Source organism: Falco peregrinus, chromosome 4 (assembly GCF_023634155.1).
Source record: "Falco peregrinus isolate bFalPer1 chromosome 4, bFalPer1.pri, whole genome shotgun sequence".
Classification (NCBI taxonomy): Eukaryota; Metazoa; Chordata; class Aves; order Falconiformes; family Falconidae; genus Falco; species Falco peregrinus.
In genome coordinates this window covers 24,685,637-24,829,815 of record NC_073724.1, presented here as the reverse complement: position 1 = coordinate 24,829,815, position 144,179 = coordinate 24,685,637, and the positions used below count along the sequence as shown (strand labels likewise).

General features: G+C 37.2%; 1 protein-coding gene and 1 long non-coding RNA gene across 8 annotated transcripts; one reads left to right on the top strand and one right to left on the bottom strand.

Moving 5' to 3' along the window:
* Nucleotides 1–36,734: 36,734 nt before the first annotated feature.
* On the bottom strand, nucleotides 36,735–104,679 carry LOC114011864 (uncharacterized). Of its 2 annotated transcripts, none has more exons than XR_008747130.1 (5): nucleotides 104,566–104,679; nucleotides 102,750–102,833; nucleotides 82,673–84,197; nucleotides 42,021–42,771; nucleotides 36,735–38,322 (listed from the first exon to the last, which is right to left on the bottom strand). It is a non-coding gene; the product is annotated as an uncharacterized LOC114011864 (long non-coding RNA). The 2 variants fall into 2 exon arrangements; XR_008747129.1 differs by lacking the exons at nucleotides 36,735–38,322; nucleotides 42,021–42,771 and adding exons at nucleotides 59,964–60,366; nucleotides 66,603–66,706.
* Nucleotides 104,680–112,594: 7,915 nt separating this feature from the next.
* Nucleotides 112,595–137,246, top strand: PNPLA4 (patatin like phospholipase domain containing 4). Of its 6 annotated transcripts, none has more exons than XM_055802542.1 (9): nucleotides 112,595–112,676; nucleotides 113,897–114,205; nucleotides 114,970–115,096; nucleotides 120,701–120,885; nucleotides 124,986–125,080; nucleotides 125,257–125,392; nucleotides 128,580–128,645; nucleotides 134,140–134,292; nucleotides 136,392–137,246. In XM_055802542.1, the coding sequence occupies exons 2-9, from the start codon at nucleotides 113,975–113,977 to the stop codon at nucleotides 136,521–136,523; spliced, it is 1,125 nt and encodes a 374-aa protein (XP_055658517.1). In that variant the 5' UTR covers nucleotides 112,595–112,676; nucleotides 113,897–113,974; the 3' UTR covers nucleotides 136,524–137,246. The 6 variants fall into 6 exon arrangements, with proteins under 6 accessions (XP_055658517.1, XP_055658516.1, XP_055658518.1 ...); XM_055802541.1 differs by lacking the exon at nucleotides 112,595–112,676 and adding an exon at nucleotides 112,695–113,015; XM_055802543.1 differs by lacking the exon at nucleotides 112,595–112,676 and having other exon boundaries at nucleotides 112,695–114,205; nucleotides 134,143–134,292.
* The last annotated feature ends 6,933 nt before the right edge of the window (nucleotides 137,247–144,179 follow it).

The following is a 144,179-nucleotide window of genomic DNA, read 5'->3' as shown; positions in this document are numbered from 1 at the left end:
TTTCCTAAAATCAAAATATTGTGTTATACTCTGTATCACGAAAACTGTGTCTTACATGCCAAACAAAACCAAAGTTTGTCTGTGGAAATGCATAATCTGTTTTCTAATGATGTCTGTTACAGTCCTGCTTACCTATTAATGTTAATAAAATACTTGGTGACATAGCCCAGAAAGCAAATCATATCCTGGGCTGCATCAAAAAAAGTGTGGTCAGCAGGGGCGTAATTCCCCCCCTCTACTCTGCTCTGGGAGACCCCACCTGGAGTTACTGCATCCAGCTATGGAGTCCCCAGCACAAAAAAGACATAGACCTGATAAAGCAGATCCAAAGCAGAGGTCACAGAAATGATCAGAGGGCTGGAGCACCTCTTCTATGAAGACAGGCTGAGAGAGTTGGAGTTGTTCAGCCTGAAGAAGGCTCCAGGAACACCTCACAGCAGCCTTCCAGTACCTAACAGAGACTTCTAAGAAAACCAGAGAGAGACTTTTTACCAGGCCCTGTAGAGATGGAATAAGGGGTAACAGTTTGAAACTGAAAGAGGATAGAATATAGATTACATATTAGGAAGAAATTATTTACTGTGAGGGTGGTGAGATGCTGGAACAGCATGGATGCTCCATTATTGGAAGTGTTCAAGGTCCTGTTGAATGTGGCTTTGAGAAACCTGATCTAGTGAAAAATGTCCCTGCCCATGGCAGGGGGGGTTGAACTAGGTGATCTTTGAAGATCCCTTCAAACCCAAATATTCCTATGATTCTAGAAAGCTTTCCAAAATAGCTTCTTGCATTACAAATATATTTAATCTATTTGGGAAGCTTTGTTCTATGAAAAAGCAAGGATTCCCCCTCTCCCATCTCAAAATTGTCTATTAATATGTTTATATTTGCGGAAAGTCCCTCAAAATTTAGGGCTCATGGTTCATTCATCTTCTGCTACAACTCTGTCCAAAGCTTCTATTTTGGCATTTTCCTAAATGTCTTCTGTTCATTTGTTCATTCTGAGAGGCAGTTACATCATTCTATACCACTAATATACTTTTCCTGCATCTTTTTTAATGAACTTCATCTTGGTATGAGTTGTCTAGTACAACGTACAGCTCCAAATCCTGCTTTGCATATTAATTGAAAAGAAAACTGAAGACCAAAACTGGTTTCTTGAAGAGCCTCTCAGCAAAGCTAAACAGGTTAAACTGCCTGCAATTCTTTTTCAGACACTGCAGAGCTAAGGAATCAGACAATATGTGCATAATTTAGAGAACAAGTTTTCACAAAGGTTTTGTACAACCTCACTACCAGGATAGTACAGCAGCAGGTTTGAGCTCAATCAAATATCAGTTTCCTGTACTGGGGGAGAAGACAGCAAGAAAGGCAACTTACCTGCCTGCTAGAATACACAGAGAGGTATGTAGACACTGTGTTCAGAATTCTACCCAAAAAATGTATATTTCTGTATTGATTAAACAACAGATCTGGAATGACCAGCTTAACCCAATATGTGCACAACACAGCTACTCAAAGTATGTTAAAATATTTCCTCCCTCTTCACATGGGAAAACTAAGTTTGTCTGAAAGATGGTTGCCTTTGGAGTAAATACTGGGAAACAGGCACTTCTAGGGCACAGTCCATCCAGTTTGATTTAGACTTCCATTCTGTGATTTTGTCCTAGAAGTTATTATGTTCTCTTGGAATCTAAAAGCACTCTAGATCAGTAACTCATAAATGGATTTTATACTTCAGATGAATCTTACCTGAAAAAAGTGACTTTGATGTGGCTTACTGGAATAGCTTCCAGTTACTACAGAAAACCCATGGGGAGACAAAGGAGGAAAAAAAGGTGAAAGAAAAAAACAGATACAAAAAGAAAGAGGAATTTAAATAATTTGGCCTTTTTCTCTACATAACAATGTATTTGATGGCCTCCTGTTCAGCAAAGAGCAGGAAAGCTAGTTCATCTGTCCAGCTTAATTTACCAAGTATCTTTCTTGTCTATTTTAAAAGAGTACTCTGAAAGACTCAGTATATAAATAATTCTGCTATGTTGATGGGGTTAAAATAATTTTTTGTACATCATGTGAAAAGCATCTAATCCTCCAAAACTGCTTAAGAGAACTGTTTAAGACTAAAATACTTCAGGAAATTGAAAATTTTCACTTGATTGGTTAGTTAGCCTTTACCTCTGCCAGGCATATATGAATCAATCCTGCTTCTTTGCTTTGCTGTGTGTGTTTGTTCTCACAGAACTGTTCTTATTAGCTTGTAAACTTCAAGGTTAATCGAATTTAAATTTTGTTGAAGGCTATACAATGAGCATATATAACAATAAAGTAATATGAAATTTCAGTGTAATGAAAATTATTTTGGGTTGGAATGTCATGAGAAAAATAGAAAGCCAAGCATTGGACATAGCTGGGAAGCCTTTCATCAATGGCTTTAGCTGCATATAAATATGTGGAGAGACTATTAATGTACATTACCAGTTATATTTTCCAATCTGGATACACTTAAACATGTCATATATTTTTATGGCCTAGTTTACACAAATACACTACAAGATTTGCTGCTGCAATGCTGAGATATATCTTTGAACACTTAGTGGTGCAAAATACTAATGTACAGATAGAAAAGAAGTAATTGAAAATACAGGTGGCAATTTAAAGTGAGTAAACTTTAAATATCTGCATGGCACAGTGCCTTAATTTGGGAGGCTTTTTTAGTATGCCTTCAGTGTGGAGGTGGAGATCCTTTCATCCTGCTAATAGTTCTGAATTGCCTTCAAGAAGGATTTCCTTCCTCTATTGAACAAGTAAGGACTACGAAGCCTGGCTATCAATTTAGGAATGCATATCACGTACTTAAAATTAGATTCTGTGAATAACTTCTTAAACAGTTGTGCATGCCAAAAATACCTCTTGTGTACCTGCACATTAGCTTTTCAGCCTCTTAAAAGGATATGAATAACATAGCACTCAAACACCACTGAATATCTGAATCAATAAGTAAAATTATTTTAAAACCTTAATTTAAGAGAGGTGCACTTGTTCTCCCAGTATAACTTATATTAGTTCCTGGCAACATTAGAGCACTTGGAGTCCTCTAATCTTGTTTCCTTACAGCTTTCAAGAGCTGAAATTTTTCATTTTCAATAGTGGAGAAAATCTATTTCTTGCCATATTGCCTTTTTGTGCTGAGAATCGCCCTTTGATACAAATAGTATTTAAAGAAAAGAAATGTTTATAGATATAGCCGTTTACTTTTAGCAACTAAAAGCCAGCCTGGGCTACATCATGTAATTCTTTTCTTCAGAGACTCTTATTGGTGATGCACTCTCTTGTAGTGTTAGGCACGGAAGAATCGAAGGGAAGGCAATGGAGGTTATTACTGCATTAGGAGGGTGTTCACAGTAGTGTAGGCACACCAACACGAGAGGGGAAGCAGAGTCTGGGCACTGCTGCAGAGGTCTGCAGCAGGTACATGATAGGGAACAAGGTGGGCTGTACCGTAAAAGCAGGAAGGAGGCAGGATCCTGGGAAATTGTGAAAGGTATCTCGGTATCTCCTCTTCCCAACTGGAATCACAGCCACAGAGGCAAAATGTAGTCCAACAGTGGTAGTGCATACAGCTTTCTGTGCTTAAAGGCACCCAGAACAGGGGCTGTAGAGCTAGGTGGGATTTGGCTTGAGCAGCTGCAGGTAACACTTAGGCAGCTGCTTGCTTTTACTTTTGTTAGAGGCTACTGACCTTATAGACACAACTGAATGTACCCATTTCTGAACTGTCATACTTTACTGGGTTACATGATACACCTTAAGAGACATGATTCATCCTACAGCACCTCATACAGACCTTTGGAGAGAGTGACGCAGTCACTATTAAAGATGAGCCAACACCTGCATTATGTGGGTCTTAGTTGCTGCAGTGTCTGTTTTACAAAAGCCAAACAAACATAAGCAGAAATTATAAGATTTCCCAAGTCTTGCAAAGAACCGGTAGTTATTTAAGTGTGCAAAATTGTCTGGTTTCAAGGCTTATTTAAAATCTAAGTGTCTTGAAGAGCCTGGCTCTCAAGACTGAGGCTGTTCCCAAAACTTAAGAAATGTAGCTGTTGTGCTTCTAATAGCACTGAGGGTTGTGTTTCATAATGACTGTTAATATTGTGCTTGATTGGTTTTAGTAATTAAAATTAAGAAATTCCTAAAAAATGACATGTTTTCTCCAAGGTTTAGGGACTTAAAGAGTGACAATAGCAAGATAAATTCTTTGAAAAACATCCATTCACTTTCCTTTCCCTACTTACTCTTGTAAGGCAAAATCACACAGCTGATTCTGTTCCATGACTCCTGTTATTCTTTGAGGGTACTAGCTGCATTTACTTATTTAATAAAATAATACGTGTAATAAATAATCAATTTAGAGAAAAAAACAAGAAACCCCAAACATTTGTATTAAATGTCCTGAATTTTGGGCTTCATTTGCAAATTATATATAGACTGATTGAAAAAGAGAAAAACAAAACAAAACAAAAGAAACAAAAACCAAACAACAACCAAAACCCAGCCCAGGTCTTTATGCATTATTCTCACTTTGGTATATGAAGTACTCTCAGTCATACAGAATCTCATATTTAATGGAAGTTGTCTGTTTAAAACAATGACCTTTTGACAATGACTTAAAAGCTTACAAATGTTTGCAAAAATCAACCGATTTACTCAGTTTCGTGTTAAACAGTGTCTTCCAAAGGCACCTGTATTCTTTGATTTAACTACAGAGGAATCATCTTTTAAACTGGCTCCAAAGAGACTTATTTTATTTTTCTAGGCTAAGAAACATCTATCTTGCATTTCTTAATATAGCCTGCAAGATCTCATATGGAATATCTATTTCATGAAACACACAAAAGCCCTTAGGAACATACCAAGATTAAAGGATCTAGTCTCTGACTTCAAAAAAAATTATTGTTTTTTCCATAAATAAAAATATGCTGAGATGTAAAGAAAATGACTGATATAAAAAACTATGTACACTAAAACTCCAAATGATTTGCCACCCCCGTTTAAATGTTAGACACTGGCACTTGTGGTCAAAAAGAGCTTTTGATCCCAGCTTCCTGCACAAACTAGAGAATGCAGATCTGAACAGCTGTATCATAGAAAAGAAATAAGACAGAATGTACATCAATACTTTAAAAGTCAGAAATTACTTTTAAATGACTTAGGTAATCAGCACAAGAAGGTGGGGGAATGGTTGATTTTTTAAGTCTGCTTTGTTATAGATATCGTTTGGCATGCTTTTAAATTCCCTGGTTTTGTGCTTCCTTATGTAAGATGTGATCATGGAATTCCCCTACAATTTTAGTCCTCAGGAAAAAGCAACAGCACATTGGGTCATATACCAGCCAAGATTTTAATTGCTTTCCTTGGAATCTACCAGGCAATGTCTGATTGATTGAGAAGAAGACATCCTCCAGAGGACAATATTGATAATCACAGAAGAAAATATAACTCTGATAATGCCTTAAATAACACAAGTAAAAAGCCATCAAAGTGTAAAGATAAATACCACCTCAAAAAGCTACCCTCCAGACTGTTATCAGAAGTGGGTGGATGAGCAAGAATCCTGCCAGAATGCTATTTTCAGAGAAGTATAATTATGAAGTGATTTCCTCTGCTCTTAAGATACCATCTGGGCAAACTTTTCAATCTTGAAAAGTAGTTCAAAGGACTTCTCCAAACAAGTACAACACTTCATCCGAAGTTGAAGGAGCAGCAAAACTAAGCTAATTCCAAGTAAGTGAACAAGTTATCTTTGATAGGGATTTAGAAGCAATCAGAGAGAGTTAAATGCTTCTCTAGAAACTGGGTAAAACCTTGGTCACCATTGAAGTCCATGAGAACTTTGCAATTGCCTTCCAATGCACTAAGGACTTTTCCACTCATTAGTTTGATTCCTTGCTAATGGAATACAGGATATGATCAGAGGGAAATGCCAACAAAATTAGTGCATTCAAGGAAAGCTGTGAAGGACATAAGGCTCCAGCCACATGAGGGAGTCTCCTACTTTAGCAAGTTCTACAGATTTATGAGACTGGAGAGTGATGCTTCCTTTGAGCTTGAATCCCTGCAAAAGTGCTTTCTAACTAAAGGAACCTGGTTTCAGTAATCCAATAATCAAAATTGAATCAGTCAGGTTGGTTGAATGAGAAATGATTGAGAGACTTTCCAAAACCTGTATTCTTTGGTTTTATACATCTATACTACTTAAGTGTCTTACTATGTGTGCAGTATGATTGATACTGCTTGTAACATCAGAAGTCTGATAGATTGAATTAAATAAATCAGTGCATCTAATACTGACTTTATAAAAATATTCATATGTATTTCTTTTCCTATGCTAGATAAATTATCAAATACATTACAAGTAATATTAGAGAAAAAAAAATAGAATAATATTTTACTTATTCTGGTAATTCTAAATCACCTAATCCACTGTGATGGCCATTTGGAAATAATATTTTCTGTCTATGACACTTTTAAATTATTTCGTGTATTTCAGTTGGCAGGAATAGTTTCTACTTATACCACTTACAAATTACAGAAACCAAAAAAGAAAACCAAAAAACTTTATTAGGAACATGTAAATATTAGCAGCCTGGTTTATACAAAACCCATGCATTGAACCACAAAATATTTCTTAATTATGGACTGTCTATGTATTGTTTGCATTCTGAGTAACAGAATTGCTTCAATTATCTGTTGGCACTTTGACTCTGATATTGTATTATAGCATGATCTCTTATTGACTGCAGGTTTTTAATAGTCACATGAATCAGTGCCCTGTCATATATCTTTAAAACTGAGCCAGTACTGCAACATATCATTGCATATGGTTTTCTTTCACAAACTATGCTTTTGGTTCAATGGAATTCACAAATATGCAGACAGGTTGCATATACAAAACCATGTCTGAACAAGTGTGGGATTATCACCGATATTAGATCAAGCCATCCACGGGTGTGTCAAGCTGAGCCCTGAAAATCTCCAATATGGAGAGTCCACCTCTGTTCTAGGACCTACTTGCCTAGTGATCTTTTGGTTTTTTCCTAACTTGATCTTCCTGATCAAGTATGTGGCCATTGCACTTCCTCTTACTGTTTACCATTAAAAAAATGAGTTGTCTTTATTGCCTTCATAGCCCACCTCAAGTACAAAATCCCTACACTTTACAAGTCTAAACAAGCCTGATTACCCCAAAGACTCTGATTAGGTTGTTTCCAATGCTCCTCAGCATTGCAGTAAGCCTCCACTGGATCCTTTCCAGTGACTGGGTTTCTATCTTAAGATACTCAGTCTCAATTCTTCTGTGTTTTACCAGAAAGAACACATTTGTAGAAAGAAGCATCATTTTATTGGTTAGCAATGCTTTGGGACTTATTTCTAGGGAATTATGTTTTTCAGGATGCAAATGTGGGGGTTTTTGTTGGTTGGTTGGTATTTGCTTTCCAGGTCCAGACATCCAAGGAAAAGGATAACACGAAGCAACATCCATCACTCATGGCCATTGTTTCAATACTGATTTTGGGTTGCAGCCTTTAGCTTTGTTTCCACCTATTCAAACTGGGTGACAGGTCATGAATTCAGCAGGAAAAAAACACTGAATACATCAGGAAAGAAAATTTGTAAAATTATGTAAGATTAGTACCTCTTGTAAACTTTGGTACAACTAGCAAATCACAGAATCACAGAATAGTTAAGGCTGGAAGGCATCTCTGCGTGTTATGTAGGCCAAGCCCTCTGCTCAAGGCAGGTCCAGCCTCAAGACTGTGTCTGGTTGGGTTTTGAGTATCTCCATGAATGGAGACTCCACAGCCTCCCTGGACAGCCTATCTCAGCATTCAAACATTCTGTCAAATGTTGCTACACATAACTTTGTGAGAACATATGTACGGTGGTTTAAAGTGCTGAAGCGTGAACCAGTTCATTAAGGATTCAGGTTTCTTCCTCCTTTTCCTAGTTACCCATCTCCTGGGGACAGAACTATACTTTGGCTACTAGGCTATATCATGAGGCTCAAATTTGTTTACCTGAGCATCTGACTTTATATCAAATAGAAACTGTTAGGAATTAAAATAGGGAGAGAGGCTGGAGACAGCAGAAATATTTCATTTTTTTTTCTTTTTTTATTCAGAAGGAGATGAGATTATTTGGTCAGTACCAGCAGACTTCCTTGAGTTTTTTACCAAAAATATATATACTTGCATGTAACAAAAGGTGGACCATACTGGTTTACTTTAAGTTAATTTTATAATTAAGTAAGATTTTGATTTAACAAACTAGGTCATGTAACAGTTGCTGTCAGTGATATTTGCTAAATGAAAACTAAAAAAATTTTGGTCATCATGCCAGACTTCGTAAGGCCCTGGTATGTATTATTGATATCCAGTCTTTGATTTCTGAGGCTTTCAGAAGGACTCTTCCTGTAGCCTCTTTGTTTTCCAATTCATGGCCACCTATTGGGCATATGATGCAGATAGCATCACATTTTCCACTTTACCAAACATTATCCTTAATAAAAACCTGCTTATTTCTTATATCTGAAACTCTTGGGGTTTGATCAACTACGCAGTGAAAATATCATGTCAACAACAAATAATTTTGGAATTTTCCATGCTAAACCCTGTTAAAAATAACAATACATTTTGCAGATACATATTTATTATAAAGGACAATGTTAAAATTAAGAATCATTTAGACATCTGTCGATGAGATCGCCTTTTCTCTGATCTTACTCTCCATAATCTCTTTCACGGGATTGAGTGCTTTCCTCCAAGTCTTTTTCTCTTCTCCTTTTGAACTTTGGCAGCATTCTCTGATGCCCCTATAGCATCTGATCCCCCTATACCTTCTTCCTGAACATAACAATTTCATAACACAAAAGCTAATAAAAATTTTCAAACTAAAATTCTCTCACCTCTTCTGTCTAAATGAATCCCATCGTGACATGTCAGTATCTGAAATTTTAGTCTTTATTTTTGGATACTTACATCCAGATACAAACTGTGGCAGGGAAGGCTCAAATTAACTAGCAAAATAAAGCTGTTCGATGCTGAATTAAAAGAAACATGGAATCTATTCCCTCGTGGTATCCAGAGGGAGAAGAAGAAAACAAAATATGAATCATAAACTAATAGAATCTAATATTACATCATTTCAGAGGTATAGAATAATTGACTGTCACTTAGATATGAAAAAGGTGCATGTATAACTTACAGACAAGAAAGAAAACAAAAAAATAGTGTAAATTATACTTATATACATAGCATATCACATATATATCTCCACCTATAATTACCTTAATTTATATGCATATATATAAAATTCATTTTATGTAAATAAAGCCTAATGTCATTCATAAAAGTAATTTCTTAATTCTTTGGAAAAAAATGTGATACTCATTCCATTTAAGTATTCTTCATTCATATCAGCAATCTCTCTGATACCACAGGAATAGTTTTATAGTTATGCATGTAAGACCAGACCATGGGTTTAGAGTATACTTTATCTAAATAATTTATTATTTGGATTTCCTAATACATTAGTTTGTCAATTGTTAGGTTTGGAACTAAAGCAAATATGATTCTCTTAAACTGACTTTAGGAAGAAGACTGCTTTCATCCTTGGCATTGGAGAAAACAAAGAGAAAAAATGCATGCAATTTTAAAATTCTCTAAAGTACTTCAGCACCTTCTAAACTAAAGATCATTTGAAAGATAAGCAGCTACACATTTGAAGTACAAGAACATGAAGACAGAGTGCTGTAGGAATCAGTGATGTTGAAGAGATGCATTGGAACATGTTTCCAGTTCAACTCTGGGCTTGTTGCTTTTCCTCCTTCCCTCTGCTTTAGTGCAACATATTGGTTCATTAAGTTTCCTTTCAGAATTAAACAGTAAAGTACAGGATATTTTTACAGTTGTAAATGACTGACACAATTTCATTTTTCTTTATATTAATAGCAGCAAGCAATCACACTACATCTGTTGTGAAAAGCACACATAAGTTAGGTTTAATTCATACTTCATAAAATTGTTTAAAGCTCTTATTCTATTCCACTAACTCTGTGGCATACTGCTGCTCATTTTACGGTGGCCTTGACAGTGTTAGAACAGAGTAGGAGTTACTTTGAATTACTGTGTTTATGAAAAGATGAAGGCACAGCCAAAGACTGACATGAAACAAGGAGAGCAGTCTCTTTTTTGCCTATTATCCTGGCAACAAGCAAAATACTAGAAGGAACACCGCCTTTTAAACTGTCTGGATGTTTGCCTTACTGTGAGGCAAACTGCTTTCTGTGAGATGAAGTACTAAACCACTGTTATATTATCGAGCTGCAGCTTCCTGAAAACTTCTGTATGTTAAAGTATTTGTCTCAGACAGCTTAAGTTCTGTTTAGACATGCTGCAAGTGCCAGTGACACACTACAAATGAAATCAATAGATACCTTATTTGTGGTTGAGAGTCAGTTGTTTCAGCTCAGACAGATAGAGGTATTTGCTAAGATCTAGCATATCTCCTCTAGTCTCCTGCTGCTACTTCAGAACTGCCTAAGTCACCTCTTCACTTTGCGTACTCTCTATCAGCCCCTTGGCAATGTCTCAGAGACTCTAGATGATGAGAAATATTTTTTAGTGATGATGGTTAGAAGACTGGCTCCTGCCTTCCTGAGTTCTAGGTGTAAAGGTGGGATACAGACAGTCTGTTGCCCCGGTTCCTTTCATTAGTGGGACAGATTTATTTTTTTTCTGAAGCTCTTTTCATGGGCAGACAGGAATCTTTCTGACACTGTACTATGTATAGTATATTATTCATGACATCTGTGCAAATAATTTTTTCTTCAGCATACATATAAGTAACATGAAAGAAAAACTAAGTCGAAGCTTGTTAACACTTACAACTCTCAATTTGTCTGCACTGAGGATGAAGGGCAAGGCCTGAGACAATACTTGGGAGAGCCTGGTTGTCACTGCTTTTCCTAGCAAGAGGATGGAAGAGGTATGAGCAGTGTTTTCCAGGAGCAGCTGCTACCTGCTCTGGATTTTCAAGGCTGGTGCATAAACTAAGGGCACCTAAATATCACATCCACAGGACGCTGCAGCCCTGCGTAACTAACTGCTGCTCTTTGGAGCAGAGCCAGTCCAGGATCAGAAAAATAAATAGGGTGTTGTCACAGTATCAGAAACCTACTAACAGTAATAGTTTTGTTCACATATTTAATTTGAAATAAATTAATTTTAGTCTTTTATATTGAATAATTTCTTATAGTGACTGTATCTAGGCCAAACTGTATATGACTTGTTATTCCAGATCAGGGCTCAATAAAAATGTGTTCTCCATGGAACGGTTAAAAGACAGAGTTTTAAAATAAAAGGCCTCTCTGGCAGTACATTTACTTTTAAACAATGTACCGTATTCTAATTCAAGTGTCATTTTCTGACACTGAAAGAAGCAATGGTGTCAAGATTCAGCGTTGAGCTGCACAGCTCTGCTCCGGGCTTTGTCCCAGTTTCAGCTGGGATAGAGTTAATGCTCTTAGCAGCTGGTGCAGTGCTGTATTTTGGATTTGGCATAAAAGCAATGTTGATAGCACACTGATGTTCTTGGTTGTTGGTGGGTTAAGTTTATCCTAAATCAAGGACTTTTTGGTTTCTTGGGCCCTACCAGCCAGAGGGCTGTAGGGGCACGGGGAATTGGGAGGGGACACAGCCAAGACAGCTGACCCAAACTAGCCAGAGGGATATTCCGTACCATGGGACATCATGCTGTGTATACAAGCTGGGGGAAGAAGAAGGAAGCTGGGGACATTCAGCATTGCGGCACTTGCCTTCCCAAGAAATCACTATGTGTGATGGAGCCCGGCTTTCCTGGAGATGGCTGAACACCTGCCTGCCCATGGGAAGTGGTGAATGGATTCCTTGTTTTGCTTTGCTTGCTTTGCGTGCTTTGCTTTACCTTTTAAACTGTCTTTATCTAAACCCACAAGTTTACTTGCTTTTATTCTTCTGATTCTCTTCCCTGTCCCACTGTGGGGGGAGTGAGTGAGTGGCTGTGTGGTGCTTGGTTGCCGGCCAGGGTTAAACCACAACAAGTTTCTACTTCCACACTTTCTTCAAGTTCTGCCATGTGAGATGTTAGAGTACGGATAGGACTCATTTTAATCTTTTGTCTCAGGTCACCTGTCATTGAGTCTTACCACCAGCTACTGCCCCTTTATCCTGCCACTAATAGACTCCCTTCATTCCCATTCACCCAAGGACTTAAAGTGACCAGTGGGAGTGATGTTAAAGAGTGGAAAATTAACTCTTTATAGTTAAGGACAAAAATGAGCATATTTGAAAAGCTGTAAAATAATGTTAATTTAAAGCAGATTGAAAGAAACAAAAAAATCATAATATGCAGTTCACTGTTCCATCATGACCAAGTTATCTCATAACTTCATGTCTGAGTCATGACTTACTGATGGCAATGCCTCACACCCACTGTTTTAAAAAAATGTAAATGTTTCTAGTGGTACAAAGGACAAGCTTTTAGATAAGTTATTGCAACTATATTACTTTGCATAGGGAAAGATTTCTTCCCTGATCCTGGGAAGTGACCACTGTATATAACAAAGCATGACTCATAGCTTCTGTTATTGCAAATGTTATTCATAGTCATAAAATTACACATTGCTTTTCAAAATTTAGCTATCCAGTGAGTTAAGTGCTTGCTAACAAAAGTGATACATTCCTTTTCCTGTTACATGAAACAGGACACTTTTTTAAAAAAAAATATTTTAGCTTAAATTTTTCTTCCACTACAGGTCCTATATATGTAAAAATATAGATTAAATCCATGTGATTTGATGCCATAAAAGCTTGAAAAGAAATATCATACTTAATATCAGACTTTTATCCTTTATAATCTTCAGCTACTACCACATCAAATAAACTGCATTTTTAAGTCTTTGGTTGAAGCAGCATCACATTGTTTGTCACTACGCACAGCCATACAGTAGATGCATTTAGGTGAAATAGAATACAATTAAGGGCATAAGTTACCATTGTATTCTATATCAGGATCTAGCAGCATGCTGTAATCTAGTTACCCTTTAATGCACATCAAATGCTTGTGTTGTTCTATCTCTAAGCACTTTTACTGTTTAAAAAGCAGTTAGGATAGAATTTGCTATTCAGTTGCATCTGTTTTGAGCAGATGATTTTAAAGATAAATGATGGCTTTTACTGATTTAGTTTATAAGAACATTAAGGAACTTAGAAGGAAATCAATGTATAATCAGGAAATCCATGATATAAACATTTAATGACCACAGATAAGTGCATAACCCAAATATGCCGGGTTTTTAGAGAAGCTTATGCAAGGATTTTGGTGGTCATCAGTGCAAATTTTTTTTCAAGATCTACCATTTCCATTAAGCTTAAGGGTTTACAAAGAAGTGAGACCACCAGTCTGTAACTTTGTGATATTTTTACTTTATTATATTTTTTATTAATGGGAAATTAATTTAATAGCTTACTGATTATTTCATTGAAGGTCTGTCAGATCCTATGTTTGCTCATTGAGAGTATCTATTTGACATTAAAGGAACTCAGAACCAAAATATACACCAAATATCTTTTTCAAGAGTAGAGAAATCATTTACAGTGGTTAGGGTTCTCTGGATCACTTTTGTAAAAGTGGTGCAACCAGCTTTACCCACCATAAATTTTCATTATATTTCCTCAGTTCTGGTATCCATTGCACGCCTTTTGCACTCTATGAAGCAAGTTGTAATGCAGTTATTGCAACCTCAACTTTTTGCAGGACAGAAAGGCAAAGTAGACTAGTATGACCTTGCCCAAAATCATTGTTTTCAGATTCCTGGATTTCTATTTCAGAAGGTAAGACTGGATTTAATCGATTTTACTTGGGGTTCTCAGACCTGTCCTTTTGCAGAGAAAGAAGGGTTATGGCTACAAAGGCTATACTAGTTTAGAAATCATAACTTTAATCGTACAATGGTAGCAAATGTCTAATACCTACTTTCTAAGACCAAAGAGAACAGTGCAGAGATGTTATAAAACAAGAAGATAAGTATATTACAAGTGAGGAAGGGAGGGCAGGCGGGAGGGCGAGAGGGAGGGAGGGAGGGAGGGAGGGAGAAGAAGAAAGACAACATTTCTTATATTATTTTAAGGGATTAAATTTTACGTTTGTGAAGGAAATACAAACTAACAGCATTTTGGTGGGATAATAAAACTCAAAAAGGATGCTAATGGCAAAAAATATATGCATATACATCTTTATACATACACATACATGAACCAAAAGAATAGTTAGCCAGACTTTTACATTATCTTTTCATTAACAAATGCACACATGTTCAGATACACACATACTCTCAGACACGTTGAGATGAAGATTAGTTTTAAAAGTGTGCATTTATAAAAAACAAGATTTTCCAAGGGCCTGGTATTTCAATCATTATCCATGACAAACACTTTAAGCTGGCATGGAAAAAAAAAATCTATTCTTCATTTGCAGAGCTGCCAGACTAAGTGTCTCCTGTGTACTTTTAAATGATCTGATGAGTGAAAAATTAAAGAAAGCAGCATTTAAGTATTTGCATGTGCCATGCTCAGGGAGCAGCAGCAGAGTGTGAAGTTGAAATGGTGCAACACTACAAAAGCTTTTGCTTATATTTAAAGCATTCATAGCATATTGTACTTTTACTCATTAGGTAGGTCATAGATGACACAGAACACTAATGGCAGTTGTTACATGCCCACCATCAGTTGTTTTAATGTCTGGGAGTAAAATGAAAATTCCACTGAGGATTGCACAAAGATGTCTGTATGGATCTTTAGTCCATACTGACAGAAAACAACTCTTCAGAAGCTCAGCTGCAGGTGAACTGCAGCACCATCAGTCCAGTGTTTCCAGGTCAGATGCTGTTGAAAGCACTTGGTGACTTTTCATTTGGTAAAACAATAATTCAGAGATGACTGAACATGTCTAGCTGATGAAGACAGATCAGATATTCTGCTTATTGCTGAGATAATCTTTCTGACTGTAGTATACTCAATCATATTTTTCCTTTTTGTTAATATGTTCTGGAATATAGTGACCATTATCTATTCTTATTACACGAACTTAGTCTTCAGTATTACTGTAGCAACAGCTATTTGTCTCTTTTTTATTTTTCTAAGATATGTGTGCTTGTATATGTCTGGCTTTGACTTTCCAGATTTTTCCTTTAAAAAGGTAAAATTACTCAAGTCATCTTTCAGATGAGATAATTCATAGTACTGACTTGGATAGTTTCATTAAACCCAGGAGTACTCTGTCAAATTCTACATTGGCTCACCAAAGTACATACACAAAGTACATACAAAGTACATGTTCATTCAACATTTAAAATTTGTATCAGTACTGTTCTTCTTCAGACAGCAATTTGCTGTCTTCTAGTTAGTAGCTTTTTAAGAGAAATTGATGGGAGCATCTATAATTAGTCTGGGGCTACAGAAGGTAGGGAGGAGAAAGCTAAGAGTTTCTCTGAACCATCTTCTGTGCAGCGGAAAGGAGGTCCACATGGAGCTGAGCAGGTGAGAGTTGCTTTTTTAAGCTTTTCTCAGAAATATCTAGAACTTTGTTCTAAAATTGACAGAAGATTCACAATCTCACAAATATTTTTCAATCCTTCAATTTCTAATCAGAGACTGATTCAATACAATGAAGGAGTTAAAGCCTTTATTCTTTAATATATAACTGGTTTTAACATGTCCCTTATTCTCAAGTGTATTCCCTAGAGTGTAGAGCTGTGAGAAAAACAGATACGGAGAAACATTAAAGGGCTCCTAATGTCTGGTGACAATAAAATGACAGTAACACTGAATGTTCCTAAGCTTGAAGGAGCTTTCTTCCTCGAAAAGGACTGCCTCCAGAAGTATGGTCAAAGATTCAAGAACAGTATCAAGAACCAGCTAAAGTGAGGGAAACCATAAATAATTTAATGTAGTTTATCTTTAAAAGAACTGAAATGATATATCCATACCTCTTCCCAGCCTTCATATTTAGACATGCAAATAAATTAAAAATTAAAAAGGAAACTAATGATAAACAATATGTTTAGTTAAAAACAAAAACAAAACCTCTTGCTTCCAGTGAGAGAAAAAAAGAAAATTATGGTGGGAGTGTCTTCAAATTAAAAGGAAACCTCTACAAAGGAAGTAATTCAAAATTAATTTAAAACGTGTTTTTCTGTGTATACAGATTGACCCATAATTTCATGAGAAAATAAGTAGACAAAAATATTATCTCAGACACACAGCCTTTGCTAAATGAATACCTTGGGCTAGACCTCTTGGTTTGTACTTTTTGGCTTCATTCTGCCCTTCGTATTCTCTCAGCTTCATTAATCTCTCTCTCCAGCTATCAAGGCTTTCAGTGTTTGCATCATCTGAACCAACTCATCATCGGCCTTCAGAGACACCACAGTCCTGGAGATGGAGCATGAAATTGGCAGTCAGGAGAAGAGGGCTGTGCTTTGTCCTGGCCTTATTTCTTAAGACAGCTCAGTTTATCAGATCCCTTTTTCTTTAGGTATAACAAAGGAATGACATTCATTTATTATGATAAAATATTCTGGCACTGATAAATTTAAAATGTAAAGATAGGAGTAATATTCTCATTACCATTCTATTTAATTTATACTTTTAATTCTTTTTTTCAGTTTTTCATTTGCTCTTTTTAACTATAAGTATTTCAAGCCTTTGGCTTTCTCATGTTTTGTGAGAATTTACCTTTTGACAACCACAAAACCAACTATGAAATATTCTCACAGCCGTTTGAAAATCAACAGTTGCCACTTTAAGTCAGCAAATGACCTGAAGTGCTCTAATTATTTATTTGTGCAAGTATGAGGTGCATTTCAGATGTCATAAAGCGCTGAATGTTGGCAACTGTTGACTAATGCAGAACAGCACACAATACATATTACAAATACACTGTGCAGCAGGCAGAAGAATCCAGGTACTCCAATCTACTCATGCTTCAGCTGCTAAACTGTTGGCACTCAGGTTGGCTTTCTGAGCAGAGACTGAATGACTCTGGAGACTGAATTATCCTTTCCATTTATGAGCTGGTCTACCTAGCAATCTGCTACTAACCCTGTTGAACACAGTGGAAAGGAGCTGATTTAATTGACGTGATGCTTCCCAGGACTTCTAGCTCAACATAGATTTAGTAAATCCATTAAACACTAGAGACCAGTGACAAGTGGCATTCCTCAGGAGTCTGTACTGGCAATATGGACAGTAGAATGGAGGACACCCTCAGCCAATTTGCTGATGATACCAAGCTGACTGGTGCAGTTGACACTCTAGAGAGAAGGGATGATGTCCAGAGAGACCTTGATAGGCTCAAGAGGTGGGCCTGAGTGAACCCCATTCAACAAGGCCAAGTGCAAGGTCCTGCACCTGGGTCAGGGCAACCCCCAGTATCAATACCAGCTGGGTGGAGAATGGATTGAGAACAGCCCTAAAAAGAAGGATTTGGGGTTGCTGGTGCTTGAAAAGTTCAGCGTGGCCTGACAACCTTCACTTGCAGCTCAGAAGGCCAACCTAATCCTGGGCTTCATCAAAAGAAGCATAACCATCAGGTCAAGGGAGATGATTCTCCCATTCTACTATACTCTTGTGAGCACTCGCCACTTGGAGCGCTGCATTCAGCTCTGGGGCCCCCAACATAATGACATGGACCTGTTGGATCAAGTCCAGAGGAGGGCCACAAAGATGATCAGAGGGCTGGAGCACCTCTCCTATGAAGACAGGCTGAGAGAGTTTGGGTTGTTAAGCCTGGAGAAGAGAAGGCTCCAGGGAAACCTTCTAGCCACCTTCCAGTACCTAAAGGAGGCCTGCAAGAAAGATGGAGAAGGAGTTTTTTCAAGGACATCTAGTGATAGGACAAAGGGTAACAGAGATTAGGAAGCCATTTTTACCATGAGGGTGGTGAGACACTGGAATGGGTTGCCCAGAGAAGCTGTGGATGCTCCATTAATGGAAGCGTTGAATGCAAGGTTGGCTGGGGCTTTGAGAAACCTGGTCTAGTGGCAGGTGTCCCTGCCCATGGCAGGGGATTGAAACTAGATGATCTTTCAGGTCCCTTCCAACCCAAGCCATTCTATGAAACTATGATTCCACACAGTAACCGCTAGCTGAAAGGCTAACCATGTTGTATTTTACTCATGATTGGTCAGTGGGAAAATAAACATACTTACTTCATCATGCTGACTTCAAAATCTAGCCAGACTTTTCAATAGTAATTATTTAATTAAATAAATAAATTAATTAATTCAAAATAATGTATAATACTGTGAATAGAGATAAACCTTCGTTAGTCAGCTTCTCTTAAATAAAGGATAATTGCCATAAGGAGAATAAAAGTTTATATCAGCAGCAGCTTAGTGTGTCTGATCTGTGAGCTATACAATTGCAGTATCATTGATCTAGTGTCATTCTTTTCAACAATAAATTTAATGTATTTATAAAAAGAGCTGTTTGCTGTTCTTTTAAAAAATAAGTAGCAGACGTGTATATAAACAAAATTCCAAAATGGGACAAGATAAACTAAGATAAAAGACATTTTAATATGGCCATAATTATCTTTTGTAAAGAAAAAAAAAAAAAAAAAAAAGTCTTTACTCCTAACTGTCATGGTTTAACCCTGGTCAGCAGCCAAGCCCCACGCAGCCGCTCGCTCATTCTCCCTCACCCAGAGGGATGCGGAGGAGAACTGGAAAATAATTTAAAACTCGAGAGTTGATATAAGAACAATTTAATAGGTAAAGCAAAAGCCACTCACTCAAGCAAAGCAAAGCAAGGAATTCATTCACCACTTCCCACGGGCAGGCAGGTGTTCAGCCATGCCCAGGAAAGCCGGGCTCCATCACACATAACGGTTACTCGGGAAGACAAACACCATAATCCCAAATGTTCCCAACTTCCCTCTTCTTCCCTCAGTTTGGAATATCCCTCTGGCTAGTTCGGGTCACCTGTCCTGGCTGTGTCCCCTCCCAGTTTCCAGTGCCCCTCCAGCCCTCTCGCTGGCAGGGCCCAAGGAACTGAAAAGTCCTTGATTTAGCATAAACATCACCCAGCAACAACTAAAACCATCAATGTCCTATCAATATTATTCTTACACCAAATCCAAAACACAGCACTGCACCAGCTGCTAACAAGGAAATTAACTCCATCCCAGCTGAAAACAGGACATTAGCTAATTAATTAATAGATACAAATTTCAAACAATGATCGACTAGAGTTGACTACATCATCCACTGCATTTCATGTTTACAGAGATTTATGTTACATGGTGGAGTAAACAATGACACCCAGTGGCCATATTGATTCAAGGCCTGTTTGTGCTGTTTTGGAATTTCTCAGCTTAAGTATTTCTATTGTTTAGGTAAGTTAACATTATTATTGTTTTGACTTGGCTTTTTTTTTGTGGGGTTTTGGGTTTTTTGGTTGGTTTGTTTTTTGTTTTCCTGTGTTAATAACACCACAATAGATGAGTTTTCTTTGGAACCAAATGACATACATATCTCCATCCCTCTGGCAAAAGAAATGATGACCACTGCATCAATGACGAGAGTCACACATACAAATCTATACAAATCATGCTTATTAAAGAAACTGACTAGTCAAAAATATTGGAGTACAAGATGTGCTAGATTGGTATGACAAGGAGAGATAGTATGTATTTGTGCTGTTTTCCAGAGGATGAAAGCTTTGGATGGTGTGTCCCATTATGTTAACCTCGGAGGGGGGGTGGGGGCATGGGGGATGGTAGTGGGGGTGGGAATAAATGAAAAAAAAACCTCAAACCAAAACAAAAATACCCTAATCACCCCCTCGCAGAAAACAAAACAAAACAAAACAAAAAACGAAACAAAACAAAACAAAACAAAAAAACCCCAAACCAAACAACACCAAAGTGGAGCCTATATTAAAGATAGAATGGATTTTAATAAGTTATGGTTTATCAGGAGAGATGGGATATCTGACTCCAGCTGAGACCAAAGCAAAAGCCAAGAGCCGCTGACTCTAATGAAATTGGTTAGAAGACGCAGATCTGGAATGTGTTGTCTGGTTCTAACTTGCATGTTATGAAACCACTTATTTATTATTTCTGGCTTCTGCAGTGCATCAGTCACTGAATGATCTCTTGAAACAAGGTAATATGTCATTTCTATCATGAGTTGAACCCATGTCTTATTACAGGCCTTCTCATTGATCTAGAAATAATGAAGTAATTTTTTGAATAAAATTTGTCTCATAAAATACTGATTTTCTGAATTATGCGGTTGTAAATTGAGCCTTCCTCTTTTTCAGCCCTTACTTCCCTCTCTGCCTGAAACCACCTTATTGGCATCCAAAGACACTGAAGAAATAAGAAGAACATGAAAATTATTTTATTTTCCACCTCAGTGCTCAGAAAAAGCAATGCTCCTAATGCTCCTAATGATAAATGTAAGCCAATAAATATCATGGTGCATAGGCCATAGTAAAAAGGTTTCAGTAAGAGCTAAATATTGTCATGTGGAATTGTCAGTGAAAGGTTCAGCCAGGGTGATGATGTCCTAAGGCATTTTGCAAGCAACAGCAAAGCTTCATGCCTGAGGAGCACAGGGAAGATTTCAGTGGCTGTTATAGATGGGAAGGTATAGATCTCCTTCGACAGGTGGTAGAATAGGAAAGCCACAACAGAAAGTAGACCTAGTAATACCTGAGGGAATGAAGAAGTGTTGACAGGCAGGGCCTATTACAGACTCTGCTAGGAGCTGGTATAACTGGCAAAGAGCATGGCTGGTCTGTGCAATCAATCCCCGGGGCACAATGTATGCATCATCCTATATACAATAAAAGCAAAGAAAAAAAAAACAACCTATGAATAATGAGTAGGTATGGAGGGACCAATTGTAGCTTGTGAGTGTTCACAGTATAAATAATGAATTAATATTAGCTAGTAAAAATGTTTAATACTTTATTATAATACTTTTCCTCTGAATTACTTTCTATCTATATGTCAAAATCTTTTTTTTTCAGACTGACACTATATTACCAACTTAATCTAGGTAATTTTAATATCATTCTCTTTTTGATAACTACTGTTTCATATAATTTCTGTTGACTGTCAATTTTTTCTCAGAAATAGAGCATCTAGAATGCCCTCCATCATGCACTTGTCCAGACATTAATCTAAAGACCTACAATAAACTACTGTAATTTATTAAGAAAAACATTAGACTCCAAGATAATACAACCAATGTAACCATTAGTTATTGAAAATGGTGAAAGAGAAGACTGAGATTTCCAGTTCATGCTGATAAACTGTTCTAGTGAGATGACTCCTGTGTCTTTATGAATGTCTGTAAACTCATTACTAATTATCTCTGTTGAAAAAGGTGATGTTTCTATTGAGAGATAAGATCACAGAACTGTTCAAACTATGATGGAACCTCAGACGATCTCTATTCCAACCCTCTGCCCAGTGCAGGTCCATATCTGTGGTCAGACCAGGCTGCTTAGGTTTTGGACAGGTCAGAACTCAGACCATCCAGGGACAGAGTTGGCACAGAGTCTTGGTGTGACCTGCTCCACTGCCTCACTGTCCTCATGCGGAAATAGATCGTCTTTCTACCCTATCTGAAACACTCTTCAGTTTATTCCTGTATACTAAAGAGTACCCTTGACTAACAAAGGAAGATCATGCTCCAACTCAGACCAGTGAAAATTTTGTGATTGGTTCCCGTAAGAATGTGTTTTTTCCCTTCCGCTCGTTTTCATTAATGCAATTGCCTGTTCCATACTGAGAGCAGGTCTCCATGGCCACAGCCTTCCTCAGAATGAAAATGAATCAGATGGGTCTCTCAGTTCATACACCATTGTCTTTGTTTATTGTGCTTTATTTACAGCCTACTTCTACAAATTAGACAGGAAATACTCATGACTGTAAAGACCAGGGAATTCCAGATCTTCAGATTCATTAAACTGTATCTCCTGTGGGATACATTGGACAAGCTTTTCATTTAAAAGGCAAGTGAAATCCAACTGTCAGTTCTGTTCAATAAGAACCAAATGAAGAACAGCAACAATGACAACAACAAAAATAATCGTAACAGTGACAGCAGCTGTCTCTTCATGGGGTGCTTGTGAAACACTGTACAGAGCTTTTCTGAGAAAAAAAAAAAAAAAGAAAAAAAAAGAAAAAAAACCCTGAAAAAAACCCCAACCACCGAGACCCAACACTAGCAAAAAGTTGTCTATAAAAGAGCCCTTATTTCCCTCCCAAACTGCTTAAGGGATCTGTGAAACCTACTGCTGCTACAACTGTCACCCACACTTACCTTTTCTCAGTTCGGGAGCACAGCTGAGAGCTTCATCTTTCTCTATGGCCCTTCCAGCCATTCTGTGTATTGATTTAATTATAGTATCACACTGATGTGTCCTGAGAAAATGCTTTGCAACTGGGCAGGACGACTTTCATTCTGGGAGTAGCGGAAAGCCTCATGTTTCATAGGGATTCATTTTTTAACAGATTATTGTTTACTTGTTAAGAAAAGCCTACAATTGCAATAAAAGTAATAGTTGATTGATTTCACAGAAGCCCATATGTATGTAAGACTGCACATTTAATATTCCTTTTAATGCATATCCTCATAGTTCTATTTTATTCATTTGAAGAAGCAGAAAGGTGGAAATGTCAACACTAGTTTTCTCTTCTCTTTTTTCTTATGATTCCCTTTCCTCATTGTTCAAACCCTCCCAGAACCTCTCATAGGCACCATTGTTGCCGGCATAAATGACAAATCTGAGGTAAAAAAAGAAAAAAAAAGCAATTTTTCATGAGATATTGTGAGGGAAAAGCAAAAAGGATGAGGTCTGCAAGTTGCGCAGGATTCTGTGCAAAGGCTAATGTACTGTATTGAGGGGGTTTAATAAAAGTACTAAGAAGGCATGAGAGCAGCATGAACAGAACTCTGTCACCCCTCCCAGCCAGATCCTCCAACAAAACTAAGTGTAGGAAGTACATGCTTTGGCTTCAACAGTGAGTCATATGATAACAATTATTTTCTTATTACTCAAAATTTGGAGGCTGTGAAGACACAGGATAAAAAAGAGGCAGTAATTTTCTTCATTTGCCCCAAAGGAATGTCACATCTTTTGATAAAATGCTTTCTCAGAAACAAAGATCTTGATGTTATCAAACTTCAGAAAACACAGGAATAAATAGGATGTGAATTCTAAAGCTATCTGGAGTATTAGTTTTTACTGGTCTTTTGTTTGTTCTATTTTGTTTTGGTTTTTTACCTATGGTTATCACAGTTTCTATTTTCATTGGCACAATTAGCATATGTAAGATGTGATACATTCACTTCTACAACCTGGCCATAGCAAGCTTTAGATTGCACACCCTGCTTTGTGACATGAGCCTACTCAACCTTATGATGTGTCACCGCCTCTTCTCCTTTTAAATGAGAAAATTCTAAAACTTTTTCCTTCCAGTAATTTAATCTGTCCTTCTGTCATGTTTTGCATTACAAAAGACCTGAAATATAAGGTCTGTTTATAGCAGCTGGGCCTGAAATTCATACCTGAAATTAACATAGTGAATGTTAATACCTTTTTACTGCTAATTCTTTAACTATGATTCTAAAAGATGTATTAAATCAATGTCTCAAATATGTTAATTAGTTTCATTTTCAAAAATTTTGGATACCTAGCAGGAAAGTCTGAAGTTTCTCAAGTCTTTAATCATTGTGGGAAAATCCTCTTTGAAAACAGACCAGGATCTGATATCTCAAAAAATGAAGCATGAAAATAAGGGATCATTCTGGAAAATGTGGCTATAACCATTCTCAGTCAATAAAATGTAGATACCAATTTTTGTCATGCTGCAAGGATGATGTGAAAATTAATCTTTTAACAGGGACAAGATAATGATTTGTCAGTTAAGCATTATGAAGAACTGAAATTATGTTGCCTGTAAATTTTTTCAGTAAGATCCTTATTCATTATCCTGAGATGGAAGACCAAAGTTTTTGAGATAATAAATTTAGGAGAATATCTCTAGTTCTTCACTGGATTTTTTTAGCAGAGTCCCTGCCCTCTTGACTAAGAAGAATTGTATTATCTTTGAAATGTTAAAGCAAACTTTTCAAAAAGCTTTGTCAAGCAAACTTTAGCCCCAATCAGATCAGTACGTATATTGGCCCCTTCAGCTGTAAATGTAGAAATCAAGCATGAGCACTTCTGGAAATCCCATTCTGACTAGTTTCCAAGCTGAATTAAATAAAGAAAAAAATCTGATGGTTTGTTTCTCATTGGTTCCCCTTTCCCCCAATCTATGTAATTCCATGAAGCGCAAAATGAAAGAAAATACTTATTTATAGTAGTTCTACAGGCACCTATGTGCAAACACATATAAAATTTTCCATGGTAATGTTCATGCATGTCTGTTACTGTACTCACACACATACATACACTCAAACTTATATATTAGATACTTTCTCAGTCCCCCTTTGTTCAGTTTTAGATATTCACTGTGGCAGTGATGGAATAGATACGATGCAATAATTCATCTGAGAGAGATAACATCCAGTTTCCAATCCTTGCTCCACAAGAGTTGGGATTCTTGAATGTTAAACAGGCACTAACACTCAAGCCCAGCAAATACTATAACTTCTACATGCCAAAGTCTCTGAAGATCACTGGACATGTGAGAGCAGTGAATTTAAAGTCACCTTAGAGACAGTGACAAACACGACACAGGTCTCCTGTACTTCAACCATATGAAGTAAAGACCAGGACAGGGATATTTTTTCAAAGTCTGATGCAGACACGTTAAGTCCAGGATCAAACCTGGAGCTGTGAATACTGAAATTGAGAAAGACAGTTCCACCTTTCCCACAGCCTACACAAGTCTACACAAAGGAACTCGGGTAACCTGTGGATACCATACCCAAGTGCCACTGGATAATTGTCAAAGGACCTGCCCACCCTCATAGGCACTCGGTTGTCCTTAGCCACCCTAATACTTCACTTCAAGGAGACTGACCTGTAAAAACACCTTCTCTACAGGTGTTCAGACAAAGCCCCTGTAGCTCTGAGGATTCTGCTGTATTAGGCAACGGCTGCCTTCTTACACGTTAGTGATGCTGAAATCCTTGAAGCATAACTCTTACTTGCAGATCCTGATGTCGCTCCCTGAAAGGGACTTTAGTCAATCACTGATCCTCACCATTTGCTTCTAGGTATTTTTAAACAACTCCCTGCTCAACAATCTGGCTCCCATGGATTCTGGTTTTGGTCATTATTCTCTCCATTCATTGTAGCCTGTTTATCCATCTCAAGCTAGGCAGCAAGTCATTTAAAAGTTAATCAGTGCAGTGCTCAGCATTTCAATAGCTATCTTCTTTTATATGTCTAGACATGAGTTGAGGAAACCAACTCAAAGACATGAGCTATAGCTGCTGCCTGAAACCTCGTACCTCATTCCTTCTGAATTTCAGAAATGGTTTATCAGGAAGCTTGTATTCCAGATCTAAAGTTTATTCTGAGGAAAATGCAACACCAAAATAGATTGTTTTCCATGCAGTTCACAGCAATGACAGTCTCAACAGGACAGTTGAATCTGTAAATTTTCCATCACCTACAACATGAACTGATTGTGTATTATTTTTTTTCACATTTAGAATCAAAGTTTTATGAGAACTGCAGTACATAGGACCTTATCGTTAGATGATTTACTAAACTGGAACTCTAAACATTTGCCTGGGCCTAATCAATATGTAGGTGTGAGCATCATCTGACTTATTTTTAAAAAAGAGCAAATGTTTCTATGGCTAACAGGGAGTGTTAAGAGTGAATAAGTTCTGGAATTTTAGACTCATGTACACATGAAATGTATTAAAAAAACCCAGCTGTATAAAACACACACATGGTCTGTTTGCCCTGTCCATTATAAGCAAGTAAATCCAGTTGACATCTTTGGAGGTTACATAAGATATAAAGAAAAATTAGACACCATTTGTTTCCACTTAAGTAAAAAAATTACATTTATGATGTACCTCACCTTTGTATTTCCTAAGCATTTATTAGTTATTACTTGTTCCTTCATGTGTGTTTGGTTTTGTAGTTCTTGCATAATTGGTGTGATTGCTGCATAACATTTTCACTTATAACTGTTGCCAGGAAAATTAGGCCTTGGATTTACTTTTCTAAATAAATGTTTTATTAACAAAAGTAATTATATCAGAAAGTATTAAATTTTCCAAAGAAATAAAAGCCCCATCTCTTTGACGTCTCTTTCTCTCTCTCTTAATCTCTAGCGCACTTGCGCTCTCTCTCTCTGTGAACATGAATGAGAGCTGCAGCAGAGTGGAAAGAATGTAGTCTGGTGTGCAAAAGCTCTCTATTGGGGGAAAAAAAAAACAACAAAAAAAAATTACAACAAACCAGAAAGGCCTCCAACTTCTCAGAACAAGAGACAATAGTATGCAAAAAAATCAATGGACGCATAAAACAAATAACAAATAAAGCATTTAAAATGTTAGTTTCACAGCAGCTCACAAAATTTCTTTGTTCTTTAGTTAGCTACTCTTACTAATGGAAAAATAATCAAAAATATAATATTAAATACTTCATTGTCAGTTCCTTAGTGTAAGGAAATGTTAGCAAGTCAATGTGAGTGCACAGTTACAGTTTTACTGGCTTAATCAGGACACCAAAACAGCAAAATCCAACATTTTTACCATGCTTAATTTAAGTGGGCAATCTGAGCCACATCTGTTTCTTTTGCTACATCTCATTCTCAGAAAGAATGCTGCTTCATAGTATCCCTGATGATATTCCATTCTCAGACAGCCAGTTTCTGTTCCATATATTCCACCACTTACAAAGAATACATGCAGGTAATACAGAAAAGAACTATTTATAATTATTGTGTCATCTGTTTTATTGAATATTTTCTTTTTTCCTATGACCAAAAAATTAAAAAAAAGATAAAAAGAATGTGAGATTTTGCTATGCTTTCAGTTTTCAAACTCTGAAGTGGGAAATGTGTGAAAATTTTCCATGGGAACTTTTTCATTTTGGGAAATACTGCTGTCATGGAATAAAAATAGTTCATTTGGAATATATTAATGAGAATTCTTTCTTCGCTGAAACACTAAATCATAGCATTTTGTTACAGTGTACTCCAAAGCAAAATTGGTGACAATTCTTTCAACAATTTGCATGGGGATTTTTGCCTATCAAAATGCATTTGTAAAATCTGAAATGTTTCACATGTAAATACAAAAGTTGTTGAAAGTAATTAACGTTAAGAAAGGAAGAAAAAAGTTAAGTGCCCAGCCTTTCAGAATAGACACTCTGCCACTATTCTTTGGGGAAGCTTTCAAAAGCTTGCCTTTATTCCTCTGCAACATAACCCCCCCTCTTTTTATAATTAATCTAAGATCTCTGGCCAGCTTTAGTGAAAATACTTTCTTAAAAAGCAAAGAAACAAACAAACCCGTCCTCATTGCAAATTTTTTAGTAATGTTTGAAATACTGTCACAGAATGAGAGTTTCAAACCTTTTAATATTTTTTACTATTCCCACATAGATCTAAATTTGGGTAATGTTTCAGGTTTAGACTTTAGTTTTGTACTTATTTTATTATTATGTCCTTTTTCTCTAAATTATTTCTAATTCATATTTTTCCCAGAGTGAGATTATCTCAATTTGCTGTCCTTGAAATAAAAGAAGATACTCAAACAAAAAATCCATGCCAAAGCAAATTCAAATGCTGAAATGTAAAATTTATTTACTAGCACCTGAATAATCTTGCCTGTGTAGCATTTAGCTTTACGTTTGATGGATAAAGTGCAAGACTGGTAAACAAGGACATTTAATCTTGATTTATCTGAAGGCACATAAAGAGTAACAGTTCTGGATGCCTTTCCAGTGTACCTCAAGGAAGACTGGGAAGGACCACCTGCAAAGATAACATGAGAAGGAAAATTGCTTAGTCAATTTAGTAATTGGCTTTTCTATATGAAATTGCCGATTTCATTTAGTGGAACAACTATTGGCTTTTAAGGTGGTGATTTTAGCACATAAACTATGTCTACTAGGAAATGAGCCGAGTCCAACAAGTCATCTTTCCATGATATGATACAAGACCTACGTACAGCCAAGCCTACATCGCTCCTAAATTAAAATGGGTTACAGAGTGAGTAGACATGCAGAGAAGCTCTTTGCTAAGTCAAGTTGTTTGTCTTGATGTCAATGCAAGCGTTTCTACAGAGTGGGCAACTAAGCAGAAAAATAAAGAAAAGCCACACTGCAGAAAGAATGATATACAACTAACTCACAGAGGCTACACGAAGGCAGCTCTCAACCTGTCACTCAAGCCTGTCATGTAAAATGAATAATGTCCTGCCTTCATGTACTTGTTTGCTTAAAAAATGAATTAAAATTTATATTTAAATTATTAACAATTTCAGGCTGAATTGTCAGCTCAGGATCTTGGGGAAATGACATGGACAATTCAGGAGATTTTCCAGAGTGATTTAGAAAGTTGCAATTTTCATTATTCTGCTTCCAGGCTGAAATTCTGGTGCCCCTGAAGCCAGATGTAATTTTGGCATCTCCTTCTTTAGGATCAGAGCTCATTCATAGCAAAAAGATACCTTTTACTACAGTTTGCCTAGTTTTATTTCTCATGTAATTCCCTGTGCTTGTATTTCTACAGAAAAATGTAAACTTCAGAACATGAAATCTATTCCTTTTAACACCAGATAGAAGGTTAGAGGTAGAGGGATGTTAGGTCTTGCAGATACAATAGGTTGAATTTAAAACAAAACACAGCTGTAGAGAAGTAAGATGATCTCTCTTATGTTGGTAATGCTATCATTTTACATATTATTTATCTATACCCATTTATACAAAATGTTAAAGAAATCTTTGTAAACTTCTAGATGAGCTCAAAAGCCTAAGAGCAACAATTTAATTTACAACATTTTCCTAAATCCATTTTCTGCCAAAAACCTGGTGCCTAACTCAATTTGTAAAATGCCATTTAGCAATGGGAAACTGCAGTTGCTTTTGGAAAATTCTATTTAATTAATTATATATGGCATTTAATTTCTTTCTGGTATGTAATTAAACTATATATTAATCACTTAAAATGTGTTGTAATGAAACATGTTTTTTTTATTTTTTAGTATTTATAAAAAAAGAATTAAAAACACTGCTTGGTACAGAAAAAGACATCCTGCAAAGATAGCTTTTTCTCTGGCTTTATGGGCAGAACAATGCAAACTGCATTGGTATTACCATACTCTTAAAACCGGCAAACCAATGTGTTAAGCATAGAACAAAAGACCAGGGAATTTTCCAGTGGAACCTCTTGAAATCATTCTTTTTTTTCCTTAAGAAACTAGAAGTTGGAACAGGAATGCAAAACCCAGAAGCTGTGAATTGGGGTAAAAATAAACCCCATAAATTCCTCTGTTAGATTATGGTTTTCTCACCGCAAAACACTGTAACAAAGTCCAAATAACAATCACTTCCAGTGCAGGATTTGCAATGTAAATTGAGATAATTTTTTAGATGAGTGATGGCTAGGGTTGATTTTATTATTTTTTTCCCCACACTCACAATACTCCATTTTGGCTTTAGGATTGCTCATGAGTGATTTACAATGTGTTCTGAAAGCCAGTGTTCAAAATGCAGAAGTAGAGAACACAAAAATACACAAAAAACTCTGTCTTCAGATCTGCTCAGCCAAGACTGTTCCAAGAGAAGCCGCTTTCTGGCCATGCACTGCTTCCTGGACCAGCCTCAAAGGCGCCCAGCCTTTCATCACATTCAACTTTAATCCTCCCATATTCATCTTTCTTCTGTTATGTCATCTGGAGATGACTAAAGAAGAGGAAGCTTACTCCACCCTTTTAATCAATTTTTTTACCTATATCCTAAGCAGCTGGTGAGAAAAGCAAAAGCCTTTAAAGAACATTTTTGAGACTTCTGGAAGTTCTCTTACAGGCACTCTGGAGACAGAAGGACACAGCCTAGCAACCTAGGCTAGCAAAGAAGAACCTTCCACAGAATTGTTGTTTTGAAAAATTTAGATGTTCTTCCTGCTATTGCTGACAATGATTGTGTGTATATTTTAGAATCTTTAACTATGGTACTTTCTGTCCAAAGAATCACCTTTGTAGGTGACAACCGGAATTCTAAAGAAATGAGCAATTGGTGTGTTTTTTAGCAAACATGGAATTCTTCTCCACTTGCATATTTTCTCTTATAGTGCATGTGCTGAAGTGAGGAAGAAAAGTAGTGTGAGTCAAAATTTTTCTGACTGAATTTAAAATTGCTCTATAATGTGAGCTTCTCAGGGAACATTAAACCCCATTTTTTACCAGGCAAAATATATTTGCTTAATCATTTCTCTGTGGTTGCAGCAACAGTTTGGAGATGTGTTTTACCTGGTAGCTGAAGTGTGGAGCATTAACAACAGAAGTTACTTTTGCAGGATACTTCAGAGTGGTAATGATTTGATGAACCCAAAGACTTGGCATGAGTCTGACACTCTGGAAGATGATTAGAAAGTTTAATGCATTATTTCATCTGTGTCTAAAACATCTCCAAAGTTCTTTGAAACTGAGAAACAATGGTGTGACCTCAGCCTGTACTTTGTTGATATTCCTATGAGAAAATGTTCTTTCACTTATTTCTGATTGCACTCACTTTTAATCAAATTTAAAATAAAAAATAAAGATGAGAGAGAAAAAGAAGGGAAAAGTCCTCTCCCATTTAAAAAAAAAAATAAAAATAGGAGCTAATAAAAAAAGCATTTTTCCAGGTCTGGAATACAAATTATTTTTAACGTCCTTAGGACTATAAACTGTAGATAATAATTTGGTCATTGTCATTAATATATATGAATGAGATCTTTTAACAACACATTCTTAGTTGGAAAGTGATTTTTCCATAAGCCTGAAAGAATTTGTGGGAAAGGGTTAGATTTACTCCATTTCTTAATGTAAATAAGACAGACAGACAGACAGACAGACAGACAGACAGACAGACAGACAGACAGATAGATAGATAGATAGATAGATAGATAGATAGATAGACAGATATTTAAACCAGTCAGGACATTTTCAAAATAAAGAATACAGGAGGACATCTCCTAGTATGTAAAAACCATTAATTTGAAAATATAGCAGAGCTACAATTAAAAAAACAATTTAAGAATTTAAAATTGTTTATCAATAGAAGCGTTATTTATGATACAATAATTGCTTCTAATAAATTATGTTTCATTTCTGGAACTGAGATAAAAGCATTGAATTAAGAGCAATCAAATAATATAGTGAAAGCACATACTCTATATGTATTTAACAAATGGTTTTGATAAAAATTTATGGTGCCACTCATTATATTGCCTATGTTGTTCTTCAGCTTGCAAGTATGGACTTAGAACAGTTGGGCTAAAATCTTTGAAAATGGCTGAAAAATAGGGCAGAGGGATTTGAGATGTGGTGAAAGGAAGCCTAGTTTTAGAACATGTTGGGGTCTGCAGCAGGTCTGCAGACAAGTTAGTTGACTTCAAAGATCGTGTACCTTTAAGACAGCCACAAATTGTCAGGTATGTAAACAGGACGTGAAGAACCGGAACTTAGAAGCGCAGCATACGGGCACCTACAGCAACAGCAATAGCAAGGAAGAACACAAAAACCTATCAGGGTCTGACGCATGTACTGTCTAAGATATATAAATAATTTGGATAAACAACAAAGTCCATTTTTCTCTGAACCCAGCCACGCAGGCATGGTGTTTTTTCAGTCTGCCTCAACCTGCATCACCACAAGAGTATATCTAACTTAAAGCAAAAATTATTGAAGGAAGACAGAGATTCAGTCCCTTGTGTGTAGATAATATTTCATTGATAAGACTCCAATTAGCCTTAATCCACCTCCATTTAAAATTAAAGAATATTTTTAAACATTCATCATGTTTGTTCTGGAAGGCGATTAAATATGTTAAGTCACTGAGGAATGTGACTTCCATTTCAACGTGAACCTGATTTTTTTATTATTATTATTTTTGGAACAAAGGTGTATAAAACAGGCAACAAAATACACTGTATATGACAGTTTGAGAACAGATATGTATTTTATGTGTAAGGACTTCAATAGCTGTGAGCTCTAACTGCTTTGCTTATGTGAAATAAAAGTATAAAAGCAGTTTTCAGCAGCATGGCTGGTTTATGTCAAAGAAAAAAACAATTACTTTTTCTTCAGGCATAAACTCATAATTAAATATAAGTAAATTTAATACACTGCAATGAATTTTGTTGCAGGTTATTTTCCTTTTAAACTGATGCCAGCAAGATGCATTTCAGTGACTGACACCTTTTTCCAACACAAATTATCTGAAAAATAGCAAGGTTTAAGCATGTGTACTTCTTTTTATCATTGACCTAGACATCTTAAGCAAGAGAGAGATTCTAGCTCTCACATCTCTCTGTTTAATCACCATGACAAGACCTGATTTTTTTGGTAGTGTGCTGTTGTTTTGGAAAAAGAATTTATTACAAGGTCTCTTGTTAAATTATCCAGTCATAAGTGCTTGAATGTTCATCACATGAATGGAAATAAACAGCCAGCTAAGACTATGATCTCTCTGATCTATACTTGGAATGTTACTCCATTGTGTAATTTAGGCGACACAAGTGATGAACGTTATCCTTTCTCATGGTGAAAAATTACATGAGGGACTCAAGGTCTCCGGCTCTGAAGTTTTTTCTCTCTTTTCTTTGTCAGATGAAAATCCATGGATTTCTGCTAACTCTGGTGTAAGTTTTTCCCTTCCTGTGATTAAGTGCTGGCATTAAATTAGATTTTTATGTCTCTGTAAGCTTCGATGGGCTTTTCCTGAAGCTAAGAAATAGGGAAATAGTGTGATGAAGAATGCATTTAGTACACAAATCTTAGGAGCATTATTCACAGCATAATTCACAGTTCAAATCACTACTGGTGATCTCCTTTTAAAGCTTCATCCACTTTCCAGGAGCCCAGACACATTGCTTGGCACTCTCACTTTGGCTTCCAGAACAGCCTATTGCTGTGTCAGCTTTTGAAATTTGTTATCCTTTTGGAAATATTTCTTGAGATGGAATTTAAAAAGACAACTGCACACTGCAGGGGGCTTTTCAGAACCTGGTGGATAAGCAGGGAATTCAGAGTAGACCAAGTGAGACTTCTGATTTGAAACTTTGGTTTAGGCCATTATTGATACCAAAAAAGGAGGCTCAGAAACTTCCTTGCAGGCAAGGAAAAAAGAATCAGCCCATAAACTTTGGATAAGAATAATTATGTTTATCTAACCAATATTAAAAATATTCTATTAATACTAGTTATTTAACAGTATTAGTTCCTACTCATGCTATTCAATGAATATATGAACAACACAGCTATTTATCCTCTGTTACTTGGCAAATAGTCAATAAAATTAGTACTTGGCTGAAACTTTCAGAAACTTACTCAGTGGTATATTTCCCTTCCTGACTGTAAAATTCTCCTGCTGGCTGATGTGATGGTTTGACAAGTTTTCCTCAGCTATCTTAAAAAAGATTGGTTCTCAATGCTTGGTGTCCCCTGGCTGGCTGTCTTTTCTTCTTGTTTCCTTGCTGTCATGGCTGCCTAAAATGAATGTCTTCTCTGCTCTTCTTCTCTTGGATCTCTATTAGACTACAAAGGGTCACAAGTGGAGCAAGACCACAAGCAAAACTTTAAGAATGATCTCAGTGAAAACACTGTTGTATCTTTTAAGGGATAGTCAATTTTCAACATACACATAACAAAGATTTGTACTGGAAGAAATAAAATTATTGTTAGCCCAGGACTACTATCTATCTCAAACTGTCTAATCAGTCTCAGGCAAAAATATTACCCATAAAATATCCATATGATAATACCCATAGATATCCAGGATGTACCGGAGAGGAGGAAATTTATATTTGTTCCATACAGTAACAGAAAAGGAGCAGTTAATTACATATAAAAGTAAAATCCTTTGAAAAAAAATTATTTTTATTTTAAATTTCAAAATTTCAAGTTATATTCCCAAGTGATAAAAAGCAAGCGTAAACTATCAGTGAGCAAAACTGGAAGTGGTTGCTTGTTTTAACTTACAACTTTCACTTGCAAGAATTTCTGAGTTATTATTTATTAACTCAAGAAAGTAGGTACAAATTTAGGTCACAGACAAATATGTCTAGTCTTGGTATAATCTCCCAGACAACATTTTTAATATATAATTAACCTTCGTAGCAGTTAGTGTCTAGAAAATATGTCTTCCTAGCAGAGAGAGGCTGAATGTCAGGTGAAAATACAATACTTGATTCTAATCAACAGCTTTTTAAACCCCTGTGGGGCTTTTTTTGAGGGGGTGTATTTTATTTTTTTCCATCAAACATTAAAATTTATCTAGACTGTTTTTAGACTTACTCCTCCAGAGCAATAGCCATTTCTGGTTGCATATAAAATATTTTTTTTTTTACAAACCTGCCAGTACTCTTAAAATCTTTTGACCTTATGTGAAGTGTAATGTTGTTCTGGCTTATCTCAAGACTAAACTCTAGTAGATGTCTTTTGTTCCAAGGAGAAGTGAATTTTACTAGAATTTAATGAATTCTGGGACTCATCACCAGGCCCTGACCATAAATAAGTTTATGAACAGGCTACCTGATCTAAGATTTTAAACATCTGCCAGTCAATGTCTTACTTGTTAGTACAAATGTCAGAGTGTACTAAATTCTCTCTGACGTTGTTGGCATTTCCTGAAAATCTATGTGTTTGCAATTGTAACCTGAGAGTTTTTAAAGAAAAACATTTATTCTGTAATAGAAATGGGATTCCAGGTCATTAAATTTTACATTCTGAAGTCATTGCTGCTTAATTATCAGCTAATACTGAGACTTCTCTGCCTGTTTTAATAGGAAGGCGTGCATTGAAATGGATTAGGAGTAAAGTACAGTTTTACTTTTAGAAATCCAGTCTTTTATAGATCTGACTTGCAACTGGCACTAAAAGCAATTTAAAAAGAACAATGCTGAGGATATGCAGCAATTTGCAAATAAATTGCAAGATTCTTTTTTTAACTAAGTAAAGAAATTGAATACTCAAAGTTTAAATATTAAATTACTTATATTCTATGATTTCGTTATTGTGTCAGAAAAATATGAGAAATACGGCATACATGGAACATCTGGTTTAGTTTAGTTTGACAAGTTGCAATGTTGCTTCAGACATGCACCAAGTTACGGAAATGTCAAAAACTTGATGGAGTTTTGTGGCATTCTGCACCAGATAATACCTAATCTTATGTAATTTCCTCATCATCATCGTCATCATATCCAAGCTTCTGCATTTAGAAAATGAAGCAAGGTTGTTGACATCTGCCATAGAGTTTTGTACTTGTCCTCCTTTTCTCTCCTGGTCTTCACAGAGCAAAGCATTGTGTTTTCCTGACAGCAGCTTACTACAGAGAAAGTGCAGACTGTACATAGTCAAGATGTTCCTGTTATGTTCCATCCTTTTGCTTTGAGACAAATCACAAGTCATTTTTTTTAATGTGCAGGTAAGTGTTTTTATGATAGAAAGTTTCAGTATGTTAGAGAAGTGAGGTTGTTCCAGCAAAGAAAACATAGCCAGCTTCTGGGTGAATGTTCAGATAAGTGTTGTCAAAAATATAAGTAGCTGAAACAAAAAGTATACTTGAATTTGTAGGTACAGTTTGAGCATCCATTTTACAATCTTTTTGAAGCAAATTAAGCAAAGATATTTGAAGACCTGTGCTGTAGGCCCGGAATTTGAATTAATGGTCTCTGGTAAAATCACTGGGATGAGCAAAAGTGCTGGCAGTATCCCACTCTCCCAAGCAACTGTATTACCGCTAACTTGGATTCTCCTAACCCTGGTGGATTCAGTCCCAAAAGGTTACAAGAGTAACAAGAGTGCATAGAACAGAAGCCACATTGTCAGTGTGAAAGGGAAGCTCCCTAACAAGTTCTCGCAGCTTCCTTGGGGTCAAGGAACACCAATCCGGTCAGCATGAAAAAATCTTGGCAGACAGACTTCTCCCTTTTGAAAAAGTAGTATTACATGCATATGTGTTGAAATGTATAATGCCAAAAAAAGTGGGGGGAAGCAGGGATTAATTCCTGCCTCATATTATGTAAACTCCGCACTTCCTAATTTTATTTTCTTTCTAAAAGTAAAAGGGGGAATGAGCATAGAGTAAAAACACATGAGTACTGGACTGATAATACACAAAATAGTAGGACTATAGGGGTGTCCATTTCCACTGATTTCAATACTTGATGATTTATATAAAATTGCAAACACTGATATAGTGGGATTGAATTGTATAAGAAGAAAATTATAATATTAAATGTTTGTTTATTTTCTAGAATTATTGTCTAAAAACTATGAGACAATTAGAGAAGTTCAGCTTATTCTGAAATAATGACTTAGAAGTAACCATTTATTCATATGAAATATAATTTAGCTAAAATTAAACAAACAATTAATACAACAAACAAAACTGAGTAAATCTTTTACAGTTTTGATGAAATATGCTTATCAACAATACTATTGCTTATTTCCAGTACATATTCTAAATCCATAAAATATTGCCTAAATGGCAATTTAGTTGAGAAAATTGATGCATTAATGTGCAGTAAGTGGTAAGGTATCCACTACTTCATGTCAGATGATTCAGTCCATACATATCTGTAACACACAGCGAGTAAAAATTGTTTCATTCACCTCCAGCAGCTAGAAACAGTGTACATTAATTCGTGTAACAGGAGTTTTAGACCATTATGCAACAGTTTTTCATGCCATACATACACCCAGTTTTATATTGTAAAAACACAGTTCTGGAGGGCTGTAGTAAAATCCTGAAATTACTTGTGGCACTCTGAAATGAAAAAGTCACACAAAAGAGCAATTTACATTTAGGGCCACAGAGCTGCCAAATAGACATCCAGAGGCTGAATACTGTGGATCAAGCCACCCTGCTCCAGTGTGAGCTAGTTCACAGCACTATGGTTGTAAACTAATTATGCCATTTGACTTTTGGACTAGCAGTTTGTCCTTTGCCCTCTTTCTGTTAGCTGTAGAACTTCAGCAGCCTGTGTGTATCTGCCCTTCGTCTGTGACTTGCTGAAGGATGCTGAACTTTGAACAACTACTCAACACTTGCGCTATATACCCCATGTGTCTGATGTTCTCTCCTTGGCAGTTATAGGGCTGTGTGTGAATGACTTGATGAGTTTTGGGCCTCCAGGTGCAAAAGAGACATTGATATACTGAAAGGATCCAGTGAAGATCTGCTAATGTGGCTGGGGACTGGAGCACATAATGTGTGAAGACAGGTTAAGGGAACTGGGCTTGTGGGACAAATAATTGCTCCTCATTAGCTCAAATCCAAGAGAGTAATAAATCAAGATAGTCCAAAATAAATAAAATGAAGCAGTCTTCAACACATGTCATTATGTCATAAAGCTTCCTGTCCTACAGTGTTGTGCATATTAAGTTTATATCACTTCAAAAAATTATTGGAAGAAAGTAAGAAAGAAATACCTAACAAGGCCATTACACGGAATGATGCACTTTCTGTCTCAGAAAGGAATCCTGAGTTTCAAATTGCTGTAGACTGAAAGAATCCTGAAAAAGTATTCCTATATATTTGTTGAATCCTTTCCCTCTTCCCCAGGCATCTGATGTCAGGTATCATTAGGAACTAAACTAGATGGACCTTTAATCTGATGGGGTACAGTTGTTTTTACATGTTGCATCTTTGATAACCAGAATGACAGGTGAAGGAGGAGAGGGGGTTCAGATCATTCCCAGTGGAAAGATGAACAAGTTGTGTGTTTACACGCTGCTTTGTTATGTGGGAGTGAAAACCCTGATCAGATTGAGCAAAGGCAAAGAGAAGAAAGATTCCCTTTGAATCAACCAAGCAGTTGAAGAATCAAATACGCGGGTGAGCTCTGAAAACTGGAGTTGTTTATTGAAGCACATCGTTACAACATACACCGTGCTGACTGCTGAAGTACCCCTGCTGTGTTGGGGTAGGAAATTTGGGGTTCCATTTTTCCACTGCAGAGATGTGTCATTGTTCTGCATCAATATTCTTGTGTTTGAACCTTCTAGATTGGGGGCTAATGGAAAACAAAGGGTTGATAATCGGTGTTCTTAAAATGCAATGAATTAAAGAATGACAGTTTGGACAGAAATAGCCGGAGGTTCTTTGTATCATTCTTGGCTAAGAATTTGATTATCCAGCCAAGTTATGAAAGGAAAATAAAATATTTTCCTGACAATGTTAAACTTTTTAAGAGTATCTAGAGACTAAATGCTAGACATACTTAAGGAAATAACTGAACACTGATGAATTTTGGGTGGACTACCTGGAAGCTTAGAGCTAGAACCTCCATTAAAATTTATAATTCATATATAAATCTTATTTCCACATTTTTATTTACATTTAAGAATAGTTTAGGGAAAGCATTCAGAAATATGGTGAATTGTAACACTGCACAGATTCTTTCATGTCTTCATGCTCAGCAGGAGACAAGGAATTTACAAAAGTATTACTGGCACTAATACAAGATAATTGGGAGATAATAAATCCTAATGCTTTGGGAAAAGGATTAACATACATGGGCATCCGCAAAAGTATCTCCCACCATTTTTCCAAATCCAAATCAACCCATTTTACAAGGACATTTCTTTCTTATGCATAATAAAAGGAGTAATTAAGGAGTTACTTACGTTGAAGGATATTGTTAGATTGCTATTATGTTACTATTATTATTATATACTGATACCAACACAAGTAGTGTGTTTTATAATAAGAAAAAATAAGCACACCATTATTTCCTGAGTTCTATTATTATTATTATTATTATTATTATTGCTGTTGTTGTTATTATTATTATTACTAGTAGTAGTACTACTACTACAAACAGTTTACTGACATTTATCTAAAAAGTTTGCCATTAGAGATCAAAATAGTGTTTTTAGAAAAATAAAACTTTGTAAAAGATATATCAATGTACTTACTCCTGGATGATGAATTTGGTTCTTTTTTCTATAATCAATTAAATATTAATGATGGTTTTGTTTATGCTCATATGGAACATAGATAATTAACAGAGTTCTGCTAACTCTTTACCATGTTCAAAAACTTGCATGCTTTTTCTGCTCCATACCCTGTGTTTTCTTTCCAGCTTAGAAGTTACTTTACCTGTTCTTGTGTATTCAAAACAAGTCCCAGTTCTGATTAAAGCTTTGGGCAACTACATAACATTGTCCACCACCAGCTGAATGTGGTCTTATGAAATATTTCTTTAGCAATGTCTTGATGAACTTACTGAACTTTCTCTAATGAGTCAAATAACACGCAAACCCCTGTCTCTAGCCTTGGCAATTTTTAATGCCATTTCCCCTCTAATTCTGCTCTGCCTGAAATCAAGGGTAAAAAATGTCCCTTCCAGGAGACAGCACAATTCCACTTGCATAATGGTGCATACCACATCTCCAACTCTCCATTCTCCTTCTCCTTTTCAATCTGGCTTACTGTTGAAGTTGCTTTTCCCAGTATTGTCAGTCAACAAGAATGAGAAGAAAAAGAGTGGGCAAAGGCAGTCTGAAAGTACTGAGTGGCTTAAATAACTCTTCCTACATTCACTGTAACTGCCACCTGCCCAGCAGCACTTCCCCACTCGTTTCTTTGACACTGCATTCCAGCCTTTCTTCAACTAACAGTGCTCTCCGCTCGCATGAAATCTTTATATGAGATGCCACCAGGGAGGCAATAAGAGAATGGTGAACTCTGGAAAACCATTTTAAAAAAAAACAACCCCAAATCAACTTTTTAAAATGGATCTTAATTAGTAGAATCTGAAGCCTACCTGGCATTTGATGAGATTGGGACATGAATCAACAACAGAATAACAAAAAAAAAGTTACACTTAAGGTCAAAAATCTTTAGACTAGATAATAGCCATCAGTATTGCTTTAGGCTTTGTACTTCTTTATTTAGGCAACTGCATATGGACTTCAGGCACAAAATTTCAGGCACCTGTTTTTAAAATCTTGGCCTCAAGATGTCCACTAACATTGATCTGATTCCTCAATTTGAAATTTTTGATTGACATGCGTTTGACATCCTGTCCAATTAGAATACAGCCCACTTGAAAAGCTATAGTTCACTAGTCAGAAAATTATATGGAACAGTATATCAAAGCAGTGATTTTGGTACTGTCAGATCAGACCTGATCAGGGTAAGAAGCAAATACATATTAAAACAATATATAATCTTCTTGAAAAATATCTAAGGTTGGTGGTTTTTTTTCAAAAAAATGCTTATTTTATTCTTTATTTTGTTTTTACTTGTGCTTGAAGCACAAATGAACACATTTCTTTCTAGTATGAATGGAAAATGTGGGAGACCTGCTGATTTGGCTGTTAGACCTCTAGACTCAAAATCCTATCACAGCGGGTGGGAATCTGTTGGGTCAGTGGCAGGTAGGAATGCTGATCAGCTAGAAACCCTGGAACAATTGCCGCTAGATATGCATAGAAAAGCTAAATCGTGTATCACTATGAATATGCTTATTTTATAAACTGTGCAAAATTGTCAGTCTGCATGTGTGGGGACTTTGCTTCATCTAAGCAGCCTACATGCTGTACTGGGCATGGCTTTCTAAGAATTATCAGTTTCCTAAATTTAGAGGTAAAGCAAGGCACAGCAAAAAATTCCTATTGCTTTTAGAGCTGTTGGGCTGAGCAAACATGGTATTTAAAAAAGGAAGAGAGAGAGCTCCAAGCAATGACATTCAGATCTGGACATAAGCCCCTCTGAAGGGCAGGTTTTGGTTCAACTCTGGCACAAGAGTTGTACCTGATTTATTTTTGCATCCTGTGACAAGACATGGCTTGCTTTAAACTGCCAGTGCTCACACAGAAGTGATGTTGGTCACAGTGGTCACATGGAGTGTTCACAAAATGACTTATCAACTTAATAGCATCATAAGATTTGATACTCACAAATGACCTGTAATTCCGGGTACTCTTCCTGGAAAAGTTACTGATAGCTTCACTTAGGAAACTGAATGTTCTTAAGACAGGCATGCCTAAAAATACCCAGATCACTAGTTGCTAGAAAAACACAGCTCAGACATTCAAAAAAAAAGGGAGACACATGAAAATCAAGAGCAGCCAAAGAAATTTTCCAATACCAATGAAAAAGTAAGCTTAAAGCTTATTTTAGAAGTTTTATGTGGTGCAATATCTCATTCACAGTGAACGCTGAGGAAAATATAGCACATAGAAGAGGAAAATAAATTACTATTTTCCATAATAATAAAAAATAAGTCCCATTAAATTTCGCCACTAAGAGGTACGTTGAAAGCATTGGTACTTTTAAGAAAAACTAAAAAATAAAGACATAAAAATTATTTTCTGAATGGTTTTCTATTAAGATTATTTGTTTCATACAGTAATATTTAGATAGAGTGGGTTTTGTTTTAATTTTATGGTCTGTATTATTTTTACAGACTTCAGAATTACATGTCCAGGTTTAAAAAAATAAAAATTATAATTAAAAAAAAAATATAATTTCTCGTTCTTTTTGACAGAAAAAGATAAAAAATGGAGAACACACTTCTCAGTAAATGCAAGAAGGAAACTGTATTTCAGGATTTCTGCTGAGTCTTTTGGGTTTTTTAAGTTAAGTTTTTATCTGCTATTTACATTTGCAACAAAATATACAATTTCTCCACCACCTGATGTGAAATGTACATTCCTGATAGCAGTTTCTTTATACCTAAGCAGATATGATTGAATGAATTACTTGTATGGTGTAAGGACACCCACTAGGTCAGATTTGCACAGGGTTGTGACACAGTGTTTCACTGGTTCCCCTTGCCCAGGCTAAGCCTTCCAGGCATGTCAGTTTTGTTCCATTCTTGGTCTTGCTAGAGAAAAAAATTGTCAGTCCTGGCAGATTTTCCCAAGCGTAATCTTCTGTTTTCTCATCTCAAATAAGGGAAACATAAGAAGGCAAGGAAGTTTGTAAGAAATGATAACATACACATACATAGTTTTTCAATGTTATATTCTATAATTCTTGTTTATTACAATAGCAGCACCCAAGTGTCACTATTGCAGCTGTACAAAGCTGAATATTTTACAGCTATAAAGCATAGCACAGTTTCTGCCTAGAATACCCACAGGTGAATGTAGCTCCACTTGATGTAAATGGGATCCATGCATTTGCACTTGAACTCCAGATCTTTCCATTTCAGTCATGCTTCTATAATCAGATCCATGTTTTTGAAACCTGGTGCCACAATCAGTCTGTGTAGGTCCAGTTGCCAGAATCTGAGTACATTTGCATTTCTTTGTTTTTTATCAAGGTACTGATTTTGTATCAGCAACTGCTTTTGCTGCTAGCAATGCTTTTTTTCTTCTTATTTTTTCTAAGAATCTAAAAGTATCAGTATCTTTCAAACTTACAGTAGGCATTGACTGGTGGTACCTGGTACTTAGACGAAAAGAGGATTTAAATCTTTCAGCCCATCAATCACACATTGTTCCTAGCCCTGAAAAAAAAGAAAAAATGAATGGCAGTGTAAGTCCCACAAAATTTTGCCACTAAGAGGTACATTGAAAGCATTGGTACTTTTAAGGAAAACTTGCAAAGAAAAAAGATGTTCATCTCCAGCAGTGTTAAAAGTAAAGTGTAGTTGTGCACTAATTTATCCTGGTCAGAATGATTGACCTTGGGACTGTAATGAGAACTTGAGTGACAGGTTGGACACAGTAGTCTGGGTCTCACCCTAAACCTGAAACCCTTTCAAAATTCCTTTTCCTGCTCCTTTGGTACAGGGCTGTACAATTCCTCCTGCTGATATGTTCAAAACCTTCACTTGCCTTGAAGGTAAATACAGCCCTGGGGGGCCTGCAATAAGATTAGGAGCAAACAAAAAGGTTGAATTGCCATCTTGTTGAGAAGTTTAAACTCATACTTGCAATTTGCAGGTTGAAACCTTCTATCTAAGCCTTATGGCAGTGACTAATGCAATCTATTGATTTCTATGAAGAATTAATAATCCTAAAAACTGTGATGTAACTTCTGGTTCTTGATAGGATACAGACAAAGTTTAAACTTAGAATAAAGAATTACTCAAATTAATAAATTGCACCGCTATGCTTTATTCTCTGACTTCCAAAGAGAGCATTTCTGTGTGTTAGAGTGCAATAGTCAAAACAGAGGTAGTAGAAAAAAAAATAAGGTTGAACAATGGCATAGAACTGCCTTAAAAATCAAATGACCAATAATGGGCCACATTTTCAGTTCCTAATCATGGCTGCTATGTGCTGGGTGTAGATTATTACTCCTTAAAATGTGTATAATGTGGTTTGTGATTTGCTTATGAGTCACTATATAATACCAGGGATGATGTAGTTACCTGAGTCATCTCTTCTGCCACAAGATTGATCACAGCTAGACCAGACTTAATAAGATGGAGCTGACCTCTATGGGAGTATCTTTAGTGTGAGACACAATTTACACAGCATTTAAACTCACTGCCCCTAAAGATAAATACTAAAAGTGGCATACTCCTAATTAATTGAAGAATTCTTGCTTACTCACATCCACTTAGGTTTTTTTTCTCTCTACCACACAGCTAAGAAAACAGGCAGTCAAATATATCAATGTTCTTTTCACCCTTGATTTGTATACTTGTGCAAATACAAACATAACTTTATTTTTTTATATAATTTTAATTGAGGATATGATTCAACAATATATCCCTGCCTTATGTTAGAAGAGTTTAACAGAAGCTGGTAGTGATTTTTTTGACATAAATATTATCAATACAGCAATGAATAAAGCCTTTTAAGCACTGTTTTCAAAAAGCACTCACGTGATTCACACCATTTATTCTTTCTTTTTTAACAATGTTATTCTCAGAATACTTTTCTCCTGAGCTTCTAAATTCAAAGGAGAGAGAAAACTCCCCAAGAGAATAAATCAAGAGTACCTAAGCTTGGGCTTCTGCTCTGTACCATTCCTTTGGTGGAGGTTACTTTTCACCACTGGCCATAGATTTAATTTCTTCTCCTTAAAGTCAGTCTTGTCAGATGCACCACCCTAGTATTGCTGCTATTAAAATCAGTAGAAGTTTTACACCAATGATGAATAATTTTTAATATCATACTTTTTGTATCCAAATTACTTCTATTGCACCCATTCACAGAATCACTTGAAATTACATAATCTCTTGTTTATTTTTTTTTAATGCCTCTGCTTTTACAGGTATACTGCAAGCTTTTCATCCACTTGCACTAGTTGCAGGAGTGGCACCAGACCACAACTAATCCACCATGTCAGAGTGCAAATACCTCCTACAGACCAGTCAGATCCTGTTTACGTAATGCTCTGTTGACTCTGAATGTAAAAGACAGACAATTTGCATGCGTTTTGCTCATGCAAAACTACTTGCAAACACTGCAGCCATCAACTGAGTCAACTATTTCGCTTATAACATTTAAATTTTATAAAAAAAAGTCCATTTCAAGAGTCTTAGTGATGTTCTGTGGATCTGGTTTATTATTATTTTTTATTATTTATTATTCTGATTATCATAATCATCATCATTATTTTCAACTTTGCACAATTCATCAGTAAAATGCAACATGTAAGAGTCTTCTACCATATTCCATAAATGTCCAGAAGCATGTTTACAAGTCCCTCATGAAAAGTACTTTCCCATGGATAGTGTCTATGTCAAGCAAACTCAAGCCTGATTAAGTAGATGCCTCAGAGCGTAAGGCAAGTATGTGCATGCACCAGCTGGAGAGGCTTCTTGGCACTGAACTGTCCCTGAAGCAAAAGCTTAGGATATTAGGAAATCTAAAGACTGAGGTAGATAAATCCTGCATGGATTTCCCAGTAGCCCTTACCTACAGATGAATGTTAGTGCAATAAGAATTCAACAACTGCCTGATTAATATGAAGTTCCATTAAAAAGATATGAATCTTCTAATGCTGGTAATGGTAAACATATGCACAAACCTTTGCAGAGTCAGGGATATATCAAACCATGCAGCCTCTACTGGAAAGAAGAAATCAGTTTTACAGACACGAATGAAACTGTGATTTTAATTGGGCTCATGTCAACCCAGTCACTTCAATTGAAAACCCAGTACTGCCTGAAACTAGCCATGAAGTGTTTAGCTGGGGCACAATGTGCTGCACTGAAAATGCCTGGACTACAACCAGCTCAAGCCCAAAATCTGCCCTGCTGGGAACTGCATCTCATTTTATTACGGAAAAACTAAATTTAATCCCAACATTCTCTAATGAAAGTACAGCACATCAATGTGACATATTTCTGCTGCAATACTGAAGGATCATTCACCCGCATGCTGAAGCTAGTTTCTCTACATACTGTGAGATGAAACAAGAAGACTCCAACACCAGTAGCTCTAGTTCAAATTCCACATCTGGAACTGCTTAGTAATGTATATGTAAAAATTATCTTGATAGACAACACAATATAATCCCACTCAGACAGCATTACACTCTTAAGTAGTGTCGCTGGCTCAATTCAGTAACTCTAACAGTATCACTAGATATAGATTTTCTACTGTTCTTTTTGCCACGTCTCTTAAATTAAGCTTTTAGTCAAAGACTAGAGGCATTGATCACATCGAAGGACACATGTAACATAGGAAGTGCATCTTTCCACGGATTAATTCCTCCTGCTGGTTTATGAATAGATGATGTCCCAGTATAAGAGAAATCCAAGCAGCTGTAGCAATTAGACATGACAAGACATTTTCCACATACTGTTTTGTCTAATGAACTGTCAGAGAGTGCAGTTCCCCTGACTTTTAATTACTGCACCACCCACAGTTAGGACAAGTTCACCTACCTCTTCTGTCTGAGACTTAATTCATCTTCCTTATTAAAAGTGATGGGTCCCAGTTCGGACTTTTGCTAAACAGTGTAATGTAACAAAAAGGCAACATTATGGTAAGCACTATCTTTCACAGCAGCCATTCTTTTTCACTTAGAAAGAATATTCATTTGACTTCCTAATGAAACAAATTATCTGCCTTCTCAAATGAGAGTTTTCTCATCAAAAGTAAGTTCAGGCTTTATCTGGCAAACGATAAACATTTCCCTTAGGGTAGCTTGGATAAATTAGCAGACTGAAAAGGAAAAAAATCCTTGATACTGTCCTGTATCTAGGATCCCAAGGAAATTCTCTAATCATGTTGTTATTATTTATAAAGCTTAATTTTAACTATTAAAAAGAAGGTATTTCATTGTGACTGTGGCTCGACATGCATTTGGGCTGAAACCTAGCAAGTGTGGGAAATATAACTTTTTAGGTAAAATGTTATTCCATGAATCTGACACACAAAGCTGCTTGCATTACACACTTTTGTGTGTAATATTTTCTTTATTATCTTTTCCCGTATTTACTGTTTTATTAACAGGATCCTCATCAATGTGAAAACCACAGGATTTTGTATTCTTTTTGCCATCTATAGAATTGGAACGTGGAACAAAGGATATTTTTATAGTAATGCCGTAACACATAAGAAAATGAATTAATGTTGAAACAAAGCACCTGCACACATAAGCTATAAGCATAAACTGCATACTTTTTAGTAACTGCAGTGGTCCCATAGACATGAGACCAAAAAAATGGATTCCAAAATAAAATCTTTGTTCAGAACAGAAGAGTTCTATCCTGATCTCCCTTAGCTTATACTTTATTTAGTTTTAGGACTAATCGCAAAGCAGGGTCAGCACAAGCCTTCACACTTAAATGATCTGTAGATGCTTGCTTACTGATAGCCACAGTCTGAGGGAAGACTGGGGAAACCCTGCCAAGCTCAGCTTCCCGCGGTTAGATGCAAACCCGATAATTCTCCAGGATGGAAAGGCCAGTGATTCTAAGACAAACTAAAGTGCAATTAAAGTTATAAACAGGAAGATTAAGAGCGCATGAGGTACTCTCTGCAAAAGTATTTCAGGCCTGTGGAAACCCCTCCAGAAATCCTTTGTAAAGAAACACCTGCATTGCCTCAGATGAAAGTGCCAGATGATGACAGATATGAATAGGTGTGTGTTTTTGGATGAGTGGGAGGCTTGCATAGAGGTGGTGTGAACATTTGTGGTTGGTCACGAAGAGGAGGATGATAAACAAAACCATGGTACAGGGAATCAAGAGGAGCCCAAGAATTCCCACAGATAACGCAATGTGCTGAAGGACATCGGGCTTCAGCCTGAGGACTTGTTCTTGCAGCTGCCTGAACCGACCCCTTAAGCTGTATGAATCAGTAAAAACATTAATCAGTTCTTTTAGGACTAGAACAAGTAACGCTTGCTGAGGAGGTCTGGCATAAGGAGACAAAAAAATACTGGGTGGCAGGAAGGTTTTATCATGCTTCAATTTTTATGTTTAAAGATTATTAGTAGTGGAGGAAAATAAGACCACTTGAAAAACAGTGCTTAAAGATGCGTAGTTTGCATCTTCTGTGAGGTGAAAATTTTTATATATAATATAAAATTCAGAGAGGAGAAGAGGAGATCACACTTAATATAAATTACCAGAGGTGCTCAGATGCTACCTTGTGTTCAAGGTGTAACTAATTATTTCTGCAAATATAGACTTTCCAATGTTCCAGAAAAGTAAACACTGACCTATCACATCTTTAAAAAGAATGAGGAGTTTCCTGCATTGCCTTCTTACAATTTGGGATCAGTTTGATTATCTACTGAGGAGGAAAATCTAATATAAATATTGCTGTTAAAGGGACTCTAATCCTATGACATCATATTTTATGAATTCAGAGAGGTTTTTTAAACAATAATATAAAAACTTTATTGTTCCTTATTTCAATTTGGAAAAAAAAAACCATTAAATTATCAGTAAAATAAGAGTCAGAAGACTTGAGTGCAAACACACCTTTCTCGCTCAAGAGAGACACTAATAAAAGATGTAATGAGATTAAAAGATCTAAAATTATGTGCCCTGGTTGAGTGATCTTGGGTCTTCATTACTTATTATATACTGAAACATGGAAATATTTGTTAAAAGTTGTTGGTTATAAACCACACAGACAGTCTTGATCAGCAAAATTCTTTATAGATGACAAAGAAAACTAATTCTGTAAACTATGTGGCAAACAGTACTGTCAACTATAGTAAATCTAGGCTAATCCCTCCATGAAAGATCCAGAGACTACATTACTTTTTTAGTATTGCTCTATAACTCTATAGGTTCTCTACTGAGGTTCTATTGTGAATACAAAGAAACCTATGCCATAAAAATAATGGTAATTTATGAAGTTATTAACTCAATTTTCACAGTGATATCCATATAAACACAAAACCTCATATTTCATTAATTCTAGTGAAAGAGAGGATATAAGTTACAGTATGTAGGGTTTGGGGTTTTCTCTATTAGCATGCAATTCCTTATGATATTACATATCACACTTCTATATTCCAAGAAACTGAGCAAAATTTTGCCTTGCACTGCTAGTAAGACTATCTCGAAAAAATTACTCCTTTAGGCAGAAAGCAGATGCTATGTCTACTCACTTTTTACCCCTCCAACTGTGCAGTTCTTCCAGAAATTAAGGTTACACCTTCATAATAAAATGAACAAAAAAATCTAACAATTTGGTTGGTTAGTTGTTTTAACAGGAGACGAAGACAAAAAAATCAGACCTATAGTTTTTCCAGGATGTATTTAAACAGGACTAGGAACCATTTTATAAAGACAAAAGAAAGCTATCTTTTAGATTGATGCAACGGTTTTACAGTTATTCTTTAATAACATTAAGGGGTTTTCATTCTGAAATGAACGCTTTATTTTCTCATAACAAGAATAACAAGAACTTTAGATTTGTGCCAAAGTGATCTTAAGGGATTTTATTTTATCTTTTTACTGAATTCCATTGTTTTTCACACCTTCATAACTGTATTTAAAAGGCAGAATGCACACTTAATGTGCAGCACTGTTGCTAGCAAAAAAAAAGAAGCCCTGAAAATACACATTGCTTGATAACTTACAAATTTAAAGCTGTGATTTGTTTTACTGTCTTCTTATTTTCCATGGATTTTGTGTTACCTACCAATCTCACCATTTATGTCCCAACTTTAAATGAACTGCAGAGGGGGGGGCGGGGGAAGAGGGGGAAAGAACAACAACAGAAAGACTATCTTTCTGTTTTAGAAAAATACTCATTAACCCTGTATTAGAAACCACACATTAATAGTACTTCCTTTTATATTTTTTGTTATAGCTCATTACTCACCTGTATCTCCTTATGGGTGATTACCACTATAAAAGCAGGGTTTCCATGTCTAATATTTTGCATACTAATCATATTTTGCATTATATACAAATATACAAATATTACACATCCCTAAGTGGTTGTTACAAGAACGTAAAGCTGCTTCTCGTAGGAAATACAACTTATAGCTTGTTTGCATTTCCCCCAAAAAACATCAATGCAAATCTGAGCTATTTTACCATCAAATAAAGCCATTTAATGGATTTCACAGCAGAAAAGCAAAGGCCACGTGATATTAAAATGTATACTGCTAGATCTGTTACTCAGTAAATTCAATTGGTAGCTGGTCTGCCTAATTCTTCCATCTCTGTTTCTCCCTTTAAGACCTTAACTCAGTTCCCGTCACTAAATAATTTGTCATCTAGGTAAGAATCCCATTGAGCGCAGGTTTAGGGAGCAGCAATAATTCCGGGTGAGATTGACTACAAAGGGAAGGAGGGAGCAAATTACTTCCATCAAACTCATCCTCAGAAATGGTAAGCCCTCACCAAAGGTGCATTTTCCTCTTAAAAGAAGGAGCAGTCACACATTTACAAACATCAGGGAAGACTCCAGTTTAAGGCACACTTGATAGATGTCAGGAGCAGTAGCAGAGGAGTCTAGTGTCAGTCCCACTGGAAATGACACACCTGCCCCCTTGAAAGCCCCTCATGGAGCTGCCCAGAGCAACCTGGCCCACAGCTTGGGGCAGGGGCTGCTCTGCAGAAAGCAGCACAGCTGTGACTCACCAAGCAACCCCCGCTATAGATCAGAAAATAAGTCTTGTCAGACCCCCTTCAGTTCCCACAAATCCAAGGTCACTGAATATTGGAGCTGGGTAAAGGCAGACCTCATTAAGATAGTCTGGAGCAAAGAGACATCATCTGCACCCACAATAGATAAATAGTTTTGAACTTCCATACCATCACAGCTCAATCTATGCTCCTCCTTTAGCATAGTGTAATTTACATGAGTATGAGCTAGTCCTGGTCATAGTCTCCAAATGAAGCTGCTAGGAAATGATGCCATAATCTAGAATAGAATTATATACTTATTAAAATAAAATAAATTTTAAAATGTAACTGTAAATAGTTTTAAAAATGCTTCAGTAAAAATGAATCAGCTTTTTAATTAACCAGGGCACTGACCCAGACTTCAGAGAAAGCAATGGGCTGTCCTGCTCCCCTCACCCCACTCCAGGAGCAGTTAAGTTGTCCAAGCACATAAACTTTCAGTGATATTTCAGATCTTCAGGGTGTTGCCCATTCATATAGGACCAACAGATATGATAGGACTACGAGACAGCCTTGCTCTTCTGCAGGTAGAGGCCAGATAAGAGACCTGCAGTATCTAACACTGCTTAGAAACCTATGGTAAGAGTATCAAATTCCCAAAACCTTGGGGAGAAGACTGAGATACAGTTTGCTGTGTGTCATCTCAGATTTGATGGAGAAGCCAAGTGGTTCTGTTATTCAGTCCCTGGGGGAAAAAATCCCAACAAAGCCAGCAATTCTCAACTTCTACACAAGTCATGTAACTGCCTTTGACAGTTTTCATATTACATTCTTTCCTAGACATGCATTTTCAAAGCCATATTGTGCATTAATTGGTAAAAACAGTGCACACAGTATTTGGCAGTTTTAATGATTTATTGTATACAGACTGTACAAACTATATAATCACATAGCATAGAAGTACAGAATTTTGTTTTATGCATAAATCAGTTTAAAATAGTTCATTTTATAGAGATTTTAAAGACTAAGGTTTCTGAAGAAGTTTGGGAGAAAGTTGTCTGTTCAAGAAATGCAGCAATTTTGAATTACTTTTTATCAAAAGAAGCAGTGTTCTAAATCAAATTTAACTAATTCTTAAGTGAGAGTTTTTCAAAGTTTAGAGTGGAAAGGAATCAGAGCTGCAGTCAGGGGAGTGGGCCACAATAAATTCTTCTTATAGCAAGAACTTGTTTGGAGTTCTTCCATCTCCCTCGCTGATTGATGTTTTTCATGTGATTTCAGCCTTGCGTGAAACAAGCAAAATAATAAAAAAAACCCAAAACACCCTGATCTTTTAGAAATACATTAAAATCAGGAATTTTATTTTTTTTTTGACAGAGACTAAAAATTAAGATTGTTGACAACGCAATCTGCAAGTTAGCTGGGAATAACCAAGTTCCCTTTGTTCCAGTTACATGAAGGAACCACTTTCCTGACTATGGGACTCTCGAGAATACTGCCTTCTAATATTCTGCTCCTGGCTTGAGGAACCAAGTATATTGCTAATACCATGTGTGATGCCTAGTGGCTGAAAAAAACTTCATTCAGTTTCAAATGACTGAGAATAGACTGCTGTTTTCCATTTATTCCTTCTAAAGACACTTAAATTATATTATTTGAAATCATGTTTTTATATAAGGCAAAGGGAAGACACAGATAAAATCTGTGATAGTCTTGTTCCTATACAGGTTCTTCTTAAAAGACTACATGAAATAATAAACATATATCTGGAATTGAATATATTTTTATAAACTTTAATGGAAAGCCAAGGTCATATTAAGGTAGAAAACAACATAGAAATTGAGATGGAAATATTTTAAGAGTTTAAATTAACATTATAACCAAGAACAAAAATGGATTTAGGGTCTTTTATAGTATCTATGTTTCAATCTTATGTAGTGTTTTTGACTCAGAAGTGTCCCAGAGAAATTCTGTGGAAAAATCAAGTAGTAGGTAGAATTTCCATGGTCCTTTAGTAATGAAGGAAAGCCTTTGTCTTTCTGGTCTTTCTCTAGGTGATCAGTTCTCAAATGGTTAGGGTGTCATGCTGCCCTTTAGGTTTATATTTAACTCCATGGACAAATAGTTTTAGGTATCCTTAGGAATTTTTAACATTAGTCATTAATTTGTCGTGGTAGCAAATATTGTGCATTTATAATAGGCATATTTCTATTTCCAAGCCAGCTATTAAACAGCAAATGTTCTTAAAAGAATAGATTGTGAAAGATATACTAATTGTTCTGAAAATAACAGGAAAAAAAGGGTACATATCAATGGCAATGAAGTTAAGTAAAAGGCAATTATTTACTAAAGCAGGGCTTAATTCAGCAGTCCATCGGTAGAGAATTACAAAGGCATTCATACATAAGTGAGTATATGGTGGTCAGACTTTTTTTAAGTTACAGTCTAAAAAGAAGAGGTGAGGAAGAGAGACATGTTGCTACAGAAGCAATGAGACTTCATTAGAGTATCAGTCTTTCTTGGTTTAAAAGCAGACACAGTCTATGAAGTTTATTGAATACATCTGGCCATGATCACTCTGACTTTCAGCACTGAGTGAAGCATTCAGAAGTTACCTGGAAGAAGTCAGGCCCCATATCCAGTCACAGGCAGTGTTAGATGGTGAGCCAGAGGGGGGGTGGGGGTGGGGCTGAACATCCTTCAGGACATGACATTCTCTCTCCTTTGGTCACAGAGGACAATTTTAATTAAGGCAGCTGCAACCGCATTAGCTAGTCTTCCATTGAAGACGGGTGTCTCTTGTGAGAGGGAATGGTAGTACTCCCCCTTTAGACCCCATAGCTGGGTGGCCCGTGTGTTTTTCCCCTAAGCAGATCCAACTCTATTATCTGACATGAATTAGGAAAGACCTCTTCCTACCTCTGTTTGGTTGCTTTTAAAAGAATGATGATTTTTAGAAGAAAGATGTTTTTATAAGAAAGTGTTTTAGGGACAATCTAGTTTTTGTTCTTTTACCATGAATGAACTATCAATAACTTGATGCAGTGTTTCATAGCTACACCACTATTATTATCATCCATTTTTTTCTGCATTCAGTAGACTGGTATGCAAAAGATCTTTTGCTGATGTTCAGTGATGAATGTATTGGCTCACTAACAAGAGTCCTGTCAGCTGTGGAGGAGCCACATCCCATGTGCTCTGGATCCCTGAGAGCCTCCAGGAGCAGGGCTGCTCCATGAGGTGGATGACCCAGAAGCCACAGCAACCCAACCAGCAGCAGAGCAGAGCCCTCACCAAAAAAAGCTCAGCTCTATGGCACCTGAACATGACCAGCAGAGTAGGGCTGCTGACAATAACACCTCATGCCAGCAGTTCAGTGACCTTCAGACAAATTCGGAGTGGCAAGTCAGGTCCAGCATCTGCCCAGTGAGTCAGGAACAGCAGAAGACAGACACAGTCTGGAGGCAGCGGCAGCAGTACAACCCAAGCAGGGAACGGGGACCCAGCCTGAGCTGAAGTACAGCGCCTGGGCCATAGGCAAGGGAGTGGAGGACGTCCCTGGTGAAGCCAGTCAGGGTCATTAGAACCTCCTTACTATAGTGAGAAGTTCCTCCTCCCTGTCTCCAGGCCCTGAACCTCATGCCTTTTAACTCAGGCATTGCTCACAGTGAAAGGAAAGATGCAGCAGGTGTAAATCAGTTGATCTGTGGTGTATAGAGACAAGGGCTATTGTTATGACCTACTATTTCTACTACAGGAGCGGTTGTGGAATAAGGCTTCACTGTTCTTGGCACTTGAGAATAGAGCTCTTCCACGCACAGGTCACAGCTCCGCTTCATTCAGAAGGTAAGGAAACAAGGGAGTAAAGGGGGAGAAAGATGGGTGAATCATTTAATTCTGTGCAATGCACAGCACACTCGTACTAGCTCCTGTTTAAATAGTTAATGAGAATTGCTCAGTGTTTCTTTGTTCCCTCCCCTGTCTGAGATTCATGAAGCCAACTGTGGGAGCTCTGAACTGTTGAAGAGAATCCAATTAAGTCTCATTTTTCTCATTTAACTTGACAATTTAAGTGGTTTCACTGTTTATAATGTGTATGTTTATATATATATGTGTGTGTGTGTTTATCTCTATGTACTGAAGATGTCTTTAAATGACTGTACTGGGTTATTTCTTTTGGAGTTAGTTTCTTTGTGGGTTTATTTTTTTTTATTTGGTTTTGTGTGTGTGGTTTGTTTTTTGTTTGTTTTTTTTTTTATCCCCAGTAGATTGTCTTTCTGATTCCTGGTATGAGAAATCTTTTGGATCATACAATGTAATAGCTCTTCCAGACTAGTTTTTCTGTCGTTGAGTGTTAAGATCTGGTAAGACTCTCATTACAAGGTATTTCCAAGTAAGTCAGGAAGTGAGGGAGAGCAATGATCATCAATTACCAGGATAAGTAAATGTTGCCTTCTGATCTCTTATTATAAGAACATAATTCACATCACCTACCTAATTTTTATGACTGACCCTTTCCTGTCTATACACAGTTCAATTAATTAGGTATGACTATTTCAGAAGACTTCTGTATGCCTTACTGTTTTTTTATGACAAGTTCTGAGTCCAATTACATTAAAATGACTGTGTTTGTCTTGTTTCATTTACTTTGCAATCCTTAATTAGGATGATAGAGAAACATTTCATGCAGACTGACATTATATCTGTGTGAAAGACATTGATACTTATCTATATTCTGTCCATGTGAAGATACGATTTTTGAGTGGAAGCCTGCTATTAATTCTCAGCTTTCAATATGGGACATATTGAAATCCATCTACACTCAAAAATTTGTTGTCTGTTCAAGTACTGGCAGCCAGAACCATTCTGGGACAAATTACTGGTGACAGCATTCCTTTTTAGAACACACAGAACCAGTTCTGAAACAAACATGGAACAATGACACTACCAAATTTTTAAGCTTTGTGTATTATTAAACACAGTTATAGGCCATATGCCTAGAAAATAACCAGAAAAAACTTTTTTTTTTTTTTTTAACCCAAAGAAATACCAGTATCATTTATCTATATGCAAAAGGGGGGGGAGGAGGGGAAGGCATAGAGCAGACTAGGGACAAAGGTCAAATTATAGGTGCAGTCTGTCACATACACACAAAGCCGTAAATCTTTATGGTTGCTTCATATGTAGGTATGAGGTTTGAGTGTAAAAATACAACATAATGATCATCCTTCCGCCTTAATTTGGGGACTTCCAGAGACAGCAGAATGAGTCAAGGTAATTCTAGCTAAGGACAAATTAATCTCAGAGGGAGCTGTAGTAGTAATATGTATCATAGATAAAGAACATGAGAACATATGAGATGTATTGCTGAAATGAACTTTTATGTAACTTCTACAGTTTTTAGGTACTGTGGAATGAAAAACATGTGTGTATATGAATGTTCATGGATAATTAATAACAAAGATTGGAGGCATCATGTAGTGAACTAAAAGTTTCAAGCCAAATCAAGATTGGTAATTTTTTTTTTTTTTTTCTTGAGAGTTGGGGCTGAGCAAACCCCATGAGGCTCAACAAGGCCAAGTGCAAGGTCCTGCTCCTAAGTTGAGGAAACCCCCAGGATCAATACTGGCTGGATGGAGAATGGATTGGAAGCATCCCTAAGGAGAAGGACTTTGAGGAACTTAGCATGGCCTTACAACGTTCATTTGCAGTCCACAAAGCCAACCTAATCCTGGGCTGCACCTAAAGAAGTGTGGCCAGCAGGTCAAGGGAAGTGATTCTCCTACTCTGCTCCACTCTCATAAAACACCACCTGGAGTGCTGTGTTCAGCACTGGGAGCCCCAACATAAAAGGGACATGGACCTGTTGAAGTGAGTCCAGAGGTGAGCCACAAAGATGATCAGAGGGCTGGGGCACCTGTCCTGAGGCTAAGAGATTTGGGGCTCCAGGGGGACTTTATAGCAGCCTTCCAGTGCCTAAAGGGGGCCCACAAGAAAGCTGGAAAGGGACTTTTTACAAGTGTATGTAGTGATAGAGCAAGGGTTAACAGTTTAAAACTGAGAGAGGGTAGATTTAGATGAGAGATTAGGAAGACCTTTACTGGGAGGGTGGTGAGACACTGGAACAGGCTGCCCAGAGAAGCTGTGGGTGCCCCATCCTTGGAAGCGTTCAAGGCCAGGCTGGATGGGGCTTTGAGCAACCTGGTCTAGTGGGAGGTGTCCCTGCCCATGGCAGGGGGGTGGAACTAGATGATTTTTCAGGTCCCTTTGAACCCAAACAATTCTTTGGTTAGCTACCTTTGGTAACTAATAATGTTAGTTAAGTACTACTGGTAAAATACTTTGCTAATTAACAGCACAGAGTGTAACTTCAGACCTTTAAAATGATGACATAACTCATTTTTACTTCAGTATGGTTAAGACTAATGAGTACCTCTTCACGTAAATAGCAATGAAATAAATACATAAATTCACTATTGTGTTGCCAAGTCTTTGTTAAAATTCAGCTGCACTAAGAAATAATTTATTATCAACTATTTTTTGTATCAAAGGATGCTTCTGTGTTTAAAAATGGGCCAATTACTGAAGTAATTCACAGCAGCCACTTGTGTTTCTTCATCAGTGAGTGTGGAAGCTTATTTCACTTCTCAGTGGTCTGGTATTCAACCAGAACTTTAAGCTGTAACCTTTTTAAAGTCCTTTAAGTGCATTGTTTTCACCAGACACAAGTTTCCGCTAAGTGCCTCACAAAAAAAGGGGGAAAAATAAAATCAGCCTTTCCCACCTCCATCTTTTCTGTTCTGCTAATGCACTTGTGGTCATACGTTGTGGCCAACATATTTTGTAACTGACATTCACATAGATTTAACAGACAAGAGGGACTGGCTCACTGGTAAAACTTGTCTCATTTATACATAAATTTATTGATCTGAGAGGTCACCCAGCATATAAATTTGAAAGTGCTGCAGCATTAATTTCTCTAAAATATATGGAAACCTCCCCCTTTGTGCTTAAGTAGCCATCTGAGGCCACACAGGAATGGTCATGGTGTGGTTAAGTCTCTCGTTATTCCCGCCTTGCAGAGGCTGTGTTGTGCTAAATGGCTAATGCATTTGTCTCACTGTGATGGATTAAACAGATGACATGGAGATGGGAGCCTGCATGGAGTATCTCATTATGCTAAACCCCTCACATTCTCACCCATGCCATGGGTAGCTCTGAAAGGTTAGAAGCACAAAGATTTAGGTGCTCCTTCAGGATGTGAACTTATTACCCGTCTCAGGAGAGAAATGCGGTAAGAATATAATACTTCCTAGAACAGCACCAGGTCAGCCAGCACGGCATTCAGTGTTATGGTGAAATCTTAACCTCACTGAGTGCAGAAGGAATGCTTTCAATAATAAACTTGGATCCTGGATTCAGTAGAGGAGCTGATGCTTGTTTCATCATCTCCAGAGATCTTTTCCCCTTGCATGTAATCACACACAGCAGATTGTACTGTCAATTTGCAGCTCCTTTCCTCCCTCTAATACTGGTTTCTGGTGCTAGGAAAGCAGAAAGGTAAGTATTGATTTTCAAGAGGGTGGCTTGCCTGTTTCATACAGACCATTGCTGTCCTTTCCAACATCTTTCATCATATGATATGACACCTTTCTGAAAACAGACCTGTCTACTCCTGTGTGACAGACAGGGCATCAACACAGACAGGGATTATTAGGAGCAGAAAAGAAAAAAAAAAAAACCCTGAGGAAAAGGAAAGGTGAATGTTACAGACCTAGAAGAATCCATGCAGCCAGTCCATTAATTTCCTGACAAATCTCGCCAGATTAACCACTTCTGAAATCAGAGCTGAAGAATCTGAGTTACTATCGCTTTCTTTAGAGAATCAAGGCATGATGTGAGTCTTGTGTGTGGGAAAGGACCATATGTATTGCCCTCCCATACCCAATTAATGACTCATCTAGTCCTGTATTGTCTCTCTTGTAACTCCCAGATATTCAGAGGCAACCCGCCTCTATTCAAAAGTTATCAGTATTAGAATTTCCATAATATATATTTTCCCTTAAAAACTAGGTTATTCCCAGAAACAGAATCTTGTAAAAGAGGTGCAGCAGAAATGGCATTACCATCGCTCCTTCCCAGCAGCTGTGCACAAGCCTAGTGCAGAAATAACAAGGTACAGTAGGTGGTAAGGAAGTGTTACTTATTCACGACAAGAGAAGATTTGGACTTATGAAATTTTCTTCTTAAACAACAAGTATAGCCAGCTGTTACTGTTTACTTTCTTATGCTTGCCTAGAGTTTAAGAATTATTGTAGCCAGACCTAGCGAACACGACAAATCATTTAGTTTCACCCAGTAGACTTGAAATATGTCCCAAACAAGTTCACAAATGTAATTTTATTACTTGATGGACTCAGCTTCTCATCAGTGGCACAGAGACCAGTGCTCACCCAAAGTCAAGAGGGAAGCAAGACATGAGGTACAGGTGAAGTGTACCCAGATGACCTCACCAAGATCTATGATGTAAACAAAGATAATCAAAAGCTTCTTAGCCTTCACAACTGTAAATCTGGTGATTAGTAATCATTTCACACTTGTCAACCATTTGAAAATTAAAATTCTCTGTAGCTACTCAATGCATGGGACTATGCTGTTAATTGTCTCATCTTTGACCACAGCCAATATTTCATTTTCCAGAGAGAAACACCCCTGACTTTTCTTAGCAGATTTATGTAGGCTTCTCTGCATCCAAAGATGGAGAAAGGAATCATTGTTAAGATTTAAAGAATGTTTAGTTGTAATTGCTAACTGGAAGCAAAATGTTGTTTGCCATGTTCAGTGCTATACAGGTGCCCTGGTGTTCATGAATGCTCACAAAGGTAGGGGATGAAACTCACGATTTTAAAAGCAATGGGACTATCCCAACAACCCTCCCTCTCTTCCCTTCTCTTTCTGCCCTAGATGGATAAACTCATACAAACACAATCACACAGGACATCAAATTTCTTTTCAAGTAAATTATCTTCAAATTATAACAAATCTGATCCTGAAGTCCCTAATGGTAAGGGCACCTTCTCCCTTGATGTTTGGTATTTAGTTGCATTGCCACTCCCATGCTGCTAGGAGATATCATGTTATTTCAAGTTTAATTTTTTGTAACTTTGAATTCCAGCAACTGTATTTTGTCATGTCTTTATCCTCCACCAGCAGGTAAGTCGCCTTTCAGCCTCCTTTTCATGAATGGAAAAACCAAGCTAATCTGAACTCAAATAATACTGTGAGTATCCTTTCAATTTTCATTACATTTTAATGTTCTTCAAGACTGAGCATTAGACCTGGACATAATGTTGCATAGAAAGGCAAGACAATTTCCCTTCTCATGCTCAAAGTTATACTTACTTTAATCCCAAGTCTGCATTAATCTTTTTGTTGCAACATTACAAAAATATTTTCTAAAAATCCTTCATTTTAATTTTACTTCTAAAATTCAGGTAAGTTACATCTTTGTTTCATAAGTACTCTGAAAATTCATAAATGACTACAAACTCACTTATTGACTCTCGCCTTTTTTTGTTGTTGCTTGAAACAATTATTTTGGTTATTTTGCTACGAGGCACAATGGTGAATATACAATCATTAACAATTTTTTTTTCAACACTTAATATATAAACCTTTTTTGTTATTTTATTCTAAAAATTATAATATATGATCCAACCACAGGGAATGTATGTACACATGTTGAAATACAGACATTGACACAGGAATGACTTACTCTACAATTCTTCATTTATATTTTTAAATGTCATTGCAGGATACAGAGATGAAAGAACAAAAAAATGTGATCTGATAATTTAAAAGACTCTGGAACAAAGATTCCACTTTCAAAGACTCCAAGAAATTATGAGTTCATTATCCACCCAGGTCCAAGAACAGTGAAAGATTACCTTTAACTCCAATACCTCCTTAATTCTTGCTGGAGTGTCTGAGAGATGACATAAACAAAGCCTTTCTTTCTGATATCTTTGGAACTTCTTGAAAGTCCAAGTTCAGAGAAAATATATTCCATAATTACATATCTATGGGTATTTCCATCTACAGATACAAATAACAGAATTAATACATCTGAAGGGTGAGATTTTTCTTCCCTGATTCAGTACTCTATAAGTTAGCTGCTTCATCTAAATTGAATGATTAGCACATAGCACCTGAAAGACAGGCATACACCTAGTTTATTAATTCACACCTCAATTAATTAATTCACACCATCTGTTTCTATTACCATTGCCTCCTACAAGTTTCACCTCTTAAGGTGCCCAAAAGAGATGACTAGTTTGTTGCCTAGTTCTGAGGTACTGAACATTTCAGTGTACACATCTCCATATCACTTTCCTAGGATTTAAGGGTAAGTGAAACAGGGGCGCCAACAGGTGTGTTCTGCAAACAGCTGTTTCCATTGAGAGGGTCACCACTTGCCAGCTGTTCCTCAGCTGTTGGACACACTTTCTTGCCATTTTGCTGATAATACTCCTTTGCACAGTTCAAGTGAAATGAGTTGGAATGCTTGAAGAAGCTATTTAAAATGTCTAACCTTATTTTGAGTAAAGAATGTTAGGGATCCCCAGGGCTGGGGAAAATGAGCTAGTTTAATTTAGGCAGTTTAAAAAGTAAGTCCTGAATAACTCAACACATTTTGACTGAAAAAGGGTGCATAAGCAGCACAGCTAGGTGACCAGTAATTGTTATATTCCCATTTCTGTTGCAAATGAGGGAGAATAAAGACTGTGGTAACTTAACATTGGTACTAAAGCAACACTGGTAATGCACCTCACATCCGTGAACTCATCTCCCTAGTCTTATAGAAGTCAAGCATTTACTGGAGCACTTGGCTGCAGAACTCGTAGTAGTTAAGAGATTGTTTACTATTAATCAGGTCTTCTGATTTTTTTGAATTTGGTTCTTCTTTTATTACCTCCTTGCAGTAAATCCCTGGCCTTGATAAACCTCATCAGAATTATGGCATTCCAGTGTCATGTAGGTTTGTACCTCTCATCTGGATTCTGTGGTGTCTCGTATGTTTCAAGGGCTAATCAAGATATTCCCAACCCCTCTCTCACATATGGACCCTCAGGTGTCAAACCAGACAGTCCGCTCCAGAGGGGGCACCAGTAAGGTCTCCCTTTCCTCCTCCAGAGTCCTTTTCCATGATGAGTACCTTTGAGGCACCTGAGGCTTAAAAGCTTAAGTTTCTTACATGAAAGTGCTAAAAAAGGTCATGATCCTTTGAACCAGCTGCAAAGATGATATAAGCCTCTGCCTTTGTAATGACTGACTTATATTTTATTGAAAAAAAGCATCAATTTTTAATTCAGGTTGGGTTTTTTTTCAGAAGTTTGGGAGTTTTTTTTATCTTTGTGTGTGTAGCACTTCTTGCAAAAGATTACTGTGTACTTTGCATTTAAATATTCTGTATAGATCAGCAATATTATCAGAAATACGTCTGGTGAAATACTTAAAATCACAAAAAAGACTGAAAATATTTTTTAGTTTTACATTAACACTAATTTAAACTATAATATTTTAATGATGTTATACCATAAAAACCTTTTGCTTCATAGAATTCAGGAAAGAGAAGACTGTAAAGGATCCATTATAAACAAATATTTGACTCCATCCTTTGTGGCAAAATGCAGTATGCCTCCAGTAGGCCTCACTTAGAAATGAATGGTGCTCCTGAAGTGACTATTTTTCCTCATTGAATATATGTAAAATCTAGAAGGATAGGTTAAATACGTACATCTAAAATTAGATGAGAGGAGCCTCAGCCACTGAGCCCTGAAAAACAATCACTTTTTGTACATAGGCAAAGCTTTAACAAGAAGGTCATCTCTAAAGAAATTCTGATTTTAGTCTGAAGTCATGTATTTTAGTATCAACCATGAAACTCAAAATCCTTGCCTGATTTTATGTTTCTGTGTGTTTGTCACACACGCTAACGAGTACAATGGACATGGCTATTGTGCGTGGCAGCGAGCCTGGACACAGGAGCTGTGATCATCCACCCTGCCAGTTCTTAGCTCCCTTGCTGCTTTGGGCTTCTCTGTTTTAGCCCTCCCAAAGACAATTCCAGTTTATGGTTTGGCAACAGTTCATTCTGGAGATTGATCCCAAAAGCCAGTATGGAAGAAACAAGAGACAGATGCAGAGTTTAACTCTGTATAAACCAGCAGGGTTTGCCCCAGATGCACTTACATCACACAGGTCCTCATGCAATACCACCCCACAATTTCATGCGATAGGAACATCTCTGTTACGTATTCTTACATCACATCAGAAACTTTGAGCTAAAAAAACCCAAACCAAACAACCAAACAAACAAAAAAAAACAAAACAAAAACACCCACCAAAAAAACCCCCCACAACAAATAGTCTGACCAGAGGGAAATCCCAGAAGGAAACTCAGAATCTATTGCAAGCACAGAAGCAGCTAGCTGTCAGCAACGTGCACGCAAGCTTGTCTGTACCTCTTGGCTTCTGAGCTAGGGATCTTTTCCTGCTGCTGGTTTGTTTCTCAGTATAGATGCAGCCATTGGAAGTCTGCCTGGTAAACACTGGTAAGGATGAAGATCTCCACAAACTCTACCCAAGTGCACAGGAAGTAAATGTCTGTTGTGTGGAGGAGCCATGCCTCGGGGCCAAGGCTGGATGTCTTCTCTGCCTCCCTCTGCTCCAGTGGCTGCCACAGTCTTCCCCAGCAACACCTGCTTTAGGTTTCCTTCCAATGGGATGGTGATCAGAATCCAGGGGGGAGGCACACCTTTCCTCACTGATCTTGTATGGTGATGTAACCAGATTATCCCCCCTGGACCTTTGCATTTGCTTTTATTATGAAAAAATGTATTTGAATATGAAAATATTATTTGCTTTATTATGAAAATTACTTATGTATTGTATGAAATAAAAACATGAAAAATTCATACTATTTAAATTCAAAATTTTCCCTTTTCTGTACAATAAGGGAAGCTCTTGTCTACAGCACCTCTGAACAAAAGCTTCAGGCCCATGGAGGATTTGTAGATCTTTATTGATCCTTCTCGGGCTGCAAATATATTTAGCTATTCAGTGTTCTTTTCTTTAATGGCAGCAGAGGGAAAGTAGCTGGTACTGAACTGGGATAAATGACAGTTGTTATTACATTCATGATTTGGTTCTATTCATTGGGAAAATTCATCTCTGTGTGACAGATCTCAGTCTTTAAATTAAGTTTGCCAAAAATCTAAGTTTGTTTGTTTTGTTTTTTTAATATTTAGGATGGGGTTCTGAATCTCGAAGCTTGCTCTAGCCTATAATAATGTATTATAATCAAGCTGTCAAATGTTTCCCTACAAGCTGTGGTAATTTGGGAAATCTTTCTCTGCACCATTTGTGGTCTCCAGCTGATACCATGCTATTAAATTGACATATTATGAAATTACAGTGTATGGATGTGACTTTTGATGATGCGATGCATGCTTTTCCTTTCCACAGCAGGGTAGCCCACACTGATTTCTGTGCCTAGGTACTGAGCTATAGGGTCCTGACTTCACAGAAGGGTGTCAGATGTGAGTGGTGCACTTGGGTATGACATGCTTCAGAGTCCAGAGCTAGAAGCAGTGCTAGCACTATGCTCAGGCTTCAGAGTTTTACAGCATATGAGATTTCATAAAACATAATGCTAACACAACTGTCTGGAGAGCATCCAGTCAGGGAGGGAGCTCTCCTGGAGCTGTGTGCCTGACACAAGCCAGAATCAAACTGTGCCCACTAATTCTGATAGAACTTGGGTTTGGTTTTTTGTTTTGTTTTGGGTTTGGTTTTTTGTTGTTGCTTTTGTTGTTGTTTTGTGGGTTTTTTTTTACTTTGTCATGCACTATTAACACACTGCCTAAATAATTCCTTTAATTATACTTAAGACATTTAAAAAAAAGAAAGGTCCTTCAGCAAAGAGGACTGAGAACTTGGCAGAGTTATAAACAGCAGGACAATGGGGAAGAAAATGAACCATTTAAGCAAAACTAACATGGATACAACAGGAAGGCAATGCAGAGGGCACTTTTGCACAGAAATAATATGGACAAAATGTACCAGTTTTCAGATAACAATGATGAATTTATCAAAGGGACTACAGGTTGTAATGACCCAGGTTCCTAGTCATATTTCTACATAAATTCACATAAATTAGTTATGTCCCTGCACAGCTAATTATGGTTTTCACTCTTGAAGAAAGAAAGCTGAGTAATGTACTCATAATGTTGGGGTTTCTTTTGGGGGGACTTACAAATGAATCACTTCACTAGCAACAATTTCTTCTCTCTGGTAGAGCACATATCCCTCCCATTGCCTGGAACAATAAGTTGGTTGGGAAAGACACAACTGATTTATTTTTCTGAAACAAGCCATTGCTTTTCATATTATGGAATATTTGAAAGCTTTCAGTTGTTCTATAAACTGGCGGGAAATTATGGCAGAACTCATAAATCTTTCCCTTTTTTCCTATTCTTTTTTTTTTTTCCTTCTCCTCTCAAAATATCTGAGACACGTGTTACCACCAGGTCTAGTGAACTCACTGGAGGCTCGTAAGAAAAGATTCTCATGTGTGTGCCTGGCCCTGCTCCACAGTGTGCAGGCAGCAGGAGAGCGAGGGAGGCTGCACTTTCACCCATTTATGCAAAGCTTCAGTAAAAGTGTGCAGGATAAATTATTTGCTCTTTATAGGTGCTAGAGAGAGGTGGAGACCACAGAAGCATTTCTAAATAATGTGTCCTTGAATAAAAGCACTTCAGTATGCAGCTTAGCAAAGCCTTTAAATACTCCACGTGGGAAACATGGGTGTTGCGAAACTGAGTACATGAACTGGCAGAATCTGGCCTGCTGCTGGGAACTTAAATTCAAGCTATCCTATATCAAAAATACATTTTTGGGACAATTTTTATTCATATAATATTTGTGAACATATAATATGTGTTCATAGGTTACACATCTTACCAGCAGAAAACTGGAAAACTCCACAATATCTTCTGGGTCTTTAAATCCTTTAGCTCCTGTCTATCACCATATTTACAGAGCACAATACTCATTTCTAAGCAGTATTTGCTTATTTAAGACCAGCTGCTTCCTGACCCAAAATGCCATTTAAACAAGTAATCCTAACTCTCTGACAGCCTTACTATTTGCCCTTTCAGTAAACTTTTTTTTTTCTTTATGGTGTGTGAGCACTTGCACTCTCACCTGCAGTTCAGATCAGCTCACAGTACCTCAGAAGGCTACTGCTTTGCTGTGAAGGCTGTGATTGTAAAACAAATCCTAGCTTTTATTAGCAGTAGTGGTCCTATCCACACCCCTAGTCAACCCTGAAATTGATATTATTCATCTGATCTGCATAGGTCATCTGGCAGGTCACTGTCTGTGTTACATTACCCCAGTGTTTTTCCACTATCCCAGTTAACAAGGTTAACTAGAAACGTGACAGACAGAAGAGAAAAGCTGAACACATGGCACATATTATTTGGTTTAAAAACTAGTGGAGGTTTCTCTGTGGCAAGAACATATGAATAAATGATTTGTGACTCAGTCAAAATAATTTTAGTTTCTTGCATTTTTTTCTGAATGTCAAAACTCTTGAGAGACCCAATTGTGTCCCTCTCCACCCTCCCAACTACAGCATCAACTCATCTTGAAATAAACTGTTTGCCTGAAAGCAAAAGAAAAGGGGGGGGGGGAAGGCAAAAAAAGCTGTTTTGCTTGCTGGCAAGACTTGAAAGAAGAGTTTTACAAATTTAACTGCCAATATACCATCTGCCTCTGTTGCTCCTTTGAGCCTAGTTCTTCTAATTGTGTCTTTAACAGATGACAAAACCCCTACATTCCTCTTGGGCACTGTAAAATAATAACAATTAAAACATGAATAATAATAATTAATGAAGCACACATGGTGCAGTAAGTCTGGAGTCTGAATAGGCTGCTCATTCTGCAGGAAATCTGTGCCTATTTCACCTTGAGAGATAACTGTGAGAGGCACTCCACTGGATGCCTGGAGCTGTGGCCACCAGTCTTAGGAGGGCAACTTTGCTCAGTAAGTGACACACTGCAGCAAACTCTGTGCTCTGCATCGCTTTATGCTTTTTAGTTTCTACTGACATTAAGTAATTTTAGTGGGTGGACTGCCAACCAGCAGGCTGAACAAGCTGTGTTTTACACATGAAACTTGTTTGAGGATGGCTAGCTTTTTTTCCACCTGTTACAGTCAGCACCTCAAAGGCCAAAGTAAAAAATCAGTTCATTGTAGTTCTTACCTGTGTTCCAGTTCACTTTTGCAGCTCTGCTAGTTTAAAGCAACATGTCACTTCACACACTTGGCCATGGAAGTATCAGCTTTATGTAACAGATTTGGAATAACCTGCTGGGAAAAAATTGATGTCACTTTTCCCAGCTGTAACATGTACTGAAAGAACCCGGGTTATGAACTCAAATGATCTCCAGGTGATCTTTGAGTCTGTAGGATAATTGTACGCCATATAAATAAGAGAAACCCTTAAGATCTTTAACATAAGCTAGCAGGCTGGTCCAACTCAGACTGTGGGCTGTTGCTCAGAGTTATGGACCTGCTCCTCCAGTCCATCCAGAATGGTCTGTTTGAGCTGCGAGTGCAGGCACAGATCGGGCTGTGTTGTGTTCAGCCCTGCTGCAGCCACCGTGATGGCTAAACTCCACTTTTTTCCTAACGCTAGGACAGAGGACACTCTATATAGAGAGTTTTTCTGAAGACTTTTATAAACCTTCAGAGGCTGCTGTTTCTTAATTTGTAGTTTAAGTTTGACCCCTTCAGATCGTCCAGGAGAAACTTTTTCGGGGGGAAGGTTAAAAACTGCATGCAAACTGCTGGAATTTTGAGTAAGAATACTGGTAACTTGTGACTAACTTCATGCAGTAACCCATATGTTCATAAATTAAGTCCATTATTAATGTTTTCCACTTTAGCCACAGCTGCTTAGTGAAGATGTTGGCTGTTTTTCTTCTCCCTGGTTGAACTGTGGCTGTGCCCCAAAAGGCATTATCACATTTTATCACTGAACGCTGCTTCCAGCAACATTATCCTCCCAAAATATGGAATTTGCTTCTCTTATGTGTGAAATTTGAAGCATGGCTGTGAAATCTTTAGTTTTCTGCAACTGAAGATACTTATTTTTCTAACTTTCCTGATCTCTGGTTGCTGTTCAGTCCTGGAGTAAAAGAATTTAAGATTAAAAGAATTTAAAAGTATTTGTGTATATATCTGCATGTCCACTTAAGCATCTCTTCTGGCTAACTGAGATGTAATCAGCCATGAATTTAGAAACAACTACATGAAAAATCCTATACCGATGGAGGAAATAAGATGAGATGCAACTCCAAAAGTGCCTCCAGATTACTGACCCCCAGAATTTCCTCAGCTGGCGTTAAAACGATGAATATTCAGGTCTTGTGGTCAAATGTCTTTTCCTCATGTTTTTTTTATTTTTCATGCTGACTGTAATGTAATAGTAGAGTGAAGCCCAGATAGATAATGACTATCTGCTTTCCAAGCCTACTCAGCAACTTTTGTCTGTTGCCTGAAGCTAATGACTTCTAAGTGAGTTCAAAACACTGGAAAATGCATTTTGTATGAGAAGAGCATTATTTTATTTTTTTTTGCATTTACTAGAACTTATCAAATATGTTGTAAAAAAATGCAACTAACTGACAGAATTCCTTTTACTTGTTATCTTGTTTGACAGCTTATAGCTTATAACCAGTAAAGTAGATTAATTAAACCTCATGATCTTTATTGTAGATTCCCATTCAATAATGAACTGAAACTTGCAGTATGGATAAAGATAAATGTAGAAACATATAATTTGCTTATAAACTTCTTCACAATGTAAATTTCTGTTGCCACATTCATAAAGCACTAAGAGCTATATATTAAAATGCATTTCATTTAGATCCAGGATTTGCCATGGATTTCTAATCTTCCATAGTTCTAATCTTAATGATTTCCCCTAGCTTCATAAAAATGAATTGGTCTGTATGTGCACTTCTCTTTATTATGCAAGGCAACTTTGCATTTAGCAGAAATATTTAACAACATTTTTGTTACATGATCATAATGTAATAACTACTTATTTAATCAATTTTTCTGAAGCATTACTTGTATGGAGATCTTGGCATGAGCTGTAAGCAAGTTTCTGCTGAATGCTGTAATAGAACATTCAGGATAACTTTCTATTTCCAGCTTTCAGTGTTTCTATTATACTTGGGGAAGAAAGCATACGTCTGCTTGCAGCCAATTTAACAGCTAGGTTTCCCATAAAAGCCTGTGTAAAATAGACTTAGAAAGGCTTTGGAGATCATGAAAACACTAGTATCACGGTAAATGTATTAGTGTGTCTAAGAGCTCACTTTGACGGAGTTACAATAAAATACAGTACGTCCGACATCAACATTCACCTGGTCTACTCAGGTAAGTGGAAGTGAGGCTCACTTCACTTAGATAAATGGTTTAGCTGCTGATATTCCCCTTCTCGTCCAGGGCATGACAGAAGTGGCTTCCATGCGGCAGCAGTAAAGAATAACTCCCTGACGAAAACTAAAAGCAAATGGCTTCTTCCAGGAGCCTTCACTGGTGGCTAGCCCAAGTGAATTTATAATAATTTATAACAGACTAGGCATCCAACAGACCAGTCAGGACAACCAGTTTTATCATGTGCTCCAAGCCTGTGTGTTGGCTGTGGGAAACAAGTCTACTGAAGAGAGTCAGCTTACAGAAACATAAAGAAATATAGATCTCTAGTCATTTACTGAGGGAAGCAAAGAAAGCATTGTAAAAGCATAGGGCCCATTAATTTTAAGGCAAGCCAGGGAGTCACTGTAATGGGAAAAATAAGAGAATTTCTCTGGTCTTGGGAATATAAAGTAGTCTGGAAGGAGGCAGTGAGAACATTATATAAGCAAAATATGCCAGAATCCAGCTCTGGAACAGAACTGTAAAACCTTGGCCACACGAACAGTTTAGCTAAATTAGGGCACTATCTGTCACAGGTTGTTCTCTAAGGGCTTGTAAGAGTGGAGCCCTCACCAGCAGCTATCATGTGTGTCTTCCCCTAAGCAGACAGCACAAGGGTCAGAGAGAACCATTGTAGGGCTAAATCAGTCTTGACCATTTACAGACTAGTTCAGCTAAAATTATGCTATTAAACAACAAATGATATCTAAAGAAAGATTTATTTTTTGTTTGTTTCTGGAAGGCGGGTTTTTTGCTTTGTTTTGTGGTGTTCTTTTCCCTATGTGTACTATGAATTCTTATTTGTTATAGCTACCAGATCTGTGACCTAACCTATGTGCTGTAATAATGAAAATGCCCTTGCAAATAGCTGTATAGTTCTGTATCCTTCTTTGAGTCATTTACTGCATATCATATTTTCCCTGAAATTGATCTAACGTCTCAAGCTGGTAACAAGCTATCTGAACCTTCACCTTCATTCTTTTTCCAACTGTTTTCATTAACCAAAGCACAATGAATATGCATATGGATTGCAGAAGTCCTCTAGGCTATTGGCCTATTGTTTTCATAATCTTATTGTTAAAGGTCAAAACATCCTGCAATGCAACAGAGGTGAATGCATGGGGGAAATGAAAGATTTTTAATATTCCTTAAAGGCTGGAAGTGGTGTACTTTTTTCATCTGGGGAGAACAGATTTTGAAAGCTAGTGTCGTGAGCAGATTTTATAGTGAACCTTTAATCCCAGCCAGGCAAGGTGCTATGGCATTTGCCTTGTTTACTAGTTCCTCCCTGGTAAGAGCTGGCTGCAAAAGGGCCCTTGTCCTTTCTAGTTACACTGAGGAAATCCCCCTCTCCCCAGAGGCTGCAACACTGCCAGCATCCTCTGTCAGGATGCGACCTGCAGAGGGGCAGCGCTGCACAGCACAACTTGGGTAGCTGCCATGACAGGCTATCGCTCAGTGTCCTGATGTCTCCCACGCTGACTTTTATGAGAAGAGGAAAAGACTCAGCGGGAGAAAACAGACAAATGAGAGAATGAGAGGTCAAATATTTACAGCAGAGCTGTAAGACGAGGTCTGAAATCCCCAAGCAAATGGTCACAGGGTGGCAGGGAAAACAAAATAACACACAATAATTCACTGTAGATTGCTGTGCAACACAGTATCAAATAGCATCATTTACAATGCTAATAATTCATGGGCAGTACAAGTTACGGTTTCCATTACTTTAGCTTTTTGCATCCAGTTACAGAAATAGGCTTTAAAACTTTCAGGAATTTAGATTCCAGGTCACCATATGGGCTCTTGCCAAGTACTTTGTATAGGATTTCAAAAGGAAATGGATTGGAGATTTATAAATGCTTTTTTCCAAAAGGAAAAAGTATTAATTAAGATTTGTAATATCTGTAAACATTTCTAGGTAAGGGGTGAAATTAATCTTTAGTTTTAGTTCACAGGTAGATATATATCTGATGCATGAAAGCTGTATACATCCTTTGATTTTGTTGCCTTACAAAATTTCGATCACATTTTTTAAGGATTTTAAAGAGAATAAAGCTACAAATTCTTTCTCTCAGAAAAGAAAAGAAAAAAATTTGTGTCTTCATATTTGAAAGCAAGAAGTCCTCTGCTGGTTTTCAATCCAAAGAAACAAAAGTAAATTCATATCTAACAAACCAAAGACTGGACTCTGGGAAAAAAAGAAAAAAAAGCATTAAAACTTTTATACCCCTAAAGATATCCAAAACCCCCTGTAAAATAAAATAACTCTGATCTTTACAGTGATTATTTCATCTTCTCACATATAATGTATACCTAGACTTAGCGATCAAGATTCATGATCACCATTGTGCAAAGGAATATGTAGGAAAAGGTGCCTCCAGGCTCAGAAAGCTTGTCACTAACTAGGACTCAGCTGGATGAGGATCTCACACAAATCCAACCCAATGGGCACCAACTGCTGAACAACTTTGATTTTAATATTTAGCTCATCTGGAGAAATGACTGGAATTCAAGGCCATAGTTTTATTGAAGGAAACGTTTTGTCTCTAAATGAGCTGGGGAAACCAAAACTAAGCTATCACTGGAAAGCAAAAAATAAGAAAATGCCTCTTTTTGTTTACAAAGGGATTTGAGTCTTCCTCTAAAGTACTTGGACACTGCAGCAAGATGGAAAGATTTTGAATGGAAGTGGTACTCAGGGCTGGTGGTACCTTCTGTCAGGCTAAGTGTGAATCTTCCTCAAAGAAATGCTAACCAAGAAATCTCTCCTCTCCACATCAGAAGTGTCAAGGTAATTCGTCACCTCTATGAAAGTAAAGATAAACTATCCTTGCCACCACAGACTGAATTGTGTCAGACACACTGCGGCATCATTTTGACTTATCTGTATTCTGTCCTGATTCTTGAAGTTGAAAGAAAAAAAGATAGTGCAATCGTTAGCAGTTTTGCTTCATTAGCAACACTTGGAGGAATTTAAACTGACCTCTTCGACACAAAATGCTTTTCATAAAGGATAGGAAGATGCATTCCCTTTAACAGCTCAGTCACGGCTTCAACAGTTTTTTGATGAATGATATTCTGGATATTGAAAAAAAAAAAAAAAAAGCCACAAAAAGTGTAGTCTGATAACTGATTTCTTTGAAGGGTAACATCTTCTCTGAAATTCAAACTTTGGGAACAGATTCATATTTTGGAAACAACTATGCAGTTGACTTAAGTTGAAAGCCACCCAGCTCTGTTTCAGGAAGAATATGTTACACAGTGCTGATTTTATAACATTTGTCAAATAGATATTTTTTAAAAATGAATGGAACTTTATGAAATAATCAAGACACCACAAAATGGGATCCAAATATGGATTCTTTAAAAATAATTACGGGTAGAATTTGCAAGTTTTCATAGTGCTTAGCTAAAAATACCTGCTACATACTAACAGCCTATTATTTCAGGTAAAACATTCAACACTCAGCACTCTCAGAGGAAGAATTTAAAGTTTGTTATTAAAAGATATAAGTGTTGAAACATACATACACAACTTTTCCAGCTAAAACCAACACAACAGTTTACTTCCTCCCAATTCCATCAGCAACCTCTGGTTTTTACTGACTGAAATTATTGTTTTGCAAAACTCATTATTTTGTAAGTTAGCTTTAAAAGTAATATTATGTTCTGTCTTTGCAGTACCGTGGCTGTGTCTGTACTAGCAAATTAACTAAAGCAAGAGCTCAGATCTGAGTCCTCTAGCTTGATCATCTATTGATAGAAGAGCCCTGGCAGGCTTTTAAATGAAACAAATATTACTCTCCCAAACAACTGCTGTGCAAGGTTGAGGAATGAGCACATGCAAGAGACCATTCCCAGTAATTATTTTGCCAGCCACCACTCTCTTTTGGAGGCTAACAGAGTTTAATTGTATGGATACAGACCATTTCACGCCAGCTGGCCTTGCTGCCAGACACTAGGTTTGAGCCTGTTTAGTTTATTGGTCAGACTAGCAAACTTGTTAGACTACATCAGTGAAAACATTAATACTGCCACGTGAGCTAAAACCTTCCTGACTGAAGATAAAAAAGGACACGTAAGAATACTTTTCTTCAAAACCCTCTTTCTTTTCAGTGTGTTGGTGACAGACTGAACCTTGTCAGACCCTTACAAAAAGTATTCCTGAAATAAAGGTGCCTCTACTGTTTGCCTTAGGAAGAAAATCTTTTAAAAAAGCAAGAAAATCTGAAAAGACATCAAAAAATAGGTTTAAAAGCGGTAACATTTTAACAGACTCTGGGTTTTTAAACCCAATGGGTGAATTAACAGAAGTCTTCCAAAAGTAAAAATGTTCCTGTCACATCTGTTGTTTACAGTGACAGATCCTAACCTATATCTGCAAGAAGCTCAGGAGAAAATTCCCAGTACATGTAGGGGAGTATGTCTTGACAGTATGTTTATCCCCACCCCTGTGTCCCACCAAAAGCGTACCACAGTACCCAGGATCTCGTCGAGAGCAGGTCGGCCTGTGCGAGTCTCTGCAGAAACTCTCACCAGCCCCAGACTCTCAGCTATGCTCCGTGCTGTGGTCCAGACTGATGTATAGCACTTAATCATAGAATCATAGAACAGTTTGGGTTGGAAGGGACTTTTAAAGGTCATCTAGTCCAACACCTCCTGCAATGAGCAGGGACATCTTCAAATACATCAGGTTGCTCAGAGCCCCATCCAACCTGGCCTTGAACATTTCCAGGGGTGAGGCATCTTAATTCCCAGTTTTAGAAGAGGGATTGAGGACAGCAGTACATGTTGCAGATTTCTTCTGCTTACACATAGAAAGGGACTTTCTGCACCTGGATAAAGATCCATTTTATGCTGCTCAGCACTTTCCCTTGCTTTGAATGGAAATAAATAGCAAATAACAAACCAGTAAAGTGTTTGCTGCTTCTGTAACTGCTAGGAATCAATAGTATTAGCTCCCATTCTGATACTTATACTTGTTTATCTGCACCGGGAGGGAACAACTCATTTTCAGAAAGAATCATACAAAAGTTAACAACAAAGGTCACAGATGACACTGCTTTTCATCAAGAAAATATTACAATTTAAAAGTCTCATATGCTGTTTTCTGCAAATAATTATAAGGGCAGATAAACACTCAGCTATGTATTTTTCTACATATATAGTGTGTATATATATATACACACACCTCTATATAGCTTCTCATGCACATACTCTATATATACCATATATACAGGTATAAGTATACACATACAATATGTATACACTATGGAGATATATATAAAAATACATATATAATGCATAAGTGTATGCATATATATATATAATGCACAATTAGTGCATGCTATCAGTGCACAATTATATATGCATATATATGCACTAATTGCCATGTAATTAGATGTCTATTGATACTGGTGCTCACAGGTTCCAGAAAACATACATATTCAGCTAAGTACTTACCTCTAAATGGATATTTTCCAGAAACCAGCCAACAGCAAGTGATAAAATCAAACATGCAGCTGCAGTCATGCAAGCTCATTTTGAAATTATAAGCCAATTAATAAAAAGTAGGAATTACATATTACCTGTCCACAAAATTTATCAGCATCTTCATATCTTAAATGACAATCTAGCTACACATTTTTAAGCCTATTTACATATTTCTCATCGTATACATACTTGAGAGAAAAATTCCAAATAAAAATATCCTGACATTTATTATATATATATTAGCTTTATGAAGCTTACAGGTTGTGTGGGTGATAGCAAAATTTGGCTTTAGAAATAAAAATAGTTTACTTTCACAAAAACATACATGAAAAAGTATGGTTTTCATTCTGTATTTAGGTTGTACATACTGCAGGCAATAATTTTGATATTTTTTTTAAACCTGGTTGTTTTTCTAATTTCAATTTCACAGAACAGTAATTTCTTAAACAGGTAACATAGGGAGACAGAAGTGAAAAGTGTTAGCTCTATAAACAAACTAAGTAAGCCACAATTAGGTTTAAATTCCTCTCATACCCAAGGGATTATGAAATAACAAATGGGAGACCTAAACTGAATAAGTGAAAATAAATAATCTAATAATGTATTGGTTAACTTGCTAACAACATTTACCATTCAAAAGGATAACGTGCCATGCTGAAACTGGCTAATTAATGATTGATGCAGCAATATTTTAATCCTGACAGATTGATTTACCAGTGTGTTACAGCCCTTGTCATGCTTTATTCCTCTGTTGGGCTGGGGAAAAAGGTAACTTAGCACGTTTCTTATAGAGCCAGAATACAGCTCAGAAGAGTTCATTAAGGTTGGATTAAACATTTTCTTTCATATATATACATGTATATCTATGACAAGTAACATAAAATTTATAAAAATTAGTCTGTCATTGAATGAAAGACATTTAGCTCAGGTAACAAGCTGGACGTTTCATATTTTTTTGTTTGGATCCATTAAAAATATTATGCTAGTTCAGCAACCTAAACTAAAACTCGTGAGAAATATTTCAACTAATATCAGTACGATCTGGACCAAGCATTCATTCTTCATGGAAAAAAACCCAGACGTGATTATTAAATCTTTGCGGTTAACTAGCAGGAAAAAATAACTTTTATCGCACTCTTTTCAATAGCAGATGACTCCAGAAAAAAATCACAATTCCTGAATCTTCTTTTGTCTACTTTCTTTTGAAAAGAAGTTCACTTCTTGAAATTTCAAATCTTCACTGTGACTTATTATTTTAGCTTGAAGTCTAAGCTATGATTTTCATATCTGACTTTTCATGTATTTTAAAATGTGGCTTTTACTCTTGCATTCAGAAAAAAATACTGAAAGCATTAAATATGATGATTATTCTAAGGTAGTATTTGTTAATATCATAGTGGAAATTGAGATAAAATTGGGATTTAAAACATTGCAGACTTTCCAAATATCCTACTGCAAATTCTGGAAGAAATTACCTAAATTCTGGAATTAATTTTGCAGAAGGAATATGATAAGCCAGGCAGCCATATAATTTTGTTTCATGTGTGGTCATCCTAGAATGAATGAAGAACATTTATTAGAAATTCAAACTCAGATGTGCAAAGACCATGATGAAAACTGGTATTTCTGGTAATGTTTTCCCAATTATTCTTTATATCCCAATTTGACTTTGAGGATCTGTAGTATTATTGACATTGTTATAGCATTACAGTTGTGTGTATGTGTAAAAAACCACATTGTATCATACGTGTATAATACATAGCACATTTTATTAAATGTAAAGTTCATATTAGTTATATTATATACTCATCCTGTAGATAGAGTCATAAATATGCATATGTATTGATTATATATATCAGAAATTGAAATCAGATCGATGGGTTTTGTATTATTTTTTTTCATTATTGGATATATTTCAGGTATTTGTGTATAATAAGAATACTATTTTTCATATGTCTGTGTGCTTTCCAAACAGTTTAGAAGAACTACATTTAACGTCTCCATGTAAAAATAATTTCTTTCTTCAGACAGTATGCACAAAAGTTCAGACTTGAAGCACACAGAACAAAAGACCACTAAAAAAAACCACCATCCTGAGAAATCCTGAACAATGAGCTTTAGAAAGTATAAAAAATAAAACCAGACAACAACTTGGTATATCTTTTTCTCAAGTGTTGACAATATCTTTCTGATATTCCTGAATCCCAGTATTCAAACCCTGAAAATGTCTGTCTGTAAAAAGAGTGGATAGGAAAACTGTGGGCGGATAATTCTACATTTGCATCTCAGAGCAGGATAATAAAGAAAATGTACTTAGCGCAGAACTGCTGGAAGGTGTTCAGTGGTTTGGTGTGTGGACAGTCACAAGCAAGAAGTTTCAGAAAAGTGCCAATCAAGAAACCTGAGAAGCCCAATAAAACACATTTCTATAACATATCCATATGTTATGTCTCATCAAGTTTTATTTATAGTAATTGTTTGAAGATCATGGTGGGGGGGTGTCTATAAATTACAGAGTTAAGTATATCAAACATTTATTTAGTTGAAAGTAGAATGTGTTTGAAATCTTTAAGGTTCCTGGCTCCACTGTAAGTCTAGCTCCTCTTTTGGACCATGCTTCTTACAACCAGTATACAGACACATCTTCAGAATAATAAGGGCACAGCTGTCCTTTGTACAATTTAGGAGTTGGCTCAGAGCTTGATTCTGATCTGAACGAAAAGGGAGGTGGAGGGGGTTGGGGTGGGATGGGCAGGGGGAATGAGTGAAGTGCCAAAGTAGTGGCTGAAATAGACTGATTCCTGCTCATGGCTCTGTATTTTATACGTATTAAAACCCTATTCTGTTGAGTGTGAGTAAGTATTCCTGCTATCAGATCAGTCAAGAAATGTTTGTGGTTAAGCTGATTGTAAAATAATTAATATAATCATTAAGGATTGAAATGGAGGCTATGGTCAGATGTTATGATAATTCCAGATTTACTGAACTACATCAAAACTGCTGAAGTCACATGGGAAAAGTAGCCAACTGCGTAAAATTTGTCTAGGAAAATGTGTGATGATTGAGTAGACAGATTTCTTGCATTAGCATGCTTTCCCTGGTAGCACATTCTGCAGCCAGTAACCATCTTTTTCCTGTCTTGCTTGTTCCTCTTCCATTTTCTAAGCCCAGAACCTGCAGGGAGATGCTGGCCCATGCTATCTTCCCCTTTCCCAGAACCACTTCTCAGAGTTGGGCCTTTCTTCACCCACCACCATGTTCTCTGAGCCAGAACCATTACTCAGAATGACCTTTTCATCCTGGTATTCAAACCACTCATATGAGTATTCAAAGACACTTAAGAACTCCTTTTATTTTTATTTCAGACTCTGTCTCTTGACCATCCTGACACCAAAGAGCTTTATTCACTGCCACCAAATGTCAACCTGAATTACACCTCAGATGTGAGCTGATCCTGACAGAGAGTTAGGATGCTAACCGCTCTGAGATTGATTGTGCTCTGCAATTTATATTTGCCATGTCCCCACACCGGACTGCTACAGGAGCAGTGAACCTGTCTGAAAGAGAGGGAGGCAGTACAGTAATCATATACTGGAGAGAACAATAGTCTCTCCTATTTGCTTGGTGAAGTCTCAGCCACTATGAGAGAAGCCAAAGTGCTACGTGTACTATACACTATAGCTAAGACAGAGAGAGCAAACTGGAGGAGGTTTGTGATAGAATGGGTGACTGCAAAGAAAAAGGATATAATCTTGGAAGGGAAAATGTGAACACCCAATTGAATAATGTATATTTTGCAATCATGTAGGAACTGGTTTGAAAACACACAGTCCTTGCTGCAGAAGGAGCATGAGCTGTTGTAAATATTACTGATGCTCACAGCTGATCCTAGCAAGTGCAATATTTGTAATTAGTGCTCTGCAAAGGTGAGCTGTTCTCAGTTTTGTTTTGCATTATAAGTTTTCAGTAAAGTTTTGCTCTTCTCTTTAATTTGCTTGACATCTTTAACTCAGTATTTCTAGAGGAACAGAACTGTTAGCAAGGCTGGGGAAAATGAAAGACTGGGATGTCAAGGAGTCTGGAAAGTCAGGAAAGGCTGCAGAAAGCAAAAAGCAAAGATAGGAACAGGAGATAGAGCCTATGATGCATAATTTATTTTAAATTAATAAGCACACATGCTCACAAAATGCAACCAGGCTTTTTGCACAAAATTTTCACCAGAGTATCAAACATGAGCTAGCTTTCCTGGGTGACATGGCAGAAATTAGGAAAAAAGTCTAGTAGACACTGCTCTTTGCATTTGTCGTCTTCTCACTGAAAATTCAACTACACAGTCTTCCATGGTCTAGAAAATACTGTGGAGGTCATCCTAGATGTGATGCCATTTACAGACACTGCTGAGAATTGTGCTCTATAAGCACCTCTTTCACTTCAGAAACTGGAAATGGACAAATATGCAAACTTTCTTTTACTTTCCTCTTTATGGAAGACTTTGGACAGTAAGAGACAGTAGAGAGATCAAGTAAGCTTAAGAAGGCAGGACTAGCCGTATCACTGTATGGGACTAGCAACAACTCAGTGAGACCTGATGGAATGTGAAGGTAATTTTATTTTATAGAAACACTGAAACAAAACTGATTTCATGCACTCAGTTGCACTGTCACACTCACATTCTCACAAGCATCGAAGATGACTGTCCATGGTGCAGGCACCAAGACCAACCCCAGCAAGTATGCTCAGGTTTCCTTGTGACTGCAGGGGGGACAGCTGTTGAGTCCGCCTGCTGTTTTCTGGGTCTTGCTTAGGTGTGCAACCCTGTGCTAGCTTTAGGTCTGCCTTTTGTACCCTTGCATGGGCTGACTGTGATTACGTTTTTTTGTATCTCCATCTGCCCCGGTCAGGGAGTCAACAGGATTTACTCACTGTCCTTTGTCCACTTACCTAAATGTATTTTGGCTCCTACCCTGTCCCCTGTCTTCCTTACATCACCTTCTAATGGCTTGAATCTGTTTAGTGTCAGCTTACGCTTTTCCTTGCTTTAGGCTTGCCTTTTCCTTAGGCTCTTATTTTCAGAGCTGGGTGTCCTGAGAAGCAGCACATAGATGTGCCAGCATCTTGGTGACCTCCCATTCAATATGCTATTGGGACCTGACCTGCTCACAGCCCTTTTCCTGCCTTCTGTTCCTTCTGGTGCTTCCCTAGCCAGACATTTCCCTTCTTTCTTCATTCATACCGGTTTTAAGGTTCCTATGACAATTTTATAGATTAACTTGTATTGTTTCACAAACTCTTTTGTAATTTTTGGACGTATCACAGGACACAGAAGTAGTGTAAAGAACAGGTACTGAATTGAGCTCTAGAACTTTTTTTGATTACTAGAAGACTCACTGCAGTTACTTGCAGACCGGTATTGGCTACTTCACTCTGCTTTTTCCACAGTTAAAATGGTTGAAACACTGAGTGAAGCTGAATTATATCTGATGAGGTTTTTAGCCTGTCCTGAGTAATTTGCTTCTTTTGTTACAGTTAATAACAAAAGAGCTATAATCTAATATTACCTCAGGTATGCAATCCCCACCCTTTTGGCACAGTAGTGATTGCTCAGTAAATTACTCTTAAACCAGCTGTGTGTGGAATGACATGGAGAACAACAGAGAAAAAACCCTGAGAACTGGAAACATCATATTTCTGAATTGTCTAACTTAGAAAAAGCCCCTAGATTTATTTCAAATCTTGTCTGAAGTTTTCCTTCATGCAAAATCTTCCTTGAGATGTAGTATAAGGGAGCTTTTAACTTAACATCTTTGACATGGAACTAACCTTTATCGGAATTTTATAATTCCCCAAATTGGCAGTGAAAATGTCTACCAATTCAGCAAGCAGTAGCTATGGAGTTGTACGGTTTGTGTTTCACTGACAGGGTTATGCATGAAGTATAATTTATACATGTTGTTCAAGAATCTATGTACAGAGCCAGAGGTTATCTGGCAAAGCTCCTGATGAACTTGTTTTATGTTAAGAGCTGCCAGAGTAGCAACAATTAAATGCAATAATTGATGTGCTACATCCTCAGAATTTACAAAACGATGCTTTACTGCCAAATGTCCCTACAGTCTTCTTACTTTCTTTGGTATTAATCATCAGTCTCCATGCTTCATATCAAAATTAACCAGTAGTCCACATATTTCTGATTAAACCACTTATATTTTGATCTCTCCCTTACCTACTTCTCCCTTACACATCTTTTTTTAGACCTGGCTTCCTCACAGTCCTTTTTTACAGAAAGGTCCATTAGAAATCTAATGCAGAGACTGACAGTGAAGGCTGTGAGTACTGCTTTAAAGTCTAAACACCTCATCACTTCAATAATGTGGTTAGCCTTTGAAGCTTTGTTAGGCCTGAGACACAAAGTCTGATCACTTTCACAGTTTTCCCACTTGGCAGCTATTGACTGTTAACACATCATTGAAACAGTTATTAAGAAGGTTTTGTTTTATGGGTTTAAACGTTTTTCAAAATACTAGGAGTGAGAGTATAATTATAGATTAGAGGAGCTCAACTACTTTTTTACTGAAAATTTTTGTCTCTGTTTGAGTTCTTCCTGCAGTAATGACCTTCAGCAACATCAACTGAATTTTAAAGTATTTAAATGACAGACCAGAAAAAGTGTTTGAATAACAGAAGGTTGATTAGGGTTCTATCAGAAAGTAATAAACAGGTATTAAAAATGGAATATTTCAGACATGTAATGGCCACCTGTTAGCCATACATTATGATGGCTGACATGTAAAATATTTATGAAAATGGTCTCTTAAGGCTTCTTGGACAAATTTATTCTCCTCAACGTTTAAACCATTGTGATTTAAATTTGGGGAATAAGTTTAATACTAAAGAAAAAATATTAAGAGAAAAAGGAAATTGAAGGATAACCACAAAAACATACAGTATCTGAATTTTTTCAACCACTTTCACCTCCACTGATACAGCCTAAGAATGAAACCAGAAAATCCCCCTTGGCGTCATTCGTCATAACTGTACTGGAGCTGGTGAATTTATGCCCACTGGCTTTAGGCTGTGGATCCCAACTGTACAGCTCTTCTTACTCCATTTTTCTCCATCCTCACATCCCATTCCTCCTAATACTGCCTTTTACATGTTGCCGCTCACAATGAAAAGCATTGATGGACTGAATTCCTCAGACATCAGCACCTGAATGTTTTTTGCTTCTCAGAGGAATTGAAGACAGGATCAGGACAACAAGGATATATTCCCTTCATATTCTATATGAAATACTACAGTGATAGGAAATGCAACAACACCAATGGAATTAAAAATAATGTACGCGATGCTTTTTCTATCATGAATATTTCACATAATGTTTTTTTCAGATTCAGACCTCACTATTTTTTTGCTAATGGCAAATAAAACATATCTGTTGGTAATAGCATTAGATTGGGTGAGACAGCATCCAGGCCATAAAGGGCAGCTTAAATTTATACATTCCATAATAACTAGATTAAAGAAACATAGCAATTGTTAACATCCAAAACCTTTTCTGCAAGTGGGAGTGGAGAAACAGTAAGGTTCAAGTCTACATATTGGGGTCAATAACCCTATTTGCCTTACCATAGTTTCAGTGCATAGATATTGTGGTTTATAATTAATGCTGTTGGAGTGAAAATGAGCAATGAAATGGAGATGACTAACATAATCTACAACAATTTGCAGATAGTATAAACACTTGGTGAAAAGTATAGATCTTATAACTACTTCCCTATAGAGAGTGGAAATGGTATACCTCTCAGAATTTCTGTAAAAAAAAAGTTTTGTTATTTTCTCAACAGTCTTAAATGTAAACATTTCCAAGAAGTAATATCTCTACACAAAAGTTTATTGAAAGTGTAGCACGTCTTATTCCCCATGTCATAATATTCACTAAGATGGGTGAAAAATTAGAAAGCAAGCAAATGATAATTTTTTTAAATATTTTATTCATGGTAGTTTGCTGCTGAGTCTTACTTCTTCCAAACTGCAAGCTAATTCCTTTATTCAGAAGGTAAGCAGGGATATTCAAAGTTGCTTAAGAAAACACAAAACTTTTAGAATGTGGATTGCCTTAAGTTCATCTTCTATAATCAACATGTTAAATATGATAAAATTAAACCTATCATTGTCACATAATTCTGTTTTGAAAGGCAAATCAATATTTGGTGTTGAAGACATTGAACTGGTCGACACCTTCTAGTCCAAATGTTGTGTGAGGGTAACAGCTCTACCAAGTTCCCATGGATACTCATAACGCATGAAGGCCCAAAGGTCAACGGGTCATGAGAATAAATAGTTACCAACCTGAAGAGTACGGCAGCTGCATCTGTGAGCAAGTTCCCAAGAACAGCCATGGTGCATGACTGGTTGAAGGTCATCAGGGCATGAGAATTTGGGAGGTTCCTGCACAGTGAAGTCCACCCCTAGAGTCCACCAACTCCACTCTACCTAGGGCTCATGTAATCACGTATTACAACTAGATTAGCTCTTCAACATTAGAATGTCAACAAAGACTCAACATAACACTGTTGCCTGGAAATGACACACCTTGAAAAATAAAAGATCTATTGTATGGTTATCATGCAAACAATTTCTCTAAAATGAATAACATAATTTTCACAATGTATATTTTTTTAAAGAAATACATTTAATATGCTTCAGGATGCGTAACCTCTGAAGGCATCACTGAATACCCAAACATTTCTTGCTTTTGCAAGAAAAATAAACACTCAAGAACAAAATTCTTGTAAAGCAGAAACATTTTTTCTCTCCATAATAATTTTCTTTATTTGTTCATATAGCAAGTATATCTGAAATACTTGAAAATATTACCAAGAGTTAAAGTTTAATTTGCCAAATTTGGAAAATAATTCAGGTGAGAGAGTTGAAGTTGCTGAAATATACATATACATTCATATATTTATTCTTAGTTTCAGGATAAAAAGATATCATGTAGTATTTTACATTAATGTCTAACAAAAATGTAGAAAATATAGACATGAATAAATAAGTAAGCAAAAATTTATTTCTGAGAATGTGTCAGAGTGAATGCACTGTGAAACTTACAGGTATACAACTAATTTGGATGCCATATAAAATGTAAGAATTAGAAATATAAGAACTTAATTTGAAGGCAAGAGCTTTTGGGGGATTATGAAAATGAAATCAAGAAAGCATTCCTTTTACTAAAGAGAATGCAACAGGTGTTAGTAGTATATTTAAATAGATGTCATATGGATGGGGTCTGTTTACCTATTAATAAAAACCCAGCACCACAGCATTACTTAGATTTTGGTTTTGGCTCTGGTTTGGTGATGGGTGGTGGTCAGAAAAGGAGCAAGAAACATAACATTTTCCTCAGTGGGATATTCTTAAACAAAACATAATCAAACAACATTTTTGCTTACTTTCCCTCAAGACTCTTTGTAAAACAGAGAAACAGAGAAGATACAAAAATTGTTGTATACTTTTGGAAATGAAATTGAATTGCATTATTATTCCAAGAATTTTTTTCACTATCACATTCTGAAAGAGCACATGAGATTTTCTCATGCTTTTTGAAGCCATAAACAGTAGTAAGTATTTAAAAGGATGAAAATTAAAAACAGTACAGAAAAAATACATTACAGTGCAAGAGGTCTTTCATTATTTGACTTTGGATCTGAATTATTCTTATTTTGTTATAGTAAGCATTCTTATTAATGCAGCTACTAAAATTCTTTCATAAAAAAAAATATGGGGAAAAATATACATGAGTTTAAGGTGAAAAAATACTTCTCTTTTGCATTTAGTAGGCAGACATTCCCAAGTTCAAATAATGTGCTTTTCCCTAAAATAAAGCAAATAAAATAATAAAAAAAAAAAGATCAGTTAAAATATTCACTTACTTTTCTTGTCTCTCACAGTTTTTGGATGTTTATCATATAAGATAAAAAAATAATGTGGACTTCTGTTTTCATCACTGAAGTCCAATCAAGTTTACAAATCAGAAGTGAACTGTTCCTACTACAGTTATTGAGCACTAGGAATAAATATCTGCTTTGATACAGTAAAGTGGGGAAGGAGAAGACAACTACAGGATTGAACTAGGCTTGGCAGAAGAAAGAAGAGGTCAGGAAAGAAAGATGATATCTTAAAGGTAAAAATTAGATTTAAAAATCAACTGAAAAATATTTTTCATTAACTAAAACCAGAACATTCAAATATTAATCTTGACTCCTTATTAACAAATCCTTCAAAACCACTATCCTCCCAAGAGTCAGAGACTGAAGACTGGTGTCTCTGTCTGCAATGTCACTTACATACCAGGGCATGCCACAAAATTTCCTGGATCACAAGATCTGGTTCTCAGATCATATGTATGTCACAGCACATGGCAAGGATGCTTTGTTTTCCTTTCTAAGAAAACCAGAGCATGTGGTAGAGACCCTACTGCTTTATGTAGGTTTTATCCACATAGAGTCAGAACATAGCTGGACTGCATCTGAGGTGAAGACAGCTGAAGCTGGGAAACCCGCAACACTCCTGAATCCTGCAATACATATTTATCTTCTCATAATGTCGATACAGTTCCAGTTAATAAGCTTGGATTCTGTTTTTTGGCTGTAAGCCTGGATTATGGCCAACCACCATGCCAAAGCTAACGTACAAATGACATGCAGTAAGTTTCTGCCACTTAGACTGCATCGCACTGTTTGCTTTGGTTCCTTACAGAGAATCCTAGATCTCTCAGTTGAGCATCAGCGCTTTTGCCCACTGCATTTCTCATTTTGGTGATGACCTCCTCAATAATTAGATTTATCAGAATAAATTATAATATCTTTAAAGACTCACACTATTGGCATTTTGGGCACACTATCCAGTTATCTTATAATAAAAAAAGAATTCACTTTCCATTGAGGAACAAATCCCCCCATTCTTTGTTGTCAGAAACTCAGCAGAAAATGTACTTTACAAAATAACGCATTTCAAGTAAAGCACGACTGCAACTAGATTTAAAATGCTTACCAGCTTTTGCTTCCAGGGCTAGAAATCTTAGTCTGCCCAGTAATTCCTATTTTTTTATAAATATTGAACATTCAAACTACATATTTTTTCATACCTTTTCTCAGGTATCAAAGCTCTATTGTTAGTAAAACCATCTTGGCTGATGTTATTGATAATAAACCAGTGCCAATTACTGTAGGAGGTCTTGACACTAACAGAAGTCCTCAAAGTTTGTTTCAAAATTTCCCCATTACAGCTTTATAATTTTAATAACAGCATAAGCAGACTCCGTACGAAAAAGGTTCAGATTTACCTTGACTAGTTTAGCTTAGGTCTTTCAAAATTACCAATGTCAACAACTGGGGAAAAAAAACTTCATGAAGAAGTAGCACTCTTAATCCTCTTTCCTACAGCAACTCTTGGTGAATCACAGACTTTTTATCTTTTCTGTGAACACTTTCACACCTCCAGACTGAAACTACATGTAGGGAAAGGGAGAACATGCTTGTGATGGAGGGCTTCAAATACTCATGGATGTTTGTGAAGGGGAAAAAAGCAGAGTTAGCTGTCAAGGCCTGGAGTACTGTACTCCACTGCAGGAGTTTTCCTCTCATTGCTCAAGGCCACCTCTCCTAAACGAGAGCTGTTGGAGATGCCTCAGCCAGCTGGGGAGCTCTTAGAGAAAAGCTGGAAGAGGCATCAGTGAAGGCTCTCCAACCTTTCCTTGTGAGCTGCTCTTAAACTAAGGCTCTCCAGACTGGTGGGTGTCTGTATGAGTCACGTTGCAGCTGCATTGCAACCATTTTCATTCCTGGCAATGTACCACATAGATCTTGACCCAAACCTACGGATCTGACTGCTTGGCCTGGCCAGGCCTTCGACCTCAGCACCCTGGGCTCACTCTGGTTCCTGTCTCTAGCCTTGATCGTGATCCTCACCTGCAGGCTGACTCCCTGGCTGGACCTCAGGCCTCCCTGTCATCACAGCTGTGCGGGGCAGACACACTGCTCTAGGCTGGTTCTGGCCACCATCCTCATCCCAGCCCTGCTCTCACTGGGTGCGGTGGCATGGGGATGTCATTATGGAGGCCCCAGACCTGCTGGTTCCGTGGCCAGCCTTGGCTCCTGGTTCTCTCCCTTGGCTGCACCCTAACCATAAAACCTGTTAGGAAAATAAACGGGGGAGCACATCTTTTAACAACAGGAATTGACTGTTTTGGGTGTTTCGGGTAACCTAAAAGTGGAACAGCGCACCCCACCTCAGTGACGTTACTCTGGTGATGGCCAGATGACTTTCTTACTTCTCAAGGACCAAGGCTATTGCACAAGATATTGCCTTGAGAATCCAAGGCAGTGCTTTGGAAAAAGACTTCAGGTGGACATAGGAGTTCTTGGTATTGGTTGTGTTAAACCACAGGTGATCTCAGGGCCAAACACAGCTTTTATTTACCATCATTGTTTACTCTATATTGAACAGAAATTGTGGTAAGGATATATCCACTTGAGTTTAAGATGGAAAAAAATTTTGTCATGTGACGGCCTACTCAAGAGTCAGTGTCACTTGAATACAGAAATTTTAAGTGCCTAATATATTTCAGATCCTTTACAGTTTCACTTTGTTCAATAGCAGAGCTTGTAAAGGCCTAAATGTCCCTAAGAACCTACAATCTCTGGAATTTCACGGTATCTTTTATTTTGTAAAAATAATCTCAGAAAATAAATACTCCTACAGTTTAGACACCTTCTAAAGTTAATCAACCATAGCCTAACTAGAAGGTTCTTTCTCTACTATCATGTATTCAATATTAATGAAGAATATTAATTATGTCATTAAGCTGAGAAGTCTGTTGGACGGGCAAGGAAAATAACACTTCTCTAAATTAATTTCTGTGTGTGAAAGATTTTTATAACATGATCTGTAAGATTCAAAAATAAGGATTTTTTTCTTCATTTCAACCTCAATTACTACAACTAATTCTGTTCTTTTCATAATTTCAAGCTCAATAAATGCCATTTATGAGTTGGGACTGCTCAAATGTCTGCCTGCAGTCATCAGTAAGCTTTAACTCTTTTCTGAAGAGAAAGTCTTCCTGGAAATTAGATTTGAAAGGTGATACTGTCTGTGCAAATGTATGACTTGATCATGCTGTTTCTCTGAATACCCTATTCCTAATCCATAATCACAAACTGACAGCATTCTTCTGTGGCTGTACTTCTCCATCTGAAGAAATAGCTGCTGTTTTAATATATAATATCAAGTCATAGGCAGACAAACTTATTCACAGTATGCCTGTCATAAGCCAGCTCCTACTTTATGAAAATCATAACCAGGATAGTAGAGAAAATCTTTGCATACAAGACAAGTATTACAAACTGTGTACAGTTTATTAAGTTTTAAGAATGTGTTTTGCAAATGGGATTGCAATCTAGTTCTGCTTCTCAAGAGGTTCTTAAGGCCAGTAAGGGACTATATATTCCAGGAAAGAGAGAAATCTCATTTTTCTCCTATGAGGTAGCTAGTAATATTCTTAAGAGGGAGGAAGACATGTCTTATATTAAAGTATGCAATCTCCTTAAAATATACACTTTGACTTTCTGGTCACCATTATTCTTTTGCTGTGCGTTATATGGAATGGAAGAATCACTACTAGTCTGAAAATGATTTTCCAAACAATGTTTCAGATTTCCTGGAAGTATATTGTAGGTGCTTAGATGCACACCTGACCAATACTTCTGAAGCATTTCTACTGCTCTGTACAATGGTAGTGTAGGCTCTTTCAACAGGGAATACTTCATCTGGGAAGAAAGGAACATACTTTCCATACACCCAGGAGTGGGTTAAATGAAAACTGAAAAGCAGAGAAATGAAAGAAGAGGCATTTAAGATAAATAAATAAATAGATAGGTAATCATCTATTTATTCTCCCCTTGACAGACAGAGAGAATTGTATAGACTGAAGACTTTGGATACCTAAAGATGAGTAGTCAAAGCTGTGCAGCCTGTGGTTGCCTCCTGTTGTGGTCTATGATACCAGGGGTTGGCTTGCCATGAATGTCTATACCTCCCATCAGCACTCAACTACAAAATAGCGTCTTCCTCCAAGAGACTTGTAACAACTATGTACCTGAGAGCCCTCTTGCATGCATAATTCCCTTCCTTGATTCCACACCTGGCTTAATGACTAGGATGAAGAATGAAGTTCTCTATTTCTCATGAGCTGACATGTCCCATCCCTGTCAAACCGTTGGTAGCTTTAACCTTTCATTATGCCACATCCTTTGGCTTTATCACATCCTGAAGCCCTCTTCTATTGCCAGCTTACAGAAGCAACGTGAAATCTTTCAGCAAGAAATTTGTGGGTATCTTAAATGCTCTTCCCCCCCCCCCCCCCCAAATGTTATTTCCCTTCAGCCAAGTTACTAGGATATTTTGTAATATAAAATAGAGATAGGAAAAATACTTTTGGCTTCCATCCCCACCTAGTGCAATTCAGTGTAACAATTAAGTAAAAGAACCAGGGTGCTGACTGGCTGAAGGCAAATAGGGTCCTTTTGCTAGCATCAAGTCTGTCTTGAATTCTCAGAAAAGATGAAGAAAGAGGGGTACCAAGTTCCTACCTCAGGAAGTAAAGCGACCTTCTACAGCATGTAGAAGACTAGCAATTCTAAGGATCTGACCAGATTGTGGGATTACCACCAAGGCAGAGTAGTTATTTCGAAGTGCTGTCAGTAACAAACTACAGAAAATCAGTTTGCTCCGCTGTGGCTAATTCTTGGGTCACTGGCAATAGCAATAGTATGCAAATTAATAAATAGGTGTTCAAAAAAATGAAAAGGAGATTCATACCTCAGCTTCACCTGAGACAGGACAAAAGATGAATGCAAGAGATGCTTCTGTGTGCTGGTACTAAAGAATCTTGTCCCAAAGCATTGGCAGTATTAAGGCGTTTTTTTAAAATTTTTGATTGGTTAACTCCACATTTAAAAATTTGATCAATTTTTCCCAAAGTTGCTTTCTGACATTGCTATTCTATGTATAGATTACACTAAAGCAATATCTAGAAGTAACAGACAACTACTCACTAGAAGATTAAATCCACAGCTGCTTTTGTGTGCTTACCACTGGAGACTAGGGCAAGGAATGCACATATCTGGCTCTACATCAAGTGATCAAATATTTTATAGCTAACCAAGAACATTGTGACTTTATAACACGAGTTTTCAGATTCCTTTTGCATTCAGTAATAAAGGAATTACTTTGTAACTGTCCTGAGCCAATCATATTTCCAGATCTGTATATCTTTTAAATATATGCCATTGTAGCTAAAGGAATTTGCATGCTGAAGAATCTGTTACGTATCTTACTGCCACAGGTAAACACTGTTTTTTAACAAGATGCATATTTTCTATCTTCTTTTTATTGTACTGTTTTCTGATATGCCTTTGTTAGCTTTCTGTTATGTAAAGAGAAAAGATGAGCTGATAACTTTCAAAATTATACAAAATGAAAATAAACAGACATGTATTTGTAGTCTTCTATTCCATCACTGTTTTCTGTAAAATTCTATGTTTTTCATCCTGTAAAATCTCCATGAACAAAGAAAGAATTACCTTATTCACATTATATTTGTAAAGTGACTCAAATTGTGGTAAATGTGGAAAATGTCTTTTGAGCCAAAACTTCAAGTATGAATTCTTGGTATTCAATCTGAATGCCAGAGCCCTGACCTTTAACACTTCTTAGACCAAAAGGGGAACTATAACAAATATGTGTCAAGAGGTGATGACTCTTCTCTCTGTCATCTTAAGAAACATAGCAGTATCTGTGCCCTTCCAAGCAAAAGCAGTATTGCATCAATAACAAGTGATGTCCAGAAGAAGCAAGCAAATCTTTAACTAATTAAGAATCAAGCTGTTTTATATTGTTCATTATTTGGTTAGCTCTCATTTGGTGGATGCTATCAAGATCTTTCTCTTTCCTCAATTTCCTCATTTTGGAAATAGTAACTCAAAAATAATCATGAAAACCTACTTCTGATCATCATAACATTTACAACTCTGAGACTTATCAGTTACTCTGTTAAGAATAAAAAAATACATCTGCTTTCAGTCTAGAAGCTATTATGGAATATGGATGGCTAAGAGGTACTTACACATAGAATACAGCCATGCTTGAACAAGCTGGTGAGGAAATATGTAAGAAAACTCCACCACTGGTTTAAAAAATGTGGAAGCTAAGTCAGTTAAGAAATTTGTATAAATTAAATGCACATCTGAAATACATAATGTCACTATATTAGCGTGGATAACATATTTTCTTTTTTGCAAGGATTATATGAAGCTACAGCAGTTTGGCATGCCTAACTAATGCAAACCCAATTCTGGTTTTTCTTTTTCCTAAAATAATGTCAAAGAGAGAAGAAAATAGTAAAAACCAAATCATTGTTTTCTTCTTTACAATGTGCCAAGAAGTGCAACAAAAAGTACTGAAATGCTAATGCAGGAAAAAATATAGTATGTGAATTCTAATGGCTTTTCATTAAATTTTGATGAAGTTAGAGATAGGGTTCTGCTGCAAGAACACAATGGTTATTGCAACACAGAGAATTTATCAGCAAATGCAGAATATCAAGAACATGGTATCAAATCTTTTCTTTAAGACTACAAAGAAGCAGCTAACAAATCAACAGTGTGCATAAGCAGTTCACTGATAAATCCTGGAAATAAAATGATCTCTCGTCAGCTAAGCCTCTGATCTATGATTATTGTACAATCAAAACAGGTCTTCCATTTTCCCTGAGTATAACTGCATACAAACAAATTTGCAAAAATGACAGACTATTTTGAAAGAATAACAGTCTGCTATCATAAATCACACTGCAACTAAACCTTATAAGTCATTATAATTTGACTGCTGGTGGGAGAAGGGATAAGACACAAAAATTGTCATTTTAGGAGTGAAAGGGAGTAAAATCAGCTGAAATTGCATAGAACTACTGTCAGTCATGCAGCTACCACTACAGCCATTCTACTGTACTTGCAGAGCTTGGATAGTCTTTTCGAGTGGTTAGTACATCCATCTAATCATCATTTTCCTCCCAGTGACAGCTCTCAAGTCTTTTCCTGACAGTTATAGGTTTTTTGTCTGCTTCTAAGGAGACCTTCCAAAAGTGAGAAGCAGAGAATGGTTCACATAGTGTTGACAAATCAATGAAATCTGTATCAGGACATTTAATCGTCATATTCTGCTTGTATACAGAATTATATGTAAATATTTTGGATATCTTATGAGCATAATCCCATAATTCCCAATGTTCTTGTCTAGAAGAGCCCATCTATTACCCGTGAAGTTGGACTGCATTCATTCTAGGTTATAAGCCTGTAAAATTCTACTGCAGACAATACTTAATGAAAGATATATTTAATGAACATTATGAAAAGTGACAAGTTATCCAACACCACTTTCACATACGTGCATAACACATTAGCTAAAATTTTATATTAGAACAGCTGGCCAGCTGAGACGTCTTGTTTCCTTTATATAAATATAATTATAGCTAAAAACAATTATAGCAAGACCTTCATAATCACCAAATTAGTGAAGATGTTTGAAATGTTATTAATGGATCATTTGCAATCTCTTTTTCTATACTACTGAAACTATCATTTGCATTTTATGTCCCATTTTAATACCATCATCCCAATGCTTAACATCCATATCAGTAAGTTCAAAAATACTGCTGTCCTTCAGAATGTGGTTTAAATCTTCTTCCTAATGTGACTTCAAAAACATTAGAAAAAAGTTCATTATGTTTTCAAAACAATTTGTTACCTTTTGAAAAGGAAGACACACACACAAAAAGTCTCCCAACCCGACAGCCAAATGTCATAAAATGTTACCAGCTCGGAAAGTCTCAACAGCTGGCATTGCTCCTTTTCTTTGTACTGCAGTGCCCCCTGCAGGTGTAAAAGATCTTCTCTGTCTCCATAGCATTTTCTGTAGCTCTTTTGAGTGGAGCACCTCATCTGATAAACACTTCACTTCCAAAACCCCTGCTAATCGCTGAACGTTGTTTGACTCACAGAACAAACATATAAAGCAGAAAAACGGAAGGTAGAGGAAAAAACCTTTGATACATACTGTATCTTAGATGAGGAAGACTATGCATAAGCCAGACGAATGAGCACCTTGCAGGGGTTAGTGAAAACTTGTGTCCCAGTCTGTACTCTGTAGGTCTCAAGAGGTTTAAACTGGACAGGAATATGATTGTCCTCTAAAGCAATTTGAATCCAAAACCTCTGGCTTCAATCTTAAATGAACTGTATGTTGTTACTATTTTTCTTAAATGAGCACAATAAAAAAAAGTAAATGAAGTCTTTCAGGATGATAGATTTTGTGAACTAACCACTCCCAGCAATATATGTTAAGCATGACCCCAGACCACTGACCTTACATGACTACCATTATACTGCAGAACATACTTTGAAAAATAATAGATGCTCATCCCTCTTTGACAGGTTTCAGATAGGGAGCTATGGAGCAATCAAAAAGATCCAGGAGGCAATGTGAACCTCTGAAACCCAGGTGGGGGCCTGATGGCCTTCTACAGCAGTTATGCTGGTACTATTAGAGCGATTGCTGTTCCATCCAAAATGCACTGTTAAAACTAGGTAATTTGAGGGATTTGTGGAAATTATTCACAGACTAGTAGCTTGATTGAGGAAGCATGTCAAAAAAGAGACAAAGCAAGGACATTTCACAGTTGTCTGCAAGTAATATTTGATTTTATTAGTTGTGTCATGTTTCCCACTGTATTAAACTCTGGAAGGATGTTAAGCATAAACTCCATGAAGTAATGACAACATATTCACAGGAGATAAGGCATTGTGGATAAAACTGTATATAGTGGTTTGTCCCATTTTTGTGGAATATACAGTTTCAATGTAGGGACACGTGAAGCTTCAGAAACACTGGCAGTACATAAGGAGTCTATAGGCCTGGTTCCTTGCCTGTCCTCCACTGACAAATTGGAAATATGCAACTAAAAATTAATAAATTAATTCCTTTACTCTGTAAATTGTTTTCCCAAAGAAGATGCTTCTGTGTAACTAGTAATAGAGTAAATTAAGAGAACAGTAATTGTGACAGGCTGACCATGGCTGGATGCTGGGTGCCCACCAGAGCTGCTCTGTCACTCCCCTTTGTCAGCTGGACAGGGGAGAGAAGATACAACAAAAGGCTCATGGGTCAAGATAAGGACAGGGAGATCACACAGCAATTACTGTCACAGACAAAACAGACTGGGACTTGGAGAATTGGTTTAATTTACTGCCAATCAAACCAGAGTAGGATAATGAGAAATAAAATTAAATCTTAAAACACCTTCCCCCCACCCCTCCCTTCTTCCCAGGTTCAACTGCACTCCCAGTGTTCTCTGCCTCCTCCCCACCAAGCAGTGCAGGGGGACAGGGAATGGGGGTTGCGGTCAGTTCATCACATGTTGTCTCTGCAGCTCATTCCTCTTCACACTCTTCCCCTGCTCCAGCCTGGGGTCCCACCCATGGGAGACAGTTAGTTCTCCATAAACTTCTCCAACCTGAGTCCTTCCCACAGGGTGCAGCCCCTCAAGGAACAGACTGCTCCAGTGTGGGTCCCCTGAGGGGTCACAAGCCCGGCCACCAAACCGGCTCCAGCACGGGCTCCTCTCTCCACAGGGCCACCGATCTTGCCAGGAGCCTGCTCCAGCACAGGCTGCCTGCAGGGTCACATCCTTCGCATCCACCTGCACTGGCGTGGGGTCCTCCATGGGCTGCAGGGGAATCTCTGCTCCAGCACCTGGAGCACCTCCTCCCTCCTCACCTTTCTTTTTCACTGACCTTGGTGTCTGCAAACTTGTTTCTCTCACACATTCTCACTCCTCTCTTTGGCTGCAGTTCATGTTGTGCAGAATTTTTTTCCCCTTCTTAAATGTGTTGTCCCAGAGATGCTACCATCATCGCTGATGGGCTGGGCCTTGGCCAGCGGCAGGTCCATCTCGGAGCCAGCTGGCATTGGCTCTGTGGGACATGGGGGAAGCTTCTAGCAGCTTCTCACAGATGCCATCCCTGTAGCCCCCCCACTACAAAGCTTTGCCACACAAACCCAACAAAGTAGTTCAGTTTTAGCTGAAGCTATGTATACACACATTATAGATTATAAAATTTAAAAAAATCATGTTCCAAAATATTTTTGTATTTACAAGTAGTTCCTGCTTATTTTAAATCGATTTGGTCTTCAGCAGCACTGCATTATAATTTTGGAAGAGTAGAAGAACGCATTCTAGCTCTAAGTCGTTGATTGTAAACTTTTTCTTGCAATTATATAAATAGCTATTGCAGTTGAATTAATTAGTAGTGACTGATCTAGTTGCTCAAATCTATTTTTTTACCCATTAGACAGACTTTTGAATTGAAAATACAGGGCGTTCATAAAACTAGATGACAGAAATCTCATTAAGGAAATGGCTGTAAACAGATGTAGCTCAACCTCCGTTTTAGTGATCTCAGTTTATAACATGAGGGATTACGGTGCAGCAATGGTGGTAAATATATACATACATATATATACACTGAGGTATAGATGCACATAAATGCACGTGCATACATATCTATGGGCATGTCCTTCAGTTCAGAGCTGCACTAGGTTGTATCACTACATTGAAAACCAAAACCTAAATGTTCATGTGGAATTTTATTCTCCTTAACCCTTCTGACAGTCACAGGTTCACTCAGGATGTGTATTTCAGAAACAGAAGAGTATAAGATTTCGGAAGGGAAGGAGGGGAGCAGTTGTCACATGTAAGTACTTTCCCTAATTTCTGGCTTCTTCTGGGGTCACCTGCTTCATCTCCTTTTCTACTCACCTTTCTTTTATTTCTATATTTCTTCCTTTCTTTTCAGACATCTTGCTGATCACTACTTCGTACACTTTTTCTTGTTGTCATTAATGGAGAAATGTTTATTAAAACTGAAAGACAATAGGTCTTAAGATGGTAAATAAGGACACTATTACATCAATATTTTTCTTTGGACTCTAAACAGAGGTGGCCATTTCCTACACATACCTAGTACTCATGGTTTTGTTGTATCTTGGGATCAAATTACATACCTTGGTGATTAGTGAGGTTTTATTGGTATGACTTAGTCCTTGCAAACTAGATGCCAGCAAATTACTTACTTGGTCACAGTTCATTTTTTAGTATTGGTCAATCTATTTAATTAGTTAATTTAATGTGTATCACCTATATGGTGGGTTTTTTTCAATTAAAATCCTAATCAGCATAATTAAAGAAAATAACATACTTAGGGCAGTGCATTGTTTGCTAAGCAAATACAGAAGGTTAAATCAAAAGAATTTTTTGTTGGCCTGGAAAAAACTGGAAATTCTGGAAAGAATTGGCTGCAGACTTGGTTTAGCAACCATGTCTCATCTTATGGCTTATTTAAATATTCTTACACAAGAACATAAAACCACATTAAAAAAACCCACAAGTACAAAAATTTCAGAATGAAACGTCAAGGGTTCCTAACTATCCTTTCTGTTCAGTGCTGAACAGACACAGGAGAGCAGGAAGCAAATGTTATTTTAACGTTTTTCATGATTCATGTCACTAGATTTTATTCTTACTGAACTTGAGATACCTACTCAGACAAATACAATGCTAAGTATCTGAAAGGAAGGTGTTCAGTTGAAACTTGTTCAAGGTTCCCTCTGCAGTCTGTGGGATGAGGCAACACATGCTGTGGCAGATGTCTAAAGGGCAATGGCATTGATTGTCACCTGAAGAGGTCTATCCCCTTCTCCCCACAAAGCAATCCAGGAGAGTATACACTAAATAACAAGCAAATGTTGGTTTTCAGTCAAAATTTTGAGAACAGAAGTGGATTAGTGGAATCTTCTCTTGCAGTGAGAAGAATGTATGAATACAATTAGATATACAGAGCCTTGAGTGTTAAAGAAAATCACTGAATAATCAGAATTAATGGCTATACAATGGATGCATCGAAGGAGTAACACTGGTTTTGTAAAAGTTCCATGAGACTAAGAGGACAATAAATACATAAAACATAGTTAAAATTGTTGCCTAAGAAATGACAGCATACATATACTTTTGCTTAGGGAATTACTTACAGAAAAATTGAAAGGAAGATATTAAAAATTCTTAATCCATATAAATAAACTACAATTCTATTTTTAAAATATTGTAAATTGAATAATATAGAATAACTACATGTGATCAGGTATACACATTTTCACCTGTGCCCCTGGAATAGGAAAAAAAAAATTCTGAATAAAATCTTCATTTTTTTGGTTGGCAGGACTGTATTGTGAGTGACGGAGGAGTTAGGAAGAGGAGAAAGAGGGACTCCCTTCTCAACAGCAGCACAGATCTATGCAAGCTTTACAGACACCTCTAACTATGAACTTCAGCTTGCAGGGAGCCAGATCCAGAGAGCAAGAAGTCTCTCCCACTTCTGTGTATCATTGAAAGTACTCAGAAACTGAGGACAAATAAAAAACAATTGGGGGTGGGGGGTGTGGGGGGGGGGGGGTGTGGTGTGTGTTTGAAAGCAAAACCGTGAAGAATGTACCCCAGACTAATATCCTTTTATAATCAGTGATAAAAATGCACCAGAGGCTATGTCTGAGTTCAGCAACTACATATAATTAACCACAGCGCTAATATTTTGCTGTAATCCTAGAAGTCTTTGAAATGAAATCCTTTAAACTTCATGTGGGTGAAAGAGCTTCCCTGTGCAGCACTGACAATATCCAGGTAAATTGCTGCCTAAGATTATAAACACTTTTGGATCATAAACACTTGCTTAAGATTCTTAATGCTATAAATAAAACTCCAGACTGATTTGGTTTTGTTTGATTTTCCTAAGTCAAAAGATTGTGGCTATATTGCTGAAAGAAGAGCTGAAGCAGAAAAAAATTAGTGACTTTTCCTTTCATATGCTTGCCTCATGGAGATCTGTTTCTCTACTGGTGTAGAAAAAGATTGAGCCCATCTATTTTTCTTTCCAGAGAAATCCAAAATCTAGGCCTATATTCAGATCTTAGGCTAACCTCTGCTTTTACTCTGTTAAACATGTACAACATCAGTGATGATGTTTGATGTTCAAAGAGGAGAGCTTGAAGTGAATGTGCAACAAGGGCACTACTATGCTATCAGGACCAAGCTCCATAAAGTTCTATTGCTTTTCTGAGGAACACTAGAAAAAAATTCATCCAGGTAAGTGGTATGTGCTGATTTGTTGCTTACAAATAGCTCAAAGGCTGTGTCATTTCATTAGCTGAAAGAAGAAAAATACTTACCTACATTTCTTTAAAAAACTAGCAGAAAATGCTGCACATTTGCCTGAAATCAGTCTGAAGGCATCTATCCATCCTTTCTGACTGAAAGTGCTAAAAATTAATCAAACACTTAAGATGTTTCACTCTAGCTTTACAAATACTGAATAATGAGATTGGGCAGCTCAAAGATAATAACTGGCATAAGTTATTATGATCAAACAGCACTGGCATTTTGGAGTTTGCTACTTCATTAAAAAAATTACAAAACTAGTTCCATAATATTCTTTCCTTGGTTTAATTTAAAATTATATCATTTTTTTTATTTAAGTTAGGAAACCAGAGAAAACTGGAGCTTCAATAAAAGTTATGCATAGGTATATCCTTTCAGAACATCTGCTGATATAGCCCCATGGTCCTATTTCTAAAATAAAACAGCTTTCCTTCCTCCTACAGCACAAGGTCCAAGAGATTACAGCCTTACAAGTATGTCATACCCAGATCAATCTTTGCCACCAAAAAATGAAATTGCTGTTATTTCTTCTGTTATTTGGTGTTCTTATCAAGGGGGTTATTTTTTTTAGACAGATACATATTGAAAGTTACAACTGAATCCCAGTTCTGTTTTCCTTTAAAGTTTGGTTCTCTTTTGTCTTACAAATTTATTGTCATAAAAGTTTTTCAATTCTAAGCCACAGAAATTAGGCAGGCAGAGATCAATTGTACAGAAAAGGGAAATACAATGGAAGATATGCAAACCTGCAATCAAATTTATCCAAGTACATTACCACACAGACTGAACTATTTCAGAAGCAGGTTAAAAGGATAGAGGTTTTTCCTGTTTGAAGATATTTGCACCTCACAGATTGAGCCAAGCTTATGCACATTTTCTCATCTTGTACAAGTCATGATTACAAGATAAGAATGATTTGCACCTGGATTCACCTGATTTGAAAGTGTAAATATCCAGAAACTGTAAAAATACAATCTATCAATCTTAACCTAAAATTGAATAAATCAGACTCCAAAGGATGATAACCAAAATCCTTTTGTAGTAAAAAAGCCTGAAGCAAAAAGTACTAAAATTACTTAGTAAAAAAAGGTAATATACAAGAAGATTGTTGCCCCAGATAGTTGAAAGAATGTCACATATTTTTGCTGAATAAAGTTAATTTTTTGTAGCACAAAGTCTATCTGGCCACATGGTGCATTTACACTGTCTGACAGCTTGCACTTCAAAAACCTCCAGTTGCATGTGTATTATCTGAACATGGACTGTCATAGTTAAAGCTAATAAAACCAGTAAATGGGTCAGATATACAGATCAAGACAACTATGAAATTGTAAACAAACAGCAACTGAAAAATTTAATTCCTTTTAAAGGTTCATCTAACTCCTATCAAAATATGTCAGTGTATACACTGATTTAACCAGAGAGGTATCACAGCCTCTGGCCCAGTAAGCTCTCGTCCAGGTTACAGGGTACAGGCATTGCTCTCATTTCTCCAGTGACAACAGGCTTACCTTGTGGTTTAGTTTGGTTGCAAGGGCAAAGAGCTATTTTTGCCCTCAGAGTCTTTAAGGTCAGTTATCGCTTCTCAAAGCATTAAGGTCAATTAAATGTAATTGAGGGTTTTTTTAAAGTTTACACATTCATGCAAAAGTGCAAAGCATGATTACTGCATATAGTATAATTCTAAAGCTAGTGGTTTATTATTTATCAAAACCCCTGAACTTTATATTGCTTGCAGAAACAGAATGCTTCAGTAAGCCTTCAATATGCATTTGAAGGCTGTGTACCTATTAAAACATCTTAAGAAGTAGTTTTTCCTGACAGTTTCACTGATTGACCAAGAGGAAATAAAACCACAGCTCCCTGCCTCCTCAGGTTCTGTGGATTCCCATGCAGTCAGAGAGAAGCAGAGACAGCCCAACTTCCAAATTCAGGAGCTATGTGTTCACCTGTTCTGTACATGAGGCATGTAAACCAAAGCTGCTTTTAATTCTCTTTTAAAAACATGTAAAAATACATTAATATATTCCCAACCTGTGTAAGATATTCATCAGGGGTTCTAGCACTGAACTGTCATTACTTCTTCTGTGTATTCTGTAAGTATCTTTACCTGTAACTGGCATTTCTCATGAGGATCATGATCATGAAGATTGTCATGTATTTCAAAACTAGCAGGAGTTACTTGTTCACAAAGCGATGGAGGCAGAAGATAATTTTTTTTTTGTGGGGTTGTCACTAGCACTTCCAGCAAGAAGAAATGCTTAGTCCATTAAGGACAAAGAAAAAGCTTGAAATATTTCTGCTTTAAGAGTTATTTTCACGCTCATTTAATCATCTGAACTTATGCAATGCTTTCAATAGTTCACGCTCAAATTATTCATAAATTGTCACCCATCTATAATGATGATTGCAGAAAAGTTATTTGCACATTCCATTTAGTATTATTGCTCCAGTTCAACAAATGCTTGTTGAAGTCAAGTCATTGATTTATAAATTACAAAAGACTGAATTTAAAATGAGATTTTTACCAATGAATATATTTATTGAATATTTAAGGACATTTTTCTTTCAATGATCAAAACGAATAGAGAATTCCTTAAAATACAGTTTCTGAAATTACATTCCATCCTGGAAGATTATTATTACTACAGATTATTTCACCTATGGTTTGTGAAGTTGGACTCTTTTTGCAATGAAATTTTAATAAATTAAATTGCTTGGAAATCAAACTACTATCAAATCTGAAAACATATAAAAAAGGGTGACTGCCAGTAATCTAGTGTAAAATACCCCAATATTAAGCGACATTCAGATATGCACTTAGAACACATTGATGCCAAAAGTCATCATGGACTACCCATAGCATTTAAAAGCTGTCACAAAATAGGAAATTATGCTGAAAGTACCATGATATTTTTAAGTGTGCTTGTAAAGAAAGAAATCTTTTTAGTTTGAATTTCACCTGTAAGAATTCTTGCATTCTGAAATCATTTTGTTCCCAAAGTGCTCCCATCTCCCTCAGGCTTCCCAGAGAGGACAAGCCCTGACGCAGCATGAGAAGGGTCTGGACTGAGAAGTCTATGCCCATGGGCAGACCTCTTTGCTCCTCCTGAAGGATTCCTGAGAAGCAGAGTCAAAGAATCATCTTTTGACAGCAGCTCCAGCTGCTTGCTTCCACATGTAACCTGGATTCAGAAAGACTTGAACTTTCCCCTGCTCTATAGTGGAAAACACTGCAAGGTTGCTTAAACGTTATCTACAAAGCTCATGCACAGGCTCCTGACGATACACAGCAAGAGAATATAGTCAGACAGGATTGCCAGGCAAAGACACAGGAGTTTTTCAACCAACTGTTTTTACCTATAGCAGCAAAACCATACAAATGAAGACTTACTTAGAAAAAAACTCTCAGGATGGCATTTCTGGCAGAAAAGTGCATGCCCGCCTGAGTAACTTCATGTGCAGACAATGGTCTTTACTCTAAACCTAGCTCTGTCCCATTTGGAACAGATTTCAACTTAGATGAGCATTTCATCACTTAGCTATTTCAGGATAGGTATATTTCCACAGTTTCTGTTGGGGCTAAGCTGTTTAAATGCCTACTGAATTAAATTTATATTTCAAGAAATAAAATGTTAGGAAGATGGGAAATAATATGACTAAACAGGAATTTTCATGTCTAGAATTCACATCTTAGAAAGAATTACACAACTCTAGCACTGACAACATAAGTTAACTGATGGAAGCAGAGAGTTCGTTTATCCTTTTCATACAAGTCTTATTTAGACTGTCATAACTTCATCTTCTCTATATTCTCCAGCAGCAAGCTTTCCACTTGTTTTAGGATATCTTAAGTTAGGTAGAAAACAGTATTACTGGATAACATTTCATCAAAACCCCTGCTTTGTCAGGTTAAAATCTTAATCTCCTGGTAGATAATGTTATCAAAATAATCACACTTTGTTCACCTTTACTTCTCAGGAAGATTCATCAAATCTGTCAGAAAATGTTACTACAGCAGTCATGGTTCGTAAAGATATTCCAGAGAGTGGCAGATTCAATTTTTTTTTTTTTTTTGAGTCATCAGATAGTTTGAAGTAAACATTACTAAACTGTTGATATTTCATATTTTTTTCTGTCTGGCTTCAGTTTCTCACCAAATCCCTCTGAACCTGGTAATGGTTATTATTTTGTAGTCATGGTTGAAAAGTGGAGGACATACGCAAAACATTCAGCACAGAAACTTCAGGCAGGATGCTTTGAAGGGCTGGAATGTTACATCTACTTTTGCCTCCTTTTTAAACCATTTGTTGCACGAATACACTATATTTATGCACATGTCTATTATGAGATCTCCAAGTTATTTAAGCAGATGCTTACTATAAAAGTGCAGTCATTATATCAGACTGGTGGTACAATTCTAACAAAAGGTCCTGCAACCTTGTCATACTTACAGCTTCACTCCATCACAGCGCACAAATTAAATCTGACCTTCATGTACTACAGTAATGTATACAGACCTTCAATTATCAAGTGTTTGTCTTATGCAAATGTTGTTCAATACCTTTTAATGATGTTGCCAAGTATCATTACAATAATGTCTTATGCTCATTTTCCAGTGATGGAGATTATTTTAGCTAGTAAAGTTAACTGGCATAAAATACAAAGTGAAATATAGAGCTGAAGGAGCTGTGGAGCTAAAGCAGAACTCAGAACTTACACATCTGGTATTTTAAAAAATTACCCAATACTCTATGTGCCAAAATAGATCAAAATCTGAATTGGAATTCAGAGAATTTTGTCTTCTATTGCCTGTTGTGTACAGAATCTCTTGTCTCACCAGGCCATTTCCTATTGCCCAGCTCAGCAAATTTTCTCTTGCTTTCCACTGAACTTGCCACAATTCTTTGTGAACAGACTATTTTTAGATAAAGAAAGTTTTGTCATAGTAAATCAACAAATAACTTACTTCTCACAGTCTAGCACTGTCTCAGCCAGAAAAGGAGACATAGTTAAAAAGATCATGTGCTCTTGAGGTGTTGTTACCTGGTGAAGGAGAGGACAAGTCACTTGGGTCACTAAATGCAATCTGTGAGCACCCTGAGGCTGTGTTGACTCATTGCATGCTGCCTGTATGGAAAGAGGAAGCACTCTTTTCACAAGGAGAAACAGCAGGTCACATTGAGATCAAAAGAAGCCCAAAAAAAGCTGAAGTGGTTATTTATGTCCTTTCTCAAGGAGTTTGGCTTTTTCCCCCAATTACTTTTTTGTATTTTTACAAACATCAAATTCCCATTTAAGGACAGGAATCAGTGTCTTATCTGTTCTTGTCACCTTTCTATGCAAAGAAGCAGAAAACAAAGATGAAAATGCTTTAGTATGTTTTGAGAGCTCTCTTTTAACATTCCAACGTTTTTTATGTCTTCAAACTCAGTTATGGCCTTTCTAATTCTGAGTCATTAGCTACAAAGAATTAATGGGGCCTAACTAATCCATTTCATATGCACACCATTAGTTTATTTAGATAAATTTTCTTTACTGTTTCTGTGTGGACAAAAGCTTAACAAAGATGAATAATTTCATAGAGAGCATATTACAAAAAATAAACCGAGTGTTAATTTGCTTAATTAGTCACTGAAAGACAAATGTTGTTACAAGCAACACTATTTTTGGAAATGTCACATTCACATGCTAAATGTAGTGGATACATGGGAAATACGTATAAAGAGATATGATGTAAGTATACTCATTAAGTTCACCACTGTACATACTTTCATTTGGTTTACCACTTCTAATATAAAGAAGACAAGATAAAACAATGAGAAGGTGAGATAAAGGGTCAAAAGAAGATGGATGGCAAGAAGGTGAAAAAACAATTAAAAATAATTACTTCTGGTAACTGCACATACAATACATTATGCCATACAGGCAAGTTATCAATAATACAAAGATTTTAAAATCTTTCTCAATCCACATAAAAATCATTTTTGCAAATATAGTACAGGACTGGGGAAAAAAAAGATAATTTCAAAGAGAATCAGGCAAAAATGTAACAACTTATCCATCTGCTAAAGCTGAATTATTAGGGACTGTGAAAGACGAAAAAAAACCTAACTACTTGCATATTGAACCAGAACTTGGAAAGGAACAGTAACCTAAACATCAAAAGTGATGATTATGTGCTCTCACTGTTTACAAACACAACTCTCCTCATTCCTGTACTGAACCTCAATTACTTGTATTTTACAGAAGAAACAACAAAACAACATCTACAGAAGGGCTTTCAGGGGAAGTCATAGGGAGAGGACACAAAACCACATAATCATAGAATGGTTTGAGTTGGAAGGGACCTGAAAGATCATCTAGCTCCAACCCCTGTGCCATGGGCAGGGACACCTGCCACTAGACCAGGCTGCTCAAAGCCCCGTTCAGTCTGGCCTTGGACACTTCCAAGGATGGGGCATCCACAGTTCTCTGGGCAACCTGTTTATGGGCATAGCAGATGTGAACCTGGACACAGGCATCCACACAAGCTGTGACAAGAGAAAAAAAGATGGAGTGCAAAAGTAGACATTTTAAATAAATAATGTGTTAGGAAATGAAATGAGGCAAATTGTGAGCAGATGGAGTGATTTAACAACAATGTGCCATTCCCCTTCTATAGTGTCCATTTTTCTGACTAAATTTTCTATTTAATGTATGACTTCAGGTTCTGCTCTGGTTCTACTTCAGATGTGAGCAGATGGCGTGATTTAACAGCAATGTGCCATTCCCCTTCTACAGTGTCCATTTTTCTGACTAAATTTTCTATTTAATATATGACTTCAGGTTCTACTGGCTTCCAGACAGTAATTCATCTCACCTCAGAATTTCAAGGCATGGTGGACTCAGCACTTGGCAGCCGAGTCTACAGTGGTGTCAGGACAGAGGCTCCTTCTGCCAAACTTCAATCATTTACCTCTGAGGCAGCTTTCTTAGACCTTCCTCAATGTCAATAAAAAAAAATAAGCGGTTTTAGAGAATGATTCATCTAACATATTTTTAAAAGTCTACTGTGGGTTGAAATAAATTCCTTTCCAAAAGAAGTCTATTTCTCTTCACTGACCAGTGAGGCAGCTTAGATTGACTAGCTCAAATATCCATGTCTAGACTGCAGTCCATGCCTGCATTCCTTTGACAAATCCCACCCAAGATGTCAACAACTGAGAGAGAAAACTTGGAACTGTCTAGAAAACATGAAACTGTCTGGTTATAGGAAAACAAACAAGCAAAACATTGTTGGGCCTTTTCTGACCTATATGGACATTTATGAAAGATAATTCTTAATATCAAACAACATGCATAATTTTGGGATGCAAAAGAACCCCTTTATTTGGGGGAAATTAAAAAGCAAAGAGCAATTCTAGATTGCTTGGCAAAAACTCTCATTGTCACTTAGGTCTTTGGCTTCAGTTTTAATAAAATCAAGCAAAAACAGAATAGAAAAAGAACAAAAAAGCAAAACCACACTTGTGACTGCTCCAAATTTCATTCAATATTCTTATATTTTGTTCAATAGGTTATAAGTGTATCAGGAAATTTTTTAAGACAATTTGCAACATATAACAAAGATCTGCTATATATTTGCAGATTTATAATTTCTTGGGGAGGGTGGTTAATATTAATTAATAAAATTATTTAATAAAGTTAATCCCTTGGCAATACTTAACATATCTTTATATGATTTTTATTTAGAAAAGATTTGCATTTCAGATTTCCACTTGACTCCTTGGACAGATCAAGGGTACTATAGAAGTGGGAACTGGAAAAGTTAATTGCCACCTAGGTTGACAATATGGATCTACAAAGCCCAGACAAACAGCAGTGCCACCTACTGCTGAGGCCTTAACTACAGAAACTACTAAGAACTGGGCACAGGTACCTGATGTATGGTTTACAGTGGGTAGCTCACTTATAGGAGGAACTACTTTCCTAAAAAAGGAAGTTTAAAAGCAAAGTTAAAAACAAGTATCTGTGCATGGGTGAGATCACTGTCTTCCATTTTTGTCTTATTTTTTCATGTAAATTATTCCAGTTGAGGTATAAGACATTTAAAAATGTTTTTAAATTAAAGTGGGAAGGCAACTGATTTCCCAGTCAGATGTTCCTTTGATTTGCTACTTGATTTTGGAATATATCAGCTGCACTTGAGCTTCCTACACACACTCTCACTCACTCACTTGCAGACTGAGGTATTCCTGAAATTAATCATTTGTTCTCAGACAACTTAACATAAAATAATGTTATTTTCAATAAAGGGCACATGAAATATTAGCAGATCCTATTTGGAGAAAATGTTTGTACTGCTGTGTTTAATGAAGTATCCAGGAGCAGCTCTTACAGTAGGGGCAGTGGGGTCCATTTCCACAAGGACTTTACTACCCCTCAGTTATCAGAAAAGATCTGATTTCATTCCTGCATCAGGGTGAGGCACGGCACACACTGTGATGGAGCCCAGCAACCAGAGATGTGAGGACAGCAAGTGCAGTGAGATGCCACATCAGCCCCCGGCGAGGATCTCCCTGCCGTCCCCCCAAAACCCTGCTCCTGCCAACACGCATGGGGCATGTGGGGCTGAGCAAGGAGAAAGTTACTAGGTCCTTTGTGAAGTAATGGCCATTTGTGGGGGTGGTGATGTTTTTCCAACTTACAACTAATTAACCTCCTCTTTTATTGCCCAGATAATGTATAACCTACAGACCTCTTCTGTCATGTGTTTCTTCTCTTAAATCTCAGTTGTGTTACATGTATACACACTAGCCTAATACAAAATTTTCTGTTGAGATCACCAGCAAAAAAAGCCTTAGAGAGGATGCTGGAGACACCATTCTAGAAAGTTGTGAGGTTTAGATTTCCCATTCCTCTTGTAAAATGATTACAATATTCCAGGAACATACTAGCCCCCAAATGTAGGATACGTGCTAATTGTTGAAGCCACCTGACGGTGAGGCTTCTAATTCAACCACCTCATGTACCTGAGACAAGAGAGGCCATCCAGAAGGTGAGTTGTTTCACCATAAGATATATTATGAGCTGATTTAGCTTACTGCAAATGAATCTCAATGTTTACTTTGCATTAAGCAAATAAATGAATGAGAAATTTTAGCTAAAATTTATAGGCCAGGAAAAATTTTAATGTGGATCTTTCAAAATGAAGATTTTAAATTCTCAGTTCAGAGCGACGTTTTGGTTTAAAATTTATGACATTTGTTTTTAATAGAATGAAGTATACCTTGACCTGCAGTTGTCAGTTTTTTTGGTAGAAACCAGGAAGTGTCTATTCAATATCATTCCTTTTGAACAAGCTCCTTGGCATATTTGCTATGTGTGACAAGCAAAAGCACAGATTAGCTTTACAGGCTGTTTCAGTGAAGACAAATTTTCTGGTCTGAAGTGGTCAGTTGTATACCGCAAAGGACAAGCAAACTTTTCTCTTACCTCCTGTATCAGTGGTACCATGTTAATCGATATTGAAAACAACTTTTAATACTATAATTAGATGATACTACAAATACGTAAAGGCACAACCTAAACTCTCAAGAGGCTGTTGGCAGATATGAAGCTGCTAAAAGGCTGACCTAGCAGAGTATCTAGGTGGCAGAGTCAGATCAAATGCTACTCTGTTCAGTCTAGATAGATGAGGCCTGTGGAAACTGTGGAAGAATGATCTTCTCTTTGATATTTAGAAGTATCTTGAACACGTAATCTTCGGGCTAGATAGTAGCTTTGAGTCAACTCAGGGGAAATCTCACCCTGTCATTTTGTTAGCTGCCATTACTCAGTATTCATTAAAAGAATGTTCCAGATAAAGTGCAGACAGGTGCAAGGGAATAAAAATGAAGAGTACTTTGCCTACTCGGCTTAATCAAAGTAGATTCAAGTGGCGCCTAAGACCCAAGCAAGGGCAGAAAGGTTCAGACAGAAATCAAGATAAAGACAAACTTCAATCAATACAACCATGAAAAACTAGTGTTCTGTGCTCCTCATAAACAATATTGTAACATTTTATTTAATGAGCCCTAAATTACACAATGTCAGTAAATAATCACAATAATTATGTTTTATTTAGTTAACTATGTCAGTCATAGCCTCACTCGCTGCTCAAATAAACTACAGGCTGGTCAGCTTGCAAGTTATATCATCTAAGGTTGTATGCACTGTTGGATATGACTAAACTCAAATTCCTTCAGGCTTTGACTGAACCTCTGGTAAGGTTCAGCAGATCTACCGAACTGCTATATACTACCTATATACTGTGTTGTATAGTAAGTACCTTCTTGTTCAGAAAGGCTGAGACTGCTAGCCTTCTGCCTTGAACGATTTTCTTGACTTAAATCAACTAAATAGAACTGTCTCATGCTTTACATTTTTTTCTTGTTCTGATTCCATCTGAGAAGCCATATTACAGGGCTGCAGCTGGAAAGTCCATTGCTCAATGGACTTCTAGTAACCTATGTTCCAGCTTTCTACACTGCAGCTTAAGATGGGTTCTTATTTCATAGAATATGACAAACAAAAGACTTGAGCATTTCTAAGGACCGTTTAAAACAGGCAGTTTGGTTTTCCCCCTTCAGTCTGAATTCTATGATAAAGGCTTATTCACCAGTCAAAGTTTTAGATTTAACAGATAACAGAGGGTTTAGTTTTCTAAAATTTATTCAAACTAATGATGCAATGTCTACCCAGCTGATAATGATGGTTTTCTTCTGCTTACATACCATTGAGAGACTTGGCCTATCAAATACTGGGAGATGCCACAATTATTCAGCTTATAATCAAATGAATAGTCAGAAACTGTAAGTGGTAATTAATAATACAATGACATGGTAGTTACTATTATAACTAAAGTTACTTGTTTCCTTGAGCAGCAGTTAAATCCAGTTTCTTGTTCTTCCTCACTTTTGGGTGTTTTTCTGACATTGATATATCACCATATTCCCTTCCTCCTAACACTTTTTGATCCAATGCAGTATAGCTTTGTGAAACTTTTAACTTCAAGTACATGCATTTAGCTCTTTTTCCTAGTAATCAAAAATCTCTTTTTTTTACTTTCTCTGGAATTTGACTCTTTTTTAATTCGCAATGACAAACCCAACAATTAATGCAAGCTGTTCTTATGAATTCAAGCCCAGTCCTACTTGTGGAATGTTCCTTCATTGTTGGCTTGGATTTATTAATGATACTATTTACTAACAAAGTTCACTAGCAAAGATGTAGTCTTGGTGTTGTAAATCTGTTTCCCACAGACATGAAAAGAAGCAGGACAGGAACTGGAAAAAGCAATTAATGAAGAAAAAAACTGCACTCCCTGCTCTGAGACATTATCTTCCCATATGATGCCCCAAACTGCATTTCACCTTCACATTTATTTACAGTCAAACTGAGGGGTTTGGGGTTTTTTGTTACTTACAGGTTTTTTGTTACTTACAGGCTTCATTCACAAAGCATATACTTTTAAAGCACTTTTTTCCCCAAGGATCTCTTTGGAGGTACACCTTAGAAAGATTCCAGTCATGACTCAGATGCACTAGATATATTTTCACATTGCCTTTCAAACAAGGTGACATTAATTTTGTTTATTTTTCTATTTTTAGTGACTATTTCAGTATTATGTCTATATCATCTGGAGATCTTTGCTAGAGGTTGCTAATTCTAATTTCATAAAATAAATTGGCCATTAGTTGCCTTTTGAAAGCCTTCTGCTACTGTGCTCTCTCACAAACCTCAACACTTTTTCAGATTTGTTAACACCTTTCTCCCACAGATCCTTCGTATAGCTAGACATCTTCTAGACATTTTAACCCTAATTCCTGCTGCCCCCCGCCATCACCCCTCCCCACCCCACCCCCAGTCACCAGTCTCCCTCCAAAACCATTTATCTGGAATCACTTCTGCTCTTTTGAGCTCACTTTTTGTGGGGACAATTCCTACATTTGCTTCATCTGTGAATTTCTATCTCCTGTAATCGTTCCTCTTTGGGTCCCTGTTTGGACACCTTAGCCCAGCACAAAGTGGTTCTGCAAGCAGGATATATACAGCTTAGAAGTGTAAAAAAATATTTGTCGGTTATCATACACAAATGATCAATACTAGGTTAGGCATTTATGTGCTCACCAACTTTTATAAGATACATGCACAGCCTTTGCTAGCCAGGCAGCCTGACAAGAGTCAGGAGGGGAAGGGGCAGTTCCTGCAGCTCCCTGGAGCACAGCTGCAGTTGTGCCATCTTCTGACAACCTGGTTTTTCTTTGATTTTATACCTGCCCATGTTGGTGCTTTTCCTTGTCTTACCATGCCTGCTATTTCAGGTTCCTCATCTCACATGAATCTCCTTTTCAGACTTTCTGGCAATGTTTCCCTGCCGCCCCTCTGACCCCTGCAACTCAGCAATCTCCTCAGAAGTCTGAGCCATGGTACATAGGTTACAGAGCTGTGTAGTGTCAGCAATGGGCCTGGTATCATTACTGCATAGACACCTGAACAGAAATTAAGACAGAGGGAGTCACACTCCTCTTTGTAGCACTGAGGTGACTGTGACACAGGAGGTAATTAAATTAATTACTTCTAAGCGGCTACCAGTCAAAATCATAAGTTTGAGCATAAGTTGCTCAATGGTAACCTATATGCTCATGCTTACCCCATAGAAAAAGCTTACTTTTTTCCTTGTGGTACACCATTAGACAGTTCTTCAGATCTTAATATATCACAATAAAACACGACACTTTCTTGAACTTTTCAATCAGTGTATCAGCATTTGGATCTAAGCCAATTTGAATTAATGTTGCAAAAAATGGCATTAAATTCCTCAATGACACCTATCAATAAAAAGAATCTTCCATTCTCCCCATGAAAATTTATTATGCAGAGCTCATAGAAAAGAGACATTCAGTAGGAGACATAATTTTAAATTATATACACTTCTGAATTACATGCATAACATCTTTCTCGGTAATAAGAGACTTTCAAGGTAAGTTTTACTCTCAGTGAATTTCTTTACATGTCTCCTCACTTTCCATGCAGGACTCAATCTGTGAGATAAGAATTCTGTCTTACTGGCATACACATTATAGTGTGACCAACTTAATCGTGCTGACCAAAAATGAAACAAAGTTAAAGTCATATTACCAAAAGCTCCTTTTGCTGCTGTAGGTTAGCCTGTTAAAGGAACTGATTTTACATACACTTCCAAGTAACTTACAACTTAGCTATATTGGTGCCCCAAAATACCTATTCTGGTGAATGTCATGTTGTAAAACCATTGAAATGTGGATATAACTCATGGAAGCCTTTTTTTTGTAATTTTATTCTTAAGAAAATAGCAGAGTATTACAAAGAACAACTATTAAAGGAGCAAAGAATGAAAGCTGTATGTCATGATATAAAAATGCTGAATATGGATAAATTTAGATAATACAAAACAGATAAAATCTTTGACACATGAAGTATAAGGGTCTGATCAAGTCTACCCATGGGAAGGGGAAAGGACCGAGTTGAGATAGGCACCAAAGAAGTCTTTATATTTTCTTCTAAAAGGGTAAAAAAGACACAAATGCCACCTGCTGCATTTGAGAGACTCTATTGGTTTGCTGTCCTTGGCAGTTACTTGCTTTGCCTATAGTTGGAATTATCCCTGATTTTTAAAGGTTTAATTCTCACCAACTCAGGAAGCTTAATCTACACAGTCAACTTCCAATTCATGAATAGATCAGACACAGTACAGAAGGAATGAGACGCTAACTAATGCACTTGAGTTCACATCTGGAAGGATGGGAATGAAGAGGGTCCTCCTGCCCTGTCTGTTACCTTTGTACTTGCCATAGCTGTTAACCAAGTTATCTATTTAGATCTGTGTAGTCCTAATGAAACTACAGCCCACTACAAACTAGAACCCCATAATTAGAGAAAGGTGTTTTTTTTCCCCCCATCTAGCTTTCTCATCTAAAAGCTCGTTCTGTAAATATGAGGAAAGAGTACAGGATGAGAAAAGAGGGCAGTAACTCCACCACAAAATGGCTTGGTTGCTGTAAGACAACCCCCAGGGTATCAAGGTCAAGGCTCCCCCAAGAAAAGGCTGCACCTCCTTCCTTCTATCCCAAATCCATAACAACCCCTCCCATGTACCAACGCAAAGTAGTAATAATGGATGCCAGAGGAGGAGGAGGCCAATTTGTGTAATAACATGTATTTTTTCGCCAGCTAGTTTAGCTTCAACTGCAGTCACACCCCTGGGAGGTTTCACACATCTACACTTCCCTCACAGGCATCTTCCCTCTCCCCAGTTTTCTTCATCCACTGTCGGCTACAGGCTCTCTCTCCACCTCACATCTATGCGCTGTGCTGTCTCTTGTAATCCTGTGCCAGAAGGGTGAGCGCACTCACCTTATTAAAACACAAACACACACACACACACACACACAAAAGCAAAGAACTTCGCCGCCGCCCTGAGTGCGCCCCTTCGGCAGCAGGAAGCCCCACGCAGCGCCCGGCCCGGCACAGGGCGGCGCTGACCCCCGCCCCCACACGCCGCCTCGCAGCGACAGCTGACCGGGTGACAGCGTGGGGCGGGCGGCGGGCACCCCGCGGGCCCGCTCCCTCCGCCGGCCCAGGCAGGGCGGCCCAGGCAGGGCGGCGCACACAGCACCCGCCGCCCGGGGGTGAAGGCGGAGCGCGCTCACCTCACCGCCCACCGCCCCCCTCGCAGGGCTCTGGGGCGCCGCTTCTCCCAGCGCGGGGGCTGCGGCCGGCCGCCCGGCCCCTCCCCTCCCCTCCCGTCCCCGCGCCGGGCGCCCGCGTCCCGCGCCGCCAACCGCCCCGAGCTGCGCACGCGCGCAGGGGCGGGGCCACGCGTCCCGCGCGCCGCGGGCGCCACTCTCCCGCCCCGCCACTCTCCCGCTGCCGCCGTAGCGCACAGAGGCCGCGCCGCCGCCGGGGGAGGTAGCGCGCGGAGGGGCGGGGCGGTCGTCTCGCGAGCTGTGGAGCGAGGACGAGCCACCGGCGGGCGGGAGCAGTTCCCTGGAGTCGCCGCGACCCTGGGAGCGCGGCCCGGAGCTGTTAGCCGGCGCCTCGGCCTGTTTAACGGCGGAGGCTGGGCCGCTCCGCCGCGGCCGGATTCCCCCCGGCAGCCGAGAGGGGCAGGGGGCTGCTGGGCCCCGGGAGGGTCTGAGGCGGGAGCCTGCGCGGAGGGAACCGGGGGGGAGCCTGGCGGCTTTGAGCTTAACATGTGAAGGGGCGTAGGCCGCTTAAAAATCACCCTTCTGTTGTAAGCTTACGAGTGTAAGAGACGCGGTGGCTTTTTTAATTATGTCACTTAAGTTATCAGTTGACGTTCTGTATTTGTTCCATTTAAAAGTTTCGTGTCGTGATTTCAGCTCAGTTTTGCTTGTTTATATCGGTTGTTTACCGGGGAAAAGTGGAGGGAGGAAAAATCCAGTTGCATTGTAGGCCTCTTAGGGCACACAAGGGGAAGCATAAAACTTGAAACTCACTTGACTGGCAATAAAGTAGAAGTTGATGGTACACCTCTGAGACCTTGCCTACACAGAATCACACTGGGTTTGCACTGGTAGTCGGGACAGTAACCTGCTTTTCATCTGTACAAGCACGTTTCCTGATGTTACTCTTCATGGCCAAAGTTTTGCTAGGTGTTAACCAGACTTAAACCAGATTTGTGAGTCACTCCTAGCACAGATTACAAGATTTGCCTTGTACCAGCTGGCATGCTTGAGTTTTTCTTATTAGGATCTTGTCTTCAGACTTTGGTTTTGTGAACAATCAATTTGGAGTTGCTGGAACACTCCTGACAAGTTTTCCAGCCGAGGGAGCAGGAGCAGTGTGTTCATGTTAATTATAAGGGGCAGTTTGTTTGCTTGTTTTTGTGTTACTAACAATATTAGCCCTTCATGTTTCTGAAATGATCGGTTGACTTTATGGTTAGTGGTGAACAACACAGTGCCAGATGGAGGCTGGTGAGAGAGAGAGTAGCTACTGAACATTGTTTCATTGTCAAGTGAATCAACTATTAATGCATCTGTGTTTTAAGTGAGAGGGTTGTGAAGACGGCCTTGTCACAGTACCAGGGTCTTGATGTCCAGCTGCCTTTCAACTTCTCCTTTTTTCCTTCTTTTTTCTTCCCCCCCCTTAATGTTTCTAAACAGGTTGTGTTTAGAAGAAAGTTTCTGCGGTGTACTTCTATGGTGTCCAAGCTTATCTATTGATATTTCCTTTGTAACTCCATGATAAACCAGCTTCTGAAAGTATCAGTTTGCTTACCACATCATCTCGATCCAGAGGTCACTTTAACGAAAATGTGGACTGCTAAATGCTGTTGTAGTGCTCAAATGCTGTTACTTCAGTTGGAAGAAGGCAGATTGGGTAGTTGCATGTTTCCAAAAACTCAGCGGTTCTGGGTCGGAATTCTAAACCATTGCACCCTAAGAGCACCATGTAACAGAGTTGAATTCCAGGTAAGTATTTTTTGTGGTGCTTTAGGTATGAGTGATGTGCATCAATACAGTGATAATATAACTTCTTTTAGAGTCACCAGAGCTAAGCTTTTGATCTTGCAGCCTTATTTATGTATTGAAGATGCCTTTAGTATGTCAAGGTCAAGAGGCAGGCAGCAACAAGTTGCAGGAGAACCAGTGTTTTAGAATGAACTTTCTGTGTCTGATGGCAGTTCTAAGTTGGGGAGGAAGATTAATTTTTTTTAAATTATACTTCAGACAATACTCATCATAACTGATAGGCTTATTAGTTAAAATAACATCTGTTTAGTGAAGGACAGGACCAGAGTTCTGTTGAAAACCTTTTACTAATGTGATACTGCTAAAAAAGGGTGTGTGTGTGTGTGTGTGTGTCAATTTTTATTTCAATTGTAAGGGAGAATAAAACCATAAGAGTTTGATCATGAGAAAATCTCTGGATATAAACAAAATTAGTAGGAAAGGACACAAAATTAGGGCTAATCTTGGACACTGACAGTTCCAAATGGTACTGTTTTTCTAGATGGCTAATTAAGCTCATCATTAAAATATGAATTGCTGCATGTATACATAGTGGAACATTGTGGTTTCAACTAGTTTAATGCGGAGTAAGCAATTGTAAAATTCATCTAGATGGTTTTACAACTGTTTTAATTGACTATTAATCTGTTTAAGGATAAATAATGGTCATCTGTTATTTGCCTTTTTTCTCTTTTTAATAGTAATATTTGACTGTATGATTGTAGGTTTCAAAGAGAAATGATAAACTACGAGTGGTAGATACAGGGATGACTCTTTGTGCAGAGGGAGCTAAATCAGCTTCTGTTAAAAGCTGCAGTGGAGTATGTGATGGAAGCCAACATCCATTAGAAGGTATTGAACCATTGCCACCTTTTCTTAAGAAGTCAGCCTTCCCTGTGCTCTCTAGACATCTTGTAATAATGATCAAGATGGTCTAAACTTCTGATTTGAAAGTTTTGTATCAAGTGATGTGTTTATTTTTTAATTTTAAGGGGATTATACACAATTTTTATAGTTTGCAAAGACTCATGTGATTCTCCTAAGTGTTTTAATGGCTGATTGTATTTTGTACTGATTGTTTTGCATTACTATTTTTATTTTATTTTTCCTCAACTTCATCAAGCTCTTATAGTGCTTATCCTGTGTGATAGGGAGAATCAGTTTCTTGAGTTCTCACTGAAGGCTATGAATGGTCTATGATGCTAGTGAACTTTTTTCTGTTACAAATGTGAAAAAGCAATTAAACATTCCTGTGTGAATGGTGCTTTCTTACTTAGGTAAATTAGTAGTTGCAAGAATGACCTTTATTTTAGCAATGCTGCCTAGCTAAAAAGTTCTTTCCGTAACTTTGCTTGTTTTGTCATTCCTAGCTAATAACTAATCCTCAAATGTGGTGTTACACATCATGCATTTTAGCTCCTATGCTTTAGGGTGCTTAGTCATTTGTGTTCTATGTATATTTAATTTTTGTTTGTGAAGGTTTTTTAGTCAGTTGCTTTGGGCATTTTCGGCTTTTGTTTACGAATGGGGTAGCAGGGAGGTAGCTGACTGGTTAAGACACTGAGATGGTACACTGTTTATATAATTATATTGCTCAGGAGACAGCAGTATGAGAAACTGTTGTGTTATTGCTTGTGCATGACAATTAGGAAGACTGTACCTATCCTGAAAAAGCTATATTGTACTGTATCATAATTCTGCTATACAGGCTTGTCTCTTTACGTACATCCTCTTGTTGGTTTGCATTAGAAATGGATGAGATACTGCTGAATAAACAGAATATTTTATTCCCCCCAGTATATTTTTAATCACCAGTGATTTTTTTTGCCCTCCACATATGTGAGATTCTTTTAAATAGAACTCATAGGTTTATGTTTATCTTGAGCACTGCTGCATTATCTGTAATGAGGCTGAACAGCCCCAGTATCCTTCTAGTTTCTTCCTGTACTTATCTTTTCTTATGCTTGGTTTTTTTTTCTTGTAGACAACAGAAGCATACCTATCCCCTTACCTGGTTAAAATCTTTATCTTTTGAAATTTGCCATTCAAAAATGACGTTTTTGAAAAGCAGTGGCAAAAGCATTTGCTGTATCCTGTTTATATCCTATCTCTACAATACATAGATGTGTGTGCACTGTCCAGCTGAAATGTACTTGTGTATCTTTTAAGGTTCATTGCAGTTTTTTTCTTAAGACATGCCAATATAGCTTTGAGTTAATAGATAATAAGTTTAATGGTCAGAATTTGTTAAACCCTCTGAGAATATTTGTTCTGAAGTCTTGTGGAACAGGTGTTTCATACCTTTTCTAAGACAGCAAGATCTCTGCTGTTTGTCCAGACAGCTGAAAAAATGGTCTGTCCAGATGTGACTGCACTTCTCTTTCTGGTACTCTGTAAGAAATTGTCAGGGAATAGTCATGCTGTAGACTTAATTAAATTTCTCTATATGTCCTCTTGGGAGTTGTTATAACCCTGCTATCTGTGATCGAAGAGTAGTGATCTACTAATGACGTACCACCAAAGCAGAAGACATTTTTGAATCATTCTGTTTCTGAAATACACCGTTCTAACTTGCAAATCAATTGTTGCCATGACATATTTGGAAGAATCAAAAGAAATGGGAAGTTTATGTTCTTATAAAAGTGAGCATCTTGGTTTCTTAGTCCTTGCTTTTCTGATTTTACAGTACATTCATCTAATGAGTGTTCTTACCTTTTCCTCTTACTCGGAGATTCCTTTGCAAGCTGAAATGACATTGCTTACTGCATCTGTCAAGCAGATAGTTCCTTATAGAACTATGATTCTTATTCATCTGTATCATCTTTGTAGGTCAAGAGCTTTGTTACAGATTTGTTGTAAGAGGCCTTCAGGTAGATGCATAATCCTGAATGAAGATGATGATGTTCTTTCTTCTCTGTAATGCTGATTGTTAGCAGTACTCTACGATTTTAATATTCTGAACAAATGAAAGAGAACCTGATTGTTTTACCTAGCAACAGGTGCTAGCTATCTCTTAGGAGCTAAACTGTTTTAAAGAAATTTTTAAATTAACAATTGGGTAAAGCCCTGAGCAACCCACTTTGATCTGATAGCTGGTGCTGTTTTGAGCAGAAGAACGTTGGGTGAGAGACCTCCTGAATTATTTTATGATTCAGTGATGATTACTTTTTTTCTCATTGTTTACCCACTTATAGGGTTATTACATGTATGTGCAAAACCCATTTCACAGTCATGCAGCTAGATGTAACCACCAGATCTGTCATTTGAACACGAATGCCATCTGCTGATCAAAATTTTTACCCAAGTATTTTTAAATTTCATGTATATGTGACAAATACATGGTGTAGGCTTGGGAACTGATCCCAATTAAAAAAAAAATGTAGTACCTTGATAACACAGACATGCAAGTTCTCTGGGGGAATCTGTAAAACAGTGCTGTATTGCATGCCATACAAATCCAGTGGATCAAGAACTTCTGTTTAAAGAAGAAAAGAAAAAGGATTTATTTTTAACTGCGTCTTGCATTGTGTTCCTTTCGTCTGTTTGGACTTGAAAAAGTGCTTCTCAACTTGAAATCTCAGTGTTCTGTTTTTGCATGTTCATCTCGCTGAATCCTTTCGTCAGGCAAGAAGCTGATATGAATGCTTATTCAGTAATCTCTGTGTCTCTTAGGTAGGAGAATGAAGAAGGAGGAAGAGAAGTATGGGATCTAAGTGTGAAGAAATTAACTCTCACCAAAGAGGGAATGCCGTTGTGTCCAGACACTTGAGAACAGTGGTTACTCACAGTAACTGATAATTAGATAGGACTAAAGCTCATATAAAAAAAATAAAATTTCCTCATGAAGCCATGTAAGAGAAGGCGTGGCCATCTGACTTCAGTCAGTATATTTTCAGCAGTTTTTGATCAAGATACAAATATTCTCTTCAGTTCACATAACCTCCTTTTCTGTTCTTGCTTTAGAAAAAACGTACCAGCCAATTCTTTATACAATGAAGTGTGCTTGTCTTCTACATTTGTAGGGATTTTTTTAATTAAAAAAATATCTAAAATTTCTTACAGTATCTATGCTTTATATACTCTTTTTAAAAAGTTTTCATCTTTTTTTTGATTTATGAACATCTACAGTATTTTCCAGCAGGGAGAGATACCTTTTAGCATGCTTTGAAAATTAGCCTTTTAGAACGTTTAGAAGATATGTATATACAGAAACATAAACATACATATGCTTGTTTTTATTTACATAATCTTATTGTGTTACACTTTTGTTTCTTAGTTACATTTCATAGGTCCCTTTAATGTAATTCTCAGGACTTTTGACCTCTTGCTTTTCTTGTTTATTTTCTGCCCAATCAATTACGTAAACATGGTTCTTATTGCATACAATGGTTCACCTTGGTAGTGTCTTGAGCCTGAAATCTTTTGAACAAAAATGGGTGTTAATTCTTCCATGCTTGCTTTTCTTCCTACTAAATAATTTAGTTGCTTTAACCAACTTCAACTTTTTGTCAGCGTCCCCTGAAGCAGATGCATCTTTGCTCCTAATTTGTAGAAGGCATAGAAACAGCTGCATCAGTTGTTTAAACTCCCAAGAGTTTTAACTTGCTTGAAAGGAAGCACATCATGGCATCATACTTGAAAATCCGTTTTTTCTTCCACTTCACTAAAAAAAAAATAAAAATCTTTGAAGTAGTGTTGTGTTTGTTGTCTTCCAGTAAAATCTTAAGTGTTTTTTATCTTCTATGCAGTACAGTGATTTTTTTCTTTAAAGTAAAAAATCCTTTCTTTTTAAAAGTAGTAACATGATTTATCATTTGCTTCATTGCAAATGCATTTCTGTCATACTGTCACAGCAAAAGCCAACCTGAAATTCTTTCGATCGGTACAAAAGTGTTAGATATAAGTTAGAAGTATTCCTACTTACAGGTGGATATGCAAGCATTTCCAGTGCAAAGCAGGTAAAGCACAGTTGATAAACTCATGATAGTGTGGTGTTTATAGCAGCATGACTGATGCATCAAACAGTATGCTCTGGCACTATGAAATGTGCTTTCTCAATTTGTTTGTTTGTTTTTAAATAGTAAAACTGGTTAGACCCATTCGTGATCTGATTTTGTGTTACAGGTAAAGCAATTGAGTTTAGCATGTCTTCTTATCTGGTGATTTTGAAAACTGTTTCTTATCCCCATCTTTCCTGCTTTTCCCATTTCTGAATTGAAGAGGCAACTTAAATCAAAATGTGCTGCTGTACACATTTGCCTCTCTTCATCAGAACTGATACCACAGTGTTCGTAAATTATTTCCAAAAGAAACATCTCATCAGCTATTGCATTATGAATGAGAAAAATCAAGTATATTACTGAGTGTACTGAATTTTGGGTTTTTGTCCAGTTCCTATGAAGATGTATCTAAATATACTAGGAGTTTGTACTAATATTAGTTTGTACTAATATTAGTTTGTACTAATATTAGTTTGTACTAATATTAGTTTGTACTAATATTAGTTTGTACTAATATTAGTTTGTACTAATATTAGTTTGTACTAATATTAGTTTGTACTAATTCAGTACTAAGATAATCTGCTTAGTATCTTGATTATCTCTGTACAATATAATCTGTAATACCTTGCTGTCATAATTGTAGTTATTTGCAGAAGAGCTAATAACATGTATGGCCTCATATTTAATTTTTTTAATAAAACATCGCTAAAGATCTGAACTTATGCTTCCTGGTTTTTTTTATGAATTCTAAATTCTGTCCTTGGCACCGTCAGACTTTATGTGTGTTATACATTTAGTGCTTTGTGTTTTACTTTGATATATTTTTTTTAATTTCTTCTTGTTTTAATAATAGTAACACAATGCATTGTGTTTTTCTTTTCTAAATGAGAAATTACTTTAAATAAGAATTTGTCTGTTAGTGGTGTCTAATAATATTAGTAAGCAAGTGAGTTCCAAATGCGAAGTAAAAAAAATTGATTTCTTAGAGAATTATATTGGCTGTGTGAGTTATACAAGGCTGTGTGTGTGTGTAAGGGGATGATACAGTAGCCAGTAGTTTTATTTTTAATTTGCTTTTTATTCCATCTGGCTAACGGTGCTTGCTCTCCAACAGCATTCTCTTATCACTTTTGAGTAGCTACTTCTATTTTGTATTTCTTTGACAAGTTAGATGAAAATGTGCAGTTACATTGTATATAATTATATATATATATTTATCGATTGATTGATTGAAAAAGGGATTTGTTCTAAGGAGTATTTTAGAGTTGTTTTCAATTTTGGAGTTGCTAAACTAACTGCTACTTGTTTGATTTATTTAGTAATCAAAGGTTTTTACTGTTCTTAACTGCTCTGTTACGTAGATACAGTATGTTGTGTGTTCAGTGGCAAAAGTATAGATGTATATTATAAGATAAAATTAACTGATCTTCTGACTCTGAAACTTTTCTTTCCGCAGCAAAAATGAAACGTATCAATCTGTCGTTTGCAGCCTGTGGTTTTCTGGGTATTTACCACTTGGGGGCAGCAGCTGCTTTTTACAAGCATGGTAAGAAGTTCCTGAAAGTTGTGAAAGCTTTTGCGGGAGCTTCAGCAGGATCACTGGCTGCCACTGTCTTATTAGCAGTACCAGAAAATATAGAGGTAAATTAATAAACTCGAAGGTATAGGATATGATAATTGTCAAAGGATATTTTTGATATAATCATCTGCCATTAAGGTTTTTTAAAATGTTTTGGTTCTTGTTTTTCTTCTTATTTCTTTTAAAGAAACAGGACTCGTGTATATGTTTTCATTAATAAAATCTGTGACTTGTGGGCAGAAATATTTATGAAGCAAGTATTTCTTCACAGAAAAAAACTGTCATATGAACTTTATAATTTAGGTTATGTAAATATAAATTTCATGTGTGTGAGTGTTGAGTTGTATGCAACCAGATATACTTTAATACACCAAAATATATATGTACTCGATCACTGTACATTACAAAGTTAATCATTTTCTTCTTGGCTAGAGGTAGGGTTTCTTAAGCAAATGCATAGCACCATCCTTTCATACTTTTGTGAAAGGAGATGAAAATGGTAGGTGGAGTATATCTGCATAAAGTTGAAGAACACCACACACTGGCTTGTTTTTTTCTTTGCTGTCAGTGCTCCATCAGACAGCGCAAGAAGTGGCTTTTACGCCTCCTTTAGACTCGGTACAGTTTATGACTTAACAGCAGTAGCCCCACCGTGTGCCAGGGAGGGTTAACTCTCACAGCAATTCTGTTCTGACATGCTGCATATGTGTGTTTGGGTTTTTTTTCTCCAGAGATGCCACTTTTTTTTCTCACCATGGATATGGTGTCATATAGAAACAAGTTATATTCATATATACTTATATGAATGTAACTTATTCATATGTTATGACATATAGTCATATTATATAATATACATAATTTTATATACATAAAATTATATAATATGACTACCCTATTACAGGTTATGTGGGAGGGCATTAGCTTTTCTGTTTGTTTGTTTTTCCCCATAGGTTAAGACTGCTTTGCCCTCCTGAAGTGCCTGCAGTGACTTTGCCTTAATATATGCAAAGGTCTAGGCCTTGCCAAAATGTTAAGATCTTTCTTTAATATTTTGAATTACAATAAACAGCATTATTAGGGCAGGAGGTCTGTTAGATTTTTTTTCTAAGTACACTTGGGTTTCAGTCTGGTGAGTGTCGGCTAAGTTTCTCCGGGCCTCACTTAATACAAGTTTCACTGCATTTGCTTCAAATAATAGTCCCAAACAATACCACACTTTGCCACTGATCTTTCTTTTTTGGTTGGTGTGTTTTTGGTTTTGGTTGGGTTTTTTTTTTGTTGTTGTTATTTGTTTCTGCTGGGGTATGAACTTAGCTTGCAGAGTTAACTATACGTCCGTTGCTTTCAGCAGGAAGTTCTTCCTTGCCTTCCACTACCACCCCAGGTGCATTCTTTATATGATTTGCTATTAGACAAGTTCCACTCTGTTGTGAAGAGAACCTTGCTTTATATTCTGTTCAGGTGTTACTCCTTTTTTGTAGCCTCTGACTAGTTGTTCAGTTTCAAGTTTGCCTGATATAATGCATACCTCTGACAGAAATTTTCTCTATGATAGGTACAGTAACTAGCCTTTTCTTAGCCCAAGGAGATTTTTCTGTTAATTGTAGGCTCTGGGTGTGAGCATTTGTTTCTAGCCTGGTCCAACTTAAATAGATCTTTCTATGTAAAAATATTAGTGCAGTTATTATTTTTGTTTGTCAAAACTAAGCCTATAATACATTGAGTCTGATGGATTTTTGCTTAAAAATGTCATTTTCATACAAGCTGAAGAATGTTTCATGAACTTCTTAGTCCTTTTTTTAAATTTACTTTTTAGTTGTTCTGTTACACTGCTTACATGTAACATGGAAAATTGAGAGCTGTTTTTTTGGGGGAATAATTCTTCCTAATTACCATGGAACTTAGATAAAGGCAGTGTTGTGTACTGAATAGAATTAATTTTTCATGTCTTTATCATGATAATTATTACACTGCTAACTTGAAATATTTTATATCCATAAATACAACTCTTACATCAGTTTATTTTTTTCTTTTTTTCTTTCCCCAGAGATGGCTATGTTAGAGAAGGTATAATTAGGACTTTCACCATGTCCTAGTCTTGAAGCTCTAATACAACCTTTCATTATCTTGGAGAGAATCTAACTGAAGATTTCTTGTTTTGACTGTTGCTGTTCTAATATGACAGTTTGCAAATGTTTTTGTCACATCTTTTTTTGTCACTGTTGAAAAGGCAAGGGACTTTAGAATTCTAGGGATGCTTTAGATAAGAACCTGTTTATTCTAAAAATACCTTAATTATGTTTGATGTCAAGTGTGGTTAACTCGGTACAAGTAGGTCCAATTTCTAAACATGACCTCAGTCACTATTTAAAATGTAGTTGTATTGTTTAAAGCTTCTAGAACTAAAATTATAAACAAATTGTAGCTGTAAGAAGTTGTCCCTTTTGGCAGCAAGAATTTAAGAGTCTAGGTGCGGGCTATTCTTAGTAACTTGTAATATGGGAAGTAGTTTTCTGTTGTTCACCTAGGTTTGGTTTCATCCAGCTCCACGTTACTCTTAGCTCCCCATCACTTTTAAAGCATCTGAGATATAAAGATGGTGGTTTTGAGCTACTTCTCTGTAGGCTTTTGTGGGTTTCTTCTCTGTTTGGAGAGAGAAGGTGTCTGAATGTGCCTTTTTCCAGCTGACTGACTACAGAAGAACCCTATCTGCCTAATGGAGAATAAATTGAAGACTTAGTACATATACTTGATATATTTGAATTGGCTTGGAACAGGCAATGGCAAGTACCTTGTAGGGTAAAGGTGCAAATCTCACCTGTGTGAAATTGATTAGCACAAATCTTTACAGTGATTGTTGCTTTAAGCGATATGGACTTCTTAATGAACTTTTTTGATAAATTTCTTTGAAGTCTATATAGAGAAAGTAAATGAAAGAACTACATTTATGTCTCATTTACATGAGCGATCTGGCATGCGAGTGGTGTGAGGAAATTAAAATGCTTCAGTCAGCTTGCTTATCTCATACTAATCCTCACCCCAACTTTTTCCTGGTTTTCCTTCCATTAAATCCTGTACTCTCCTCCTCAGTAGGACATATTTGGTTCTTTCTCTGCCCGCTCCCCCAGCCCCCCCCTTCCAGTCCTGTCAATCATTTATTTTGTTATTAGCGACATACTCTTCATGCAGGAAGCTAATAACCCAGGAGCCCCAAACTATCTGTAGACAGATCTTTTACTCTATAAATGTGTTTAGATAGGTGACTATGAGTATAATAGATCTATTCAGTACCAATTTCAGAAAGTTGCATAAGATTGGATTTAGTTTTTTCCCAAGCCCCTAAAATCATTAGAGAGCATGAAAGGATTAGAAGAGGAATACAAATACTGAACAGTGAGTCTTAAGCATTCAGAATCATAATTAATTGTTTCAGAAACTTTTTGCTAAAAGATAAATGCTACCAATTCCTTTGGTGTCCTTTTGGAGTTCTTACGGGTCACACTTAAAGCTATTTTTCTGGAGTCATTAACGTATTTCAGCTTGTGTGAAAGAGGTTTCTGCAGTGGAATCTGTGGCCTGGTTTTCTGCAGTGTCTTCTCTTGTATCATTCATTATAGTATTCCATTCATTAAATACTTCCATGGTATTATATTAATTAAATATGTATATTTGTTAGTAGCATGGTTTTTCAACTTGTGAAAAGAAATTGTAAGAATTGTAGGGCTTTTTTATGGTTTATAGGCATCTCAAGGTACTTGTGTCTGGTTTGAGTACTGGAGTAGTCTTTAAAACAGAAGGTGGCTTTACACTTGAAATATAAATAATCATTCTCATGATGGTATGTTCAGAGAACTCATTATTTGACAGTAGTAATATGTAGAAGAAAAACCTTTAAATTTCCTTGATTGTTAAACTGGTACTCATGTGAGGGGGTTTGGGTTTTGATTTGGTTTTTAATTAGGAATCTTGTTTTCTTACAAATTAGTTCTTATAAAAGGGTCAACATTTTGTTACAAACCAAACATTTATGGGAAAATATTTCGGTCTGATCTTGTGGCTCTCTCTTGATTAACCTTTAGCTGCTAGTATGGTTTAGATACCACAGATGAACATACTTCCCATAACTAAAGCATCCTTAATGGTAAATATTTTTATTTTCCAGAAATGTAAGAAGTTTGCCTGTGGATTTGCAGAAGAAGTTAGAAAATTGGACTTTGGTGCTGTAACACCTGGTTATGATTTTATGAAAACACTTCGGTACCTATCTTAATGCATATCTTAATTTCTGTGTGAAGCTCTGTACGTGAAAATGGAGAGTGTGCATATTTGTTCTACACTGTGGTGTGCCCAGCACTCTTTCTTTCACCCCTAATATATTTGCAAGGTTTTTAAATAATGACAGTGAATGATGTTTAGCATTTTCTTTACTCTAGGGGAGGCATAGAATCTATTCTTCCTTCTAATGCTCATGAGATAGCTGAGAACCGGCTCTATGTGTCAGTCACTAACACCAAAACTAAGAAAAATCACTTGATTTCCAATTTTGCCTCCAGGGAGGACCTCATTAAGGTAATGAAGCTGAATATTGCTGCATTAAATAAAAATGTTTTAATTTCTTCAAGGCTTAGGATTATGTTGCTAGCTGTACAATAAATCACTGTTTTACTCAAGTAATCACACTCAGTGGCGCTACAACCATAACATAAACAATGGAAGCAGAATTTGATGCTAGTTTTGCAAATTTTGCTAAAATTGATTTTGTGTGTGTGTGTTTCCTGTATCTGTTTTTAAAGTACTACCTTTTAGGCAAAGAACGTTTAAAATGTAACAGGGTAACTAATGGTTACAGTAGATAAGAATGAAATCGAGAATCTGCAAATTTTGTAACAATTTACTGAGTCTTTTTGCATGTCTTACTTCACTGATACCATTTCTGTTATAGTTTATCACAAAAGAAAGTAAAAAAAAAAAAAGGAAGTTAAAAAAATAATATCCAACACTTTCCACAGGTCCTTGTGGGGATTAGATAGAATGTAATGTTAAGTACCATATATAAACTGTATCTTAACTGTTGCTGGAAAGCATATTTTCTACTGCCCATCTCTTCTTTTGAGTGACACTTTTTAAATTCGGATCAGGATTGTATATACAGGCTGATACGAAATGGTAGGAGGAATTCAGATGCATGTAAAGCAAATGTTCTTTCTAGTAATTGATTAGTGGAGGAATCATAAGTTATAGCAGAATAAAGAAGGAAATAGGATAAGCAGGACTTCGTTCTTTCCCTGTCTTTGTGGATGCTTAAAGAAGAGCTTCTTTATAATTAACACTTAAAATCACACTTGTTAGCAAAATCTCAAAGTATGCATTGGAAGTTTGCCTTTAAAGTATCAGGTTTTTTAAATCTTGATCTCAAATTATGCACTGTTAGTTATAGCTATAGTAGCCAGCAGTGACAAGCATGGAGATTATTATTCTGTTGGTCTGTTGGTTTTTTGCAGTGAAATCTTCTAACTTGAAGACAATTAGAAGTGTCAAGTCAGCCTTGGAAATGCATACATTTTTTTTTAGTATTTAGCTCTTTTGTTGACCCTAACCATTTCTGTTCTTTTTTTTTTTTTGTTCTGTATGCTAGCAGTAGAATGATTTGGAATAATACTAAGAAAATTCCAAATCATTGGTCATTGGAATACACTGAAAGAACAGAAAATATCAAGTGTATCTCATAATACATGTTCTTGTGCATGCCTTCACCTATGTGTGTATCATTTATACAGCAGTCTGCATGTTGTTGGCTGCTCCGGTAGCATGGAGGACAGAGCTCGTTAGGTTATAGAATCATGTTACACTTAGAAGTGATCTACTACATCCAAGGCATAAAGATACTGCTGGGCAAACTGTTTCATAACAGCAAAACTTCTGTAATCTCTGCCAGGATTCTTTCAACTTCATGTACAATTGATTTTAGTGCTTAACAAGCCTTATGATTCCGAAGTTTTTCATAATGGCTAAACTGAATACATGTTGCTACAATTTTAAACTTATTTTCTTTTAGTATCCCTGCATCCCAATGGATGTGGGAAGGCAGTTAATGATCTTCCACTTTTGAAATAGTCTTTACATATGTGAAGACAGTCATCACATACCAGCCTTTCTAGACCTGCAGTTCTTAAAACTGGAGGTGAAGGGGAAGAGAGGCATGATTTGTTTGTTTGTGAGGGAGCAGGGCGCAGAACACTTGTATTTAGTTTGGAAAGGTGGGAGCAGTGAACAGGAGCTCACACTGGTCTGTTAGTAGTAGGGAAATACTAAGTGTTAGTTCTTCAAACTCATCCTTCCTAGCCTCAGTCTTGTCTAACTGACTTTATAAGGAGAGCCAACTGCTTTCTTCAGTCTTCGTGAACAGAAGTCACACTTTGCAGTGGTCATCTGGTTTTAGCCCTTTTCCTTCACCAAACCTTTTGTCCCCATTTCTCTTAGTTTAAAAGGGCCAAAGTTACTGAGATGGAGTTGAAGGAATGAGGAGTTGGTCAGAGGAAGAAACTGATGTTGGGAACTTGAGAACTCTGTAGGATGTCACTTTTGAAAACCTGAACAGGAATGATTTCACAGGGGACCTTATCTTATGCTTTTGTGAGGGAAAGGCCTGTCTGCTAGAGGAATGGCTACAATTTCACATTTGGAAAATAAGAGAAAGGCTTTTTATTTGAGCTCAGACAAAGCTGAGGTGGTCTGGATCACTGGGAAGAGAAATAGGCAAAAAAAGTTCTCTAAGTGAAGGTTAAAGACTTCATACAGAGTCTTAATTCAGACTTGTTACGGGAATTGATGTATTTAATACTGGAAGTACCTTAATTTGTTGTAAAAATATACACAATTCCACCAAAAAAAGCTCAGGCACTTTCTTCCATAGTCTCCATGGATTGTGGGGTTTTTTTGCACATGATCATCTTACACGTAGTATATATATTCCAGTCTGTAACCTGCTTCTGTTCACCAGATTTGTGTCTCATACCACCATGCCAAGCACATGCATGCATATCACCACATTTGGGTATATGAAAATTTCTGATGTATTCTCCTTTATCCACACATGTACTCCTTCTCTTTGAAATACTCTATACTGATTGTGCGCATATATATATGTATGGGTGGATACATAGATACAGAGATATATGCACATGCTGTCATAGATGATGCTGTGAGTAGATAGAAGGGTATTATGTGTGCACATCTAAACATGACAGAAGAGGTGTCGTGGTCTAAAAAAGTAAAAATAAAAATTGAACTACTGTAGACAGTGATGTAGGCGTACAGTAGGGCAAACAGTAATTTATTAATACTTGGATTTATTAAATGTAAAGTATTAATACTGATAAAGATCTACATATGTGAGTTTTCAGGCTGTTTGTAGTATTTTGGAAATTTTGAATTCTTAGAAAATCTGATTTATTCTGAGTAAACACTATACAAATATGCCAGCAGAACAATTGGGTCAGCTGCTTCTTTGACACTATTCTATACTTTGTTTTTGTTTTTTTCATTATATGCATAGTTTCTCCAAGCCATAGATTTACTTCACGTTGTGTAAGACTTCATACTCTTTTGAATCACATTAATCAATAAGTTAAGTTGTGATACTTTGTTTTGAGAGTTGTCAGCAAGTCATAAAAAAACCCCCATTGAATAGTTTTAATCACGTTTTGACACTTTTCTTCAATTTCATTCGCTATTCTTTCTGCTTTGTTTTCTCTAGGTCCTGCTAGCAAGTAGTTTTGTGCCATTATATGCAGGAATTAAGCCAGTGGAATATAAAGGAGAGGTAATTTTTCATTAAATTTAACTACCAGCTGGTTTTTTTGTATGAGAACATTCTTAATTCCTGAGGTAATGATTTGATCCTAAGGGAAGGCAAGTGCAGTACTCTATTTTGTAGAATAGTTATTGTTGCTGTTCATACTTTAGATTAACAAACTCATATCATCTTTCACAGTGTTAATGTGTTGTTTCAAAAACTGTGGGTGCGGAGACTGAAATGATCTCTGTAGTGTGAAGCTATTTCCTAAAGATGTCTAACACTTAACCGTGAGAAGAAGCTTCTCATGACAAGCTGTGTTACCAACTTAAAAATATTTCTTTGTGATTTAAAGGCACACCATTCTGCTTTTATATTTAATGGAAGGAATGATAGGGAGGTCTTGGCAGATTGAATGTGCTAGAATACAGGTGTCTGTTTATGTATGTGTTGTTCTCATGTTCTGTACAAAATTACATACTTAGCAGGTGCCTTCAAATCTTTTACCTCTGGACAAGCATTAAGGAATAAAGGTGTGGTTTTTTTGTTGGTTTTTTTTTTCCCCCTATAGCATCTGGCTGTGAAGTTTTTAGAGGTATAAACTACTATAAGAAAACATTTTCACAGTTGCCTGTACTTGGTTTAGCTTCAAGAACCTTTTTGTCTTTCTTACATATTAACTTTTTAAGAATAATTTTGACTGTTTAGTCTGTAACTACTAGAAGCCTGAAAATAGCCATTTTTTTCTTTCTGAAAAATACTATGTGATAATTTTTATTCCTCATATGTAGCCAAATGATGTCTTCAGAAGACCTATAATCCTCACAACCACCTTGCCAAAAAAACCTCCACAAAACCATATGCATTTGTCTCTAGCAAGAGAGTTGAAGTTTTTTATGTTGTAAAGCTTGTTGGCTTTAGAATTATGTATACAGCAATACATATCAGCTAAAGTGTTTGAAGAGTTTGAATCAGTATTGCCTGACTGTTTGAGTCAAACAGAGACTGCTTGCCACTTCCCAGGGTCTGGAAATGGTGTTGGAGTATTTATATGTCGCTTGTGCAGTTCAGAGGGCATACGTGGATTTTTTTAGGTTCATTCTGTCATTAGTTAAAGGGAAGGCACTGTTGTTACATTTTTTCTATTGTTCTTTCAATTAAGAAATTGAAAAGTTGGCTCAGGGTTTTGTCCAAAACTTAGTTAAAACCCATTTTACTGGATGGACACTGCAATTATGACTTGTGTAGGTATTGCAGTATGTACTGAAACAACTGCAGCCTCTTCCTAGTGGACAGTTCTTATTTCTTCCTAACTTTATTTTTTGCATTCAAAAGTGAAATCAGTGAATGTTTCACAGAAGCTGGTTACTTGAAAGCTTGTTATTGCCAAAGCTTCGTACTACTCCCCTTAAGTGAGACTCAGAAAAGGCAGTTTCTGGGAACGAGGCTGCTTTCATTTATTATTATTTGTTGGAGTGATTAGTTCTGCTTGTCTGCACTGACTTTTCTCATCTCGTGTTACGTAAAACAGTGCATTGGTGCATTTGTGGTTTGGGGATATTTTTTTTTCTTTTGAGGAAGCTGCTGCCTGTAAATGTAGATGACTTTCATTCTTTAGTCCAAAACACTCAGAGCGCAGTGAGAGCAAAAACCTTAGAATATCTCTTGCAATAGTATCGCCTTGGCGTGGAATAGTGGATAATGAGGATATGTGGGTGAGTAATAGGGGCCACAAAACGTGCGCTGTAGAGCCAGATACAAGACAGGTAACCTCATGATCCAGACATGGTAAGCACTGAAGTCAGTAAGATGGATTGGATATTGATTTGGCCCTGTGAGGCCACCTATCAAGTTGGTATCATATTCCAAGTTTCCCAAAAGCTTTACTGTAACAGGCCAATGTCCTGTCTGTCTGCATTTACACTACTTTCAGGGAGTAAATTCCTTAGGCCATATGGTCCATAACAGCATGGAATCAAGTTTACTCTCTGCTGGCCGCTCAAGTCTACTGGCCTTACCTGTGCTTCAGAACAGTTGATCTGAATCTTCTGTAGGCTACGTACGTCACCTGCATACATATCACCAGGTCATCTGGGGGTGTTTTTAAAATGTATTTCAGTATGTTCTCAGAGGTACGTGATGTGCGGTATGTAAGGGAGTATGGTACACTTCTGATGGAATAGTGTCAGAAAATAGCCAAACTCATTGCTAGCCTGTCCATACTGTACTCCTCTTAAAGGGTGAACTCTAGGGTAAACTGTTTGCAGCATTGCACCTTAAGGGTTATTTTTAGGAAGAATACTTTTTGGGAATCATTTGGCTCAATGGAGTTAGCTAGCATACCTTTAGTATGTATGCTTGGAGGCTAGACTTCTGGAGGCAATAAGTGAAATTACATGGTAGCATAGACATAACATCAGTCAGTTCACAAGTATGTTTTCTTCTGGTCTGATGAACCTAAAAAAATCTGAAGGAAAAGAGAGTGTAAGATAACATCTAAGAATTTATAGACGTTAATGGTCTTAACCAGATTGGGCTAGTTTATTACCTGGTTTGGGGATTTAAGGTGCCTTTGGACTAGGCTTTCAATAACATCACAGCAAACCTGCTGCATGTGAAATTATCTTTCTTTGAGTTGGTTTGGTGTCCTCTGAACCTCTGGCAAGGTTAATTTTTAAACCAGATAAAGACCCACAGGTGATTGAGTTGACTGTATCTAATTAAGAGGCTGTAGTTTGTGTCACTGTTGTTCTTAGTGAACAGCATTGTAAAAAAAACATCTACTGGTAAATGGGTAAATTCTGTTAGGTCCAGCCTGCATTCTCAATTTCATTGTCTGGTTTGGTTTTTGTTGCACACTCTTTCAGAACTTTCTCTGTCTTTGGACTGTACTTGCAAAAGAGAAACTAATTCAGAAGTTACCAGGAATGTGCTTCATCAGCTGAGAAGGACTTTTCAAGAATTGGTTAATGGAATTAAAAGAAGCTGGAGCATTACATCTCTTTATTTGCAGCATATAAATGTTTTATTTCAACTGTGTAACATGATGGACTGTGAAGCTAAAATATTTTTGACTAGTAAGCAGCTTCACCCAAATGCTTGAAAGAAAAAAAAATGGAGGGACATTGGCCAGTAGTAACAGAATCCACAAAAGGTAGTGCTTAATAAAAAGTATTGCCCTTGCCTTCATAAATGATTTAATTTTAAAATAAGTTGTAAAAGTACTAAGCTAGACTTGTGAAAGACATTAGCCATCTGCTATGGTGTCCAACGTGGCTTAGACAGGGACTCCACTGTTCTCACCACGGGAATCACAACAAAAGGCCACATAGTATTCCAGGGAACATGGCATATAAATCAATAATAAATGACTGTAGACACACACACAAAGTTGGTGTTAGAAATGTTAAGATATTTTGCTGCTTTACTTGCAGTTAGGACACCAAATGGTGTACTAGGAGTTTGAGAAATCTGAAAGGTGTCTTTAAATGGTTTTGGTATTATTTTTTTCCTCCTTTTCTCAGTCCTAAGCATTAAGAAATACAGAGTTTTGTTGTGGAAATTAAAGTAATTCAATGGTGAATTGTGGGTACCTGTATAAGCTAATGTCAAGAATCAAGCTCTGAAGCATATTATGAAATAATAGTGTGAGAAGGGCCATATAAACTACTGAATGTGAATGTTTGTAGATTATAATATAAGCTCAGGAGCATGACATTCACCTGAGAGAGTGAAGAAGGGGGGGTGGGGGGTGGGCAAAGCACATACCATTTGGGGTGGTGGTGATGTGTGTGTTTGCTATGTATTCATGTGTAAAACAGAGTAAATCCATGTATCACCAGGTATGGGACTTGACAGTGGAACGAGGGACAAGTGACAACAAACTCCTTTGGTTGCCTGAAGTCAAATGTGGCACTAGGAGAAATCTATACCTATAGAGTTAAAAGTACTTGTGCTTTAAGCGAGAGTAAAGGACACAGCTGAGAGGGATCTATACAAGCAAGTGATGACCTCAGAGAATCTCACGGACTTCTGAAGAGCAAACACTGTAACCTGAGATAATGCTTATTGTATAGCAGTCAGTACACTGAAAGCTAGTGCCTTGCTAACAGTTTGAAGACAAATTTAATGTCGTTGTCATAAATCAACTTCCCAGTAATATACTTTTTGTGGGAGATTTTATTATTCTTTTAAAACGTTTGTGACTAAATTCCTGTGGGTGTTTTCAAGAATATTATGGGGAATACTTGCATTATTTTGCCATATTATGATGGCCACACATAATATCCTGTACAGTAGAAAAGCAGTCTTCTGCTTGATTGGCACTGAAGAGTACTGGTACAATTTGCCATTTATTTTTAGTGTTCTCTGTTAATGAAATTTGAAGATGATATCCTGGAGTATTTAGTTACCTCTGGGGAGGTCAAACCCTTAAACACAGATGTGAATCTTACAATTACAGCATTAGGTGTCTTTTATAATTAGTGGAGAAGAAAGCACTTTTTCAGCACAATTCAAATCAGATGTAAATACCTACTTTAGGATGAAGTGAATCACATGCTAGAAGTGTTTTTCTCCCTTGGCAGTAAAGGAAGTGTAGAATGACTCATTGTCTGTAGGATAAAGTTCGGTGAGATGCATCTGATCACTAGACCTCATATATGGTCAGTCAATGCATCTAGCCAGTAGACTGATGTTGATTTTTGGGTTGTGTATGTAAGCACAGGAAGAAATACGAATGTATAAAATATATTGGCAAGAGATGTCACAACTGTCCCTGCTTATATTGGAATGGAATTTGGCTGTGGTCCCTGTAAAAATCAGGCTTTTGTCTCTAGACTGCATTTAGAACCAAGAAATGGCTTTGTAAGAAAGAAATTGGTTGCTTTTGTTTTTTCTTCCTCATTCTTTCCTATACTCAGTTCCTGTAGCAGACTTGATGTCTGCTCCCTATTTTGTGCCACAGTTCTTAGCTCCTTTCCACCGTTACCCTCTGCTTTCCAGCTAATGCTGTCTTGTACTGTGTATGTAAGACAAGAGGCTCTGAGGAAGAAGAGAGGAGTCATGCTTGGTTTGGCTTGTAGAGTCAGTTTACATGCACATACAGATTGTCCAGCTCCTAGTTTGAATCCGAGTAATGTTTTAGAGGAGTATACATTTCTGATATGGTTCACATATAATAATAACAATCCTACTTTTTCATGTATATGTTGAGAAAAATTCTATATGCAGCATTTTATCATTAGATGAACTAATGAGCCTTAGCAGTAGCTTGGTAAATATATTACCCACATACTTACACATTATGTCAAATGCTCCTTGATTAAACACTCTGTGTGTACTTCGTCAGGTCCTTGATTTTTGTGCCTCTTACTCAAGCTTGTTCATGGTATTCCAAGAAGGAAACTCGTAAGCTTTGTTGAGGGTAGGATGGAGGAGGGAGGGAAAGGAAGGATGTAGTATTTGGTTATGATCATGCTGTGCTAAGGTTACTTTGAAAATATTTCGTTGTTTCCAATAGAAGTGGGTTGATGGTGGCCTTACCAATGGCCTTCCTATCTTTCCTGTTGGAAGAACTGTGACGGTTTCTCCCTTCAGCGGTCGATTAGATATCTGTCCACAGGATAAAGGACGTCTGGATCTTTATGTTAAATTTGCAAAACAAGATATAATGGTGAGTTGCTTGTTATTTAGTAACCTCAGAAGAAGAAAAGGTAGTTGTGCAGTTTAAGGTTAGCTTATTTTTGTCTGTTTTTTGTTTATATATCAACTTAATGTTTTGGCATTTTTTGTTTTGCAAATGGAGGTAAACTTTTAAACATAAAGGAAGGAAAACGTAGAATAAAGAAGTTGGACAGTATTGATCTAGTACAAAACTGAACAAATTATCACAGGCTGTTGAATGTAAATAATCTAGGCTTGCTTTGGGGATCAGCTGTGTTTGGCTAGGCAGAGTGTTTATAGGAAAAAAAATACAAATAAAGACTTCTGTAAAATCCCTCAGGAGAGGCAACTTCAGAACATCCCATTATACTTACTGAAATCAGCTACTCTAATTGAATTTTAAATACAAGTTTAAGTCATACATTTGAAATGGTGTACATACAGGGGCCCTCAAACTTTTTTAACCAGGGGGCCGGCGCGCGGATGCGGTGGCAGGCCGTCATCTGCGGCTGCTTGGTTTCCCCCCCCCCAGCCCCCGGCAGTGGGGTCTGTAAATACCGGGGGCCATATCCGGCCCGTGGGCCATAGTTTGAGGACCCCTGGTGTACAATGACTTGTCACCTCATCGCTTGAAAGCTTATTTGTGACAACGCGTTTCCAGAAGTTATTTTGTTAGATGTTATAGAAACACTTCTGTATATTGAAATACAGGCAAAGACTGATTTTTATGGCTGGCCTCCTTTTCATCGTTGACATTTCTGTCTTTGCAAGCTTTGTTGTCTCACAGACTTTAACCACAGTACTGCTTCCTTTGACTTGATAAAAGAAAATACTGAATAGTGGTAGACCCAGCTGTTAACAAAAGTGCATTAGGAAAAAAAAATAAAGATAGCGCTAATTGATACTATTTTCTTAGTTTCTTTTAGACAGTTCCTAATAAGTGTTCTTAATTTAAGTAAAATCAGTGTCAGGTAATGTCATCCTAAATTGAACGAATTTCTGAATCTTTATAATGTTTCACAGAGATTTTAAGCATGGTAGTACTTGATAAATGAAGGAAAAGTATGATATTATTGATTTCATACATATTGAAAATTATGCAATTGTTTACATGTTGGTCATGATTTATATAATATCTAGTGCATTTAAAGGAGGGAAAATGAGCTGGTGATTAGAGATTGTAAAGTAATTGCAGTTACATTGCTTCTAGGGTCATGCAAGTTCAGACTTGTGCAGAATCTCAGGCAACTTTTTAAAGTATTCCATTTGAAGCACTTTTAGCTTTTAGAGCTGTAAAAATGTGCACCAAGAATAAAAATTTTCCAGCAATACTCTAATCTACATGAAATGAAGAGTTTTCTGTCTTCCTTTAGCTGTATTGGAATGTGAACAGTTTTCTCTGTCTTTGAACTTCCTCCATCTATTGGTGTCAGAACTTGGAATAATTGCTTTCTTCAAATAGTGAAGATTATTTTGATACTGTTTTGCAAAATTGTGTAAAAAAAAAAAATTAAATTAATCATATAAATGGAGTGTTCAGAACATTATTAACTAATTAAATTTTTAATTTTGTTGTAAACAATTTAGTAATATATGTATTCAAGAGCAAAGTTCTGAAATCTTCTTACACCATCGAAGTGACCACTTGAGATGCTGAGTAGTTCTTAATTTGTTGGCAATACAAACTACATTTATATTCGTATGTTAAACATTTCCTGGGAATGTTCCCAAGAATGTGGTTGTTTGCACTAGTAAGCTGTCAAAATATTTCCTTGCACAAGTTTATCATGTGCCAGCTACCACTCTGCCAGACAGTTCTGGGAATGCTTCCAAAGTTAAAACGTTTCAGAAACTTTGGGCAGTTTTACAGGCAGTCTGTCTTGGAGGCTGTGAATTTAATAGCATATATGCAGACCATTTGTGCCAGTTTGTCTTGGTGCTCAGCAGTGTACCTGGACATGGTTAATTTACTAGTGTCGACATAGCCGTGCTAGTCTTTTGTTTTCACATATGCTGCGTGAAACAGATGTGACAGAACAGATAGCAACACAGTCAAGTCTAGGTAAGTTGCTTTAATAAACTAATTTATAGCTTCTTGCTCTGTTGCAGCTGTCTCAGACCAATCTAGTAAGACTTAAGCAAGCTTTGTTCCCACCAAACCAGGAGGAAATGGAATTGTTATACCAAAATGGATTTGATGATGCTGTATTATTTTTACTGAAAGAAAACTGGTTTGAATAGATGGTACGTAGAAAATGAACAAAACCTGATGGCTGTCAAAACATGGCTACAGGCATCCTACAGGATCTCAGGGATTGTTGTCCTAATTCCTGTTCCTGAAAATAAAAGGCCCAATAGAATTGCAACTGCTTTTTCTGAGAAAGTATCAGTTGCACTCCAAAGACCTGTATGAACATCTCAAAGTGGGAATTGTTCTTGCCTGGTAGTTGTTTTGAGGGGGTTTAGGCTTAGATCCATTTTGCTGCAGCTGAGGACTTGAATGTGGGATTTGTAAAAAGCCCGTGTTGCTGTAATTACAGAAGTTTGGAAAAGTCTTTCAATGTTACTTGAGAGAGAAATCAACATTGTACCATGAAAGATTACAATCTTTCATGGTACAATGTATTTCTTAATATAATAGTTGTGTGTGCTAATTGGATGCTTGCAATATTACTGATCACTACTACGTATCTTGCAGTGTTCTAAAGGGCTTGAATGCTTACCACTAGCCACAAGAAATAAAACATTTGCAACTCTTTTACTCTGATATGTGTATTTTTTAACACTAAAAGTATTTTGCCTTTTTCAGTGAATGTGGTCTTTCAAAATTTGAAATACTAGTTGAAATCTGTAACAGAAGTGTGATGTTTGAACATAAAAGTATGTTGTAAAGAAGGATGTAAGAAATTATTGTATTTACTAGGATTTCTGCCTCTGCTGAATAAAAAATATATTTTCTTGAAACTTTTGTCAAGAGCTCATTTCTGAATTTCTTGGAATGCTGTAACAACCTGATTATCTGCAAAAAACCCGACCCAGTCTATTGGAGAGATACTGAAGTGAGTCAGCAGGTAATGAACTCAGACTCATGTATCTTATTTTACCATTCACCTTGCTTTGACTAAAGTGCAAGTTCAGGATCTTCAGACTTAATGCCTAAATGCTAAAATCCACAACCTTTTATTTAAAATGCAAAGAGTCTTGTTCTTGAGTGTGCGTTTTAAGTTTATTTCTTAATACTTAAAACCTGGAGATTATAATTTCATACATCTTTAATTCAGAATTCCCCAAAACCCAGTGAAAATCTATGGAGGTGACAAATAAGGTTTTTTAAAAAGTATCTGCTTTAGCTGTTTGAAAGTGTCTTTAACACATAACCACCAGATTTATATTCATACATAGGTTGCATCAGATTAAGATTCATGTGGCGGGGATTGAATTCTTACGTTACTGCTTTTTATTTTTAATGAAATTTTTAGAAGTGCTGATGTAAAACATCTTTCATTTTAGAACAGCAACTCTTTCTAGATCCATGAGGTTCTGCATACAGAGAGAATGGGATAGCTTGCATGATTTCTGGGTCTGCAGGACAGCATTTTTGTATGTAAAACTGAATGTTACGTTTTTGCTACCAAGGGACCTGTGCCTGGCTCACTTGCATACTCGTATATAGAGAGGATAACTTTCAGCATGAATAGAAATAGTAGATAATGCTATATAAGAAATTGCTTCCTTTCACACTGATCTGCTAGGGCCGAAGTCTCAGATCCAATGGTGACACCTCTTCTGGCATTCTGGTATAAACTTGAAACAGCTTTTTTTCACTTACTGTTCTGGGGGCTTGGAGCTACTCACAGGCTTTCAGAAACAATGTACATCTTCTAATTGATACTTTTCTGAGCAATAATGGTGCCATGTATATTTAGCAAGTCTGTACAAATCTCTTTTACCTGGATGCAGATTTTTAAGAGTCGCTTTTAAAGGAGGAGGTTATTGAATGCAAATTTCATTTACTGATGATGCACATTGCTTTTGAGCATCAACACAGTCACAGTTTGCTATGCTCTTTAATCCATAAAAATCTGACTTCTTTCAGCATGTGTTAACGTTATCCACAGGAACATACACATTATCATGTTTATTGAGCCCTAAGAACCACAGGTAATGTCAGTTGCTTCAGAAATTGACCTTCATAGGTTTATGATAGGATAATGTCAGATTTTTCAGGAAGAGTAAAATCATATTAATGAAGACATGTTCACTCTGATAAAGGTGAGGGTTTTTTTCTGTTGGAGCATAAAAGTTGAATGAGAACAGACGTGTTCAGAGTGGATGCTGCTGCATGTATACCAAGAGTCAAGATTTTTCAGTTACTGCCATTTTATAGATTTTTTGATTGTGTATGACCTACTCAAAGTAGAAGGATGCAAGCCTTTTTTCTCTTTAATTAGTCCTAAGGAAGCATAGTAAAGCATGTTCAGTATTGCATTATTTTCAGCCAGCTATGTCTAAGGCAGTGTTGTTTTGTGAAAAATGGTATCTTGTTTGAAAAAGGGTGTATTATGTTATCAGTTAGCATATTTGGGAAATACTTTCAAAAAGGAGATCAGGAGGATAGGCACAGTGTCTGTCTTTCATGTAAGAAGCCAAGGCTGCTTCTAAGCATTCAGGTTCTGTGAATACCAGCCATTTCCCCAATCCCTCTGCTGTATGACCTTGAAACTATCAGCTGTAAAGTTTAAGGAAACCCATTTCTTCTAAGCAGAGTACATCTTTCCAGTAGAGATGCGACCTTATTAAAAGTGAGTCTATTTGCTTTCTGGTTTAGTCTCCATAATTGCGTGAATTGGTTGTAATTTCTTTCTATTTGTAAACTTAAAAGCTTCTTAATCCAGTTTTGTTTTTAGGTCTGTATTTATTTACTAAACTCACTATTTCAATGTTTGAGCCTTGACAGAACTTTGATTGTAAAATCTCTAGTTTTAAGTGCATTTTCCATACCTGATAAAATAGCAGCGTGTTTGTTGCTGAAAGTGATCTAGAACAGAGGAGTCCATATGGATGTGGGAAATGTTTCTGGTGTTGCAGCCTGTTCCATTCATGTTCACTACGCTAATGAGGGGTAACCAAGGAATGTTTGCAAAGGTGGCTTCTGGGTTAGGAAGGCTAATAAGTACTTTTACTTAGGTCAGTCTGTTCCACAGGAAAAGATCCCTTTTAGATAGTCTCCTGCCTGTCTTCATCTAGTACTAATCCTATACATACCTCGTCCCAGATTTCCTCATTGGACTATATATGGCTGCTTGTGTTCGTAACCTAATAATTTTTCAGTTTTAAATCTCTTCTTTGTATAGTCTTACTAGGCAATTACACGTCTATGTTTTTATTGGTTAAATACTCGCCGTTTCTCTTTTAGATAGGAAGTAATCTTAACAAGATCAAAGTCAGAAAAATGCTTTAAGCTTCCATTTTTCCTCGTGAAGCTACAATTAAATCCTAGAAAATCTACTAATTATGAAAGAAAAAACATAGAAGTACCTCAAAGAGCCATGGAAGTCTGCCTTTAACCATTAGTATTCTCCATAATTAATGAAGTTATGGATGATTTTGTCCTGATTTTTTCTCTTTCTGACCCATGTTCATATGTAGCTAAACGCACACCTTGTGTCAGACAGCAGAAAGCTTAGTCCTGAAGTCAGTTTCCTTAACTTCACACAGTGACAACAGCTCAGCTGTTGTCCTAAGAAGGCAGCAAACACAGGAGCTCATTCTACAGGGAAAAACTGGTACTCGCCTCCAGAAACTTGAGCCAGACCTAGTGCTGTGAAATTTGGACCCAGACCCTGGAAACCACCCTGATACTGGGAAACTTGTGGGATGAGGGAACACAGAAGAGAGGTGTTCCCTGTGAGCTCTTTTGCAAGCATGAATTGGTGATCCTCATAATTTCATTCCAAAGTGCAGTCACAGTCATAGAGCCTCCCAGCAGGTAGCTCCTTGGATACACAGACTTGAGCTGCAGTTTTAACTTCCTATCCTGATATACTTGGACCAGGTAACAATCCCATGGTGGCTTTTTCTGTTGTGTTTTGTTTTGGTTGATTTTTTTTTTGGGGTGGGGGTGGGGGTGGGGGGGGGTTCACTGTTCATTCTAGTCTAATGTAGCTTTATCTTTTGTGATACTGTAATGAAATCAGTATCTTCTTGAGGCCTTTAGCGTGTGCTTGTAGCATGCTGTAGGTGTTCAAAAAGGAAACACTGCAGCTAGAGGCTTTTGGCATAGCATGCTGCCTTTACCTTACGTCGTCGTGCAAAAGAGCCTAAAGGCAGTTTTCACTTAAGTCTCCAGTTAAAACTTCAGTCTTTTTGAATGCCGAGGCAAAGAGAACAGCTTCATCTCTTTCTAGAGCTGTTTAGGAAGATCACTTCAGTGATTTACTTAATGAAATCTTTGAACTCAATCCTGCCTGGAAATTAGGTAGTGGTTGCGATGTTTCATTCAATTTAATGCTTGCATTCATGAATTTCATAATTTTCCATGTTTCAGAAGTGCAGTGATTTTTTTTTTTTTTTTATCTGAACATGTCAATGCCCTGTCTAGGATATTCAGGGGTAATTCTGCCTTTTCCAACGGCTCTTGTTTTCCTAAAAAGACTCTGAACTCTGCTCTGACCTTCAGACCTTTGGTCACCTTTGTGTGTGGAGATTGGAAATGAAGACCGCTAGAAGTATGCAACAAGTATTTTACTGGCTAATACAAATAGTAATTGGCTGGGACCTCAGGGCTAAGTGGTAATGTTTGTCATCCAGAAGTAGGAACTCCATGAATGTCTGATGCCTAGAGAGGTACTTTATTCCTTCAAGATCAGTGCTTCATATGAACATCAATACCCATCCTTTCTCCTATCTCATTCTTCATATGAACATCAATTTCAATCCTTTTTCCGATCCTCTTCCCATTCTCTAGAGAAACTATATGCTATTACTATATATTTTTCTGCAGTCCAATACTTCTATGAAGTGTTTTCAGTCCAGTTTTTGACACTAAATTTATTTATACGCAATACATCTTGAAATCTGTAATGTAATTACTAGTAAACTAGCTGAGTATATATTTAATAATCCTTAATGCCAGATGAAGTAATTACTATTAGTAATTACTATTTCATTTTAGCTTGTCTACATTTTTCCTGTCAGAGTATATATTCAAGAGACTTGAAGGTAAACTTGAGCCCTACTAAAACTAGCAGGAGTTCTGTCTCCAGTTCCCAGAGGACTAAGGCTCCATCCTTCATACGTTAGGTCATGAACTTGAGGTTCTTGTTTCAAATCACTTGAAATTGAAGACATACACGTGGTCCAGAGGGACCTGGACAGGCTGGAAAACTGAGCTTAAGAGAATCTCATAAAGTTCAGCAAAGGGACTTGCAAGTCCCTGTATCTGCTTTGGATAGAAGGACTTAGAGGGTGTGGAGGAACAACAGACCATGAGGCAGCGATGTGCTTTCATGGCAAGGGTGTCCAACAGCATCCTGCCCTGCATTAAGCAGAGAATTGCCAGCAGTTCAAATGTGGTGATCCTTCGTCTCCACTCAGCAGTGGCTAGACCACATCTAGAGTTCTGGGCCCAGTTCTGGGTTCCCCAGTATGAGAAAGTTGTGGACCTAACTGCAGTAAGTCCACTGCAGGCCTAGGAAGATGATTAAGGACTGGAACAGCTGAGAGAGCTGGAGCTGTGTAGCCTGGAGAAGAGAAAGCTTGGGGTCTTTTGTACCCCAATTTGTAGAAATACCTGTTGGGAACGAATGAAGGTAGAGCCAGGTTCTTTTCACTGTCCCAGTGTTCATAGGGACAGGACAAGAGGCAGTGGGCATAGCCTGAAACACAGGAGGGTACAATTGAATATCAGAAAACACGTTACTGTGGGAGTGACCAAGCACAGGAACAGGTGCACAGAAAGGCTGTGGAGTCTTCCTCCTTGGAGATCCTCAAAAGATATCTGGACGTGATCCTGGGCAACTGGCTCTGTCTTACCCTGCTTGAATAGAGGTGCTGGAATACAAGATCTGCAGAGGTCCCATCTAACTGATGGTTCTGTGATTCTTTGACTTACTGTAGGATCATCATTTCATATAAATATTAATGTTCTTAACACCCCGATATGCACTTTTAAAAAGAAATGTTTAAGTTGAAAAAAGTGGTATTTCACATGTCTAACAGTAAGAATTGTTTGTATTTTAAACTCATTCTGAATTCGGTCCTGATGTTTTATTGTATGCTAAGCTGCCATAAAAAAAAAAGTGACCCTGTCAACTGCACCATGACAATATCTTTTTACTATCCTTGTGTTGGTGTTAAGATGTTAGAACATACTTTAGAACCTATTACTTGTTTTCAGTCCCCCAGAACTTTCTGAATATTTTATCTTTCAGACTGGAAGTTTATGTCCAACTTCTTTAGAAACACTGTGTAGAAAATAGCTCAGTTGTTTCTGAGAAGCATGTGAAAAAGTGCAGAAGTCCTGTTGACTTTCATTTGAAGGGCCATTGGTCTGAAGTGGAGGCAGTCCTATAAAGAGGAAAGAAAACAACCTCATTTGACTATATGAGTTATCTGAATGAGATGCTTTTTAAATGCACCTTCTAGTTACGTGTGCTAGATTAGGTATGAGTTCTTGTCAATTTTGGCAAAATGCCAGATCTGGAAGGTTTCACTGGTGCACTGACCTCTCTGCATTTCTTGTACTTGAAGGTGACTGGTTCAGTGACTGCTGCTGTCAGTGCTCTTTGCAGAACTGCATCTTTGATTCAGGTGGACCTCACACATTGTATTTTAAAGGATGGAATGGCTATTTCTGAGCTCTAAAGCACTGTATTAAATGTATAAACATTAGTGTATTTAACCCTTTAATCACAGAGTCACAGAATGATCAGGGTTGGAATGGACCTCTGGAGATCATCTAGTCTAATCCCCTGCTAAAGCAGGTTCACCTTCATCAGGTTGCATAGAGTCACCACCCAGGCAGGTTTTGAATGTCTCCAGAGAAGCAGACTCCACAGCCTCTCTGGGCAGCTTGTTCCAGTGCTCTGGCACCCTCAAAGTAAAGACGTTTTGCTTCCTATTCAGATGGAACCGCCTGTGTTGCAGTTTGTGCCCGTTGCCCCTTGTCCTGTCACTGGGCACCACTGAAGAGCCTGGCCCCATCCTCGACTTGCCCTTAAAACATTTGAAGACATTGGTAAGATCCCCCCCTCAGTCTTCTCCAGGCTAAACAGGCCCAGCTCTCTCAGCCTTCCCTCACCAGGGAAATGCTCCAGTGCCCTTCGTAGCCCTCCCTGCTGGACCCTCTCCCGTAGCTCCCTGTCCCTCCTGAACTGGGGAGCCCAGCACTGAACACAGCACCCCAGATGTGGCCTCACCAGGGCAGAGTAGGGGGGCAGGATCACCTCCTTCAGCCTGCTGGCCCCGCTCCTAATGCGCTCCAGGATCCTTTTGGCCTTCCTGGCCACCGGGGCACACTGCTTGTTTTCCACCAGGACTCCCAGGTCCTTCCGCAGAACTGCTTTCTAGCAGTTTCTGGTTTCCTATCCTGTACCAGTGCTTGGAGTTATTCCTCCCTAGTGCAGGACCTTACACTGGCCTTTATTGCACTTCACCAGACTCCTCTCAATCCACCTTACTGTCCATTCACTTCACCCATGCTTTCTGAGCTTACCTGCTACACATTGTTACTTAGATCTGGTCACAATTCAATAAAAAGGGGGGAGGGAGAGAGAGGGAGAAAAGAGAGATCACCACCTGTGGATCCAGTGACATCCCATTGGTTCTCTTCACACTGGGTGTCTTGGTGGTGGGGGTGTCCACCCCGCCAGGCTTTCATAGGTTTGAGTTTTATGC

What these genes read in the sequence shown, in the direction of transcription:
- PNPLA4 (XM_055802542.1), top strand. Translation starts at nt 113,975, where the DNA reads ATGATAAACCAGCTTCTGAAAGTATCAGTTTGCTTACCACATCATCTC. An exon ending in AAGCCAACATCCATTAGAAG is followed by an intron (nt 115,097 to 120,700) that starts GTATTGAACCAT and finishes TTCTTTCCGCAG; the next exon opens with CAAAAATGAAACGTATCAAT. An exon ending in CCAGGGAGGACCTCATTAAG is followed by an intron (nt 125,393 to 128,579) that starts GTAATGAAGCTG and finishes TGTTTTCTCTAG; the next exon opens with GTCCTGCTAGCAAGTAGTTT.